At 48.0% G+C, this 139,985-nt stretch overlaps 7 protein-coding genes and 2 pseudogenes across 9 annotated transcripts in view; 3 read left to right on the top strand and 6 right to left on the bottom strand.

The window, feature by feature from the left end:
- Positions 1 to 318: 318 nt before the first annotated feature.
- MPHOSPH10 (M-phase phosphoprotein 10) lies at positions 319 to 19,968 on the bottom strand. The gene is made up of 11 exons (XM_003922635.3): positions 19,524 to 19,968; positions 16,853 to 17,534; positions 16,053 to 16,207; positions 15,324 to 15,495; positions 11,034 to 11,175; positions 9,803 to 9,870; positions 8,308 to 8,445; positions 5,417 to 5,527; positions 2,316 to 2,423; positions 974 to 1,204; positions 319 to 553 (listed from the first exon to the last, which is right to left on the bottom strand). Exons 1-11 carry the CDS (start codon positions 19,610 to 19,612, stop codon positions 404 to 406), a joined length of 2,046 nt encoding a protein of 681 aa, XP_003922684.1. The 5' UTR covers positions 19,613 to 19,968; the 3' UTR covers positions 319 to 403.
- Positions 19,969 to 20,035: 67 nt separating this feature from the next.
- Positions 20,036 to 30,095, top strand: MCEE (methylmalonyl-CoA epimerase). Of its 2 annotated transcripts, none has more exons than XM_003922636.4 (3): positions 20,036 to 20,141; positions 23,823 to 24,160; positions 29,765 to 30,095. In XM_003922636.4, exons 1-3 carry the CDS (start codon positions 20,102 to 20,104, stop codon positions 29,915 to 29,917), a joined length of 531 nt encoding a protein of 176 aa, XP_003922685.2. In that variant the 5' UTR covers positions 20,036 to 20,101; the 3' UTR covers positions 29,918 to 30,095. The 2 variants fall into 2 exon arrangements, with proteins under 2 accessions (XP_003922685.2, XP_074254711.1); XM_074398610.1 differs by having other exon boundaries at positions 23,823 to 23,998.
- A 15,177-nt stretch (positions 30,096 to 45,272) lies between these two features.
- On the bottom strand, positions 45,273 to 56,598 carry NAGK (N-acetylglucosamine kinase). 2 transcript variants are annotated; one of them, XM_010333493.3, is made up of 10 exons: positions 56,574 to 56,598; positions 53,815 to 53,899; positions 53,562 to 53,660; positions 52,586 to 52,727; positions 51,672 to 51,782; positions 50,833 to 50,945; positions 48,875 to 48,962; positions 47,816 to 47,913; positions 46,580 to 46,658; positions 45,273 to 45,597 (listed from the first exon to the last, which is right to left on the bottom strand). In XM_010333493.3, exons 3-10 carry the CDS (start codon positions 53,619 to 53,621, stop codon positions 45,407 to 45,409), a joined length of 882 nt encoding a protein of 293 aa, XP_010331795.1. In that variant the 5' UTR covers positions 53,622 to 53,660; positions 53,815 to 53,899; positions 56,574 to 56,598; the 3' UTR covers positions 45,273 to 45,406. The 2 variants fall into 2 exon arrangements, with proteins under 2 accessions (XP_010331795.1, XP_003922686.1); XM_003922637.4 differs by lacking the exon at positions 56,574 to 56,598 and adding an exon at positions 55,683 to 56,448.
- Positions 56,599 to 58,322: 1,724 nt separating this feature from the next.
- On the bottom strand, positions 58,323 to 58,729 carry LOC101042742 (large ribosomal subunit protein eL32-like; annotated as a pseudogene).
- A 19,062-nt stretch (positions 58,730 to 77,791) lies between these two features.
- Positions 77,792 to 85,110, top strand: TEX261 (testis expressed 261). Its single transcript, XM_003922639.3, has 6 exons — positions 77,792 to 77,971; positions 78,887 to 78,966; positions 80,689 to 80,842; positions 83,000 to 83,067; positions 84,194 to 84,296; positions 84,504 to 85,110. Exons 1-6 carry the CDS (start codon positions 77,902 to 77,904, stop codon positions 84,617 to 84,619), a joined length of 591 nt encoding a protein of 196 aa, XP_003922688.1. The 5' UTR covers positions 77,792 to 77,901; the 3' UTR covers positions 84,620 to 85,110.
- Positions 85,111 to 87,760: 2,650 nt separating this feature from the next.
- Positions 87,761 to 94,204, bottom strand: ANKRD53 (ankyrin repeat domain 53). Its single transcript, XM_003922638.4, is given in 7 exon segments — positions 87,761 to 88,629; positions 90,855 to 90,975; positions 91,650 to 91,814; positions 93,122 to 93,321; positions 93,629 to 93,802; positions 93,804 to 93,882; positions 94,035 to 94,204. Coding segments are annotated over 7 exon segments (1,599 nt in total). The 3' UTR covers positions 87,761 to 87,939.
- Positions 94,205 to 100,576: 6,372 nt separating this feature from the next.
- ATP6V1B1 (ATPase H+ transporting V1 subunit B1) lies at positions 100,577 to 126,303 on the bottom strand. The gene is made up of 14 exons (XM_003922640.3): positions 126,104 to 126,303; positions 118,271 to 118,326; positions 108,307 to 108,405; positions 108,026 to 108,119; positions 107,350 to 107,427; positions 106,386 to 106,525; positions 105,437 to 105,538; positions 104,765 to 104,862; positions 103,541 to 103,664; positions 103,130 to 103,280; positions 102,790 to 102,872; positions 101,918 to 102,022; positions 101,595 to 101,724; positions 100,577 to 101,502 (listed from the first exon to the last, which is right to left on the bottom strand). Exons 1-14 carry the CDS (start codon positions 126,219 to 126,221, stop codon positions 101,339 to 101,341), a joined length of 1,542 nt encoding a protein of 513 aa, XP_003922689.1. The 5' UTR covers positions 126,222 to 126,303; the 3' UTR covers positions 100,577 to 101,338.
- Positions 126,304 to 128,777: 2,474 nt separating this feature from the next.
- VAX2 (ventral anterior homeobox 2) overlaps positions 128,778 to 139,985 on the bottom strand; it is a 31,977-nt gene continuing 20,769 nt past the window's right edge. The window contains exon 3 of the mRNA XM_003922853.3: positions 128,778 to 129,537. Within this exon, the coding sequence (XP_003922902.2) occupies positions 129,100 to 129,537 (438 nt within the window). The 3' untranslated portion in view covers positions 128,778 to 129,099. The remainder of the gene's footprint in view (positions 129,538 to 139,985) is intronic.
- LOC120362307 (small nucleolar RNA U13) lies at positions 131,870 to 131,942 on the top strand (annotated as a pseudogene).

Below are 139,985 nucleotides of genomic sequence, written 5' to 3' on the forward strand. Positions count from 1 at the left end.
AGTGGGAGGGGCAAATCAAGACCCTAAAGAGTGAGGACCTCTGCTGTAGACAGCTGCTTGGGAGGGGGTTGGCTGGCTCTGTCCTATTCTCAGCCTGCAGGCCAGTACTTGCTCACCAGCCCATGTGGACAAGCTGGCCTGGCCTTCACACAGGCCTGGGCCATAGCAAGAGCACAGCAGGATCAGCTCAGGCAGTGCCTGAACAGGAAGGGCCTGGGAGCCAGGTCCTCCCAGTGAAAACTGGGAGGGCTTTGCAAATAGTTTGGAGTTTGTCTTTTCACACTATGGAACCTCAAATATCTGCCATCGATGCAAAGAAAGGTTCTCAAGAATTTTATTATAAAACAGAACAATGGCACAATATAAGCATACACATTGATATTTACATTATATTCAAAATATATTACAGCTTTAATTTATGAACAGAAATATCCTGTCTTTTCTTCTTTTTCTTTTCTGTTTTCTTTGCATCATTGATTTGCATTTTTACTTGATCTTGTAATTTAGAAAAGAATGCTTGAGAGGACTTTAAGGCTTTGTCTTTACCTTCATCCTGCAATTAAAAATAACACATGCTTATGCTGTAAAATGTATTTATAAGTGAAAAAAGCAAAAAACATAATAGTACATCATCATTAAAACAATGTATACAACTACAAATATGAAAAAGGACTAGAATTACAGAAAACAGAAACAGTTAGCACAGAGGTATTCTACACTGCTACAATGTTCTTATAATCTAAGGGAGAAGGGAATGAAAGAAAAGCTGCCGCCAGGACCCAGGTTACTGTGAGGACCCTACATGAAAAACTCCAGAACATTTAAGGTTGGGATTCCAGTGGTCAGTATCATGGGTCTCCGTCTCAGAAGTGGGCTGGCAGCTGGCTCAGACACTCCAGTCACCCAGAGGCCTTTGCTATCCACTTCCCCCAGCAAAGGCCCCCTTGAGCGGTTTTCTTTCCCCTGCCCTTACCTTTATGAAGGAAGCTCTGCCAGTTTTGGTCAGCTGTTTTAACTTCTCCGCGGCTACTGCTTTGCTGTATTTCCCTGCTTGATCTAGACTGCTCTTTTCAAGCAGTTTTCTCCGCTTCTCCTTCTCCTTTATTTTCATACGCTTTTGAGATTTCTTCTTCCTCCGTTCTCGTTTCTTGTCTGTAGCTGTTTTTTCAGCAGCTGTTTTTACATCTCCAGCTTTATTTTTCTCCTATTAAAAAATAACCACCAACATATTTGTTAATCAAGTTTAACAACTAGGAAACTGGAACGAAGAAACTGCACAGTAGCCAGCAAGTGGGCTGTGCGTCTGTGGCCAAATGCACGAAGATGCAGAGCAATCCCCACTTGCATTCCAATGAGTTGGTAACTCAGCTGTTTAAAACCTGAAATGTGTTCTTTGACAGCCCAGACTCTTACAGTGACGGTTCAGTTCCCGAACTAATTGACAAAGGCAACATGGAAAGTTGGGTTCTCAAGCTAACAGCACAAAAGAAGCAAGCCCTCCATAGCATTTAGATTCCAGTGGGCTTCAGGGACATGCCAGAGACAGCCTCAGCTCTGAGCTGCTAATAACAGCAACTGGACTGAGGACAGAGGGCCCAGAGATCAAGGAACAGAGGAAGGGAAGGGAAACATCTCTCCAGTGAGGATCAGTTTTCCCTCTTTTCTCCTCAGCTGCCAGCCTATCCTGCCAGGGCTGTCAGCTGCACTGAGGTGGCAGAGGCTCCGACAGAAGGGCTGAGTGTAGGTGTAGCACATTAAGTGAGGAGGGAAAAACAAGGCCTTGCCACTAAGCCAGCGAGAAAGATGAGCACCTGGCAGAAATAACATTATTACTGTGTAAGGCACAAGCATCAATGTTCACGTGGTAGGAATTGCTGCATTGATTTATCCAACCTCTTCTGATAACCAAATGCTCCATTCTAGATCCAGATTCCATTACAAATTAGCATCACATGGATAAAATAAGGGGAAAATGCTGATATTAAACTATTGCTAGTGTATACGCAATGCAAACAATTTGTTTGAAACTTACCATCATTGCCAGTATTCAGACTAGATTATAACAAGATATTGATATTAGCTATTTTATAACTGCTTTTATAGTAACCCTCAAACCTGTACCTCATAATAAAGCCAGAATATAGGAGTCTGGTATTTGAATATTGTAACATTACTAGTTTGCTTATACTTAGAAACTACTGAGATACATTGATTAAAAACTGCAAATGCAGGGCAAATGACATTAAATAAATAGAGTCTGGCTATAATAAACTAACTTGTCACAGAAATTTAAGGTTTCAACACTGGCTTCTTACCTTGATCTCCTCTGGGGCCAGGAGAGCTGCATCACTAACACTCACTGGGGCTACTTCCTCCATGGTTATGGCTGGCAGATTTGACACAACTTTAATCTCTGGTACCGGCTAGAAAAGAGATAATACATTCAATAGGAAGCCAGAAAGGACTCTTGTGAACTGTGAACCTATTAACTTAAAGTATAATATATAAAATACTTTATGGAGATTATCTTTATTTCACTTGCTTGAAAGTCAGCAAACCTAAGGAAGATAATTTAAAATGTTAAGACATGGTGACAGCCAAAGTCCTAAGCTGACTGCCATGACAGCAGTGCTGAGGGGTGGCACAAGCTGCTTCAGGATCCCAGAGACCTGGTTATTTTAGGGTTTTCTGTCTGAAAACCATTCCAACAGCAGGTATTTCTACATTTTTATATAACATTTCTGCCATCTTCAAACATCAGTTCTTCCATTTCTTCCTCAACTATTCCTATCTACCATGCATGTGGACATTCTCAAACAACTATAATGCTGTTTGGTAAGATTTACTGATTTCTATTAATATTATCTGACTTTGCTTACAGAAAAAAAAGCTAGCTCTACGAAGTGTACAGGAAAAGATGCAAAAGATGTTTATGAGAACAAGAGTCAAATATAGACTGCTGATAAATTTCCTCATCTTTCAACTACTGAAAACATCTCTATAAACCTAAATATGAAATAATAAACTATTTTGAAAAACTAAACAGTATCAAAATAAATCAAAACTATCAATTACAAAAAGGGGAAAGTAGTGTTAATTGAAGGACCATCTGCTTCAGTTTTTTTTTCTTTTTTTGAAAGAACTACCCAAGAAATGCAGTCATTAAAACAGATTTCATACTGATCCTGCAATTAAGATGGTGACTATATACTGCAGTTTGATTAGCATTTCTTTCTTCCTCATCACCGTACTGTCCATGGAGTTATTTGCTCAAGAAAACTTCACAAAGAATAAAAACAAGCCATAAACACAATAGGATCCTGGATTCTAAGTGAGAGAAAAATGAGTGTGAAAGAAATAATTTCTACCACTGGACCGACCACTGTTCAACTGTTATTAAGAACACTGTGTTCCATTCAGGTATTTTAAGAGAAATATGGAGAAAAAGAAGACAGTGCAAAAAGTTACAAAAGGCCAGGCACGGTGGCTCATGCCTGTAATCCCAGAACTTTGGGAGGCCAAGGTGGGCGGATCATTTCAGGTCAGAGTTTGAGACCAGCCTGGCCAACATGGTGAAACTCCATCTCTACTAAAAATGCAAAAAAATTAGCCGGATGTGGTGGCAGTGAGCCAAGATTGTGCCGCTGCACTCCAGCCTGGGCAATAGAGTGAGACTCATTTCCAAAAAAAAAAAAGCCACAAAAAATGATGGCTGTGATTGATAAATGGAGTCTACAGAGATTGCATGTGAAATACCAACTTGAACACGAAAAACGTAATTATCAAGGAGAACCTACACTAGCAATTCTAGATTACTTATGGGAAAAAAGAAAGGCTTTCCATTTGGGGCACACAGACACAAATACATTCACTTCTCCTTTACTTCTCAATATATTCCAAGGAATGTCTAAGGGGTTCCCTGCATTAGATCCCGGCTAGTGTGAGGAACAGAGTGGAACAGTAGATGCATTTTGTGCTGCCTAAGACAAGTAGAGTGCAATGAAATAGCCAATGACTGCGAATGTGTGACGTAGCTATGAGGAAAAGGAGCCGAGTGGTGAGACACGCAGCAAGGTGGGAAGGGGCAGTCTACCCTATGTAAGGAGCCAAGGAACATCTGCAAGGAGGGGAAGGCATCTAGCCTGGGCAATACCAAGGAGCCAGCCATGCCAAAAAGGAAGTGTAGCCTACTGGGCCAGGGAAAAACACAGCGAGAAGGTGCGAGGGACTTGGTCTTCTGAAAGAATCGGAAGATTAGCGGGGCTTGGGGTAGCAAGCTAGGGGAGACCAAAGGGGTGGGAAGAGCCAGATCATACAGGTAAGGCCCAGAAGGGGCCCATGTTCTTCACATCAGTAAGACTTGATGGACAAGAGGAGTTAAAAACTTCCATTCACCTCTTCACCTGTTTATTTTACACAGCCCATAGCAGGGACCTTGGGAATCTAAAGATGGCTTCTGCCATCAAGAACTTGCTTGCATGTAATTACAACTAGATTAAAAACATACATATACACAAAACTAAACAAAAAAACAGGTAGTAAAAGCTTCCTGTCTAAGAAGACAAAATATTTGCATAGGAAAAAAATCACTTAGCCATCAACTAATAGAAAAGATCTTGGAGATGAGCTCTTCTATATGGATGAAACATAAAGCGATTGCCCGTATACAAAGCTAGTTAGGAGCAGAACTCAACTCAGGTTCTGACTTCTAGACTAGTCCTTAATTCATTACATTCCATTTCAGACAACACAGGCACCAAAGGGCAACAGGTGAGCAAGTGCCACAGGATGGCACAAGCATGTTTTATGGGTTCACAGAAGCTAGTGAGTAGGAGATGAGGCTCCAAAGAGTAGACAGGTATTGAGCAAAGTCTGGGTTACAGTCAAACAGACAGTGGATGGGCATTTGAGAGCGCTGGGCCTAGTGAGAGAACATCATGCAGTGGAGAGAACATAGGCCCAGAGTTAGTTCTCAACCTCCTGCCTCCTAAACATTGGTTTTCTCACCTGCAAAATGGAAACTATAGTAGCTGCCTCAGTGCTGTGTGCATTAAGTATTAATGTATGTAAATAACCTAATATGACACATAGCAGATACTCCATGAATGCTGGGTATAAATATCCGTGTGTCTCCAAACCCATTATACAATGAAAATGCAACAGAAGACTCAGAGGGTGGGGAAGGGAGGAGTCCCTGTGGCTATGGCTGAGGGTCTGGCAGGGGCTCACTGAAGATCTGGGTAGAGCCAGAACTGTCATGGGACCAGAAGTGAGCCTTCCTCATGGAGACCCTGTCTGGAACTTACAGGAGGCTACTGCAGGTTTGTATCCTGAAACCATGAGCTAGTCTCACAAAGGATCAGCGCTATTAACGTCATCCTGCTCTAGCTACACACTGAACTGTTAACACACTTACCGGTTTAGGGATAAAGTGGAAGTTTGAGAGGGCATCCAATTTTAAGAAAAGGGAATCCATCATCTTCTGAATTTCTACATGCTCTGGATTTTCTTCTTCTGCTGCTTTTTGCTTAGGAAATAAGTTCAACAATGTCAAACTAAGTGGCTTGATACATATCATAGGACAAAACACTAAAGGGCAATGAGGGTATTCCCAGTTTCTTATTACCAAAGCTTTAGCTACAAAGAAATACTCCAAAAGCAAAATTAAAAGTAGCAGTACTGTGAGAGTTCCAGCACCAACCAAAGAAGAGATGTGATGTGCATTTTGGGAGCTACAGTAACCATTGCCTGTAATATTCATAAGCTAAAAATTTAATTCCCTTGGCATTTACTTCTGCCAAAAACTAAGCTATTCCTAAGATGACTACAACTTTTTTTTTTAAAGGAATACAGCAAGTGATTACAAGCGTTGTAAGGATGAAGAAACTGGAACCCTTGTGCACGGTTGATAGGAATGTAAAATGATACAGGCACAGTGGCAACATGCTTGGCAGGTCTTCAAAAAGCTACACAGAGAATTACCATCTGACCCAGCAATGCCATTCCTAGGTGTACAACCAAGAGAATTAAAAACAAGTACTCAAACAAATACATGTACACGGCACTATTAACAGTCAAAAGGTGATTAACAGCCTGAATGCCCATCAACGGATGAACAGATAAACTGTGGTACATACACACATTAGAATACTGTGCAACCATAAAAAAGAAATGAAGCACTGACAAATGCCATAGTACTGAAAACATGACACTAAGTGAAGGAAGTCGAAAATGAAAGGCTGCATTTTGTATGGTTCCATTTATATAAAATATCCAGAATAGGCAAATCCACAAAGATAGAATGCAGACTGGGGGTTGTTAGAGCTGGGGCAAGTGAGGAAAGGGGAGAAACTGCTTAATGCAGATGGGGCTTTATTGTGGGCTGATAAAAATATTTTAGAACTAGATAGATCTAGTAAGTTACACTGTCCTAAATGCTCCCAAACTAAGTGGTTAGTTTTATGTTACGTAAATCTCATATCAAATAAAAAGAAAAAAAAGAAGTAGCGTTAATATAGACTTCATCAAATTATCCAAACATCCATTTGGATGGTAGGGGCTTTTTTTTCCTTTTATTTAAATTTAATATGTTAAAGATTTATTCTGACAAATCACATTGAAAAATTGACTGCAATTTTAGTTCTACTGAAGAGAAAAAGTAAATTTAATGCTTCTCTCTCTGTCCCCCTTGGCCCCAAATGCTTATTATAAATGGCTAAGAAAGCTTTTTGTTTGTTTGTTATTAAGACATGAAAAAAAAAAAAACCTGCCAGAACTTGGAAACGACAGGCTCTTTGCCTCCTGACCCTGATGACAGAGACGCAGCCAGGTCTGTTTCCAATGTCCATCATCAGCACCCACCTTCCAGCCATGGTCAGGCATCATCACACTATTACTGCTTCTTACTATTTTAACTTACCTCACACTTTAAAAAATCCTAAACATGTCCTTTTACCTCATTCTAGGTAGCAATATCCATAAAATCAAATACATAGCAATGTATTTGCTATGCAGCATGTTCTGAGCCACATTACATACACAACTGTGAGTAAAGGCTCCTACATATGCTGTTTACCATCATTTCACTTCTAGAATTAGCCTAGCTAATAAATATACTAGAAATCCAAGTCTATCCTCAAAAACTTCTGAACTCGCTGTTGACTTCTGAGAGAGAAATAAAACTACATTTAGAGCTGGCATAAGCTACTACATTACATATCTAATTTTTAACTCTTGTGGTCACCAAATACTTTCTGTATTTACTGAATCTCCTCAAAGACTCAAATGAAACTGTACACGTCCTCTTTCAGCTACCACCTTGGACTGCAAGGTAGCCAGGAAGAATTTTATTTCAAATCTTTTCAGTTCTTCAACTTCACAGTGGCATGAGGGCAATTTGCTGTTGCTACCTGAGGGGCATTTATTAACAAAATCTGGTAGGAATCGCAAATGGCTTTTGCAGAAGAAAAACGCCACCTGATCCCTAAGTACATATTAAACATATTCCCAATAAATCAAATGTGAAGGAAAAATCCAATTATCATATAGGCATATAATATTCCTGAAAATATGACCTTATCATATTATCTAACCAGAAATTTCTGGGTTTTTTTGTTTGTTTGTTTTTGTTTTTTTGAGATGGAGTCTTGCTCTGTCACTCAGGCTGGTGTGCAGTGGTGCAATCTCAGCTCACTGAAACCACCACTTCCCTGGTTCAAGTAATTCCCCTGCCTCAGCCTCCTGAGTAGCTGGGATTACAGGTGCACACCACCACGCCTGGCTAATTTTTTGTATTTTTTAGTAGAGACAGGGTTTCACCATGTTGGCCAGACTTGTCTCGAACTCCTGACCTCAGGCAGTCCACCCGCCTCAGCCTCCCAAAGTGCTGGGATTACAGGTGTGAGCCACCACGCCCAGCCCAGGGATTTCTTTTAGTTAAGTGAAAGAAAAAAAACAGGCCTAAAAATCAGAAAGAATCCATAATCATGTAAAATATACCAGTAACTTCAAAATATCAATGAGAAATGGCTTTAAAGCTGTAGCACCACCATAATAATTGCTAGAAAGTTAATAATTAGTTGTAAAAGTATCAGGTGACCAAAGCCTGATTGCAAAGCAAACCCCCCAACCCCTCACATAAAGCGGGGATATTATAACTCTTCTATTCCTAACCTGCTCTGTCTTATACTTAAACGAGTTAGCTAAAGAGCTCAAGATTTCTGTTTCATGATTTCAACAGTCACAAAAAGCCTAGTTCTCTACTTCTGTTTCTTTAATAATAACGGTTTTGTTTACAGTCTTCCTCACCTGGTTGAGTTTGATGTACTCCTGTTCATAAATTTCAGCAAGGCTCAATTTACTCTTCTCATGGTCTAAGGTTAAACGCTTTTTATATTCATATGCATCCTCTTTAGGTTTTTCTTTACGTACTACATCATCCCAAGCCTGAAACATAAAGCGCAGGTAGAACAAAAGTTAACAAAACCTACAATTTATTTCTTGGTTCACTTAAGAATCTTCCTCTCAAATGTTTATTATTATAATAAATATTATCAATATATTAAATTATTGTTAATGTATTAATAATTATGACAAATATCATTGTTATAATAAATATTTATTATTCCAGAGTAAGCAAATTATAGCAAAAAGAAAATTTTCAGCTTCTGAAAAAACTATTCAAATCACAAAAAATAAGCGCTAGGAAAGCAAAGAAGGCATCCTTTTCTGTTTTTGGTTTAAAATGAGTCTTCCTACTTGGTTACCAACTTTAATTCCACATTTCCCCATCACAGTTTGTTTAAAAGTCAAGCCTGGAGTTAGTTTAACATGTTTCATTTCAAATTTTAAGATATTCTGCACATGATACTCACCCTTCAAATCTTTTCTATTTTAGACACAGAAGCATAGGCAAGCATTATACACATTATAAAGCCATCTCTTACTGTACATCTCATATATCAAAGTTTTATTCTAAGTTTAGAAAATCAGATCAATTCTTCAACAAAAACCACTAGGTTTTTAACATTTGAAAAAAATACACCATTGAGAAATGGTTTTAAAATTGTAGTACTACCACAATGCTAGGGTTTGAATGTCCTCTCCAAAACTCATGTTGAAACTTAATCCCTGACATGGCAATATTGAGATGTGGGGCCTTCTAGGACATGACCAGATCACCAGGGCTCTACCCTCATGAATGGCAGTCATATTCATGGATTGACGGGTTATCATCAGGCGGGGGGAATGGTGGCTTTTAAGAAGAGCAACAGACACCTGAGCCAGCATTTTAGCATGCTCAGCCCTTTCACCATGTGATGCCCTGCACCAACTCAGGACTCTGCAGAATGTCCACTGGTAAGAAGGCCCCTTGACCTTGGGCTTCTCGGGCTCCATAACTGTATTCCATTTCTTTATAAGTTACCCAGTTTCAGATATTCTGTTAAGGAAACAGAAAAAAGACTAAGACAAATATACTGAGTAATTTGCCATAGCAGATACTGTGCCTAAGCCAAGGGTCCTGGGTACAACCACCAGAGGTCAGCCACCAGCTTCATCAAGTACCACCCAAAAGGTCAGGAAGACTCACAAGAAAGGATAATGGCTTCTGGCTTCTCTCAGGCACAATATTCGTTTTTCCTAGGTACTACTAAAGAGCAGCACCTCACACAACAAAAGCTGCCTGGGTAGCCTAGACGTAAGGCTTGTGAACATTCGCTGAAAATAAAAAGCAACACTCCTACTCTCACATTATTTCTAAAAATTTCAGTGACATTTCAATTAAGTTAAATTTCTTACTGACCTGATCTCTTATCCTCTGTTTAATGATATCTTCCAGTTGAAGGGTGGTTTCCTCTGTAATCACAGGTGCTAAAGGAAATACAGTATTTATTCATTAGGCAGATATCCACTAAACTGCTGATGCTCACACTGCAGTCCTTGGACCCACAGCATCGGCAACACATGGGAACTTGTTAGAAATGCAAATTCCCATCCCATACCTCCTGAATCAGAAAGTGGGGAAGAAGCACAGCTATCTGTGCTTTAATAAGCCTGGTGATGCTCCCTGGTTTGAAAATCACACAACTAGAATACATAAGGTAGTAAGTGCTAATACTTTATCCAAGGTACCTAGGGACTCTTCCCCTCTTTTCCATTCTCTCTTCCATTGAATAAAATCAAAACTCATTTTGACTCAATGGGAACAAGAAAAAAAGCAATGAGATGACCACAGTTTCAGATCGGAGTTTAAAATTTAATCAGTGGCCCATGACAGGATGGAAGCCTTCTAAACAGATTACTACAAGAAAGTTGATTATAAACTATACATTAGGTATCATTAGTGTATGGATGTTAAATTTTGGGGGTGTATTAATGGTATTGTGATTATATAGGAGAATGCCCTAGTTCTTAGAAGATATCTGCAAAAGTACTTAAAAGTGAAGTGCCATGAGATTGGCAACTTACTTAAAAAAAGGGCACATGTAAAATCTGACATATGCCAGGGAGAGAAAGCAAATATGACAAAATGGTAACTCGTGAATAAAGCTGAATAGCATACAGATGTTCACTGTAGTATTTTTCAACTTTTCTGTGTTTACAAGTTGTTTTTTTCTTTTTTGACAGAGTCTGGCTCTGTTGCTCAAGCTGGAATACAGTGGTGTGATCTTGGCTCACTGGAACCTCTCCTTTCAGGGTTCAAGCAATTCTCCTGCCTCAACCTCCCATGTAGCTGGGATTACAGGCACCTGCCATCAAACCGGCTAATTTTTGTATTTTTAGTAGAGACAGGGTTTTGCCACATTGGCCAGGCTGGTCTCAAACTTCTGACCTCAGGTGATCCGTCTGCCTCGGCCTCCCAAAGTGCTCAGCCTTCCAAAGATTACAGGTGTAAGCCACTGTGCCCAGCCATGTGTTTACAAGTTTTTAAAATAAAAAGTTGAGGGAGAAGAAACATCACTCCAAATCTTTGTATGAAATAGAACCATAGAAAAAGCACAGAAGTGAACATTCTACAGAAGAGAGCACTGTACCCATCCGGACTGCATGGTCAAAGTGCAGGGTCTCCTCCAGGAGGCTGTTCTCTGGCCTCTTCTGAGCTGTCACTTCCCCCTGGAGCTGCCAAGGCTTTTTTTCTAACAACTCTTTTTCTAAAGATGCAATTTTTTCATTCATCTAAGAAACAGACAAAATAATTAGTATACATTTAGAAAAAAAAATTACACTTATATTTGTATAAAAGCAAAAACTACTTTTAAAAGTAGGAAAGCAAAAAAAAAAAAAAAAGTGGGAAAGCAAGAAATGTACTGTTCTACAATTCTGTTCTGTTCCTGCCATCTTTTGATTCTGTCAAATGACTTCCTATTCCTGCTGCCTATGGTGTGGTGAGCTGCAAATAATTTTTTTCCTTCATTGATTTAAAATGCCATGTTTATAATATACTAAACTCCCCCAGAAAAATCTGGGTTTATTTCTGGGCTCTATTCAAGTGATCTATCTATTCACAAGCCACTACCAATTTTTATTATTACAGCATCCTAAAGTTAAGTAATTTTTTGATTAAAATATTAGTATCTGATAGTCTGACCCTTCTGACTCCAAACTCAAATTCTTATTGTCTCTAACTTCTTTTTTTTGTTTTTTTAAGGCAGAGTCTCGCTCTGTCACCCAGGCTGGAGTGCAGTGGTGTAATCTTGGCTCCATCTCCTGAGCAATTCTCTTGCCTCAGCCTTCCAAGGAGCTGGGATTATAGGCATGTGCCACCACGCCTGGCTAATTTTGATACTTTTTAGTAGAGATGGGGTTTCATCATGTTTACCAAGCTGGTCTCGAACTCCTGACCTCAGGTAACCCACCCATCTTGGCTTCCCAGAGTGTTGGGATTATAGGCATGAGCCACCGCACCTGGTCATTATCTCTTAACTTCTAAAAGACAACAATTATGACTTCAGTGTATAAAATGCCAGCCTTTTCAGCTACCTTACAGAATTCTCTTATTTTCCTAATATCAATTCAGTTTCCCCATTGGGTTTCCTCTCCAAATACTAACAAGTTCATTTTTCACTCCTAGTGAAATATAAATACATCTACAGTATTTTTTTTTTTTTCTTGAAACAGTTTCGCTCTGTTGCCTAGGCTGAAGAGCAGTTGCATGATCTCAGCTCACTGCAATCTCTACCTCCCAGGCTCAAGCAATCCTTTCACCTCATATTCTCAAGTAGCTGGGACCACAGGCATGTGCGACCACACCTGGCTAATTTGTTTTTTTTTTTTTTTTTTTTTTTAAAGATGGGGTTTTACCATGTTGGTCAGGCTGGTCTTGAACCCCCAACCTCAGGTGATCCGCCTGCCCTGGCCTCCAAAGTGCTTGGATTACAGGCGTGAGCCACCATGCCCAGCCCATTTTTGTATTTTTTGGAGAGTATTTAGCATGTTGCCCAGGCTAGTCTCCTGATCTTAAGCAGTCATCCTGCCTGGGTCTCCCAAAGTGCTAAAATCACAGGCATGAGCCACTGCACCTGGCAGTTTTCCTAATCTCTTATCTTTTGTAGTTGCACTGGCTTATGCTTCTAAAAGAATGTTAAGACACTTTGTCTTACTCCTGATCTTTTATTTTTTTGCGATGGAGTCTTGCTCTGTCTCCCTGGCTGGAGTGCAGTGGTGTGATCTCGGCTCACTGCAACCTCAGCATCCTGGGTTCAAGCGATTCTCCTGCCTCAGCCTCCTGAGTAGCTGGGACTACAGGTATGTGCCACCATGCCCAGCTAATTTTTTTGTATTTTTAGTAGAGATGGGGTTTCACCACATTAGCCAGGATGGTCTCAATCTCCTGACTTCATGATCTGCCTGCCAAAGTGCTGAGATTAAAGGCATGAGCCACTGCGCCCAGCCCTATTCCTGATCTTAAAGGAATGTTTCTAGAATTTCACCCATCATGCACGATGTCAGCTTTTGGCTAGATGTATTTCTATTCCACTAGGGTGAAAAAAAAATTAGAAATCAATATTGAATTTCTGACATATATGGAGGTGACCATATGTTTTTTCTCCTTCATGTCATAATCAGGAATTATACTATATTTTCTAATACGGATTCAAGTGAATAAGGTTCATGCAGTCGTGTGGCATAATTTTTCCACCGTGCTATAGGATTTTTACATCACTATTCATGAATGAGACTGTGTGTGTATGTTTGTTTTAATGCTACCTTTGTCAGGTTTGGGTTTTCATGTTCTAACAGTTTCAAAAAAAAAAAAGCTTCAAAGTTTTACTTTATTCTTTATATGTGGAAACTGAAATAAATTGATTTATTGAAACTTAACTAGAAGGTGTGATTTAATTTCATAGTAAAACCAAATCTTTCTTTTTTGTAGGGGGAGGGTGGGAAGAGTGGGGTGGAAGGACTAACTTGATACAGTATATAATGGTGCTTTTTTTTCCTTTAGAATTTCTCTATCTTCTGGTGACAATCTGACAATCACAGATTTAATTCAGATTCTCAGATTTTAAAAACAACTCTTTTAACAGTCTTGGTATCTTTTATTATCTGCCTATTCTCTTTTTTTTGAGATAGTCTCTAGCTCTGTTGCCCAGGCTGGAGTGCTGTGGTACAATCATAGCTCACTACAGCCTTGAACTCCTAGACTCAAGAGATCCTCCCCCATCAGTCTCTCAAGTAGCAAAGACTATAGGCGCACACTACCATGTCTAGCTAACTTTTAAAATTTTTAGTGGAGATGGGCTTTCAGCCTGTTTCCCAGGTTGATCTCAAACTCCTGGGCTCAAACAATCCTTGCTCCTCAGCCTCCCGAAGTGCAGGTGTGAGCCTCTGTGCCTGGCCCTTTTCTCGCTTTGTGATAAAAATTTTAAGGTAAATAAATGATGGAGCCAAATTATTAAGCCAGACTATATCTACAAAAATTAAATGAAATTTCACTTGTCTGAAATCATGACATAAACAATTTTTACCAACTTTGGAAGACATGTTTGTGATGGCATTAATTAAAATTCTAGCTACTTGGCACTCAAAAAAATCTGCGGAGCTCCTCAAAGACAGAGGTGGTGTTGGCCAGGCGCGGTGGCTCACACCTATAATCCCACCACTTTGGGAGGCCAAGGTGGGTGGATAACCTGAGGTCAGGAGTTTGAGACCAGCCTGGCCAACATGGTGAAACCCTGTCTCTAATAAAAATACAAAAAAATTAGCTGGGCGTGGTGGCAGGCACCTGTAATCCCAACTATTCAGGAGGCTGAGGCAGAATTGCTTGAACCTGGGAAGTGGAGGTTACAGTGAGCTGAGATGGCACCACTGCACTCCAGCCTGGGTGATGAGAGCGAAACTCCATCTCAAATTAAAAAAGACATACACGGTGTCCTCCAGAGCAGTCAAAATAGTTACAAGGCTCAAAGGACAGCTTTATCAGGAGAGACATGCTATACATATAAAGACATTAAAGATAGAGAAAAAAACGACTATTTTTAAAATTTTTATTTTTAAGACACAGTCTCACTCTGTGCCCAGGCTGAAGTCCAGCTGCACAATCTTGGCTCACTGCAACCTCTGCCTCCTGGGTTTAATAGATTCTCCTGCCTTACCCTCCTGAGTAGCTGGGATCACAGGTGCCTGCCACCACACCCAGCTAATCTCTGTATTTTTTTTTTCTGGTAGAGACGGGGTTTCACCATATTGGCCAGGCTGATCTCGAACTCCTGACCTCAAGTGATCCACCTGCCTCAGCCTCCCCAAGCGTTGACATTACAGGCAGGAGCCACTGTGCCCAGCAGAAACAACTATTTTACTCACAGGCCCCAAACTGAAAGCTATAGGCTGGGAAATGCAGGCACTGACTTTTGCAGGTTAGATGCTTTCCTTATGGCATCTCTATACAGTGCACTTTGAGTAGCAGCAAGATTTTTGTTTGTTTGTCTGTTTGAAGACAAAGTTTTGCTCTGCCACCCAGGCTGGAGTGCAGTGATGCAATCATAGCTCACTACAGCATCAACCTCCTAGAGTCAAGTGATCTTCCCACCTCAGCCACCGGAGTAGCTGGACTGCAGGCACATACCACCATTCCCAGGTAATTTTTGTATATTTGGTAGAGACAAATGTTGTCCAGGTTGGTTCTGAACTCCTAAGGTCAAGTGATCCTCCTGCTTCAGACTACCAAAGTGTTAGGATTATGGGCATGAGCCACTGCACCTGGCCAAGATATTTGTTTTCAAAGAATGGTTAACAGAACAAGAAAAATAGGGAAGATATATCAGTAGTCTGTGAGTTCCACAACCATATTAAACATACTAAAAATTCCTTAAATTCCTAATTACCTTTTCCTGTCTTTTTTCAAAAGAGGATTTAACTTCATCAGAATGTTTCTTTCCATTTAAAACACCTGTATCTTCAGTTTTCTCATCATCTGGCAAAGCAAAGGTCACTCTTTTCAAGCTTTCTTTATGTTGTTTACTGTCTTCACTTTCTTCAAGGTCATCATCTTCATCCCTGCAATACCAAAACTCTCATAAAAAGAATTATACTACTTTCCATTAGAAAAACAGAAGGAAAAAAAAAAAGGATAAAAAGAAAAAAAGAAAAAAAGAAGGAAACAAATTTTCCCTTAATAAAGGTCTTCTTTTATATGCCTAATGGAACCAAATATTCAGAACTTCTGAAATCATTCAGTGAAGGAACAAAAGATATTATTTAGGTAAAATGCTATGTAAGAAACAACAAAATGCAGCCAGGACATAGAAAATAAATTATTCATCAATCTATATACAAATCTCTTATCTCACAAAAATAACAGGATTTTATTGGCACAAAATCAAATCAAAGTTCCTGGTAAGAAAGGTTTGATTGCTACTACCAGTGATATTTTTCTTCATTAAGTGATCTCTAATGTCCCTTTACATGTAGCAACTTTCCTCTGGCTATGTTGAGAATAACTGGTATTACTGAATCTAACTTCTTAAGACAAACACATCTGACAACTACGAGCGCACACATACATGATTGGGCAATTCCAGCTCACAATGTCAAGGATGGTTCAAAATACTCACGTTTCCGAAATACTTAGTTCTGCTGCTTCTTCAGCAATTTCATCATCTTCTTTCTTTGAATCTAACTCATCATCATTAACACTTGTTATGTCTTCATCACTTTCAACTGGATCAAAAAAGTCTTTGTATTTCAGATTTCTGGAACTTTTACCTGACTAAAATGAAAAGATTATTTTAAACTATTAATTAGGGATAGAAAAATACATTCAAACATGTGGTAGGCGCAGTGGCTCATGCCTGTGATCCCAGCACTTTGGGAAGCTCAGGCAGGTGAATCACAAGGTTAGGAGTTTGAGACTAGCCTGGTCAACATGGTGAAATCTGGTCTCTACTAAAAATAAACAATAAAAAAATAGCTGGGTGTAGTGGTGGGCGCCTGTAATCCCAGCTACTCAGGAGGCTGAGGCAGGAGAATCACTTGAACCCAAGAGGTAGAGGTTGCAGTGAGCTGAGATTACACCACTGTACTCCAGCCCAGGTGACAGAGTGAGACTCTGTCTCAAAAAACAAAAAACTACATCCATTTATATTTGTATGTAAACATTACTTTCTGTCTTAGTAACACTATAAACTAACAACTAATAATTTAAAAAGTTATTAGGTGAAACTGGCAATAACACTACCACAAAACTACAAGAACTGGAACATAAAGTGAATGAAAGTACAATTCATTTACAAGTGATAAGATAGAGCACAATATTTCTTATCTCTAAATCTTCTAACTACAACTAGATCTCCCTTAGAATAGAACAGAAGCTAATTTTATGAGGAAAGTGCTCTCTCCTTTCTCAAAACTTTACCTTAAGTTTTTTACTTCCAAGCAGTATGCTTTCATCTTCATCAGAATCAATATCTTCAAAAAAATCAATATCTTCCTCCTCATCATCATTATCATCTTTTCGTTCCTCCTCTTCTTTTTCTATGTTTTCTAAATAGGCCTCCATTTCAGAGAGTTTGAAGAATTTATCGTCTACTATGGACTTTTCTCTTGGTTTTCCACGCCCTTTGTTTTGCACCTTGCTCTCCTGTTCCAATTTGCCGATATCAAAGTCAAGGTCAGAATCTTCATCACTGAAAACTGGGCTTTTCCTCGGATCAAATTTGCTTGAGTTTTTAGGTCTCTCACCCACTTCAGGATCATCATCACCCATGTCTGACACTTCTTCCTCCTCTAAGTCTTCTAGGTCCTCCTGGTCATCAGCCTCTATCTCTGAACCATCCTCTTCACATTCCTGTTCTTCACTCTCTGGGAGAAGACTGATGTCTTCATCATTAATTGCTTCACTAACTGCATTCTGGAAGTATTGTAAAATTGGTTCATTTTGCAATTCCAGTTGTTGCCAAATCTGCTCATCATCAAAATTTTCTATCACAAGTTTTTGTAAAGGGCTTCCATGGATCCTACCATTCTCTAATATTTTATTAAAGTCATAAAGCACTTTTGTTAAAGAAGTAAACTTTGATGCCAACCCATCTTGAATCCTATTGGGAAGAATTAAGTGAGATTTAGAATTATAGGTAATAATTTCACAGCACTCTTAATAAAGATAAAAAACCCAACTCCTGTAAAATCAAATTAGAATGAAGTGTAAGTATAGATTCTGGCCACAACAACATATAAGCTGATGAGCTACACCGATCTAGAAAACCTGTCAACCAAGTACAGTCTATCAGCTGTATAGATTTTGGGCAGGAAAACCATTACAAATCTATTTGCTTGGAGAGATACAGTGAATTAATCTTATATTATCAATTCTGCTACATTATATACCACTCCATTCATTCATTCACTAATTCATTCAATTATCAACATTTGCTTTGGCTACGGTGGTCAAGGAAAACCTTTCTTAGATGCCAAATCTGAGATTAAACTTATAGATAAGGAAATAGTCTTATAATAAAAGACTGGGAAACATGTATTCCAGGAAGAAGAAACAGCAAGAACAAATCCTCTAAGATGCAAATCCTCTAGAGGTGAGCTTGAGAAACAAAAAGGTGAGCATGGCTAGAGTGTGAAGGAGGCAGAAGGTGAAGCTGGAGAGACTGATGGGAGCCAAATAATGCATGGCTCAGGAGTAAGAGTTTGCCATTTTAAAGTGTAAAGAGAAAATATTAGAAAAAATTTAAGCAGAGGAATGAAATGATGATTTACACAAAAGAAGAAGAAGGGGAGGGGGGAGGAGGAGGAAAGCAGAATGATTAGAAGGTTGATGCAGCATTCCACGCAAAGGATAATGGTGATTGAAGCTGGAGTTAGAGCAGTGAGTATGCTGAGTACAGTCTGGAAGGAGAACTGACAGTATTGCTACGATATTAGATATAGAATAGAGAAAAATGAAGACATCAAAGTAGCAGACTAGTTATGTCTGAACAACTGGAAAGCCAGAAGTGCCATTTACTGAGATAGGGAAGGCTTGCGTGGTGGAGCATGGGAAAAGGACTTCAGGGGATGGCAGAGTACAGGTGGGTAGAAACAACATTTCTATTAAATAGAAACAACAACTGTATTTTGGACACAGTGAATTTGAGATGCTTGACAGTACCAAAATTTTAAAAATCGTTAAAAGTTGTATAGTGCGGATATCCCAGTTGTGTGCTACTGAATTCAAACCAAGCTCAGTCTACAGTTACTATGAGCCGGGAACTCAAGGAGAGGTTGGGGGTTTGAAATATAAATGAGTAATAATATTATTATTATTACTTATTTGAAATTCTTCAAAAAAATACGTGTAAAACGCTTGTGCTGGGAAGAGACATTAAAGTTCTAATCATCAAGAAGCTTAAGGCCGGGCGCGGTGGCTCAAGCCTCTAATCCCAGCACTTTGGGAGGCTGAGGCAGGTGGATCACCAGGTCAAGAGATCGAGGCCATCCTGGTCAACATGGTGAAACCCCGTCTCTACTAAAAATACAAAAAGTTAGCTGGGCACGGTAGCATGTGCCTGTAATCCCAGCTACTCAGGAGGCTGAGGCAGGAGAATTGCCTGAACCCAGGAGGCGGAGGTTGCGATGAGCCGAGATCGCGCCATTGCACTCCAGCCTGGGTAACAAGAGTGAAACTCCGTCTCAAAAAAAAAAAAAAAAGAAGCTTAATCGTGGTGGCGGAAAGACAAGTGACCAGTTCATACACTGAATAAAGTATGCTCAACACTGAGTGCTCTAGGAGCACATACTTGGAACCAACAGCTTGCGTGCAGACGGATGGGGGCGTAAGAAGCCTCAAGGGAAGCTTCCAGGCGTTAATAAGTGAGGTTAGGGTGATTTCAGTAACACTCAACTGAGAGATCCATACTGTACAAATATTAACAATTTTTAAAATTTTGATAGCCTAGGAAAGTATAAACTCTGAAATTTGGGGAAAAGTTATTTAATTTCCCTTTACCTTCCCCCAGCTCCACAATTTGCCGGAGGCCGGCAACCCGCGTCCACGTGAGACCCTGGTCCCACTCAGAGCCCGGGATCCGCGCACTTACGTGAGGAAGCACTCGGGCCGACCAGTGGCTTTGCCGACTTCTGTCAGACAGAGCTCCAGGGTCCTTCGACGCCAGACCCGCGGTGCCATGGCTGTCAAGAACTCCCAACACAAAGCCGCATGCAAAGGAAGTGAGCCGCCCGGAAACCGCTCCGCAAAGATGCGCGTAGCGCAACTTCGATTTCAGAGCCGAAAGTTCCGCTGTGCACTGGAGGTTCCGGACTCGCCCTCAGCTGGAGCCAAAGGCGTCGCGAGCGCTTTCGCTTCTGCAGCGGGGCGGGAAACAAAAATCGCCATGGTCAGCCCAGACGCCTTCGAACTCTCTCCAAACATCGTTTTGTATTTTTCAGGGACCCACAAAGCGTGACCAGTTTCTGGCTTTAAGTTTCTGCTTTAGCTAAAGTAGGCATGTTGCAGCAGGAAAGCAGCAGGAAAGCAGCGACCTCCACCGCGCCCCTAACCTATCTGTCCCGGCCCCGCTAACCTATCTGCCCCGCCCCCTCTGCCTCCCGCCCCGCCCTCCGCAGCTCGTCACTCCGGGTCCCAGGCGGGTCGGGATGTAGCGGATTGATTTCCAAGATGGCGCGCGCGCTGAAGGCGGCGGCCGCGAATTCCGTAGGTGAATACTGGGCACCGGCGAAGGTCGCCGTGGGGCTGGGCACTTGGGAACGGAGGTCAAGGGGCAGAGGAGGCCTCGGCGTGGCCAAAACCCTTGATCTAATGCCCTCTGTCCCCCGGGGATGCGTTCTATGGCGGCTGCCGGCATCTAGGGGGTACCTTACAGAAACGCCTCCGCTTAGCGCGGGGGTTGCCTTATTGTGCATGACTGTCCCCTTGCCATCTGGGAGCTATTTGCCCTGGGCGCGGCACCTTCCAGCATGTCGGTGGGAGAGGCAAGGGAACTTGTCCGGCTGGTCAGGCAGGGCAGGGACAGAAGTAAATAGAAGCGGATCGGTAAGTTATTCTACTGCGCACCAATAAAGAGACTGGGGAGAAACCAGAGAGGAGAGCAAGTCCTGTAAAAACAGCTACTTGATGGAACTCCTAGCATGATCAGCTTTCTATTGGGAACGCTCGAAGGTCAGTGGTGTAAAGAATACGAAAGGAGGCCGGGCGCCTTGGCTCACGCCTGTAATCGCTGCACTTTGGGAGGCCGAGGCGGGCGGATCACGAAATCAGGAGTTCGAGACCAGCCTGGTCAACACGGTGAAACCCCGTCTCTACTGAAGATACAAAAAATTAGCCGGTCGTAGTGGCGCGCTCCTGTAGTTCCAGCTATTCGGGAGGCAGAGGCAGGGGAATCGCTTGAACCTGGGAGGCAGAGGTTGCAGTGAGCTGACGTTGCGCCATTGCACTTCAGCCTGGGCGACAGGGCGAGACACTGTCTCAAAAAAAAATCCCAAAAGGAGTGATTTTTTTCCATGTCCACTAATATATTTATTATTGCGTACTTAGAAAGATAAAAGCATGTGGATTTGTAAACTTCCTTGAGTTCTCTCCGCCTTCATTTTAAAAAAATATGTAGATAGAACCAGTTGTGACAGAAATAACTGTCATAATTGTCACGTTTTCTTACTCTCACTCCTCTTTTTATTCTTTTTTTTCCCCCCTCTTCCCTCTTTTATGAGAGGGCAAGCATTTACCTTAATCTGAGATTCCCTGTTAGGAAGAAGGTGCCAAGTGGTAATGCCCAGAGTTAATCCGGGAGATTCAATGTAAATCCTTTTAGTAGCAGAGCCCACATTCTTAACTGTAAGGCATACCCTCTCCTTGGGTGATACACAAAATCGGAATGTAAAAACATAAAGAAATGAATATTTGGAAAAAGACACTTTTATGTCTGTATTTTGAGAACTGCACACTTTAATGACTGATGGTTTGGTAAGAGTATGACTTCCAACAGGTCATATACGTACTGCAAGAACTGAATACAGATAAGGTGCATGTTTGTTTTGTAACTTACATACACTTCTTGGCATAAAGGAAAAATAAAGATAGTGTATTCCAAAGATTGACTTTGATTTGTTTTATTGAGATACTTGGAACTTAATGGCTCCACTTTTGTGTGTGTGGTTGAGTATACGTATAGCAAAATGTACCTTTTTTTTTTTTTTTCCCAGGCGGAGTCTCTGTCATCCAGGCTGGAGTGCTGTGGCGTGATCTTAGCTCACTGCAACTTCCCCTTCTCCGGTTCAAGCCATCCTTCTGCCTCAGCCTCCCAAGTAGCTGGGAATACAGGCGCCCGCCTACACCATGTCCCACTAATTTTTTATATTTTTATTAGAGGTGGGATTTCACCATGTTGGCCAGGCTGGTCTCCAACTCCTGGCCCCAGGTGATCCTCCCGCCTTGGCTTCCCAAAGTGCTGGGATTACAGGTGTGACCTACCCCGCCCAACCAGAATTTGCCATTTTAACATTGTTAATTGTATAGTTCAGTGGCTTTAACTACACTCATTTTGTTGTACAACAGTCACCACCGTCCCTCTCTGGAGCTTTTTCATCTTACCCAAACTGAAACTTTGTACCCGTTTACACAACACCTCCCGGTTCTCCTCTGACCCAGCTCTTGGCAACCACCATTTACCTTCTCTGTGAATTTTGGCTACTCAGATAAAGTGGAATTACTATTTTTCTTTTTTGTGTCTGGCTTATTTCACTTAGCATGATATCCTCAAGTTTCATCCATATCTTAGCATGTGTCAGAATTTACTTTTTAAGACTGAATAATATTCCATTGTGTGTATATGCTACAGAATGGTGGCTTACCCCTATAATCCCAGCACTTTGGGAGGCTGAAGTGAGTAGATCACCTGAGGTCTGGAGTTCAAGACAAGCCCAGCCAACATGGTGATACCCTGTCTCTACTAAAAATAGGAAAGTTAGGTTGAGCACAGGGGCTCACGCCTGTAATCCTATTACTTTGGGAGGCTGATGAGGGTGGATCACCTGAGGTCAGGAGTTTGAGACCAACCTGGCCAGCATGGCGAAATCCCATATCTACTAAAAATACAAAATTAGCCGGATATGTGCCGGGCCCTTGTAATCCCAGCTACTTGAAAGCTGAGGCAGGAGAATTGCTTGAATCCAGGAGGGTGGAGGTTGCAGTGAGCCCAGATCACATCACTTCACTCCAGCCTGGGTGAAACAGCAAGACTGTTAAACCAAAAAAAAAAAAAAAAAAAAAACCCCACAGAACTATGCTATATTAACCTGATGGTGATGAGAATTTTTTGGATATTTTATAGACTGGGGCATAGTAGAAGACCATCTTAGGCTGAATTTTGCTCTCTACTGATTTATGATGCATCAAGTTTATGATCTTAAATAGTAGCACCTCAATTTCCTTGTTTATCAAAAATTTCAGTTAAGGAGAATTTTTTGTTGTTAGCTAATGCTCTATAATACTAGAAACTGAAGTGTTTTTCATTAAGACCTAATGACTTGTTTAAAATATGTATTCTTTTGCTATTTCATACCTTTTTATTAAATGATATAGTTTTAAAAGATTATGTTTGAACCTCATACATGTATATAGTTTTCCTTCTGGGAGGAATCTGGTTCTTAAATTCCTGTGTTTTGGGGAATCACAAAGCAGTATAATGCATGAGGAAAAGACCTTGCAGCCTTCTTCAGTTACTGAGTGAAAGGAGGTTTCTTCACATTTGGAAGCAGTTCTGCCTCTAATCCTTAAAAATTATAAAACAGTTTTAAAAATCTGGTCTCAGAGCAAATCCTCATAATTTAAATATCGTCTTGATCTTCGCTTGTTTTCCCCCAACAATTAGACATTTTCCTTAGTTGATAATCATTCAGGTAAATACACATTAATAGAGAACTGTATATTTACACCTTTAATGAACTTACTACAAAATATAGGACAAAAAATTGAATACAGGTAGAGAAAATTGCTTGTTCTCATTATGAAATATGTGTTTGTCACATTCAAACTTACCTCTTGTGAAATGCAGAGAATAGCAAGTAATACTTAATATGCCACTATCCTTTAAGTGTTACCAGTAAATATGAATTATTATGAAAAAATATTATTCTGTGTTTTGACTCAACTGCAGCTCAGAATTAGCTTTTTTATTCTAGTCAGTTATTTGAATGGGCAGAACAGAGTGAGTAATTTTGGTGTAAGTTTTTCCATTTATCTCCTGGTTTCATTTCAATAATTAAAAAGAACAGATACATAAATAGTGAATTTTGGCATGCATTATTTGTTTAGTTTTTAAAATTCAATTTAGAAATGCATTAATTCTCAAAAGAAGAATCTCAATGGCTGTTCAATTTTCTAGGGCTTTTTTCCAGACTCCAAGCTCCAGTTCGAACAGTAAGAGCTTTTTCCATGTCACAGCCCTTGGATCAAGTGGCAGGTCCTGTGTGGAACCTGGGTCGACTCAATCATGTAGCTGTAGCAGTGCCAGATTTGGAAAAGGCTGCAGCATTTTATAAGAATGTTTTGGGGGCCCAGGTAAGTGAAGCGGTCCCTCTTCCTGAACATGGAGTATCTGTTATTTTTGTCAACCTGGGAAATACCAAGATGGAACTGCTTCATCCATTGGGAAGTGAGAGTCCAATTGCAGGTTTTCTGCAGAAAAACAAGGCTGGAGGAATGCATCATATCTGCATCGAGGTATCTTTATTTTAATGCTTGGTATTTTAAATCTCTCTTTTACAAAATGGCTTTTACTTTTTAAGACTACTTATTGGTCACTGTCATTAAAAACTTTTGTTAGGTTCTTTAAGGAGAATGATAATATTCATCCTCCTCAAAGAGGGATCCTTAAATAAGTTTCTTTTCCCTTTAGAAAACTCTAAAAAAATAATATTTTTTCGAAGTGTGGATTCAGTGACCACTATAAGTGTCACCAAAGTTAGCCACAATGTAGAGTCTGCTCTAGAATGGATTGATCATGTGATGTGACCGCCCATGTAACAGGAATACAGCTGTCTTCACTATCACAGGGCAATTAGGAGAAACAAAAAGACTTTATAAGGTAAAGCTTTCCATGTACATGCTAAGTATTCTTTATAAGTCTTTTCTTGCCTTAAAATTCTAATAACTTCTGGCTGGGTGCCGTGGCTCACGCCTGTAATCCCAGCACTTTGGGAGGCCGAGGCAGGCGGATCATGAGGTCAGGAGATAGAGACCATCGTGGCTAACATGGTGAAACCCTGTCTCTACTAGAAATACAAAAAAAAAAAAAAAATTAGCCATGTGTGGTGGTACGCACCTGTAGTCCCAGCCACTCAGAAGGCCGAGGCAGGAGGCAGGAGAATCACTTGAACCCAGAAGGCGGAGGTTGCAGTAAGCCGAGATCGTGCCACAGCACTCCAGCCTGTGTGACAGGGCAAGACTCCATCTAAAAAAAAAAAAATTCTAATAACTTCTCTATTACAAAGTCAATACATTTTCAATTACTGACTCTGATTTTTAAGATCTTCTGAATTACATCTGCCACCAATTTTTTTTTTCTTTTTTCTTTTTTTTTTTTTTTAAGAGACGGGGTTTCACAATGTTGGCCAGGATGGTCTTGATCTCCTGACCTCGTGGTCCGCCCACCTCGGCCTCCCAAAGTTCTGGGATTACAGGCATGAGCCACCACGCCCAGCCTCTGCCAACAATTTTTAAAGGAATGTAAAGAAATGTTAGACGAAAAAAGTCTTATTAAAGAACATTTCTATAGATGTTCCTGTTCCAATTACTGCCTTTTAGAATATTAGCAATGACAATTATGCATTAATTTAATTTGCTAGGACAATTCTTTTGATAGAAAGAATGAAGTAATTTTTACGCCAAATTTTTTTCTTTTTTTCTTTTTTTTTTGGAGACAAGAGTTTTACTCTTGTTGCCCAGGCTGGAGTGCAATGGTGTGATCTTAGCTCACTGCAAACTCCGCCTCTTGGGTTCAAGTGATTCTTCTGCCTCAGCCTCCCAAGTAGCTGGGATTATAGGTATGCACCACTATGCCTGGCTAATTTTGTGTTTTTAGTACAGACGGGGTTTCACCATGCTGGTCAGGCTAGTCTTGAATTTAAAAATCTGGAGACAACAGATGCTGGAGATGATGTGGAGAAACAGGAACACTTTTACACCGTTGGTTGGAGTGTAAATTAGTTCAGCCATTGTGGAAGACAGTGTGGCGATTCCTCAAGGACCTAGACATAGAAATTCCATTTGACCCAGCAATCCCATTACTGGGTATATATCCAAAGGATTATAAATCATTCTGTTATAAAGACACATGCACATGTATGTCCATTGCAGCACTATTTGCAATAGCAAAGACCTGGAACCAACCCAAATGCCCATCGATGATAGACTGGACAAGGAAAATGTGGCACATATATGCCATGGAATACTATGCAGCCGTAAAAAATGATGAGTTTGTGTCCTTTGTAGGGACATGGATGAGCCTGGAAACCATCATTCTCAGCACACTGACATAAGAACAGAAAATCAAACACCACATGTTCTCACTCATAGGCAGGTGTTGAACGATGAGAACACATGGACACAGGGAGGGGATCATCACACACTGGAGTCTATTCTGGGGGACTAGGGGAGGGGCAGCAGGGGGTAGGGAGTTGGGGAGGGATAACATGGGGAGAAATGCCAGATATAGGTGATGGGGATGGGGGCAGCAAACCACATTGCAATGTATGTACCTGTGCAACAGTCCTGCATATTCTATACATGTACCCCAGAACCTAAAGTGCAATAAAGTATATATTAAAAAAAAAAAATTGACCAGGCACGGTGGCTCAAGCCTGTAATCCCAGCACTTTGGGATGCCGAGGCGGGTGGATCACGACGTCAAGAGATCGAGACCATCCTGGTCAACATGGTGAAAACCCGTCTCTACTAAAAATACAAAAAATTAGCTGGGCATGGTGGCACATGCCTGTAATCCCAGCTACTCAAGAGGCTGAGGCAGGAGAATTGCCTGAACCCAGGAGGCGGAGGCTGCTGTGTGCTGAGATCGCGCCATTGCACTCCAGCCTGGGTAACAAGAGCGAAACTCTGTCTCAAAAAAAAAAAAAAAAAGAAAGAAAAATCATATCACAAACTCCTATACTCTCACCACCCACGTTCAACAGTTTTCAAGATCTTGCTACACGTCTTTTTCTTTTTTCCTTATGATATTGTTTTAAATTAACAACATGTCATTTTACCCTTATTTAGTTTAGATCTCTAAGAAATAGGAAAATAACCACAGTGACATGATCATCTTAATTTTCTGGCACTTCAGTCAAAATTAAAGGTAAATCTTTTGGCACCATCTATACACAGCTCATAAATTAAAATTCCCAGATTGATTTACAAATATCTTTTTATAGTTGATTTCTTCTAATCAGGATAAAAACAAGATCCACTCATTATAAATGGTGGTTAATCTCTTCAGGCTCTTTAAAAAAATTATTAACATCTTACAATAGTTCGATACATTTATCACAATTAGTGAACCCATACTGATTTATTGTTATTAGCTGAAGTCTGTACTTAATTCTGATTTTTTTAGTTTTACCCAGTGTCCTTTTTCTGTTCCAGGATCCCATCTGGGATTTTTCATCTTATTATTATTTTTTTAATTTACTTTTATTTTATTTGCAGTTCCAGGATACATGTGTAGGACATGCAGGTTTGTTACATAGGTAAATGTATGCCATGGTGGTTTGCTGCACCTGTCAACGCATCACCTAGATAGCTATTTCTGCTGATGTTGTCCCTCGCATGCATTAGCTATTTATGCCGAGGCTCTCCCTTGCCCCACTCCCCCACCCCTAGCACATTATATTTAGCCATCATGTCTGCTGAGGCTTCTCTTGCATGTGGCAGTTTCTTAGACTTTCCTTGGTTTTTGTTTTATTTCTCAACCTTTTTCTACGACCTCCTTCCCTTGTTTCTGATGACCTTGACACTTTTGAGGATTATTGGTCAGTTATTTTGTAAACTGTCCCTCAATTGAGATTTGTGTGATATTTTTCTTCTTATTGGACTCATGTTACTGATTCTGGGGAGGAAGCCCATAGAGGTAAAGTGCCATTCTCATCACATCATATCAAGGGTTCATACCCTTTTTTTTTTTTTTTTTATATTTAGAAAGCTCCAAGGTGTATTGTTTCACGTAGGTGTTATTACTACCAATACTTTCACCCCATTTGTTAAGCCCAAAACACTTCAAGCAACTTCAAGTTCATAAATTAATAAGGAGGCACAGACCCCAACCAGGATTAGACAGAATGTGTTCCAGGTTTAGAAGGGGACAGCATGGCTCAATGATGTCTCCCATGGAACACTTGGGCTCTACTGTAATGAAGATTTTCTTCCCGAAAATCTGAATGTGACATTTTAGATCCTCTGGTTGGTGGTGGTTAGTAGTCTCCCGATTCTAATGGTGTGCTAGAATCAAGTGGTTGCCTAGAAGATCAATCCAAGCTCCTAGGTGCCCCCACTCTTATAGGCCTCAATTATCCACCTGTGAGGCTCAGGAGGGCTGACCAACCTAAAGGTTGAGAAAACTTGCTTAAATGAGGAATAGTCATTTCAGCATAAACGGTACTTAATTCTAGTGTAGAAACGGTTTTCATTCTGGAGATGGTGAGTCCCAGAAGATCATGACCAAGAAGATGTCTTAAGTGGCTTCCTCTGAGAGTTTATGCCCAAGAGGAAGCCATCTGGCCACTTGCTTCTTCTTACATTTCTAATAGCTGTTCCATTTCCTTAAGGGCTGCTGTTAAATCATTTACTTGATTGTTATATATGGTTCGCTGTTCTAGGAATCGGACTCTTTCTTCTTTCATCTCCAACTTTACCTTTAAGGCCTGTAACTCCTCCATCTGCTTTTTGGCTGTTTCGTTAAAAAGCTTCAGCTCTTCTTTCAAAGACCATGAGCTGTGTTCAGAATCTAGACCTGCATGACTTTGATATACCTATGAGGTTTAAAAAAGAAATATCGGGAATACAAGTAGAATATGTACCATATGAGGAAATCATTATGGTAACATTCAGTATCCTCATCAGTTGTTTGACCGGTTTTAGAGTTCAGTATATAATCCTTGGCTCTTTGGAAATAAAATTGTATAAATATTCATATTTATTAGATCTGTGTGATAGATTCATGGGTGTTATACTACTCTGTGCTTCTGTATTTTTAAAAATTAGTGATTTTAATTAAACTCTAGTGATTTATGACTGCCTAGGAACATGGCCGTTCATATCGTACCTTTTCACCCGTTTACCAGGTTCCCAGTCTGAGTGGGTGACTTTCCAAGATACAGGCAGATAATTTATCCATCAAGTACAGAGAGATACATCTAGACCATCCTGGTCAATATGGTGAAACCCCGTCTCTACTAAAAATACAAAAAATTAGCTGTGCATGGTGGCATGTGCCTGTAATCCCAGCTACTCAGGAGGCTGAGGCAGGAGAATTGCCTGAACCCAGGAGGCGGAGGTTGCGGTGAGCCGAGATCGCGCCATTGCGCTCCAGCCTGGGTAACAAGAGCGAAACTCTGCCTCAAAAACAAAAAACAAAAAAAAAAAACCCGAAAAACAGAAAGACACATCTGCTTCTTTCCTAGAGTGTACATAAGTGTGAAGAAAATAGAAATGACTTAGAAGAGGTTACAAAAATACTAAAGTTTGAATTTTTTTTTGGATGGGAAATAACATTTTGATGGCAATTTAATATTGATTTTCATGTGTATCTTGATAACATCAAAGGTAATAACCAAACGTTGGTAGGGCAAGTTTTGGGCATTAGAGAAACACTCATATTTGCTAAGTATCTACTAATGTCATAAATTGTACTGAGAGCTTTTTATCTGTTAGCTCATTTTACTTTGCAGTCAGTTTACTCTGTAGACCTCATCTTCCTGTTATAGATGAGGAACCCAAGGTTCTCAGTAAAAAGCAGTGTCTTCAGTCTCACTAATAGTACTGCCAGGATAAACTATTATAAAGTATAACATACATGATTTAGATTATAAGAGGAAACATTTACTAATGGTGAAAATTCTAAGCATTGTGGTTGCTTACCTAGAAAAATTTAGTAACTTCTTTTACTTTTCTGGAAATTTTAAGCTTATTTTTTATGATGGTTTAAGAATGGCCCTGCCCACAGGCAGAGGAGATAGACTGTGTAAGTTCTCAAAGTTTTTTCTAAGTCTTATGATACTGTAATTTGGTGTTTTTATGATCTCAAATGTGTTCAGTTTATTTCTTTTTCTTAAGGTGGATAACATAAATGCAGCTGTGATGGATTTGAAAAAAAAGAAGATCCGTAGTCTAAGTGAAGAGGTCAAAATAGGAGCACATGGAAAACCAGTGATTTTTCTCCATCCTAAAGACTGTGGTGGAGTCCTTGTGGAACTGGAGCAAGCTTGAGTTATATTTGTAAGAAAAAAAATTAATCAACCTGAAAAAGCCTTATCAAATACTATTGAAATGTACTATGACAAATATATATTTGTTAATTTGAATTTGAAGAAAACCTTGATTACAAATTACTTAGGGAATATTATTAAAATCATATAGAAATAAATTATTCCTTTTTTACAGTGGGGTAATTGAATGTAATGTGTTAGCTGTGTACAAGGGTATGTGTGTGATATCAGATAGATACACAAAAGAGTTAGGGAGTTATGAAAGAATATGACCATTTTGTGGCTAAATATTTGGGGCAAAACTTTTTTTTTTTTTTTTTTTGAGATGAAGTCTTGCTTTTGTCACCCAAGCTAGAGTGCAGTGGTGCAATCTTGGCTCACTGCAACCTCCGCCTCCCAGGTTCAAGTGATTCTCCTGCATCGGCCTCCCAAGTAGCAGGGATTACAGGCGTGTGCCACCACGTTCAGCTAATGTTTGTATTTTTAATAAACATGGTTTCACCATGTTGGCCGGGTTGGTCTTGAACTCCTGACCTCAGGCTATCTGCCCACCTCAGCCTCCCAAAGTGCTGGGCTTACAGGCCTAAGGCACCATGCCTGGCACGGCAAAACTTTCTAAGAATGTTTTGGAATACGTTTTTAGAGCCAACTGTTTAGGAAATTTTGATCTCAGAATTTTTGCTCTTTAAAAACAACTCATGGTCACAGGTTTCTCAGGGTCAAGGTGTTTTGGGTGCTAGTGCTAAATGTATAGGAAGTTTTGTGGAAAACTTGGTGTATAGTGGGTGCATAGATGGCTGAATTATTTTTTTAATCAGTAGTAATTTGTAGAGTTAGGTATCACTTAGATGCTAGAATACCACAACAGGTCCTAGGGAAATATGCAAAAGGAATAGAAATTCACTGCCAAGATGCTTATGGTTCAGCTGGGGAGAGTACTACCTGAAATAAATGTAAGCACTTACAAAACAACATCTGAATTAGTTAAAAAGGAAAAGAAAGAATAGATCTCAGAGGCTGAGCTTACAGGCCTGTCAGGTTTTTGGTCAGACTCAAACACATTAGAAACAAGTTTCAGATGAATTTCAAGGATCACAGATGGATAAATTGAATGCATATAGTGGATGGGAAAGTGGCTAACAAGTTCATGGTTGAATGGATGTTGAGTAAATGAGTAGATATGTAGATACTGAGCTTGTTACGAAAGACAAGTTAATATCCAATTATACTTGTCAAAAGTTAAAGTAAAAATTACAACATTGATGTTCTTCATGTATGTAGAGGAAGTATTTTAGACTATTACATCACGGGGTTGGGGCAGTAAAAGGGACTTAAATGGTGGTTAAAGATCCACATTCCACTTCAGGTGGTAGCTGTTGATACTAGTAGACTGCAGTAAACTGCATGTGCATATTGCAGTCTTCAACCACTGAAAAACTCTATGAAGAGATACACTCACAAATGTAGATAAGTCAAAGTGGACTACTAAAGAATTCCCAAATAACCCACTTGAACACAGGTAAGAGGAGGAACAGGAAAAAAACAAACAAACAAAAAAAACCACAACAATCAAATGACTGACCTATAACCTCATATCTCAGTAATTACATTCAACGTAAGTGGTCTAAACACATCAAGATTGTGAGAGTGAATTTAAAAATCTGACCCAACCAAATGCTATCTACAGGAAACTCAAAATATTGGTAAATTAACTGATTTAATTTATCAGTAAATCTCAATATCAATAAATTAAGAGTAAAAGGATAGAAAAAGAGAAACTTTGCAAACACTAATTCAGAGAAAGCTGGAGTGGATGAATTACTATCGGACAAGGTAGACTTTAGGAAAAAAGAAAATTACCAGGGACAAAGAGATACATTACATAATGATGAAGGGGTCAGATCACAAAAAAGACAACAGGTGTGCATGCATCAAATAACACAACTACAAAGTATATGATCTAAGAATGGGTAGAACTAAAAGGAAAAAATAGGCAGATTTACAGTTACAGTGGGAGACTTTAACACCCCTTGTTTAGTAATGGATAAACCAACTAGACAAAAAGCAAGTGTGTAGGAGAAGGGAGAACTGAACAGTACCATCAACCAATACATAATACACATTTTTTGAGCATTTATGGGACGTTCACCAAGATAGACCTTATCCTGGGTTATGAAACAAACTCTTAACACATTTAATATAAGTGAAACCATATAAAATATGCTCTGTGACCATAAATGAATCAAACTAGAAGTAAATAACATAACAGAAAAATCTGCCCAAATTTGTAAATTGTTAAAGAGGAAGTCTCAAGCAGTAAAATACATCTTGAGCTGAATGAACTTGGAGATACATAATAATTTTTTATAAATTTTATCAATTTATTGCTTTAATCCATGAATCGATAATAAAATTTTGCTTTCATAAGAAAAATGAAATGTGATCACAAGAAATGCAAAATAGTATGTTTAATAGATGCTGGTGTTAGCCCTCATCCAATATTTCTTCTTTAACAGAATTCTGACTTGGTTAGGCTCCCATCCTTATCCTCTCCCACACGTAAAATTTTCAGGTAAAGCCCTAAGGTTAGACTGAAATTCCATCACCCTTGCCAGTGATGTGTTCATCGATACGGTTCATAACTACATATGGTTATGTAATTCATGTGTGGACTAAAAGCATGAAGAAAGGTTTTTTAGAGACTTCTGGAAATGTTCTTTCCCACATCTAGGTAAGAACTATGAGAAGTCAGCCTCTCTCCCGCCAGAGTTAACAAGGAAAACAGGTAATTTGGTTGCTGCCAGCAACTATCTAACAACCACAGGACAAACAAACAAAAACCCAGAAACCTTAGGATAATGGTGATCCTGGTTGTTAGAGACAGAAAAAAAAAAAACAAAACTGTTTTCAATGACATTTTTAAAAAAATTAATTTATTGGCTGGGATTGGTGGCTCACTCCTGTAATGTCAGCACTTTAGGAGGCCATGGCAAGTGGATTGCTTGAGCTCAGGAGTTCAATACTAGTTTGGGCAATATGGCTAAACCTTGTCTCTACAAAAAACAAGAAACATTAGCTGGGCATGGTGGTCTGCACTTGTAGTCTCAGCTACTCAGGAGGCTGAGGTGGGAGGATCACTTGAGCCTGGGAGGTCAAGGCTGCAGTGAGCTGTGATTGTGCCACTGCACTCCAGCCTAGGTGACAAAGTAAGACCCTTTCTCAAAAACAAAAAAATCATTTATTGAATAACAAGTTGAATTTATCAGTGAACTTTCTAGAATTAAGAAACTTTCCACTAATACAATTTTTTTTGTACATCAAAATGAATCATTTTAATGAATGAAAAACATTAAATCTACAGAAACCATTCTACAGAAAAAGAAAACGCGCATTTGACATCATTTAAGGTGGCTCTTACATCAACTCCTTACTTGGAAAACTGGTATATAAATGTCAAGAATTAAGCCTTTCTCCTGTCTTCCCAGCATCGATGATTTTGAAGAATTTTTTTATTTTATTACACGTAACATTGCTTTAGCTAAGTAAGTATATCTTCTCAGTTCCAAGTTTCCTATAAAGCCTGCTCTGCAGTCCCTCCTGCTTAGGACTCCCTGTAGTTGGGTGAAACAGGGCTCTTTCCCTTGCTCCAGATGAGAGACCAAAGCTGGTTTGGAAGTGGGTGGCACTGGGGCCTGGCTGTTGAGGACACAGTTGTCACTGTCTGACCTCTTTTATTCCTTTCTTGGGTAAAGATAAAAGTCTCAGGTGTATGGGTTCCTGGTGGCCTCTGCAGCTTTTCAGCAAGCAGAGACAGTGGTCACTACTTGTTGGTCCTCACAAATCCTAATACAAATTTTTAAAGATAACAATGATCCAGAATGTTTACATAATTTTTAAAAGCTTGATATGAATTATTTGAACATTAAAAACAAAATAATAGGCTGGGCTTGGTGGCTCACACCTGTAATCCCAGCACTTTGGGAGGCTGAGGCGGGTGGATCACCTGAGGTCAGGAGTTTGAGCCCAACCTGGCCAACGTGGTGAAACCCCAACTCTACTAAAAATACAAAAAATTAGCCCGGTGTAGTGGCAGGCACCAGTAATCCCAGCTATATGGGCTAATTTCCTTATTTCTTAAAGTCGGTTTGAGTTGAGGTTTTGGTTACTTGAAACTGAAAGCAACCCAATAACATAGTGAATATAGTATAATTCACTATAAAAATGAGACAAAAACCCTCACAACTACATGAAGAAGCTCTACAAAAGATGCAATACTCATGGCTAACTCAACAGTGTACCATTGAGAAGAAAACATTACTGAACTCTTGGAGTTTATTCAAATAGGTTTTAAAATATATAATTTAGCTGGGTGTGGTGGCATGTGCCTGTAATCCCAGCTACTGGGGAGGATGAGGCAGGAGAATCACTTGAACCTGGAAGGTGGCGGTTACAGTGAGCCAAGATTGTGCCACTGCACTCCAGCCTGGGCGACAGAGCCAGACTTCGTCTCAAAAAATATATAAATAGGCAGGGAGCAGTGGTTTACGCCTGTAGTCTCAGTACTCTGGGAGGCCAAGACGGACAGATCACGAGGTCAAGATGTAATATCCAAGCGAGTAAGAAGGAAACACCATGCTCTGAGTTCAAATTGAATCATTTATTCAGCCAGGTGACGGAGAGTCAGCTAACGCTCAAAATCTCCCGGCCCTGAGGAAGGGGCTGGATTTCCCTTTACAACTTGATCTAGGTAGTGGAGGGGGCAGCCTAGCTGAGTGGAAGTTTACAGAAGCAGGACATGCAAGTTAGTAGAAGGTGGCTGGTAACCAGGGGGCAGGAGGTTCCCAGGATTGCTGGTTGCTAAGGGTATTCCCATACAATCACTAAGTGGGGTAGCAGGGGGAACTTTCCATACAATCAATCACCAAGGAAGGTATTCACAATAGCAGGTAGACTTGCCAAGCAGAATGCAGTTAAAATAGTTACAGGTACTGTGAACTGTGTGAACCTCTCAACGGTTCAAAGCTTTCAGTGCAGCCTGACCCAGTAATGGACCTGAGAGGGCCTAGGCAGGGAGGGAGAGGCTAGAGAAAACTTGTCAGGTTTGCAACTAAGATGGAGTCAGTTAGGCTAACCCAGGTGAAACCCCGTCTCTACTAAAAATACAAAAATTAGGACCGGGCACGGTGGCTCATGCCTGTAATCCCAGCACTTTGGGAGGCTGAGGCAGGTGGATCACAAGGTCAAGAGATCAAGACCATCCTGGTCAACATGGTGAAACCCGGTCTCTACTAAAAATACAAAAAAAATTAGCTGGGCATGGTGGCGTGTGCCTGTAATCCCAGCTACTCAGGAGGCTGAGGCAGAAGAATTGCCTGAACCCAGGAGGCGGAAGTTGCGGTGAGCTGAGATTGCGCCATTGCACTCCAGCCTGGGTAACAAGAGCGAAACTCCATCTCCAAAAAAAAAAAAAAATACAAAAATACAAAAATTAGCTGGGTGCGCTGATGCATGCCTGTAGTGCCAGCTACTTGGGATGCTGAGGCAGGAGAATCACTTGAGCCCAGGAGGTGGAGGTTGCAGTGAGCTGAGATCGCAGCACTGCACTCCAACCTGGCAACAGAGTGAGACCCCATCTCAAAATAAATAAATAAATAAATATATATATATATATATATATATATATACACACACACATATGGTATATGCGTGTGCGTGTATAATCTTTTTTTGAGACAGTCTCGCACTGTCGCCTTGTTCACTTCATTTCCTTGCCCCTAATCAGTGCTCAGTAAATTTCTCTTAATTAATTTTGTTGGTTTAACCTCTTTACAAAGCAGTTCAATGAAATGCAAATGTGTGGTTTCTTTCTTTCTCTCTTTCTTTTTTTTTTAAATAAGATGGGATTTCACCCTGATGGCCAGGCTGCTCTTGAACTCCTGACATTAGGTGATCCACCCACCTCGGCCTCCCAAAGTGCTAGGATTACAGGCGTGAGCCACCATGCCCGGTCACTGTGTGGTTTCTTAGTCTTGAGGTTTACTTAAAGCAAGTAAAGGCAATGAAATCATTTCTTTGACCTGTTTGGGCATCATATTACTATAGCAGACGCACATTTTTATTGTTGTAAGTTAAGGTGATGACATTGATTTCATTGTCTTAAGGTTGCCGAATTCAGACCAAATAATCCCCGCTCTTTCCACAAAGCAAATACTTGTAAGCAATTCCACTTGACGCTTGATGACCATCTGAACGTTTCACACCTTATATAGAAGAATACATAAAGGCATCTGGTTTTTAAAGTTATTTGCTAAAGGAGCTTCAAAATACCTTGTTCCAGAATCGCCAAAACAATTTCCCTATCTTCCTTGCACTTCTGTGTTAAAACTTCAGAGAAAGCCAGCCAGATTAAAGATTCGTAACAACCAGAAATCAGGGATGAATTAATTGAGTCAGGAGCAGTGGCACGTGGGGAAGCACAAGCTACACGCAGTGTTCACAATGGATATAAACCGATACAGGTTGGTTTTGCTAAAACTGCATACTCGTGTATTCAAGTTTTCTGATGTTTGGCATTTTCATCGCTGAAATCCAAAGAAGCTATGGTGAAGCAGGAAAAGGGTTTTAAAGACATGCTAAAATGGCTCTTTGCAGGAATAACTGGACTTGAATTTCATGACCCAATTCAGTTTCTCTTAGGGTTCCTGCTACTATAACCATGTCTTTAACCTGAGGTCAATGAGCACTTGCTCCTCTCACTGTTGAGGACGGAAAGGGGTTGTCTGGAGTTGACCCTCTTTCCCTCGGCTCCCTTGGTGTTGGTAAAGGAAGGAGGCCCCTCAAGGTGTCAGGGGACCCAGGCAGCTCCATGCCACTGGGCAGATGAGCAGACAAGTAGAGGCTGTCCTGGGAACTGAGAGGAAGCTGTCCTGGAGGCCCTTCCTTGCCCTCGTTTGCCTGAGTGTTTTCTCTGCTCTGTGAAGTGTAGGTATTGCAACAAGTGAAAGCTTAACTGTCAGTTCCAGCGTCAGACTCTTCACTCTGGAAGGGAATCTTGTCCCTTACGTGTCCCATGCCCTGCCTACCTTCTTTCTTCTCTGGGTCCCCTGTCTTGGTAGGTGATTCTCACCTCATCCTAACGATGATTTTCTTGCAGCCACAAGCTCCATCCCCTAACTTGAGCTACACATTTTAACTCAGCTCTATAAGATTAGGCCTTAATATTAATCCCATTTTACAAATTGAGGAAACAGCTGGGGTAAAAGCCCACTTCTGCCTGATGTCCCCCAACCATGCTACCATTTCTACCTTGGGGAAAGAAACAATTAAATGTCTGAGGAGGTCTTTATACCTATTTAAAGGCCAGAATCTGGACCTACTTGTCTCTAGATAGTTCATCTAAAACTGCAGTTCCTTGCTGTTTATATTGATGATGGGCCCAGGGTGGATACCAGTACTCCTGCAGCAAACACGCTCCTAGAAGAGAACAAGACCACAGTGACACTTTGATTTTTTTTTTTTTTTTTTTTTGAGATGGAGTTTCACTCTTGTTGGCCAGGCTGGGATGCAATGGCACAATCTTAGCTCACCGCAACCTCCGCCTCCGGGGTTAAAGTGATTCTCCTGCCTCAGTCTCCCAAGTAGCTGGGATTACAGGCACCGGCATGCCTGGCTGATTTTTGTATTTTTAGTAGAGACCCAGTTTTACCATGTTGGCTGAATTACTGGTTTTTTTTTTTTTTTTTTTTTTTCTTTTTTCCTAAGTGAGGCAGGAAAATAGGGTCTGGAGGCAGGGAACATTAAGGCCAATTCACACTTCCTCTGTGACAGGAAATATCCTCTCCATAAGGCATAGACCAAGTAAATGACTTTACTTCATCCTCTCCATTTACATAGGGTATACCCAAAGTAACCAGTGGAATCCGCTAGAAGGTATTTAAACTCCCCAAAATTCTGTAACAGGACCCTTGAGCCCTGTGCTAGGGCCTCCTCCCACACTGTGGAGTATACTTTCATTTTTAATACGTCCCTTCCTTCCTTTCTTGCTTTATTTGTGCATTTTATCCAATTTGTTGTTCAAGATGCCAAGAAGCCGGACACCCTTTCCCATTAACAAAAGGACTCCCTGCCTCCCATCTTTCAAGCATTAAATAGCTTTTGAAGGCTCACAATTAACAGGATAGAATAACTACTTAGTGATGATTTGCAGAGTGAAATATTTTACTATTTTATAGTAAGCACATTTTAGTAACTGTAAACTAAGAAAATATTTTTAAGATTTTATCTCATTTTTGTCATATTAGCCTAAAATGTTTATTATTTTTATATAAAACTTAGCCATTAGGAAGGGAGGATTAGGGAGAAAGCTCAGCAAATGTCACAAATGAGACTCTTAGTAACAAAATCTGAGGGAGCTTTTTCTTTTAAAATAAAGACGGTGCATCTGTCCCTTTGCAGGTTTCTCTCCTAGTCCCTGGGACTGGGGAAGGTGAATCTCTTACCTGACTCCCTGTAGAGATTAGTGTATCCAGCTGTTCTATTCCCATGATGCCTCTAAAAACCAGACTGACTGGGAGCAGCAGGAGGGGTTTGGCCCGTGGGGGCAGGTGGCCAAGTGGTGTGCAGGAAACTCGCGTGTTTCCCTGGGTTGACTACCTGTTCCCCTGTCCCTGTCACCAATAGCAGCTTCATTATGGGAGAAGATTAAAACAAAGGAAAAAAGACAAAAAACCTGTTTCCAAATTATAACTAACCAAGTCTGTGGAGGAAATTCACAAAGCAGCAGAGCAGGGGCTGCAGAAGGTGCTCTGCCTTCCGGCAGAACTAATAATCCCCGTGAGCAATGCGGGGTGCAGTGAGTAGTGTGGGGAACTGTGGACAGAGGCAGAGTCACATGGGGGAATGTGGATGGAGGCAGAAGGAGATCAAGGCCCGACTACACACCAAATCAGAATCATCTGCTTCCCAAACTAATGACATCTGCATTATCCTAGAGGAGAGTGGCTAGGGACACCCAGTCCTTTCCAATATGTGGACATCTCCAAATCTTGATCAAATCTCTCAGGTTTCTACCAGTTCCAACAGGCCAGTATCACCTAAACTGAGAAGGACTATTAGCCTGAAATGGTGGGACCCTTATCGAAGAAGGCCTGCCTCCTCACAGTACAGGAGACTCCTGGGTTCCTGATGGCTCAGGAGCCTGGGCTGTCATTTGTCTACCTGGGGTTTGCAGCAGCACTAATGTAGGAAGATTCATGCTGTTTACTTTGGCAACCTCTTCACACAACTTTCCTCTCTAACACGTGTTCATTGCTAGAGCATTCACCTCACCTCTTTACTTCCCACCTTCTCCAAAATCAAGGCAATAGCAATAAACAATTTGGAAAATGCTGCTTAGTATTTTAAGCCATAGTTAGCATTATAACCTTAATTAAAGAGACCTCAGCACTTTGGGAGGCTAAGGTGGGAGGATCACTTGAGCACAAGAATTTAAGAATAGCCAGCAGGGTGCATAGCTCATGCCCATAATCCCAACACTTTGGGAGGCCAAGGCAGGCAGATCATGAGGTCATGAGACCAGCCTGACCAACATGATAAAACCCCATCTCTACTAAAAACACAAACAAACAAACAAACAAAAAAAATAGCATGGTGGCGCTTGCCTGTAAATCCAGCTACTCAGGAGGCTGAGGCAGGAGAATTGCTTGAACCTGGAAGTTGGAGGTTGCAGTGAGCCGAGATCACACCACTGCACTCCAGCCTGGGTGGCAGAGCAAGAAGACTCCATCTCAAAAAAGTTGAGAGATTCTCCCGTCCATTGAGGGAGAGGAAAAATTATCCAATGTAGCATGGATGGTTTCACTTTTCTGTCCACCCAGACACATGCTCATACTTGTTAAATGGATTTATCAGATGCTTAGAAAGTCCTGATGTGTAGTAGCACAAATGTTCCTTGTAAATAAGAAGTTGCAAAACTCTAAAAATTTCTGCAGCAGTTCTGGCTCTGGATGACAACATTGGTTCTGATTAGTTTTCTTAACATGCACAGCCGCTTCCCCTGTAAGTCCTACACTCGTAAGGTTCCATTTAGACCATAGGAAGTTGGAACCCAAGTTTAAAAGGCTCTCTGCTGTTAAAATGTGGTATATCCATCAATGGACTTCTACTCAGCAAATAAAAGGAACAAACTACCAAGACGTTATATATCATGGACAAACCTCAAAAACATTAGCTAATAAAAAAGCCAGACATGGCCGGGCTCAGTGACTCAATCCTGTAATCCTAGCACTTTGGGAGGCTGGGGTGTGTGGATCACCTGAGGTTAGGAGTTCAAGACCAGCCTGGCCAACATGGTGAAACCCTGTCTCTATTAAAATATAAAAATTAGCCAGGCATGATGCCAGGTGCCTGTAATCCCAGCTACTTGAGAGGCCGAGACAGGAGAATCGCTTGAACCTGGGAGACGGTGGTTGCAGGGAGCCCAGGTTGTGCCACTGCATTCCAACCTGGGCTGCTGAACAAGACTCCTCTTTAAAAAACAAACAAAAAAACAGACATAAGACCACATATTGCATGATTCCATTGATTTAAAGTGTCCAGAAAAGGCAAATTTATATATAGAGAAAGTAGATTGGTGGTTGCCTGAAGCTGGGGGTGAGAACAGGATTAACTGTAAAAGAGCATGCAGGATCTTATTGGGAGGGAGAAAAATGTTCCAAAACTGAGTAATGATTATGGCTACTGAGGAAAGTTACTAAAATCACTGAATTGTACACTTGAAATGGGTGAGTTTTATGATATACAACATATGCCTCATTGAATTTTTTTTTTTTTAGGCTAGATGTGGTGGCTCGCACCTGTAATCCCAGCACTTTGGGAGGCCAAGGTGGGCAGATCACTAGATCAGCAGTTCAAGACCAGCCTGGCAAACATGGTGAAACCCCATCTCTACTAAAAATACAAAAATTAGCCAGATGTGATGTTGTGTGCCTGAAATCCCAGCTACATGAGAGGCTGAGGCAGGAGAATTGCCTAAACCCAGGAGGTGGAGGCTGCAGTGAGCTAAGACCGCTCCACTGAACTCCAGCCTGGGCGACACAGGGAGATTTTGTCTGGGCCACTACACTGGGCCCCTCAGTGTTCTAAATACAGTATCCTGTCTCCATTTACAAAGCTGCACAGGTATTAAAGATCTTGCTGCCTTTGTTGGGCAGATTTGGATCGGGGGCCCAACAGCAAAGATGGAGAGGAAAAAGGGAGTGGAGCTTGTGGAACAGGAAGCCCCCAGGGTCTGTGCCGGGCTGCTCAGCTCTTGAGGACGTTGTGGATGGTGAAGTGCTGATGGTGTCCCGGGGCAGCCCAGCACCTCCACTGGGCCCAGAAGGTCTTGACTTTGGACGCTTACCCCTGTTTCACAAGTGTTTAAAAGCTGGTTTTGCTTTTGTTTTTTTTCCTAAATAATGATTACTTGGTAGTTATTAATCCTTCTTGGTGGGGGGCGGTGGGGGACAGGGCTTTAAAACTGAAGAAAGTAATTTTCATAAAATAGCAAAAATGGAAAACAGTTACTTTGTAAAAAATTTGCTATACAAACCAAATGGCAGCTGTTGAGAGTCTCAATAAAATGTTAAATGTATTTGCTAGCAGTGGTACCCTTCTGCCAGAGGTTAGGTCACTGTGCCATCATTCTGTGGGGTGGTAGGGGGTATGTGTGCTGTATATGGGTGAAACTTTTTGTCTCAGGATGGGTCATAATCTTAGTTGCTGTTTTCCTTTCAAATAGGATTACAAAGTAGTAAAACATGGACTTGGAAGTGTCAGACCTGAGTGAGTCCCACCTTCACTACTTTGTGCCATTGGCCTGAACTTTATTTACAAATAAGCTCTTTATTTGTAAAGGTGTAACACCTCTTCCCTGGAACTATAATGACAGAATTCTAAAATACTTCCTGGCACATAATAGGCACTTAATATACAGTAGCCAATAGTGGCAATGATACGTACAGCTTTGAACAAAGAGGCAGTGGGATTTTTGGGCTAGAAGGGAAACTAGGCATTTGTTTTCCTGTTTCTGGGCAAAACTGACTCCTACCTAGAAGCAAGTATTCCACAACTGCCTTTCAGCTATTGAACAAGTTTCACAGCCTGCTGCGTGTCAAACATTGTCTTAGGCACAGGGGTTACAGGGGTGACCAGGTAGCTACAGTCCCTGCTGTTGTGATTATGGTTTGGGGATGTCTAATTATTTCACCTTAAACCTCGCTTGAATCTCCCAGTGATTTCTTGAGGGGCTTTATGATATGATAAAGACTATATGGGACCAGCCCAGGGTCCGTGGGTTTTGCTCTGAGGCCTATCATTTCTTTGCCTCCTTCCTAAAAATGGAAGCAGGGGGGCTGGGGTATTCTGAGCTGACTTGCCTATTTATCGTGTTTAAAAATACTATAGTTACATGTGTTTTTGTGTTTATATGGTTTATTAGAATGCAACTTCTTGAAGAGGTGGATGGTATATTCTTTTTTTTTTGAGACAGAGTCTTGCTCTGTCACTCAGGCTGGAGTACAGTGGTGCGATCTTGGCTCACTGCAACCTCTGCCTCCCGGTTTCAAGCAGTTCTCCTATCTCAGGTTCCCAAGTAGCTGGGATTACAGACACCTGCCACCATGCCCAGCTAATTTTTGTATGTTTAGTACAGACAGGTTTCACCGTGTTGGTCAGGCTGATCTTTTTTTTTTTTTTTTTTTGAGACGGAGTTTCAGTCTTGTTACCCAGGCTGGAGTGCAATGGCGCGATCTCGGCTCACCGCAACCTCTGCCTCCTGGGTTCAGGCAATTCTCCTGCCTCAGCCTCCTGAGTAGCTGGGATTACAGGCACGTGCCACCATGCCCATCTAATTTTTTGTATTTTTAGTAGAGACGGGGTTTCACCATGTTGACCAGGATGGTCTCGATCTCTCGACCTTGTGATCCACCCGCCTCGGCCTCCCAAAGTGCTGGGATTACAGGCTTGAGCCACCGCGCCCGGCCGGTCAGGCTGATCTTAAACTCCTGACCTCAAGCGATCCACCCGCCTTGGCCTCCCAAAGTGCTGGGATTACAGGCGTGAACCACCATGACCAGCCTGGTATAATTATTTTTAATGCTTAGAGTACTCATGACACCTACAAGACATTCAGTAGTTTGCTGAATGAATGGGACAGATGAGGCTGTCAGTCCTATCCCTGAGATGACACAGGGAGACAAGGCAGTGCCAGTCTCATTCCAGTGCTTGTTCCAAGCTCTCTTGTCTCCTCACAGGGCTGTAACTGGCTCAGATGAGACAAATGTATACATCTCTAATGCCTTGGAAATGCAGAATTCCCTGAATTGCTCCCAATAGCCTGTTGAGGGACACTGCCTGTAATCCCAGCACTTTGGGAGGCTGAGGTGGGTGCATCACTTGAGGTAAGGAGTTCGAGACCAGCCTGGTCAACATGGCGAAAACTTTCTACTAAAAAAATACAAAAAAAAAAAAAAAAAAAAAAAATTAGGAGGGTGTGGTGGTGCATGCCTGTAATCGCAGCTACTTGGGAGGCAGAGGTAGGAGAGTCACTTGAACCTCCTGCCTTTGCCTCCCAAGCAGCTGGGAAGGTAGAGGTCAGAGTGAGCCGAGATCACACCACCATACTCCAGCCTGGGCAAGAGAGCAAGACTCCGGCTCAAAAATTAGAGTTAATTAAATTAACAATTTTCTGCACAACAAGCTGTGTAATAACTTAATTCTTAATAACTGGGGAGGAAGTGACCTCATCACATCTCCTAAACGTGACAGGAACTAGGAACACATCTGACTTATGCACATTCATTCTGAGACTAAAAAAGTCAAGATGTGTTCCTCCATTAAAACCTCCATTGTCCAACTGGAATTATAGTCTAGACAATTCTAAGAAAAAGTGATAGCCATCTTCTGAAGAACAAAAGTAGGTATCAGTAGTTACAAACCCTTTTCACCAAAATACTGTTTGATCTTCATCCTGAGAGTGTATTTTAAAAAATCCCCAAAGCTTGCCACTCATTCATAACCCAACAGTATTATCAGGACTGTGGGATACAGCAAAGATAGCTTTGCTGTATCCTTCTCTCTGCAAGCTTTTTACCAGGTGCTGGACCGCAGTGATTTGGTCATAGGTGGATGGGAAGATGGCTGGCTGTTCTTTCAGAAGGGTCCTGGCTGGAGATCTTATTGCTCAGAACTCCAGCTTGCAGCATTGGACTACAGCTGATGGAAGGAGAGCTGTTACCTCCTTTCTGTTCTACGTGAATGCTACACTGTGGAAGAACAGTGTCATCTGACTTGAGCGACAAGGTAGTATTCAAGACGCCTTAGAGGGCCTAATCAGAACTTAGCAGCTGTGGCGTGGAACTCCCTCAAGTGCAGACGCTGGACCTCTGCAGCAGAAATTACTCAAGCTGTTTAGTATAATAGAAATAAAAATTCCCCATCCCTCCTTAACCTGTTATCAGATACCTTAGGGCAGGGGAGGGGAGAAGACAGAAACCCGATTTTAAAACAAACTCTAGATTAACTGATGTCTGTAAGTTGGAGAACTGATGTGCAGGACATGATCCATGCCTCCTCGTAAAACAACTAGAGAGGCAGCTATTGTGGATTAAGACTGTTGTCTTGAGTCTTCACCAAGCAGCACAGGCAGTGGAACAGAAGCTTCAGGCTTGTCTTCATGGTGGAACTGTGGTATCCAGAAGACAGGAATCTTGTCCGCCCTTCACTGATGCCCCTCATTCCCAGGGCCACACAACAAACACAAAGTGTCTTGCTGTAAGCAGAGCCAGGCTAGTAGTAGCCAGGAATAGGTGAGTGGTGCCTAGTTGGTCATCTTGGATCACAGCAATCCTCGTAACCTTTCAAGAACTCATTCATATGGGAAAAACTGGCAAAATGTCTTGTTTACCTGCAGTTACTAAATCCAGTGAGGTAAGGATGCTCCCAGTCTAGACTGTACCCTGGCCCCTATGGAGTCCCATGAGGGGTGTGATATGCCTAAGTCCTCCCTGTGATGGTCTGCATGGCAGACACTTGGTTCTGGTGACTGTGGTCACACAGGGATCATTACCCATTTGACACAACAGGAGAAAACAGGTCACAGGTTAACTGGCAGCCACACAGTGCATATGTGTGGTGATGTTGGGGGAAGGGTAGCATGCAGATAAATGATCTGCCCAAGTGCATGCTGAGTGGATGCAGAGCACACCTGGGGGTGGGGCTTTAAACCTTGGACTAAATCCACCCTGAGCCCTCCGGGATATCTGCTGGCAGGTGCACTGAGGATGTACACAGCACATGTGTTGGACAACGCAGTCCAGTTGGGGAGTGGATAAAGTGCGTTTATTTTCTTCCATGTGTGTTTTTGTAAAAAGGAAAAAGGAAGCAAAAGACTCCTTCCTTCCAGACCCAGTGTCATACTGAGGTTGGAGTGGGTGGAGCTGGGACCAGGTCCCTAGGAAAAGGTGTAGGAATAGAAGGCAATGGCATTGACACTATAGTCCATGGGGAGGTGGTGCCCGACGTGCCTGGCCCCTAGGCTGGCCCCACCCAGAGCGGAGGAGTACTTCAGCTTCATCAGGGTGAAGCTGGAGAAGTAGTTCTGAGCCTGGATCTCTCTGCCCTGGGTCAGCGCTGAAAGAAAACCTGGAGGGAAGAACAGAAGGACAGAGGTAAGAGGAGACCAGCAACCTGTATGGGACCAGGAAGGAAGAGACACAAGGATGCCCAGACCCTGAGGTCCTCTTGTAGAGGTGCTGGAGGGGCCCACATGCCAAATCCCTGGCACACAGGGTGCACTGGGTACTTGCGTATTGGAGCCAGCAGCACAGGGGGCCTGGCCTCCTTCTCAGCTCCAGAGGAACCGATGCCAGGAACTCCATGGTAGCAATGGGAGTCCTTGAGCTACTTCAGAATGTCCAGGGGAAACCATCCAACTGCCTAGCACAAGGCTGCCAGGGCTAAGAAGGCAGGCCTCGTTTCTTCTGTGTAGGATTATGCTGACTAAGGATGTCACCACAGGTTATCCCACGCCTGTCAGTGCTCTGATTTTAAGTTAGATCTGTCTTTAATTAACTTTTTAAAAGTGGCTACTAGGCCAGGCGTGGTGGCTCACACCTGTAATCCCAGCACTTTGGGAGGCCAAGGCAGGCAGATCAGAAAGTCAGGAGTCCGGGACCAACCTGGCCAATATATGAAACTCTGTCTCTGCTAAAAATACAAAAATTAGCCGGGCATGGTGGTGTGCACCTGTAGTCCCAGCTACTCAGGAGGCTGAGGCAGCAGTGTTGCTTGAACCTGGGAGGCCGAAGTTGTGGTGAGCCGAGATTGTACCACTGCACTCCGGCCAGGGCAACAGAGTGAGACTTTGTCTCAAAAAAAAAAAAAAAAAAAAAAGTGGGTACTATTCAATAAATCATTTGGAATACAACATCTTTTCAAGAGTTTAAGGAAGGTGGATGGGACATTATTAAAGGGCCCAATGGCAGAGTGAGGTTGGTGCATCAGTGGCAAGTCTAGACCTCAGGGTCCAGGGAGGAAGTTCTCTCTGGGGCAAGCCGCTTTCCTGGGCCACCTCCTCTCCAGCCCCATCCCCTGCCCTGACCCTTCTCACCTCCCCCAGGCTCACCTTCCTTCAGCAGCTCCCAACTCTTCCACACAGAGCCCACGCACAGGATGGGGAGGCCAATGTCGCCCTGGAACAAGACCTAGGTGGAGAGCAGAAAACGAATACAGGGGCCAGTCTAGCCTCTCCAGTGCTGAAGGCAGGAATTTCCTATGACCAACCCACCCTATCCCAGTTACTCTCCCTCAAGCCAAGAAACAGAAGATAGACTCAGGAAAGGGAAAAAGGGAGGAAAATAGGAGAGACTCATAAAGGCCAAGGAGAGAAGAGGATGGAGAAAAGAGTTAAGCAACAATAGAGAGGACGGAAAGAGAAAAGTGGGGAAAATGAACAGAAATGTGACTGAACGAAAGGGGACAGGCCAGGCGTGGTGGCTTATGCCTATAATCCCAGCACTTTGGGAGGCCGAGGTGGGTGGATCACTTGAGGCCAGGAGTTCGAAACCTACCTGGCCAATGTGGCAAAACCCTGTCTCTACTAAAAATACAAAAATTAGCTGGGCATGGTGATGCATGGCTATAATCCCAGTTACTGGGGAGGCTGAGGCATGAGAATCGCTTCAACCTGGGAGGCAGAGTTTGCAGTGAGCAGAGATTAGACCACTGCACTCCAGCCTGACTGACAGAGTGAGGCTGTCTCAAAAAAAGAAAAAGCAGCTGGATGCTGTGGCTCAGACCTGTATTCCCAGCACTTTGGGAGGCTGAGGCAAGCGGATTACAAGGTCAGGAGTTCGAGAACAGCCTGACCAACATGGTGAAACCCCATCTCTATTAAAAGTATAAAAATTAGCTGGCTGTGGTGGCAGGCGCTTGCAGTAGTCCCATCACCTCAGGAAGCTGAGGCAGGAAAATCCCTTGAACCCAGGAGGCAGAGGTTGCAGTGAGCCGAGATTGCACCACTGCACTCCAGCCTAGGCAGCAGAGTGACAGTCTGTCTCAAAAAAAAAAAAAAAAAACAAGAAAAAAAAAAAAAAAGAAAAAGAAAGGGGACAGCACACGAACACATGCACATTAAACAAATTTACTATACATAAATATAGGTTACAGGCCAATTACAGAGGGGGGCTCTTGACCAAAGAACTTTTTCGTTATAGACATTCTGCAAAATGTTTCTCAGACCCTAAGTTCATTTAAAATAGTATCCAACTTACATAGGGTTTGATGGGATAGTCCCATCCCCAGTGGGAAAGGACCACCCCTGGCCCAGCAGCTCCCCACCTTCACTCCCACCTCAACTCACCGGGTCAATCTCAGGCAACACTGCTACGACATGTCTGCCCAGCATCTCCCCAGCCTTCCTGAAGATATAGCGGGAAAGGGGGTCGCCCTGCTGAGCACCTGGAGTAGGGAGGATGGAAGAAGGGAACTGGTGAGAATCGAGGGAGCTGCCAGTCCTGAGCTATTCTCTCTCTGTTGCAAGGGAGCCACCATGGAAGCACCCTGAGCTAGCAAGAGTCTACTGCAGGATGGATGCCCACCTCGTGGCAGGCGCAGAAGCAAGTCTCCACTGACACACACACCAGCTACCTCCCTCTGTGGAGAGGTGCCCTGCACGGAGGTGCTCACTCAGGTCCCCAACTCGGGAAGGGAGGGCAGCTGTCACTAAAGGAGTGTACTGGCACCTGTTTTGTAGCCAGCTCACAATGAACAGTTAAGTCTGTTCCTATGAGGCTGTCAGCCCTCAGTATCCAGGACCCTAGCTGAACAGCTGGCTGGTACTCCTGTCAGTGCCTTCCACCCACTTCCAACAGTCTGCTGTTGGTTAGCCTGTTCCTGGCTCTCTTCTAGAAGGGACTCAGTCCAGCAGGATCTAAGAGAGCCCTAGAATGCCCTGAGGCTGCAAGAACCCAAATTAAGGCACTATGGGCCTTACAGTAGAGAAAGAGCAACATACAGACAGATAAGCCCTCTGTTCGGCATCCCCTTACACCCAACAAAATATGCCTAACCTGTATAAAATCCCTTAGTTCTTTGAGTATAATTGGCCAGGGGAAAAAAGTTACAGATGTGTCCAAAGGACAACTGCTTCATAAATTTACCGGAAACAGGCATACAGCCTACACAAACCATGATAGCTATTACAGAGAAAAACACAGGTAATACGAAACTCAACACAACCCACGTGCCCTTCTGCCTCCACCCCAAGGCCCACCACCGCCAAGGTCAGTGATGGCGGAGAACTGAGGTCACTTGGTGAGAGGAAATTTGTTGTCTGGTCCTGTCTGAACCCCGCTCCATCCCCCAACTGAGGATGTCTTTGGAGAACAAATCCAGATAAAACCCACCCCACCTCCAGTACCTTCTGCAATTTTCCGGCAAAACCCAGCAAATCTGCATTTATCAAAGTCCCTATACAGGTGGGTGAGTACTCCTAGCCGATCTGGCACCTGAGAGATGGAGAAAGGGGACAAGAGAGTCATCAGAAGCAAAAGAAAATCCCCAATCTGTCCACCACAGTTGGCCTTCCTAATGTCTCTACTGTTGGAAATACTAGAATAATTTTTTTTAACTCCAAAATACAAAGATTTGAGATTTCTCATTTGAGAAAAGTTCTTTATTTTCTCCAACATGGGTTTCATTATTTTACAGGTTTGAAGGCAGCACAGAGAACAGTGTTTTCTATAGTTTCTTAAGCTGCTCTTTTTTTGTAATTTTTTTTTCCTTTTTAGAGACAAGGTCTTGCTGTTGCCTAGGCTGGCCTTAAGCAATCCTCCCACGTCAGCCTGCTGAGTAGCTGGGTTGGGGTTTTCTTGAAAAGAATTCTTTGGTCAAAGGAATCTAAGGAATATTGCATATTGAAACTCTCCCATGGAGAGTCACAATGCACATTAGCAAATTAAAGGCTCTGAGAAGTTCTGCAATCAAGAAATCAATCAGTTTCTCCCAAAACTTACTTGACCACAGAAGGTAGGTCCTTCCAATCCCAACAAACTTACATACCTTTAACACCTGTAAGGTCCTGAGGAACCAGTGGTTCTCCAGAATACATTTTTTTTTTTTTTAATGAGACAGAGTCTCGCTCTGTCACCCAGGCTGGAGTACAATGCTGTGATCTCAACTCACTGCAACCTCTGCCTCTTGGCTTCGAGTCATTCTCCTGCCTCAGCCTCCCAAGTAGCTGGGATTATAGGTGCCTGCCACCACACCTGGCTAATTTTTGTATTTTTAATAGAGATGGTGTTTCACCATGTTGGCCAGACTGGTCTTGAACTCCTGACCTCAAGCAATCCACCCTCCTTGGCCTCTCAAAAGTGTTGGGATTACAGGCGTGAGCCACCATGCCTGGCCCCCAGAATATATTTTAAGTAAATGTCTGGGGGGGTGGGTGGTAAAACTTGAGTACCTACAGCAATGTACTAAGCATGTTATATACTATCTCATTTGATCTTTGTAACAACCCTGTAAGAATGACAAGGATAGATGAGGGAGGAGTAACATATCAGTGGAGTTTGGAACAACTGGCTGAGTTGGGATAGCTTAATAGTTTCTAAATGTATTTCCTACAACACCTGCTCATCTAGCAATTTCTCTTCCTGGTCCCTCCCTATTCCTCACCTTGGCCTAGCTGGGGCTCCTCAGCTCTGAGAATCCAGGCCCTACTTCCCAGCATCTCTATTTCCCTTCCTTGGTCCTTGTCCTGGCCCCAGCCCCAGTCCACCTACATGGCTCGACAGAACGACTAACTGGGCCTCACAGGTAACTATCAAATAAACTGATTGGCCTTGTCCTCTTCCTTTCACCTTCTCTTCTGCCTTTTACCTCTGGTTCCACTAAAGGCAGGTGCTTCCTAATTTACTGCAAAAGAACACAGCACAGATAAGAATAGCCAATCCCCAACGCCCTGGGGAGGATGATGCATCTCCCCCAGAACTCTCCCTGTCCACCTCTTCAGGGGCTCTCTTGACCCAAACAGAGCAGAAGAGCTCACAGCCCAGGGCATCCATTATACTCTACCTGCTATCTCTGCCCCTGACCTGTACTTTTCATTCTGGCCTAGAATGCCATTGCTTTCACCTCCCAGCAGGTTCTAGCTGCCCAGGAATGAAGTCTGGCTAATCGCTTGTCCCTAAACCACCCCTTCCTCATGACTGACACCCTCCTAGAATGCACTGCCCACATCACTGTGAACCCTGTCCTCATCCACAACTCATCCTATTTCCTGCCAGCCCACCCAGGCACCCCCTGCATCCACTCTTACTTGGAGTGTTTCACTGCCCTACCCCAGGTGTGCGTGTTTACTGGGAGCAGGAGGAGTACCTGGAAATAGTTGAACATGGCCTGTTTGACATAGCCGATATCATGAGGAGCTGCCTCTAGGTTGTCGATGGAGTCAAACACTATTTTCACTGCTTGGTGTGCGATCCAGTAGGCTGCAGGAAGCAGAGAGGGCTAAGAAGATGGGAGCAGTCACCTTGAGCTCACGAAGAAGGAAACTCAGATCCAGACAGGTTAGTGATCTTGAGTTTTATACAAATTAGGTTTTCTGATTGCCAACGGGGGTTGGCGGGGGGGGGGGGGGGGGGAGCAGGCACATCTCTAATCAAACTGTATCTGACTGACCAAGATAAAGGAAAATTGGAGGGGAAGACAGAATAGGTGAGGCTGTGTCACACCAGCTCCTACCCAAAGATAAGACAAGGTCAGTCTGTTGTCACAAACAGCACTGGAGTCACTGCCATGAACTGGACCTCAAGGGTCCCTATGAAAATATAAACATGCTACCTATAGAGAGGTGACGGTGGCAAGGGCTTCTAAACCCCTTTCCCCCTAGCAGACTGGTATGGCAGCTCCTGGCATCTATGGCCTTACCCTCAGTTTCAACTTCTCCCTAAGGACTCCAAGCCAACACAGGCAGGCCCCTGTGCTGAGGGATGAATCTGAGTCCTGGGTGCAAGTCACTGCTGGAGAGCAGGGTCAGCAGCTAGTCCAGCATTTGCACCTCTATGATCTCAGTTATCCTGCATGTGGCATGGCCAGGTTCAGAAGCTGTCCCCAGGAAGCCCCAAAGGCTCAGAGTCAAGGGTAGGGAGAGAAAGACGGGGAATAAAGGAAGGGGCAAATCCAGGACCTGGATCTGTGCTGGTCAGTGAGCTCACCTGAACCCTCATCACCCATCATATGGCCCCAGCCACCGCAGCCACTCTCAGAGCCATCAGGGTTGATGAGCCTGCAGTTGGAGCCTGTTCCAGAGATGAGCACAATTCCACCTGGGGAAAGGAAATGGGAGGCTCAGTGTGGCCAAGGCCTGGCACAGAGCAACAGTTTGCAACTGTGGAGACAGGACAGAAACCAGCCCCAGGCAAGGGATCACCACCTAGTGCTGTAGAGGAGAAAACTGAGCCCAGCTAGTTTCCTGCCTGAGGGTCAGGGCCTGGGTCTCAGAAAAACTCCAATCCCATAATGTCCCTGTCTAGGGTAACAAAGAGAAACACAAGCCTGCACCTCTCAGAGGGAAGGTGGCTCCTTGCTCAGCTAGCCTTCCGGTGACTCTGCCTGCTTTACTGGGATGATGCCAGACCCCGTTCTCACAGTGATATTTACTCATACCTGAAACCATCTTATGAATCCAACTACCTCTATTTTATAGATAAGGACATTGCAACTCAGAGTTTTAGAACTTCACCAAGATGGTATAGCTGGCAAAGCAGGAACTGGGATTCGAACGCCAATCCCATGACACCAGCATTCTCACAGGGGGCCACCCCACTTCCTCCTCAGCACTGACAGCTTCCTCAGCCTGCCTTCCTCACCATACCACCCCCAGGGGCTTCCTCATCCACAGGGGAGTTCTGTTTGACTCTACTCGGATTCCCATCAAGAGACCTTTCTTGCTTTCCCTCCTGCTGACTGGTCCTTGCTCTGGCAGAGACTTAGACTACTGAAAGGAGTCGAGGGGAATGTAGGAGAGGCTGCCTTCTGGATATCTGCAGAATGAGTTTTGTCAGCTATATCTAGGGGACTTTCCCAAGCAAACCAGTTCTCAATCTCACCCCTCCCTCCACTTCCTCACCATCTGGTGTAGCTGTGGCGATGGAGCCGGCGGCATCAGTGGTGATTAAGTAGCTTTCACTCAGGTAGGGAAATCGGTCCCTCAGCTCCTCGATCAGGATTCTCACTGCGTCCTCCTGCTCCCCACCGCTCAGAGACAGGCCCTAGGCCATGCGGGAGGTGAGCCAGTGTCCAGAGCCCCAGCCCCAGCTCTTTTCTCAACCCCCTCCCCATCCTGATGCCTGATTCCTGTTTTCCACATCCAGCCACACCCTGCTCACCCAGCCCCAGTCCTCCTTTCACCCCACACAATGACCCTTCAGAAGGCTTTGGTTGCAAGAACAACCTGGACTGGGGATGGATGGAAGAGGGGATTCAACAATGTCAGCTTTGGAGCTTGGGAGAGTGTCAGTGCTCTTAACAGAAAGATCAGGCAGTGGGACAAGGTGAGAGGAGATGGAGAGGTAAGCTTGGTTTGGTGTACATGGAATTGCCTATGTCTGCTGAACATCTCACGTGTATGTTCAGGGAGCAGCTGGAGCTACCGCAACTTGGGAGAAAGATCTGAGCCGGGAGTAACAACAGCTACCATTTAATTAGTGCTTATGGGTCGGGTCCTATACTAACCACTCTGCGATGTATCATGTCATTTGACTTTCCCAACAATTCTGAGGTAGCTACTACCCACATTTTCCAAATGAGGAAACTGAGGTTTAGAGAAGATAAGTAATCTACAGTGTTACACAGATAACGTACAGCAAAGCTGGGATTCAAACCAAGGTCTCAGCAGCTCTCCAAAGCCCTGTGCTCTTCCAACACACCTGCAGTTTGTAGGTGGCAAGTGAAGCCATGACACAGGTGAGATTACGACAGTTTTGACCCTAGGGACTAAGTCTTGGAGGTCTTTCCCTCTACAGTCGTCAAACTCATCTTGTCCAAACCTACAACCTGTCTCAGGGTCACTGATGGTTGAATCCCAGGCTCCACCCCAGACTCACCAGGCTTCGAAGAGGTACCAGAGGATCCAGCCCTGCTTTCCGTTTGGCCCTGTTGACCATCTCATTGATCCTCTCCACACACTTGTCTGTCCCGATCAGCTGGCCCCAATCAAGGGAAGGAGGAGTTACAAAGGCTTGCAAAAGCTGTGTTGCCCCTACAGGCTGCTCTACGAGCCCCAGCCACCACCTCAACAGGAATTACAGAGAATAAAATCAGAACCAAGCCCTCTGGTCCCCTTGGTGTGGTTTTTACCCAGTGGTTTGTGCTCAGTCCATCTGCTTCTGCCAGGATCTTCCCATCCTCTGAGACTAAAAGGACCTTGGACCGTGTGCCTCCCCTACAGAACACAAGAGGGCACTCAGTCTTGCTTGGAAAAACTCACCAACAGAGCTAAGCTTGTGCTGTCCACACTGGCAGAGCCTAGAGTGATGGAGGAGACAGCTTCAACAAACTCAATCACCGCTCCCAAACCCACCTCTGTGGTTCAGTGTTTGTATGCTCTTTAACTGAAACATAATTCTCACTCCTCTTCCCTTAGGGATGTCCTCCTTATCCTGCAAGACTCTACTTACACTTCACCTAGTCCTTGAAACCTTTTCTGAGGTGTGGCCCACCCCCACAAATTAGTTAAGTCTCCATTAGTTAAACCTTGATAGTGCCCCCAAAGTTATTAAAGAATCCTCTGTATGAAGTGTGTTTAAAGACTTGTGTTCACCTGTCACTAGACTTCAAGCTCCACTGGGTCATGCTCCCAATCACTCATCCTCTCAAAACTAGCACAGGAGCTAGCACAGGCAATGCTCAGCCAACACTCCTAAGGAAAATGGTATATCGCTCTGCTTCCCGTCACAACAGCTAAAGTCTGAAATCTGACTTTCAAGCTCCAGCTGCCGAGGTCTTCAAGATACCTTTGGGAGAAATGCTGACCAGATGGCAGGGTGAGTTTATAAATACTTAAGCAACTAAACCTTCAAATGTTGATTACTGGGGGCCACAGTAGTTTACAGGGAGGTCTGTGGCGGTGAGATATATGTTTCTTTATAGATCATTACTTTTAGGAATAGCAGAAGAGGACACTGAAGATTGCTCATCAAACTCAAAGAGACATGAAATTTTAAGGGGGTAGTTAACACATGAGGTGGCAGATTAAACATCTAAAAGAATATCTTGACGAACTGGAAGAAACGGGTCATATCTTACAGATGACTATAACAAGAATGAATGAAGACTCTATACTGTTTTTAAGTGTTACAGATAAAGGGTGGGAAAGATCATTCCTAACAATTCATGTGAAAAGACTTTGTGGTCTGTGGGTCAGCAGTGGCGTGTGACTGCAGAGAAGTGAAACCAATCACAGATTCGAAAGTACAGTGCCCTGGCGGAGAGGACAGCCACCCCCATTATTCCCTGATTTGACACACAAGGATTCACAGAATGTTGCCACTGGCAGGGCACAGTGATCCTATTTATCCCTATCCTCACATTGAACATATGGTAACTGAAGCCCAGAGAGGGCAAATATCTTGTCCATAGTCATACCCAGTGGCAGAGATATTACAAAAAGTTCAGTAAACAAGCATCTGGGCAGAAAAATGCAAGGTAGTGTAAGCAGCATGGAAAGCCAACAGGGATGTAGCGGTTTCCAGACATCAGGACAACCTAGCACTCTGGCTCGCAGCTGCTCCAGCTCCCGGATAACCTCGGGCCAAGATCTTTGTCCCTCTTCTCCCCACTCCCACTCCCCACCCTGCCCGGCTCAACAATTTCACACCTGACACCTGTTCTGCAAAACTCCGTCCGAAGTCAGGAATAGGGAAAAGGAGCTGCTTCTCCAACTGAAGACAGCGGAGTGGGTCTTTCATGGGAGAAAGGGGCGTGGTTCCGCCATGAAACACAAAGGATCCCCCACCCGGGGTGTGGCCGTGGCACACGCAGAGTCCCCGCAAGGCATACGGCCGCGCGCGCCACGGCGCCCCTGCGCGTGCACACACCTCTTCTTTGCAAGGCCCCGCCGCCCAAAGTGCCCAGAAGCCGAGGCGCGAGGCCAGCAGCCTCCCAGCCTGGCCACAGCTTCCCGCCCCGCCCTCGGGCCCAGGCTCCCTCCGCCGGGCAGCACTCACCCCTCCACACCCCCATAGATCGCGGCCATGCTGCAGCTGTCGTCGCCGCTGGTCCCGCAGTTCGCTTCCCTCGCCACCTAACGCTTCGTTCCCTCCAGCTGGCTGGGCACCGCCCCGCGTCCCGTGACCACCTGCGCAGCCAGCTGACGCCCAGTGCGCGAGCATGCGCGGGGCGGGGCGCCGGGACGAGCCGTGAGTCGCTGCATCCCTCAGGCTGGCTCCGGGTGGGCGTCGCCTCCCGGCCGACCGACTGCGGTCCGCCGCGGCCCCTTCCCTTCTTCTTGGATTCTGCTGCCAGAGATGTACACTCATCTCAAGCGGTGGAACCAAAGACGGGTATCTGGGGCGGTCGGACCGTTAGGACACAGGACACGTCACTGCCTTGTCTCCCCTTAGCGCCCGGAATTTGCGGACAGCCCCACGTTGCGTCGCGCTGCGCGTGCGCACTGCTCTTGGGCCACGTAGGTTGTGACGCACTTTCGGCCAGTCCCCAGTGAATCTGTGGGCCCAGGGACCTACGCCCGTGGGCCCGTTACAGAAATTACTGTAATATTCAACCCGACATCTGCCAGGCGAAGGCGAATCCCACGATCACACACGAACACCCGCGGAGAATGGTTGCCCTGCGCTCGTGTGAATGCGCGGATCCGGGAGGAACTGGGACTGAAACGGGGACAAGCCCTGGAGGCGGTGCCGGCACCCCTGGGGAGGGAGCCTTCACCCACCCAGTTTTAGTTCTTGTGGAGGATATTTGCAGGGACCTAGCCTACTGGGAGAACTAGCAGATACGGCTTTGCAAGTTTTTTTATTGCCTTTCAGCCCCCACCCCGCTCCCCGTCCTTGCGTTGTGTTGGGTAAGGGAAGGGGATCCCCAGGGATGCAAATACTGGCCAGGTCAGGAAGATCTGTGGCTCCTGAGGGCCTCCTCTGTCTCCTCTGGGCAGTTCTGGGCCCACAAGGAACAGCTTCGCGGGCCAAAAGGGCGGTCAGCTGCCCTTGGCATCTCTTCGGGAATATCAGCTGGCCTGTCGTTGGTCCTACTGAGTCCTCCTTGACTGCCTGCCATCTTCTGGTAGAAAAACCCCTGATAGTCTGCTGTGTCTGGTTATGCCTTAGTGAGAAAATTTGGCTTTTAAAGCTTCCTCACTTCCTACGGTACCACGTTGTAATTCACAAGAATAAAAAGTAAATCACTACATGATAGACTCTATATCATGTATTCATTTGCAGAGTATGTGTACATCATATATTCTATATCAGATGGAGAATATAATAGAGGAGGGTAGGATTTTTTTTATACCTGCCTACGGCATTTTTATTCACAGCACATTAAAGCTGGAGGATTAACATACATTTTTAAAATAGAGTTAATAGATTCTGGTGGGATTAAACTGGGCAGGATTTTTGAAGACTAGATTGTAGGTGGATTTTGAAATAATTGTTTCTCTCCTGCACTGGTGCAATGAGCCAAGGGACCTATGTGTATGATAATACTAAGTTTGTATTGCTTGTTTAGACAAGCAAAAGGGAAAGTGACCAGGTTTAAGACAAGAATTGAGTTCACCATTTACTAGCTGGGTGATCTTAGATGACTTACAGGTAATTGCTGCAGCCTCTCCTCTCCAAAATGGAAATGATAAATATCCACTTGCTGGGGCTAACACAAAATTCAAATGCCAGAAAACTTTTGGCAGCCATAAAGTACTTCACAGATCTTAACTAATTTGTATTTACATAACCAGTTAGTGTGTGCTGCTACACAGTATCCGTGATTACTGAGCACTTGAAATGTGGTTAGTCCCAAATGAGATGTGTTGTCAATGTAAAAGACACACAGGATTTCAAAGACTTAGTACCAAAAAGAGGGTAACTTTTATATGAATCACATGTTAAAATGTTAACATTCTGGATACAGTAGGTCAAGATTATAGATTACTAAAATTAATTTTGCTGATTTATCTTTTTTAGTGTCACTACTAGAAAATATAAAATTTTGACCACGTTATATTTCTGTTGTAGAACCCTGTTTTGTCTCCATCTGGACCATAATATTTCAAAGTCACTGAGTGCCTATTTATGAAATAAATAATGGCCATATAATTGATTTAAAGAAAATGTCTTTTAATGAACACATTTATATTGTACATTATAATTCTTTAAAGCTATTTTATGTACCTTTATCTTGTTTGATATGTACCTTTATCTTGTTTGATCATCGTGAAAACCTTATGAGAATGACAGTTTTGTTGTTGTTACTGTTTTTTGAGACAGTCTCACTTTGGCCCAGGCTGCAGTGCAGTGGTACAATCTCCGCTCACTGCTAACTCTGTCTCCTGGGTTCAAGTGATTTTCCTGCCTCAGCCTCCCAAGTAGCTGGGATTACAGGCATGCGCCACCATGCCTGACTAATTTTTGTATTTTTAGTAGAGACAGGGTTTCACCATGTTGGCCAGGCTACTCTTGAACTCTCGACCTCAAGTGATCTGTCTGCCTTGGCCTCCCAAAGTGCTGGGATTACATGGGTGAGCCACTGTGGCAGGCCGAGAATGACAGATTTATTTTTGCTTTCGTTCTTTCTTTTCTTTTTTTTTTTGCAGTTTTTACAGTTTTGTTTAAACACAAAACGTGCAAATAAGCTGTCTACTCATTTTCTTCGCTGCACAGCCTGGCATTCGGGTTGGTGACTCTGATGGCCAGCTGGGCAGCTCTTTCCACGATGGCTTTGTGGTTCTTGGAGGAAACATTGTGAGTGATCTCAGCACAGTAAGATTTGTTGCACATCAGCAGCACTTCCAGCTGCTTCACATGTGGACCAGGAACTTCCAGAAGCCACTGGGCAGCATGTGCTTTGTTTTCTTGTTGCTCCCATAATCAATGTTAGTCATCAACATCTGGCCCTTGAACCTTCTATGAACCCTGTTGTCAGTACCTCTGGGTTTCCTCCAGTTACGAATAGTTTTGACATATTGGTCTGATTGGTGCCGGATGAACTTTTTGGTTCTCTTTTTGACAATCTTGGGTTTCACAAGGGTTCTAAGGGTGGCCATGATGCCGAGGAGGTGATGGCTTGAGAATGACAGATTTCTAATCACATATTACAGGTGAAGAAATGGAGGCTCTGAAATCAAAGTAATAAGCCTAGGGTCACACAAATAATAGATGTGGCTTATTACATGTGGGTAGTTAATATAAAGGGAAGGAAATTCAAGATGTTGCATGATAGCAAGGTAGACAAGTTTGCAGTGGGCTTGCAACATCCCAGTAGCTGCTCTCATGATGCTCACAAGGTTGATACAGTCTTTTTTTTTTTTTTAATTTTTTAAACTTTTTTTCTTAAAAAAAATTTTTTTTTTTAACTCAAAGCCAGACAGATCTAGATAAAGTTCTTTAAGAATCTGCAAGCCTCTGTCTTCTGTACTTTGTCCCCGTGATGCCAGAGAGGCCGTAGTTTGGGAGTCGAGGGGAAGAGTGGTAAGAGAGACAATGATAAAATATCTTTCCTCACAGATCCAGTTAAGATTTTGGAACAGATGACTTTTGGTCAGGGTCCCCAACAGATTTTATTGACTTAATCAGCCGCATCTGTTTTTACTCTCTACAGCAGGCGTCCCCCAACTTTTTACACAGGGGGCCAGTTCACTGTCCCTCAGACCGTTGGAGGTCCGCCACATACTGTGCTCCTCTCACTGACCACCAGTGAAAGAGGTGCTCCTTCCTGAAGTGTGGCGGGGGGCCGGATAAATGGCCTCAGTGGGCCGCATGCGGCCCGCGGGCCGTAGTTTGGGGACACCTGCTCTACAGTATGTCCAGGGCTCAGTGCTCCACAAATAGCTTTTTTTTTTTTTTTTTTTTTTTTTTTTTTTTTTTTTGGAGATGGAGCCTTGTTCTGTCTCCCAGGCTGGAGTGCAATGGCACTGTCTAGGCCCACTGCAACCTCTGCCTCTCGGGTTCAAGCGATTCTCCTACCTCAGCCTCCTGAGTAGCTGGGATTATAGGTGTCCACCACCACGCCTAGCTAATTTTTGTATTTTTAGTAGAGATGGGGGTTTCACCATGTTGGCCAGGCTGATCTTGAACTCCTGACCTTGTGATCTCCCCGCCTTGGCCCCCAAAGTGCCGGGATTACAGGTGTGAGCCACTGCACCCGGCCTTCACAAATAGCTTTGAGAGTGGTTTATAAACTATAAAGCATGGTGCCGCAAACATGAGGGGTAGTAAATGCCTGATTGTGAACTAAAGAAGGGAGCAAGCAAATTCCACAGCAGAGACTAATTTTACAGAACAGAACAGGAAGAGAAAGAAAAAATAAGGAGAAGTGAAATTGTGAACTGAGTTGGATATGTGGTCAGGGGGCCCTCAAAGAGATCTAGTCCTTGTTGGTCTTGCATTAGAAGTTGCTGGTACATGCGTGACCTCAGCCCTGTGCTTTAAAATAATCTGGCAGGTTTCTTATAGGGTGACAAATGGGAAGGGAGAGTTTGGAGAAGGGAAACACTTAGAAGGCTGGACATTGGCCCAGGTGAGGGATAAATAAATAAGTGACGGAGGTGGGGGTGGGGGCAGAGCAGGAGTCACAGGGAGGGAGCCAGGAGGGGGTCATCCTGACATCTGCCATTGATCTGGGATGAGGAAGGAGAGAGACTGGAGTTCACTTTCCCACAATGAAGGAGGCGGGGGTTAGGGGCTTCCTTCAAGGGTGGAGGTGGGACTCTGAGGCTGGTATCTGCAAAGCAAGGGAAAGATGGGACTTTCCTACCAACCCAGAAGGGACGAGGGATGCCTGGGGTCCCCAGATTGCAGAGGCAGCCATAGACAGCTGGCGTAAATGTTCTGTCCTTCAAGTCTCTTCAGCCATGTAAAGGAACTGAAAGAAAAGAGGGACCTTATCTGCCTTGATCTGAAGTTGTCCTGAGGGATATGGGGCCTCAGGCCAGGGCAGCAACCTGAGCAAATCCAGTTGGTTTATTCCCTCTTCTTTTTTGAGCATGTGGGTGTCTATGTGAGTTTATACGCATGTCTTGGCATGTGTCAATCTATGTGTAGGTGTCTATTTTTAAAATACATTTGAACTTGTCTTTGTTTCTAAGTGACTGAATGTGTCTATAGATGCATACAGTTGAGATGACGTCCTCAGGTATTTTTCTATACTAATATGTCTACAGATTGCAAGTTAACATGTCAGTTATTGAAGAAATCTAAGCAAGCCTGCTTATTAAGACACTTTAGGCAGATGCTAAGTGTGCACCTGTAACTTGTTCTGGAGCCAGCTCACACAGCTCACAAAGACCCAGTTTTATGTACAACTCTTCAGTTTCCATGAGGTGTAATTAAGTTGGTAGCTTGAAATCACCATGATGGGAGTATTTACACCCCAGAAATCAGTAACTGGGGGTGACTCAGGTGGTGGTGGTTGTCGTTTTCCAGAAAGCTGGTTGTTAACACCTACTACCGCTGGGTATATATGCATGTGAGAATGCCCGTGGTCTGTGTATATTAGTGTGTAAGCACACACTGCATATGAAAGTGTGTAACTGTGTAGTGGCTCCAATGTTGTATAGACTGCAAACTCAGGAGTACAAAAAAATAACCTTTTCCACAACATGATTTGTTTGACTCAATCTTCCGCTCTCCCTAAAAGCAGAAAGCTTCATCTAGTTAATCCCTTACAGGTGAACTAAGTCATTTCAAGTTTCAACTTAGGTCCAACACTTGTCCTCCTCCTCTGGGCTCGCCAGGGTGACATGTGATGGCCAGGGTTAGACAGCATTACAGCAGCAGTCAGGAGAGTCATCTAGTAGCCTCTGCTGAGATGGGCGGTTTTCCCACTGGGGCTTTTGGTCATTGGTGTCTAGTCTCCTGTCATCTGCTAAGATTCCCAAGACCCCATGAGCCCTCCAGTTGCCCCGTCTATACTGCCATTTTGGGAGCATATCTCCTTGTCAGGTGTCAGGGATGTTTATGTCTCTTTCATAGTGCCTGACTATACAACACTTTGGAAGATAAAGTGTATGTCCATTTTACAGTGGCAGAAATGCTCAGAGGTTAGAAGCCAGATTGCCACAACGCCCTGTGAATTATGGGCACTAGTACATGCTTTTGGTCATGATGGATTAGGACATTGGTGCTTGAATAATCAGAATTCCCCATTCCCTCATTGGACCCTGCACCAACTGTGACTTCTCCTATGCTACGGTATAGCAGGAAACCAAAAAATAAGTGTACATGGAGAGAGGGCTGTCAGGTTGAACCAATGTAAATTCTGTGTCATGTAAAACCAGTGGAGAAAGTTTCACAGACATCTCCTCCCCAGCCCGTCTGGTTCCTTTACCTAGATTTAGTTATCTGGCTTCTAGATGGAGCCCTGGTACTGAGCTGCCAACATTGTGTGTCCCGGAATAAAGAGGCAAAGAACTCACAGCAGTGGGGTGAATTTTTCCAGACCAGACCTCCTCTGGAAAAGGTCCTGTGAAGTTGCTGCAAGGAAAGGGTAGGAAGGGGATAGAGGCAGGGGGCATCTCTTCCAGGCTCCTGCCTTGCCCATTAGCAAATGTGGGGAACCCATAGTTCCCCCTTTTATAAAATCATATTTTTTTAAGGATAGGGTCTCATTCTGTCTCCCAGGCTGGAGAGCAGTGGTGTAATCATAGCTCACTGTAGCCTCCAGCTCCTGGGTTCAAGTGATACTCTTGGCTCAGCCTCCAAAAGAGCTAAAACTAGAAGCATGCACCACCAAGCCAGGCTAATTTTTAAAATTCCTTGTAGATGTGAGGTCTCACTTTGTTACCCAAGTTGGTCTTGAACTTCTGGCCTTAAGTGATCCTCCTCCCTCAGCCTCTCAAAGTGCTGGGATTACAGGGGAGAGCCACTGCACCTGGCTGTTTATTTTTTGGAAAAAAAAAAAAAAAAGTAATTGGCTTGGTGGAGTGGCTCACACCTGTAATCCCAGCCCTTTGGGAGGGTGAGGTGGGCAGATCACGAGGTCAGGAGATCGAGACCATCCTGGCTAACATGGTGAAACCCCATCTCTACTAAAAATACACACACACACACACACACACACACACACACACAATTAGCTGGGTGTGGTGGCACACACCTGTGGTCCCAGCTACATGGGAGGCTGAGGCAGGAGAATTGCTTGAACCCAGGAGGTGGAGGTTACAGTGAGCCAAGACTGTGTCACTGCACTCCAGCCTGGGTGGCAGAGTGAGACTCCGTTTCAAAATAAATAAATAATTTTTTTGAGATAATTTTAGATTCACATACAGTTGAAAGAAATACTGAAAAGAGATCTCAGTTTCCCCCAGTGGTAACATCTTACACAACTATAGTATAATATCACTACTCAAATACTAACATAGATATAGTCCATCAATCAGATTTCTCCAGTTTTTATTGTACCCATTTTTGTTTCTGTTTCTGTTCTTTGAGACTGAGTTTCACTCTTGTCACCCAGGTTAGAATGCAGTGGCACAATCTCAGCTCACTGCAACCTCTGCCTCCTGGGTTCAAGCGATTCTCCTGCCTCAGCCTCCTGAGTAGCTGGGATTACAGGCATGTGCCACCAAGCCTGGCTAATTTTTGTATTTTTGGCAGAGATGGAGTTTCACCATGTTGGCCAGGCTGGTCTTGAACTTCTGACCTTGGGTGAGCCACCTGCCTCGGCCTCGAAAGTGCTGGGATTACAGGTGTGAGTCATCACACCTGGCCTGTTGTACCCATTTTTATAAATATGTGTGTGTGTTTAGTTCTAGTTTTATCACACGTGTAGGTTCATGTATCCACACCGCAGTGGAGATACGGAGCTGGAATCCGTCTCCAGCAGTATTCCTCCAGTTCTCCTCCTTTTCTACTCTCAATCCCTTTCTGCCCTGAACCCTGGCAACCACCCATTTTCTCCTCATTTCCAAACTTTTGTCTTTCCAGGAATGTTATATAAATAGAATTGGGCCAGGCACAGTGGCTCATGCTTGTGATCTCAGCACTTTGGGAGGCTGAGGTAGGATGATCATTTGAGACCAGGAGTTCAAGATCAGCCTAGGCAACATAGCAAGGCCCCTATCTCCACATATAATTTTAAAAATTAAAATGAATTTAAAAATTATAAATGAAATCATAGAGTATGTAACTTTTTTTTTTTAAGACGGAGTTTCCCTCTTGTTACCCAGGCTAGAGTGCAATGGCGTGATCTCTGCTCACCTCCACCTCCTGGGTTCAGGCAATTCTTCTGCCTCAGCCTCCTGAGTAGCTGGGATTACAGGCACACGCCACCATGCCCAGCTACTTTTTTGTATTTTTAGTAGAGACAGGGTTTCACCATGTTGACCAGGATGGTCTCGATCTCTTGACGTCGTGATCCACCTGCCTCGGCCTCCCAAAGTGCTGGGATTACAGGTGTGAGCCACCGCGCCCAGCCTATGTAACCTTTTTTTTACCCATGTTGGAAACAGATGCTCAGTGCTGCAAAGAAAAATTAGTACTGGGACAAAGGATCGTTCAGCAACACAGTTTTTACTTCCTGGACTGCAGGAAGGGTGCTCTCGCTAGCCATTTTGCCCCGAGAGTGCAAAGAACAAAGGAAAACACACAAATTTATTCCTTACACATTTGGGGTCGTCCTTACTGCTGTGTCTGATCTCTGTTGGCTGGAGCCAGACCTCACGATTTAAACTAAAACCCGATTGGCTAATAACTTAAAACTTTTCTAAACAGGTAAATGCAAGGGAGAGCTGGGACATGCCCGTGAGCACGTCCAGCACAGATATCTTGGTTAAAGTACAAGGACACAGAATGTACTACGTGCCTGTAAGCATGGCATGTTTAACAGCTACATAGGACAGGGCTTAACTAAGTTATTAGCACGCTTACTGTTTAACAAGAAAGGAAACTTTAAAAAGGAATTTTCCTACTTCCCACAACCCAGCATAGTTCTCTGGAGATTTATCCGAGTTTTGCTGCATGTCTCAGCAGTTACTCCTTTTCATTGCTGATTAGAATTCCATGGAATGGATGTAGCATCTTTTTAGTGACATATTCACACATATAAAACTCTATATATGCTATATAAAGGTTATAAAATCGTGGCTTCTTTTATTTTTTATTTTGTTTTTGAGACAGTCTCACTCCATCGCCAGGCATCAGGCTGGAGTGCAGTGGTGCGATCTCGGCTCACTGCAACCTTCGCCTCCCGGGTTCAAGCAATTCTCCTACCTCAGCCTCCTGAGTAGCTGGGACTACAGGCGTGCACCACCACGTCCAGCTAATTTTTGTATTTTTTAGTAGAGACAGGGTTTCACCATGTTGGCCAGGATGGTCTCCATTTCTTGACCTCATGATCTGCCTGCCTAGGCCTCCTAAAGTGCTGGGATTACAGGTGTGAGCCACCCGGCCATAAGCTTCTTACCTGTGAACCCTTGAGCCTTATGGAAGAAGGTAACACAGAGCCTTACCTCTGGGGCTTTCTTTTCAGCTCCTAGAGCTGAGCCTGGCTGGAGCCCTGCCTTCCCCGTTTTCGTTTGGGGATCTGGGAAGCAGCCCAAGCCTGGGGCTGAGTGAGGGTCTCTGAGAGAGCTCCTGCTGAGACAGGGGTGGAGGACAGGATTGTGGGGAGAAGGAAGAAAGCAGAGGCTGGGAGACTTGCTCCAGGCAACCGTCTTGACTGGCCGAGCCCCTCCCTACCAGCTTCCCAGAAGATTCTGGTTCCAGCCCGAGTGCCTCCTCCCAGAATCCTGAGAGTTCTCAACCCCTCTCCAATTTAGCAGTTTTGTCCATCATGGTTACATGTGTACATGAGCCAGAGCTTGCTTCCATCCGACCTGATTCTCTCAGGATGCTGCTTTTTTTTTTTTTTTTTTGAGACGGAGTTTCACTCTTGTTGCCCAGGCTGGAGTGCAAATGGCTCCATCTCGGCTCACTGCAACCTCCACCTCCCGGGTTCAAGTGGTTCTCCTGCCTCAGCCTCCCGCGTAGCTGGGATTACAGGCATGCACCACCACTCCCAGCTAATTTTGATTTTTTAATAGAGATGGGGTTTCTCCATGTTGGCCAGGCTGGTCTCGAACTCCCGACTTCAGGTGATCCATCCACCTTGGCCTCCCAAAGTGCTGAGATTACAGGCCTGAGCCACCGTGCCTGGCCTCAGGACGCTTCTAAGAATGCCCCCTCCCCTGTTGCCCAGGCTAGAGTGCAGTGGTGTGATCATGGCTCACTATAGACTCAAACTCCTGGGCTCAAGTGATCCTACTGCCTCAGCCTCCCCAGTAGCTAGGACTCCAGGTGCATACCACCACATCTGGCTAATTTTTAAGTTTTTTATAGAGATGTAGTCTCTTTATGTTGCCCGGGCTGATCTTGAACTCTTGCCTCAAGCAGTCCTCCTGCTTCAGCCTCCCAAAGTCTCTGACACTCTCTGAAGCTAGAAAGTGAGAAAGTGGGGCTGGAAGAGTCAACCAGCTGGGAGCATTGGGAGACTAGAAAAGAAAGGGGTTAGAATGGACTGGAGCAGTCAGGAAGGCTTCCTGGAGGCAGGAGTCTTAAAAGACTGGTGAGAAACTAATGCATAGAGAAAAGGGGCAGGAAGGGCACTTGGAGTGAAGCAAGGGTAGGGTGGAGGAGCGGTTTGTACAGGAGACAGGGTCAGAGCCAGGACTGGGAGTGTCATGCTTGGGTGCTTGTGGGTGGTGGGCAGGGCCGGGCAGATTTCTTTCCCTTCATTTGCCCAGGAGAGCGGGTCAGTGATCTGCAGGCAAGAGACTGGACAGAAGACAGAGGACAGGCCAGTAGCTTATCAGTGATCCCAAGTCCCCTTGCATCATGCCCTCTGGGTCTCAGAGAGTTCCCGGGGCTGACTGCAGTCAGTACTGGCTGTTCCAGAACCTGCTAGAAGGGAACGAGCTCAATAGTCTGGTTTGCTCAGAACTGAGGAGGGCTCCTGCAACATGGGACTTTTCCGTTTTTAAAATGGGAGGAGTTGGTCACTGTGTGAGGAAATCTCTTCCAGAGAGGGGGCCCAGAGCAAGGCTGAGGGAGTGACCCCAGCGATTCATGCTGTTGGTAATACAACTTGAGTGTTTTTAGGAGGGGAAATGTTTGACTTTCAGTTTTATAAAATTGTCTTTCAATAACTTAGGGCAGGATTTATATGTCACAACAAATAACAAAATGAGGTATTACTCCATAGATTAGTTCAGCAACGCTTCCCAGTGTTTCCTCAAGAGATGTTAATGGGTACCTCCAGAACACGGAATTCTTGTGGTCCTGGGGAACACTGAGTCTTCCCAAATCCACCCATCCCACCCTTACCCTGGAGAGACACAATGTACTGCCCATCAGTCCAGTGAGGCTCAGAAAGCCCCAGAGGAGAGAAACTTGTTTCATCCTGTTTAATGGCTAAAGAAGCAAGGTTATTTGCACAGATGTAGTCTGATCTCTCAAGTGGTATTGAGTCCCCACTGCGCTTTCCCTGCTACACACACAAGTGTTCTCTTCCATCCAGTTTGGAAAACTCTGGACGTGAACATAGATCTACAGGGCGCCATGCATTCTGTGGCCCTGGAGTCCTTGTATCAACTCAGTAATCCCACAGGCAGATTTTAATGGTAAATCCAGCTAGAAGTCTAATTTCTATTCGTGTTTGATTTTTTTCTTTAACAATCCACTGACTTATAAAGCCTGGATCCTATTCAAAGGCCACAGAACTTCAACTCCCCACATGCCTCGAACTGGAGCCTTAGGCCTGGGCTTTGTTTCCCTTGGGTTGGAACCAGCAGCAGCTGGGAGTCCATACCCTAGACCAGCTCATCACTGCTGAAGGCCTCAGGTAGAGGCACCAAGCCGAGGCCCAGCAGCGTGGGAGAGCGGGGCTGGCAGCCCTCCACTCCTTCTTCCTCTTACCTTCTTTTCTGGGGCAGCCCTGAATATCCCCCAGATACTGTTTCAGGAAGGCCTGGGTGGCTCCAGCCTTTTCTAGGCTCTATGGAGAACAACCCAGGTGGCTCTCAGTTCTCCAGACCCAGGCTGGGGCCAGGCCAGGGCCAGGAGGTGTCACCCAGGGCTTCTCATGGGCCCTCCCCATCATCCTGCCTGTCTACCTGATGGACTATATCAAGGCAGGCCACTGGAGTTGTTGACACAGTGGGTTTTTTTGCAGTCATGAAGCCCCAGCAGGAGCACTGGGAGAAGAAAGGCAGGAGAGATGGACCTTCCCCAGGGTCTGAGGTCAGCTCTGCAGTCCCCTGCCTGGGGCAGATGGGGCACGGAGGTGGCCACAGAGCGCAAGCGCAGGCAAGAGAAGCATTAGAAAATGCAGGATTGGAGGGTGCCTTGGAGAGTGAGAGGTACTCTAGTCCCAAAGCAGGAGGAGGTGTGGGCTCGGGTAAAACTGAGCTGGTACAAGTCGGGCTCTGGAGGCGTGAAAAGTGGAGTAGAGTGAGCACCTTCCACAGGAAGCCAGGGCTTTCGCTTTCTCGTGGCCCAGGCACTGTCCCACTCTCCACCATCAAACCCCATTGGGAGGAAAACCAGCACCCTCGGAGGATCCCAGCCTTGGCTGAGGAAAAGCCACCTCACCTTCCCCAGAGTCCCGAGATCCCAGACCGGAGCATGACGGCGGGTGAGCTGGGACTGCCACTTCCATCCCAAAAGCTGTCCGCTGAAAAGGTCAAGGGACATGACAGCATCAAGCTCAGGGACCTGATGGTGGAGACACGCAAGGATCGATTGTGTACTCCAGTGAGGGGCCTTCCTCTCCCCACCATTCAGGACCCCGCCCCAGTTAGGGCTGTGCACTTGAGAGGAGCCCTGAGGGAGAGCAAGGATTGACCTGGGAGGGGCGTTCTGATGGCAGGGCACCCTGACAGGTCATGCACAGATGCTGGGCTTGGGCCCTTCCTTCCTCAGACCCTCTTTATTACACTACATCCGTGGGCAACCCAGCCCAGGGCCCATCTTGTTGCTGAGCTGTCTCTGCTCTCTGTGAAGACCAAGTGGGGCAGGAGCCACCATCAGAAAGGCTGGCTGGCCCGGTTGGTCCCGTGTGGCCAGGCATGTGCGGTTCAGTGGCCTGCTGAGGACTAAGCGAAGGGGACAGCAGTGCCTTTCCTGAGACAAGTGGGAAGAAGGTATCAGCCATGGCTGACCGAGCGGCGACCCACGGCCCAACACAGAGACAATTAGCAGCACCACATTAGTGATGGGCTTGCCACAGCTTCCGCAGGAGGTCCCATGTACAACTGGCGTGTCAGGCCGAGTTAGCACCAGGAGGGCTGAGCTGGAGGCTGCCTGAGTGGGAGAGTGTGGGTGATAACGCTTCCCTCGGGCTTCAGGGAGCTGAGCCAAGTGAGACAGGTGACTGGCTGTGCTCACGAGTGCGTGCGGGTGCATGCGTGTGTGTGTGTCTGCGTGTGCACGTTTGTCACACAGGACTTGTGTGTCAGTTGCATCTGCGTGCTTGCTCATGTTCATCGAGCATGTTTAGTGCATGCTTACTTTTGTGTGCACGGGGAATTCTGGGACTAGCCAGGCCAAAGTCCCTGCCCTCATGGAGTGTACATTCCAGTGGGAGAGACAGAAAATAAATCAACATTGATTGCATTTCTTGTAGTGATAAATGCTACGAGGGAGCATAAAGTGAGGAATGGAATGGGGGCTGCTGTTTAGTTAGTGTGATCAGGGACGGCCCCCCTGAGAAGGTGATCTTGGCCTGAATGATGAGGAGGCAGCCTGTTGAATATCTGAAAGAGGAGGGCTATAGACAGAGGGCAGAGAGTGGGGCCAGAGTGAGAGGAGCTGGAATTCTACTATGCTGTGTGCGACGTGGACAGGATGAGAAGGGAGATACCACGCTTGGGGTGGCATCTGAGAGTCCAGACAGGAGGCAGCCTTCAGTAAGAACCTGCTTGCCCAGCTCAGCCCTGAGGGGCAGCTGTGACCCCCTCCCTAGGCCCAGCTCTGCTGCCTGGCACACACGGGCCTCCCCTGCTTGTGTAGTCAGCACCTGGGACTGTCCCTGTGGGCACTCCTGGCTCTATAGGTCTAGCTCTGCCCACATGGTGTCCAGCTCTAAGGGATGCCCAGGCAGAGTGATCAGGGCTCACACAGCCAGGTTTGACCCTGGGACCGGAGCCTGAAGCTGGTCTTGAAGCTGCATTCTAGTGGCCAGAGGCACAGCTGCCCATGAATGCCCTGGTTTATAGGACCCGCTGGCAGATGATGGGATGGGTCTGCCCAGAGGCCTGAAGGGGGACACTGGAGACTCCAGACAAGGCTCTCCCAGCCCCTGCTCCCAGACTTTCCCTTGGGGGTCAGAGGCATGATGTGGGGATCAGAGGCGTGACGTGCTCAATCCCAGCAAGTGAAGCAACCAGGGCTGGGCCCTGGGAGAGCTGGGGGGCTTGCCTGCCCTCACTGCCCCGGCCACCTCCCCTCCGTGGAAGGGGTAGGCTCTAGCCCCCAGCAGAGGGGTGGAAAGCCGCCTTCCAACTTTGACCTCCATCTCCCAAATCCCACAGCCCTGAGACAGAGAGCCTCTTAGGTCCAGAGCAGGGGAAGCTCAGCTGGCCGCGCTTCAGGTGACCCCCCTCAAAAAAAAAAAAAAAAAAAAAAGCAAAACTGGGTAGCTGCAAAGAAAGGGGTGGTGAGATGGGTGTGACAAACTGTTGTCACTGCATCAAACCGGCCAAAGGCTGCCTTTGACTGAGGAGGATTGATTTGGGTGTCACAGGAGGATGTCCGGTGTGAAGCTGTATCTGTGGGCTTAGTACTTGTGTGTATTTGGTGTCTACGTGGGTCTGGTACCTTCCTGCTTGCTTGAATATCTTTGAATGAGTCCTCATGTGCCCATATGTCTACCTGTGCCCTCCCTGGGGCTCCTGCACTGCCAGCTGTGGGGTCCTCTCCTGTATGTGCCTTTCTGTGTGTGAGATGTCTCGAGGTTTGTCGCCTGTCAGCCTCTGACGTTTATAACACCCTGTTCCCTAGCCTGGCCCTGAGGCTCTCTGGGGAGAAGCTGCCTGCTCAACTCTCATCAAGGCTGTATGTGGGGATGGCAAGGAGACTTGAGAAGCTCTCAGGAGATGCAATTCTGCAGCTGTTGGCTGCCAGAGGTTTGCGCTCAGCTTTGTCTTCACTGTCATATCACACACAGGCACACACACACAGACACACACACACACACAGACACACACACACTGCATGCAGCCAGCCAAGCCAGCAGCCCTAAAATGAGTCACGCATCAATTTTGGTCTCTTACTGGTCTCTGGCTGTAGTTTCAGACTCATATCACTGCCCACCTCCAGCCCCCTCCCCCTGAAGGTGCATGGAGGGTGGTGGTGAGTGAAGACAGGCAGTTTGGGTGAGACAGGCAGCGTGGCTGCCACAGGAAGCTCATCTGGTGCCTGGGCTCAGAGATTTCAGCCTTGGGATGAAATTAAGAAGTAACCTAGTCTTCCCCAGCCCTCTGCCATTGATTGGTGCCATCAGCCACAGTTGTGTGTGTGTGTGTGTGTGTGTGTGAGAGAGAGAGAGAGAGAGAGAGAGAGCGCCTGCTCCCATCCAACCTGATTCTCCAAGGACCCTTCTAAGGATGGGCCCCTCACTGACACTGTCTGGAGTGAGGAATTGAGAAAGAGCGGCGGGGGCATCCATCAGTGCATGGACTTCTGAGCATCTCCCTTATGCCTGGCTTAATATTTGCCCAGACTGGTCAGTAAGGCAAGGTGGTAAAGGCCTGGAAAATCAGATAAGAAGCAAGATAGGTCACAGGGAGTCAGTAAGTGTGCCCGATGAGGACTGTGAATGCTGGGTGCAAACAGGAAGCTAGAGAAGAAAGGGTTAGAATGGACTGGGGCAGTCAGGAAGGCTTCCTGGAGGCAGGGATGTTACCTAGGTCTTGAAAAACTGATAACTGGATAGGCAGAGAGAAGGGAACGGAAGGGTGCTTGGAGTGATCACAGGTGGGGTGGAGGAGGGGTTTGCCCAAGAGGCAGGGACACAGGATGGATAGGGCTCTCCAGAGTTTTAGAGCTGTGACTCAGAATATGATGGCTGACATTGACCCTGCACAAGACCTGGGGGGAGCTGAGCCAGGAGGGGCGGATATACTGACTAGGAAATGCTGGCGAAGAGGGAGGAGGCCAGCAAAGGGACTGGCACTTGTCTCCTAGGAAGAATGACTGAAAAGGTGAGACATGATCTGGAAGACTTGGGGGTGGTGTGTGTGTGTGTGTGTGTGTGTGTGTGTGTGTGTGGCTGCATGTGTGTGCGTGTGAGAAACATTTGAAGAGTGAAAGTTCTGAGGCCGTGTATTTCAGTGGTGAAGCATGTGGATGGTATCGCCAGGAAGACTGGGGACTGGGGTCACCAACCTGTCCTAGTATGCTGGGGGCTTTCCTGGCTCTAGCACTGAAAGTTCAGTGTCGTGAGCAGGCATACCAGTATGGATGCTTGCCCTCCCTGGGACTTGCTAGCTGTGACCTAACTTCTCTGTGCCGCAGATTCCTCCTCTGTCAAATGGATCTAATGGATACCTATTTTGACTGGGCGTGGTGGCTCATGCCTGCTATTTCAGTGTGTTGTGCATGTGAGTGGTGCGTGGGACCGGGACAGCTCCAGAGGTTACCCTTGCTGAGTAGGGTAAGGAAGAAGAGGAGGAAGGGCAGGCTGGGCAGGGCTGGCCTGACCTGCAAGCCCCTCCGCTGCCGTCATCTCTGCAGCTGTGCGTGGGAGAAGGCGCGTGCTGGTGCTCAGGACACTAGCGGCCCCGTGCCCTCTGTGCTGCCCATCCCCCAGGGCCATGTTCCATCCTGGCTGCCCTGTGGAAGCCCTGTGGAAATGGGAGCTGGCCCTGTGGAAGCCGGGTGACTTGAAGAGCTGCTGTCACTGGAGCCCGTCCTGGAGAGTCTGATTCAACGTGTCTGAGGTAACTACAACACACAGCCCCAGCTGAGAGCCACCAGACTGGGAGTTGGGGGACAATGAGGGCACAATGAGGGGACCTCGGTGAGGCTGGTTGTGGGACAGGTAGGGCCGAGACTCTGGGTCAGCATCTGTTGAGCCCTCAGAACCTCATCCCCGGGAGCCGTCAGGACTCTTGAGTTGTAAGAAATAGACACTCTCAGGAGGCTGAGGCAGGAGAATTGCTTGAACCCAGGAGGCGGAGGTTGCGGTGAGCCGAGATCGCGCCATTGCACTCCAGCCTGGGTAACAAGAGCGAAACTCCGTCTCAAAAACAAAAAAAAAGAAAAAGAAAAGAAATAGACAGTAGTGCCTCAGAGGACCCAAGTGTGTGGGGAGCAGCCGGAACGGGAAGGATCTGCAAGGCCGAGGCCACACCCCACTGACCGTACCCTCCTCACAAGCGTCAGCTAAGGCCTTCTCGCCATAGCCTGGCTTCCTCTGGTGTCACCACATGACATAAATGGCCACCCCGTGGCTCACAAGCCGCCATCGGGATGGCTCAGCACCACACACCGCACGCAGGCCAATCCCGCTTCGCTGGTCGGCTCTCCGGTTGCGGGAAAGAACCCACGTAGCCAGCTCGGGTCACGGATCTCCCCCTGTAACGGATGGAGGGTGATCTGGCAGAAACATGGCTTCAGGGGCCAGCCCCGTAGGCAGCATAACTCCTACCCGCCTCACGCACCTCTTCACGCCAGGCCCTGTGCTGGGGACTGTGGACAGAGGTGACGACCCTCCAGGGCCTGCTCAGGAAATATTTGAGCTGGGTTTTGAGAAATGAGTGAGCGTTTTTCAGGTGGAGAGGTGGGCAGGTTGTAATGGGTGAGGTGGGATTCTGTGTCTGAGGCAAGGACCCCACAGAAAGAGAAGATGGCGCCCAGCTCTCTCCCCTCTGTCTGGGTGGAGTGGAGAATGTGAAGGCGTGGAGGGATCCCCGAGGGAGACCAGCCTAATGTGTTGTTTGGATTTGAGATTCACTGTGCATTTTCCTCCTCCCGCCACCACCCACAGCTCCAGAAATCAGACGTCCCTTCTCCAGTGGTTGGGCTGAGGGTGATATGGAGAGTTGTTCTGTTTGTTTGTTTGTTGTTTGTTGTGTTAAAGCAGGGCACGCTGCTGCTCTGAACAAAATAGAGGCTCTGCTGGGAAGGAAAAAAGGGAAAGAGGACGTTGGGCAGAAACCCTCAGCCTACGAGCTGGGTACCCTTGATTTCCAGCATCTGACTCTGAGTCTGTGCAAGAGCTCGGGGGAGCTGCACCAGGAGGGATGGAAGGACATGCTGCCCCAGAAACACTGGCGAGAGAGGGAGGAGGCTGGCAAAGGGACTGGCACTGGTCTCCTAGGAAGAATGACTGTGCAAAGGTGAGACGTGGTCTGGAAGAAGACTTGGGGGCAGCGTGCATGTGCGTGTGAGAGACATTTGGAGAGCGGGCATTCCGAGGCCGGGTGTTTCAGTGGTTAAGTATGTGGATGGTATTGCCAGGAAGATCGAGGACTGTGGTGACCAACCTGTCCCAGTATGCTGGAGGCTTTCCTGGCTTTGGCACCAAAAGTCGGTGTCGTGAGCAGGCATACCTGGACGCTTGCCCTCCCTGGGACTTGCTAGCTATTACCTAACTTCTCTGTGCCGCAGATTCCTCCTCTGTAAAATGGATCTAATGGATACCTATTTTGGCTGGGTGTGGTGGCTCATGCCTATAATTCCAGCAGTTTTGGGAGGCCGACATGAGCAGATTGCTTGAGCCCCAGGAGTTCAAGACCAGCCCGGGAAACATGGCAAAATCTCATCTCTACAAAAAATACAAAAATCAGCCAGGCGTGGTGGCACACTCCTGTAGTCCCAGCTTCTCAGGAGGCTGAGATAGGAGAATCACCTGAGCCTGGGGAGGTCGAGGCTGCAATGAGCCATGATCATGCTCCTGTACTCCAGCCTGGGCAGCACAGTGAGACTCTGCCTCAATAATTCATCATAATAATAATATCTACTCTATTGAACTATTGTGGGTGTTAAACAAGAGAGTTTGTATAAAGGACCTAACCCAGTGCCTGGCATAAAGACATACTCAACAAATACCATCTATTTATAATAAATTATATTAGATATGTAGGCTTTTTCTGGGCAGTCCGAAGCTGGGAAACTGGACCATTCTGTTTAGTGTAAGGAAAAATTTCCTTACAGATCATGGGAATTGCCATGGTGTTCAAATAAAGGCTGATGTAGGGCCTGGTTGTGAAGTGGAATGTAGAACTAGCTTCTTCCTGATCCAGAAATTTCTTTTTTCGTTGGTTTGTTTTTTTGAGACGTGGTCTTGTTCTGTCACCCCAGCTGGAGAAGTGGCCCAGGCTGGCAGAAGATTCATAGTTCTCTGATACATAGTCATCCTCTTCTCTCTCTCTCTCTCTCTTTCTCTTCTTTTCTCTTCTCTTCTTTCTTTTTCTTTCTTTCTTTTTCTGAGGAGGGGAGCTAGCTCGTCAGAGAGAGCTGCCCCTTTTCTTCTCATCAGGAATTCCCGTCGTGGGAGAACCCCCTGGAGCTGCTTGGATGGAGACAGGGAGACACTGCAGCTGAGAGTCCAGGGACCTGAGTTATGCTAATGACAGGAGTGGCCGTGAAGGGCTCTCTGCCGTCCTGGCTAATGGGGCTGCCTCAGGAGAGGAGCTGCTAGCCCAGGCCGGCAGGATTTCCATCAGCCAGCTGCTCGCCTCCCCGAGCCCCAGGCTGTGGGACTAGAACAGCCCTGCTCGGGAGCTCTGCTCGGTGTCCGTGTGCGAGAGTGTGTGTGCTTCCCTCCCCGCCCATCCTCCATGTAATTCCCCAGCCCCGCCCCCTGCCCTTTGTCCTCTAGCAGTTTAGCTGAAGACTATGCTGAGGCAATTAATAGGGCCCTTTGAGGACGTGTCACCAGAAAGCTCTTTAACCCAGTCACTTGAGTTCGGGGCCCCAGGCACATGACAGAGATGGAGGAGGGGTGCCTGGGTCATATGACAGCTGCTTGGGTGAGGCACAGGCGCCATGTAGAAGCCAGGTCGGGAGGCCTGGACTCCTTGGACATATAGGTTATGTGGACATAGCAGGGGTCACTGTTTTTCACTGTAGTTGGTCTCTTACTAGAATTTTCGTCTTGCTAGCCAGTGGCAGAACCAAGGTCTTAGAGGAGGGGTGCCAAGCAACACACCTGCTGACTACAGGGTCCATCACAGGAAAAATCCCCCCCGCATGTGGCACCTTACAAGAGAGGGGACACTGAGTGGTGGAAGGCATGTGTTAGCGTGCAGGGGGATGGGCAGAAACCTCTCTGCTCAGCTCTTCCTACCCCAACGCCTTGCTCCTGGGAGCCCTGGGGAGCTGGTGGGGAAGGAGTTCCGGTCGAGGAAAGGCCTCATAGGGGCAGGAGAGGATTAGGCAGGGGGAGGGCCTTGGGTCTCCAGGCCTGCCTCTGCCATGTCTGACTTTATAGTCTCTCATACAACAACCATCGTCTGTAGCCAGACCACGCCGGGGCAGCAGGAGCACCGGTGCTCAGGTGGACCCAGTCTACAACTGTGTGTATTGTGTGTGTGGTGGGTGGTGTCTGCTGCGTGTACGCTCGGGGCCTGCCCACCTGACCCTCATGACTGGGCAGTGGGGCCGCCACTGTCTCTCAAAACTCCTTTCCACTAGCAATGAACCTGGCTTTGGTTCTCGCCAGCTCCTCTGGTCGCCACTAGAGGGCAGCAGCCAACGCAACCTGGCAAGGGGAACTTTGGTGCCCGACTCCCGACCCTCCTGCTTCCTCCTTCCACGTGTTGCAAACTTCCCAGCCCCTAGGGATGTGCAGGTCCCCGCCGTGTGGGCGGACCACTGGGACAACAGATCCTGCTAAGGATGTCCTTGGCCTCAGGCATAGTGAATGTGTGAGTCTGTTAGAATGAGAACAGGAGTGGGTGAAGTCAGTGGTGGGAGCCAGAAGTGGGCAGGGGTGGTCAAAGCCAGAACCCTGAGGTGTATTCATTTGTTTCTGCAAGCATAAAGGCAGGAGGAGAGAAGGAAAAGCCCGCAGGACCAGGCAGCCTGCAGGGAGATGAGGCAGGACTCAGTCCACTGGCCAAATGGTACGTGATGACAAGGCAGGCAGACTCACCCTAAATGCAAAGGCAGGTGACTCCTTGATGTTGTAGCATGTGTCAGAATTTCACTTCATTTTAAGGCTAAATAATATTCCATTGCATGTTTATAGCACATTTTGTCTGTCTTTTCGTCAACCGATGGACTTTGGGGTCGTTTCCATCTTCTGATCATTGTGAATAATGATTATGAATATTGGTGTACAAATGTCGTTGCTTTCTCAGTTCTTTTGGGTATATACCGAGAAGTAGAATTGCTAAATCATATGGTAATTGGTTTTTTGGGGGAATATGTATTTATTTTTATGCATGAAAAATATGATTCGGAAATAAGCCTACTAGACTCCTATTCTTCATACGTTATTTTGCATTCCTGTCTCGGCCACTAGATGGGAGACTTGTTGACAAGGACAAAAGGGTTCCAGGTGCTCCTCAGGAACCCTCCCAGAGGTGTAGTAAATGCATCCAGCGCCCAGTGGGCGCCCTGCGTGCCCGGCACAAGGTGAGGTGCGGGCGACACAAAGGTGCGGAAAGTACCCCAAAAGAACAGCCTAGAGGGGAATCAGGCCTGAGGATGACCGATTAAAATCCCCCAACTCCTGACTGTGTCGCTTCCTGGATGTATGACCCAGGGCAAGGTAACTTCCTTTGGCCCCAGCTTCCCCATCCATAAAATGATTTACATCATCTGCTAAAATTTCCGGCAAGAATACACCTGGCCTTTATCACAGAGCGTGGCACGTTAGGAATTCAATAATTTTGTCCATGTCACCTGCGAAAGCAAGAGACAGTTTAGTGCACAGGGAGGGGCTGGAGGCTGCACTCCGACTCCGGATACGGGCGTCTGGTGCCCGCCCCTGGGGACCGTCCCGCCTCCCCCCGCGGCTGCCGCCGCCTGCATTCGTTCCCCTGAGTGGAGCGAGGGAGCCTGGTGGTCCGCGAGCGCGGGGCAGCGGCGGTTGGCCCTCCTCTCCTGCGGGCGGCGCTAGCGCGAGCCTGGCCCCGAGCAACACTCGAGCCTGGCTCCTCTCCGCGGCGGCGCACCGTCGTCCTGCCGTCCGCGGGGCGGAGACGCGGCGGCCGCGGCGGTGGCGGCTCTGTGTCGCCGGAGCCGAAGCGCGCAGGCCCGTCCCGGCGGCCGGGGAGCGGGCGGGGGCGCCATGTGGTTCATGTACGTGCTGAGCTGGCTGTCGCTCTTCATCCAGGTGGCCTTCATCACGCTGGCCGTCGGTGAGACTGCACGACCCCGGCCCGCGCGGGCCCCCGCCCCAGCATCGGTGCTCGTTGGGGGTCGCGTCGCGGGGGTTTCGGGGCCACTCGGGGTCAGCTGCCCTGCGCTCCCAGCCTTCGCTGTCCCAATCCCATCTCGCCTGGTCCTGCACCTTCTGCCGAGCCCGGCAGCCCGACCTGGCCGCGGCCCCTTCCAGGTGTCACAAAGTCCGCCCCGGCTGTGCACGGGACAGGCTGACTCGAGCGCCCCGCCCGCGCCTGCGGACCGCTAACCGCTGCCGCTCCCACTCTTCCCCGGCCCGCCGCGCGGAACTTTTCCCCGCCGCCTTTGCCCCTCTGGCCCTTCATACTTGCTTCTCTCCTCACCTTTGACACTTCCCGTCTGGCTAGTTCCCACTCCGCCTCAGTTGAGATACCCTCTCCTCCGGGAAGTCCACAGGGGTCGATGGTCCAGCAGTGCCCTGTCCTTTCCCTAAAGTAGCATTTCTCACGCTGAACTCGTCTGTCTCTCCTCCCTACTTGTTCTCCTTCCCCTTCCCAAGCTGAGTCAGGGAAGGATCCTTGTCTGTCTTGTTCAGCTGTATCCTCAGCTCAAGGACCTGGCTCTTGCCAAGTGCCCAGCAGGTGTTTATTGAATACGTGAAATTCCGCTTTCTGAGGCAGAGATTAGCACTGTACTGAGGCATCAAATGCAGACTTTCATTGGTTTTTGTGGGATTTCTCCTTAGTTGCCCTAACAAAGTGTTACTTCTCCAGAGTTGGAAGGGCAAACGCATGGGATGTTTAGTTTGTTCTTGACCTTCTGGAGTCCATGAAGGGTGGATGGGGACTGGGCTGCAGAGAGAGGGGTGACCAGGATGGTGGGAGTGACCCTGGCTGATGGTCTCCCCGCTTGCCCTTCTCCCCAACCCCCAGCGGCTGGACTCTATTACCTGGCAGAACTGATAGAAGAATACACAGTGGCCACCAGCAGAATCATAAAATACATGATCTGGGTAAGTGGCAACTTTCTCTGGGAGTCCTCCTCACTCTTTTGCCCTGCCTCAAAAGAGGAAGTGGGGAGAGTTTGGCATGGATGATGAGGCCTGTGTCTCTGCTGTTTCCTGAGTATACACTCTTACCTCCTTGCCTTGAGTGCTGTCTGTTATGTATGCGCTCCTGGGCCCAGATCTTCCCTAACCTCCTTCCCCAAGTGGCATTGTTTCGCTGCAGACCTTCTCCTCTAGCCCTTAAGGTGACAGTCAAGTGTACATTCTCTGGTGACAGGACCATGGCTTTGACTTTGCTTAGCTGTCTTCTACTGTCTTTAGCCCTTTGCCCTGTTCACAGCATTTAAAACTTAGAGGAGCCGTAAGACGGTTTTGAGTATTTGTTCACTGCTCTCTTTCTAATCGGATCAAGTGATTTGTCCTAAGAGGGGCACAGCTTCGCTGGCCTCGCCCTCCCTTGGTCTCATGGGAGGCTTCTCTTACTGAAGACACAGTCCTTGCCACTGATGTCAAAGCCATAGGGTGACTGCTTGTGGACAGACTTCCTTCAGCTGCAGGAAAGGCTGGGGGTAGGGGTGAGGGTAGGGGTGCCCTTGGACAGAAAGCGTCCACAGCCCCTTAAGTCGCCTGGTGTTGGCAGCCACTTGCACTCTGGGCATGGCCTGAGGTTGGGAGTTCACAGTGGAGACAAGACTGTAGCCCTCAGCTCTGATCCAGAGGCCCAGCTTGTGGGTGTTGGTACAGGAATTAGCCCTTCATTCAGCCAACTGTCATTTGTTAAGCACTGACAACTGTAGGTCCTTCTGAGTCGTGTTTTTCAAACTGTAGGCTCGATTCATTATTGGGCTATGTAATTAATTCAGTAGGTTATGATCAGCATTTAAAGGAACATAAATATAATTGAAATTTGAGCTTTGATCATATGTATGTATATATGTGTTGGGGGTCACAGTGTTAAATGTTTTTCTCTTTGAGACAGAGTTTTGCTCTTGTTGCCCAGGCTGGAGTGCAATGGCACCATCTTGGGTCATTGGAACTTCCACCTCCTGGGTTCAAGCGATTCTCCTGCCTCAGCCTCCCTAGTAGCTGGGATTACAGGCATGTGCCACCATGCCCTGCTGATTTTGTATTTTTAGTAGAGACAGGGTTTCTCCATGTTGGTCAGGCTGGTCTCGAACTCCCGACCTCAGGTGATTCCCCCCCCACCTTGGCCTTCCAAAGTGCTGGATTACAGGTGTGTAATCTACCATGCCTGGCAGATGTTTTTCTTACTGTGGGTTGCTGTCAAAAAGTTTGAGAAATGGGTTGGCTACAGTGGCTCACACCTGTAATCCCGGCACTTTGGGAGGCTATCAGACGTTTGAGACTAGCCTGGCCAACGTGGTGAAACCCTGTCTTTACTAAAGATACAAAAATTAGCTGGTCGTGGTGGTGTATGCCTGTAGTCCAACTACTCAGGAGGCTGAGGCAGGAGAATTGCTTGAACCCAGGAGATCTTGCCACTGCACTCTAGCCTGGATGACAGAGTGAGACTCCATCTCAAAAAAAAAAAAAGAAAAAAAAAAAAGTTGCCTTTGGGAGCAGAGTATCTAGTTGGGGAGGCCAGACCTGTGAAATGAGGAGATTGAAGCATGAACCTAGTGCTGCCCTTAGCATGCTGGGGGTTGGTGAGTCCAGGAAGGTTGCCTGGAAGAAGCGCCCTGCACTGTCTGCCTCTGGTTGTTTCAGTTCTCCACCGCTGTACTCATCGGCCTCTACATCTTTGAGCACTTCCCCACCAGCATGATTGGCGTGGGCCTCTTCACCAACCTCGTCTACTTTGGCCTCCTCCAGACCTTCCCCTTCATCATGTTGACCTCGCCTAACTTCATCCTGTCGTGTGGTGAGAGGGGACAGGGTTGGGGAGGCAGCGGACGTGGTTGGGTGTGCCCATCTCCATCCTGGGCACTAAAGGGGATACAGAGAAAGGAAGTCAGCCGCTGAAGTCCTCCAGAGGCCAGGCTGATTGGCGAGATGTAGTTGCCACTCGTGAGGACTCTAGAGCCCACCTTGGCTCTAGTGACTAGAATTTGTTGGAGCTGGGGGCTCGGACAGGGAGGGCTTTCCCAGAGAGGTAAGTTTGAAGAAGAGTTTGGGAAATAAGAGGTTGTGGATTGGCTGAGGCAGGGCCCCTAGCTGAGCAGTTCCAGCCTCAAAAAAAAATCACTTGGCCAGAAAAAGCCCAAAGCCTTTCTTTAGTAGGCAGGCAGGCAGCTCCCCATCCAGTCTTCTGACCCAGAGTCATGGTTAGGACTGGAGCCTCATAGGGCTGTGAGTGCCCTGCAGACTCTGGCCTGGTGTGAATGCCTCCTGGGGGCCGCAGCTTCTCATCCCATTCTCACTGGTTGCTGCTCCCTCGGGCGTGAGCCTGGGTGTGGCGGACCCAGTCTTCTTGGCTTTGCCTGGCCACCACTTTCTGACCCTGGGGAATCATTGCCCTTCTTTGGGCCTTAGCTTCTCCATCTCTTTAGAGAGGATGTTTCTTGAAACAACTGTTGGGAGACTCAGTGGGCATATAGGAGCTCTGTATAGATATTTACAGATATTTGGAAAAGGCTTCGCAAAGTATTTTGGTTGCCAAGATTGCCATTGCTCCTGTTCATCATTACTGCCCACCCTAGCTTTTGGTCAGGATATCACATGGAGTTAGGGGTTTTCTAGAGTGACTTTTCTATTTCTGTGAGAGAGCCCAGAGAGTGAGTATTATCCACACAGAGGGCATATTATTAAAGCCAAACTGGTCTCTTCCTTGGGTGCTTGGTGTGATTTCACCAAAGAATTTGTTCAGCAGAGATTTGTTTAGGAAGCCCTTCCAAGGAGACCAGGCCCCTCTGTCCCAGGGAAAAACTCCTGCCCTCAACCCCTCAGCAGCAGGCTCCCCTGACTCTTGTCATTCCCTTGACCTGCTCTTTGATACCTAAAAGAGTTTGTCCAAAAGATCTTGTAGGTACCAGCCACTATCCTACCTCCCATTATCTTTTAGCTCTAGAGTGTGGCTAGGCATAGCAGAACTATAGTCTTTGCCTTAGAATGGGAGAGGCAGGGGAGAAGAAAGAAGACATGGTCATTGCTGTCAGGTGTGTATGAGGGGACAGTCAGTTTCAGGAGCCATGTTCTTTCTAGTGCCTGCCCTTCACCTCACCATGGGAACAGGCAGGGATGACTGTCTCTTGAGCAGCCTGTGTCCAGGATATGCATATGTGCCCTCTGTTGTAAACTCAGTTGCATACTAAGGAGGGGCAGCTGTGTATGTCCAGAACATATCAGTTCACACCAGTATGCCTTACCTCAGGGCAGGATGGGGACCCCCCTCCCCCAGAACACTGAGGAACCCAAAGATTGCACCTTAAAGCATCTAGCAAGTCTTTTTTTTTTTTTATACTGTAAGTTCTGGGGTACATGTGCAGAACCTGCAGGTTTGTTACATAGGTATACACTATGTAACAAACATCATGTGCCATGATGGTTTGCTGCATCCATCACCCCGTCATCTACATTAGGTGTTTCTCCTAATGGCATCTAGCAAGTCTTGCCCTTTCATTCTGGAGGAGTGAGAGCCTTTGATTTGAGCAGGACTTCTCCCTGCTGCCCAGTTTGGAGTAGAGCCTCTTAAGGGCATCTAATCTGCACACCCATGACTTCTCTCTACCTGCCACTGTGGGAGAGCTTTCTTTAGCACTCATATCCTCTAAAAACGAGGTTAATTGTCAATGATGCTTTGGATTATGTAACATAGAAGTCTCATTTTTATAACATGCAAAGCGCTTTCTTACCTTCTAATTTTACTCAGAATGCCCTGTGCAGTGGGCAAGTTGAGGCTCATTCTCCCGTTTTAACAGAAGAATGGGAAATAGTTCTAGGCAATAGCCTACCCTGAGTTGAGTGTAAAGTCAGGCCAGAGACTCCTTGGAGGCTCCCAACTTCTGACGACCTTTTGAAGTGAAAAGTACAGCTTTCTCTTATTCCCCTTAAACTGACTGACTCTTCATTCCCTCAACAGGATTAGTGGTGGTGAATCATTACCTAGCATTTCAGTTTTTTGCAGAAGAATATTATCCCTTCTCAGAGGTAAGAAGTGTCAAGTACATTCAGCTGTTAACAGGGACAGGGGAGTAAAAGGGAACTTGCATGGTTTACTCTGCGAACTTAGCTATGATTTGAAACTGAATCTGTTCAAGGATTACATGTTTGAAAAAAACCAAAACATAGATGGTTAGAGAGAGCAGTATGGATGGGGACAGAAGGCATAGATGGTTAGAGAAGACAGTGTGAGAGGCCGGGCGTGGTGGCTCACGCCTGTAATCCCAGCACTTTGGGAGGCTGAGGTGGGTGGATCACAAGGTCAGGAGTTCAAGACCAGCCTGACCATCATGGGAAAACCCCATCTCTACTAAAGATACAAAAAGCAGCTGGGTATGGTAGTGGGCAGCAGTAATCCCAGCTACTCAGAGGCTGAGGCAGGAGAATCACTTGAACCCGGGAGGTGGAGGTTGCAGTGAGCTGAGATCACACCACTGCACTGCAGCCTGGATGACAGAGTGAGACTCCATCTCAAAAAAAAAAAAGAAAAGAGAAGGCAGTGTGGATGGGAACAGGAGGTATAGACGGTTAGAGAGAGCAATGTGGGTGGGGACAGAAGGGGTACCTTTGGCTGAGGCAGGGAGGACACTGCTCTTCCTAAGTGAGTCCTTTGGGTTCCCCTGGGGGGGGGTCATCCTGAGGTCAGGAAGGAGCACTAGGGTGGCCTTCTGTGACACAGTCCTCACAGGGCAAGGGTGGGCTGCAGTTCTGAGCCCCAGCTTTTCCCAGTGGCTGCCAAGGTTTTCTTCCCTCACAATTTCTCCACACCCTGCTGCTCCAGTTTGAACCTCTGGGAAGAGCAAGGTCACTTCTTTGGGGAGTGTGGGTCAGTCAGTCATGGCTTAGCACTTCATTTGCCTCCTTCAGTCCAGGGGAGTTGTTTCCTGGTGACCAAGATGTAGGGATTGCGGCCACATTCAAACATCGTCAGCTCTCACCTTTCCCCAGAAAAGTATTTTCATGTCTGAGGGTGGCTCTCCCCACGTCCCAGCTCTGGGCCCCTGATGGAGATCAGGTGTGGCCCTCTGTGCGCTCTTGACCAACACGCAGTGACCACACCCAGCCCACTCTTGGCACCTCCAGGTACCCTCTTCTTAGTCTCTCTTGTTGCCAGGTCCTGGCCTATTTCACTTTCTGCCTGTGGATAATTCCATTTGCGTTTTTTGTGTCACTTTCGGCTGGGGAGAATGTCCTGCCCTCTACCATGCAGCCAGGAGGTGAGAAGGGGTTTTTAAGGGGCCGAGGTGGGAGCAAGCCAGCAAGGCTTGGGTTGGCAGGGGTCCACTGAGGGAACCAGAGTCTAGCCCTGTGTTGGAGACACCTGGGCTCAGAGTTGGGATAGCTGTGTTCACACACACACACACACACACACACACACTCACTCTCACACACTCACTTTCATCTTCTTGCCTGTGTCTCCACAGATGACGTCGTCTCCAATTATTTCACCAAAGGCAAGCGGGGCAAACGCTTAGGGATCCTGGTTGTCTTCTCCTTCATCAAAGAGGCCATTCTACCCAGTCGTCAGAAGATATACTGACCCCCATGTGGGCAGGATGTGGGGGCAAGATCAGGAGGGTCAGGCCCCTGGGCCTCTATGCCAGGTGGGGGCCGGAAGCCGGAAAGGCTCCCAACACCAGCCCCGGCATTCCTCCCCTCAACTCTGAAGCCCCATCCCTTTCCTCCTTGGTGGGGGCTCAGCTTGGCTCAGATCTGATGCTGCAGGAGGCTGCAACCTCAGAGGGCACCAGGGAGGGTGGCAGAGCCTGCTTAGCCAGGAGGCCGAGGTCCCGCAGCCCTCCCTTGTCCCTTCCAAGGTGGGTCAGGAGGTTCTGGTCCAGCTGGGGCAGGCAGGGCCGGGTCTGTGAAGCTGAAGAGCAGATGGTAACAAGTTCTCTGGGCAGGTGGCCATGGGGAGGGGCCATGGCTTGGCATGTCCAACAGAAATAGTTTTTGCTGTTGAACTGTGATTTCTGTCCAAATGCGGATTTCCATTTGAATAAAGCTTCTAGGTGGCACTGTTTGCCTTAATACCCTGACAGTTCATCTTCCTTTCTTCCTGCTAACCTTCCGCCCTGGATTGGACTCACTTTTCTGCTCCAGGGACTCCTTTTCTGGGTTTGGGTCTTGCCCTTCCTAAGGGACTGTTCTTGTAGCTCTTAGTGGAAAGGGGGCAGGGTTGAGGAGCTGAGCCTGGTCAGGGAGTGGGAAGTGGGCCTAGAGGCAACCTCTCTGATGCACTCTCTTCCATCTCTTTCCCCAAGGCTCTGTGACTGTCAAACTGGGAGTAGGAGAGGGGACAATTCAGGACTGGGCTAGATTTTCAGAAGAACATCTACAATATCCTATTTATAAATCTTCCTCTGGGAGAAGGAGTGGTTTCTGGCTGAATGCTATCTTAGGCTCAAGGAGAAACAAAATAAAAATCAGCTTCCAGGCAGCCTGATTTTAAAGTAATGGGACTAATGGGAGAAGCTGTTTGTCCCTGTAAGAGCATCCGAGGTCTGGCCCTCTTCTGTGCACTCTTGGCTCCTGGGGAGATATCTCTGCCTTCTAAGAAGGCAGGCCAGGTCTTCGGCACAGACCAGCATTTGTTGACCTTGCACTCCAACTACAGTGCCTTGCAAGTGCTCAACCATAAATATTGGAATGAAGTCCCCAGGAGAGCCATTTCTGGCCATGTTCTATACCTCAAAGTGAGGCTAGCAGGTGCAGAGATGCACTGTACACATGTGATATCTTTAAGCCACTGGAAAAACCCCTGTGCTTGAAAATATTTCCTCTATATCATGCCTGAAGTCATAGCCCTTCATTTCCTTGACTTTAGCATTTATCTTCTCTTAATACCAGCTTTCCCTTTCACCAAGAGGAAGAGCACATTTTGGTCTTCTCTCACAGTAACTGTGACGGCTAGGCCCTTTTTTCCTATGCAGACCAGGATACACAAGGCAGAGGACACTGGAGGCCAGCCTCATCCTCCCTTTGGGCTGACAGCTGGCCCTTCTCTCCTCCCTCTGCTGCTTGGTTCCTCACCTTGATGATGTGGCTTTGCCCCCTCCACTCTACTGCCATTGCTCTCCCAGGGGTTGCTAAATCCAGCGGACCCCTTTCATATCTTACTGGATCTGGGCAGCATCTGACATGGCTGATTACCCCTTGCTTCTTGGATTGCACTTCCCTGGTACCTCTGTAGCTAGTTGTCCTCTTACCTCTCTGGCTGTTTCTTTCAGACTCCTGTGCAAGCTTCTCCACTTGCCTGTGCACAGTAGGGTCTTTCAGAGTTCCATCGTGGGCTCCCTAGGGAAGCCCATCCATCTGGATGATTTCAGGGACTGCAGAGGCATTGAGTTGACCTCTAGCCCCGACATCCTTCCTGATCACCTGAACCACAGTTTTGCTGCCTTCTGGGTGCATAGATGATTCAAGTCCATGGCCCAGATGGTACCTGCTGTCCTCTGCAAACCTGCCCCTTCTGGGTACTTGCCTTGGCCCTGAGATCACTCAGGAGCCAGACAGGAAACCTGTCTTCTATTCCTGTTTTCTCTTTCTGCCCACCATGTCCAGTTTCTCAAAGTGGTCAAGTCTACCTTAACATCTGTTGATTTGAGCCACTCTTACTGTCATCAGCTTTCACCTGGATTACTGTGACAGCCTCCTGCTGCTTCTCTATCCCCTGGCCAGACCTGTCTCCCTAAAATGCATTGCATAGCTGATCAAGTCACTCTCTGGCCTGAAACCCTCCATGGCTTCCCACTGCCCTCAGGATAAAGTCCGGACCCCTCAGCATGGATTGTGAGACTCATGGTGTCCTGGTCCCTGCTCACCTCTCTGGTCTCATCACTTGCCTTCTTGCATTCTGGGTCCCAGCCTCCTGTATCCAGAGATACCGTGGCTCTCTCTTGCCACTGATTCTGCCTTTCTTTTGGTCACAGAGAAAGGATACTTCTCTCTGTCAAGTCTCAACTTGTCAAGTCTCAAACTTCCTCCAAGGAGGTTTAGCTATGCCCTCTCCTCCCCAACTCCCAGCCTGGCATACCACACAGATCACTCTGCACTCACATGCCTGCTTCATGCTCATCTCCCCACTAGACTGTAAGCTCCTTGAGGGCAAGGACTGTCCTGGAATTTTTGTATTAACAGTGCCTGGCTTGATGCCTGGCACCTAGAAATCACTCAATAAATGTTTGTTTAATGAATGAATTGTAGTGATGTGTACAAGGGGATACAGGGGAGCCAGTTAATTTTCTGGAGGACGTACAAGTGCTTTCATAGACTCAGATGGAAACCACACATCCTTCCCCTCCCTGGATGTGCTGCCCATGCCTCCTGGAATTGCAGAAACCGCAGTGACTGCTGGGAATAAGGATGGCAGCCCATAGTAGCAGCGAAGCCCATGCCAGGGAGACATACTAGCTGCTCTCCACCCCATTCTGGGTCTCAGCTTAGAGCCTGCAACAGGAAGGGCTTAATCTGAACAAGGAACAGAATTTCCCAGTAGGTCCTTCCATCCTGGAAGCCTGGGCCCTTCTGGGTGGGAGGGCAGTGGGGGTGCCGAAGTATCACTTTTACAATGCCAGGGTGAAGGATAGCGACTGACCCCCCACCCACTCTGAACCTAACATGGACTTTCTGGGCGGTGGGGAGGGGGCGGTGGTGGGTTGGGGGAGCAAGAGACTTATGTCCAGAGAGAAGGGAGGCCTGGGGTCTGGGCTTTTGATTGGAAAGGGAGACTCCTGTTCTTCAGCTTGGAAGTGGGAAGCCCATAGGCATCTCTCCCCGTTTCCTCCCCTCCCACAACGCGAATCGCCACACCTCAGCCTTCACTGGGCTGCCTCAGGTGGAGCGGTAGCCATAATAACTTTATGGGTGGGTTTGCAGGCAGGGAGAGACAGGGAGCCCTTGATGAGATCGCACAGCTGCCAGGAAGGCTTCATCAAATGTGTCACGCAGGTTCATGGTCAGAGTGTCGGTCCAGAAGGTGTCATCACCCAGGTGCCTCTTCCGGGGCACTTCCCTCATGCTGATGGGGTAAAATCCCTGGGGCACCTTCATTCTGTAAGGCCGCACACGTGGATATAGCGTGCGGAGTATCACTTCAAAAGGCAGCCGTGGCACTGGTGCCACCCAGTGGCCATCCACTGTGTGCAGCCGCGCACCTCCGTGCCCATCAGGTGTCACCTCCAGGAAGCTGCTGAAGTCGTGCTCCGGGCTGGGGTCTGGATGCACGCCCAGGCGGATGCCCTGTGGATGGCTGATCTGGGTGATGGGGGATCTGGCAGGGTTGTTGCTAACATTCCACATCATCGGCCGCTTGACCGTGAGCTTCCTGTAGATGGGCTTGGGCATCTCTGTGGGCTGTGGCATGGATTGCAGGCGCGCCTCCACAGAGGGGTGGAAGCTCCTGGAACACTGCGATCTCCGTTGCTCTGGGGTCTTGGAGAGGGCGGTGGCCTGGGCTTGCTTGGTGTTAGAGACCAGAGAGTGGCCTGGGTGCAGCTTGCCGTGGAGCCACTTTCTGATAGCAGCTTCTTTGAGAATTTTGTGCTCTTTCTACAACAACAGAGGGCACAAGACAGTCATGGAGGCCTGCTGCCCTCCGCTTCTGTACAAGGAGGTCCTGTATCCATAGCCTTTGGAAACTGTGATCTGACGGATGAGGGAAACCCTGAGTCTGATGAGAGGAACACCTACCTTACGGGAGCCTGTGTTGCAAAGAGGGAGACAGCTTTTCTCATAAGGGAGCCCCTGGGCTGAGGGGGGAGACAAAGCACCCCTCCCACGGAGGGAGATCTCCAATCTGATGGGGGAGATACAGCCTCTGCCCTAGGTGAGCCTCCAACTGACATGGGAGAGACAGTCCCTGACCTAGGGAAATCCTCAAGTCTTACAAAAAGACAAGTCCCCTCTTCTCCCTCCAAAGGAATCTTCAGTCTGATAGTGGAGACATGTCCTGCCATAAGAGAGTCTCTGGTGTGATGGGGGGAAAGACAAATGGGAAGTGCAAACAGCATCTTTGACTCTGGAAGGAGACAGGAGAAAGGACCGGATGGCCTGATGTGGACACACTTCATGGAAGTGATGGGCCTTGAGAAGTCAGGTAGGGAGGATACAGTTGGCTGGCTCTCCAGGTCTGGTGGTAGCAACTCAATCTAGCTCTGTTCTTGCCTCCACTGGAGCCTTCCATATGTTGTCACAGAACCTCCCCCACTCCCATTGTCTCACTGTCTCACTCCCAGACTGTTGCTAAGCAATCAGGGGCTTTGGAGATTGACCCAGCTCCAGACACAGGCTCTGCTTAGGCTAAGCCAATCACTGTAATTCCATCAGACCTTGCCCCAGACCTAAGTCAGTCAGCATATGGCTTTCCTTGAGTTCTAGCCAAGGAACCACAATGGGCACTTGAGCGAATCGACACCGTAAGAGATGAGGGGAGATGTAAGAAGCTTCTGAAAAAGGTTAGAGCTACAGGAAACAGATGGGCCTTGTCTCTTCGGGACAGTGTGTGACTCTGAGGACTGGTGACCCTGACATCAGAGGAGGATAGGCTGAGGAATGGAGAGAAATGCCACTGAAACAGACCGGGCGTGCCGGAGTCACCAGCTCCAAAGCCCTCCCCACTTCAGGATTCACTTAAGATTCCCAGTATCTTCTGAGTTTTCTGGGTTTTGCACCCTATGTAATTACACCTGCTTAAAATCCCTTCTTGCCCAGCCACGGTCCTTCACTGATCTGGGCCCCTGCCAAATCTTGTCAGCCTCTAACTTACATCTGATCCTCAGCTGCTCTGAGTTTTCAGTTCTCTGCATACATCATGTTCCCAGGTGCCTCTATGCCTTTCCACGTGGCTGCTGTTTATGCAGGTCAGCCGTTCCCTCCTTCATGTAGCCAGTTGCTGCACATGTTTAAAGACTCCTCTTAAGCATCATCCCTTCTGACACCCTCCTGGACCCTCTCCTCCTTGATGGGGATGTAACCTGCCTCCTCTGCTAGACTTTAAGCTCCTTGAGCATGGGGGTCACATATTCATCTTTGGACCTCAGGGTCTAGCAGGTGCCTGGCGCAGAGTGAATGCCCAGTGCCTGCTGGAAGGAAGGGTGGATCTTTTTAACCAGAGTGTGAGACCCAATTACAGGCAGGGCCTTGGTCTCATTAGAGGTTCTCATCCTGAAAGAGGAAGTGCATTAGGAGGGGCCCAGAAATATTTGCAAATTTAAGCTTGCTTAAATTGGCTTTCTTTTCTTTTCTTTTCTTTCTTTTCTTTTTTTTTTTTTTTGAGATGGAGTTTCCCTCTTTGTTACCCAGGCTGGAGTGCAATGGTGCGATCTCGGCTCACTGCAACCTCCGCCTCCTGGGTTCAGGCAATTCTCCTGCCTCGGCCTCCTGAGTAGCTGGGACTACAGGTGTGCGCCACCATGCCCAGCTAATTTTTGTATTTTTAGTAGAGACGGGGTTTCACCATATTGACCAGGATGGTCTCGATCTCTTGACCTCGTGATCCACCCATCTCCGCCTCCCAAAGTGCTGGGATTACAGGCTTGAGCCACCGCGCCCAGCCTTAAATTGGCTTTCTAACAGAAGGTAAGACTTTTGACCAAAAGACTGGCTTATTTAAAAGAGTGGAATTTCAGTCAGAGTACGGGGGGTTAGTACAGGGGAAAGGGTGGTTCTTTACGGGTGTGTTTCTAGCTTCTCCTCTACAATATGTGGGTCACTGTCCCCTCCGCTCACATGCCTGGATAGCAGCTGGTGCCTGGCCCCCTTGCTTTCCCCCTTACTTGATACTCAATCAGGTAGTTGTGCTCCATGAGAGCCAGCTGGCTCTTGAATGTCTTCATTTTCCCCATCTCACGGGCAAAATCCTTCTTGTCCTTTTTCCACATGGCATCCTTCAAGAACCTGGTACCAAGGTCGGGGTGGGAGTGTCATCCCACAGTGACAGAGCTTCCACCTGGGCTGGGAAGACTGGCTGCTGCTGAGGGCTTGGAGGGGGGTGAGGGGAGCTGCCAGAGGGAGATGAGCAAGATGAGCCATCCCTGTTGCCCAGGCTTTCTGGCTCCCTACTTCCTTTAGGTCAGGCATCCCCAAACTTTTTACACAGGGGGCCAGTTCACTGTCCCTCAGAACATTGGAGGGCCGCCACATACTGTGCTCCTCTCACTGACCACCAGTGAAAGAGGTGCCCCTTCCTGAAGTGCGGCGGGGGGGCCGGATAAATGGCCTCAGGGGTCGCATGCAGCCCGTGGGCCGTAGTTTGGGGAAGCCTGCGTTAGGTGAAAGAGGAAAGTCCTTGATGACCTGGTCACCACCCTCCTGCTAAGGAGCCAGGGATCCCAGGGGAGGGAAGGAGGGTAGTGATCAACCTAGAGGACAGGGGACCTGGGCAGACTTACCCCCCAGCCCAGGTGATGAGGTGATTGCCTCATTCTGAATATCCTGGGCTGTAGACGCATCCGCCAGCTGTCTGGCTTCCTAACCCTCCCCTTAAAGGCTCAGCCATGGTGAGGGCCCTAGGGAGAAGGCAGGGGGAGGAGAAGGGAGTGGGAGGCTGCAAGTGGTTCTCACGCTCTTACCGGGCACAGGCACGGTGGTTCCATATTTTGCAGAAGTCAATGGGTTTGTAGCCCATAGCATCTTGGGCATGGACATTGGCACCACTCTGCACTAGGACCTTCACACAGTCTAGCAGGCCCTCTCGGGCTGCCAGGTGCAGGGGCGTGGAGCCGTTGCAGGTCTGACTGTGGAAGGCCCCGCCAGTGGGGATGAGGACAGAAAGGAAAGATAAAGGGCATCTGCCCATCGGGTAGATGGACACACCAGTTTCCAGGCCCTGCTCTACCATTAGGGTTATTGGGTGACCCTAGCTATGTCTCTTCCCCTTTCGGTACGTCAATTTCCTTTACTGTAGAGGGAGGGATTGGACTACATGAATACTACAAATCTGACTTTAGGAGGTATGTAACAGTTAAGAACTTCTGGAAGGAGAGCTGGCTTGTTTCAGAGACCACTAACCTCATCCACTCTTAAACGAACCAGCCCTCTGCCATTTCCCTATGCCTCACCACGGCCCACAAGAGCTGCATGACCTGAGCCTAACCTCCTCAATCTTCTCCTTTGACCTTGCCCACTCTTTCCCAACACATGGTCTTTGCATATGATGTTCCCTCTACCTGGAACACTTTTCCCCGGCTCTTTGCATGGCTGCCTCACTCTCAGTCTTCAGGTTGCAATTTAAATGTCACCTCCTTAGAGGTGATTGCTTCATCCAAAATAGATCCTCCCCCTACCTGCTTTACTCCCCACTCCATCACCATGTTTATTTTTTTCCTAACCACTTCCCATGCTCTGTCAGGATTTTGTTCACTTATTTGTTTGCTAATTTGCTGTCTGCTCCCGCACTAGTGTGTCAGCTTCATGAGGAGAGGACCATTTGTGACTCTAGCAGAGTGCTTTGCACACAGTGCATGCTTGATACTTTGAATGCATGCGGTCTCCTGCATGCCATGCGCTTTTCAGTGATCACAGCAGTCCCATGTGACAGGCACTACCATTCTCTCAAATTTCAGCTGAAGACATTGAGACAGAGGTTCCCAAACTTAGCTACAAGTTAGAAGCACCTGGGGATCTTTTCTGACTTCCAAAGCCCAGCTCACACCACAGACCCAAAATCACAGCCTTTGGATTGGAACACAGGTGTTCATATTTTTAAGCTCCCTAGGTGACACCTAAGTTTAGTGTACACCTAAGTTTGGGAGCGAGGGCAGTTTGGGAACCAGGACAGTGGGGCTTAGAGATTGAGTGACTTGCCTAAGGTCCTGCTGTCTGCTAGCAAGTTGCAAAGCTGGGATGGGGACTAGGTCTGTCCTCTCCCAAAGCCCAGTCTCTCTAACTACGATACCATGTGGGTTCCAGATTGCTTTATGTGGGACCCAATCCTTATCACCTCCCACAGCCCCTCTGCCAGTCCTGCATGGGTTTGCCTGCCTGCACGCAGAGCTCCTGTACCCATGTCCGCAGCCTCCCTCCTGAAGCAGACTGGACTCACACATTGAGGGCTGCCCCTTTCTCCAGCAGGTAGTAGATGCAGGGGAGGGCCACACTAGTGTTGTCCCTGTGGATGACGAGGTGCAGGGGGGTCTGGCTATTATTGGTCAGCAGGTCCACGGGAAACTTGTACTCTTCTACCAGGACCTGCAGGCATGCAAGCTTGCCCCGTTGGGCTGCGAAGTGGATGGCAGTGAAGCCCTGTGAGGACCAAATCAGGCAGGAGGAGGCTGAGTGGGGTTGAGGTCCCAGGGTCCACAACTTAATTTATATAAATTTACTCTCTTCCCTGTGTCCCTAGGAATGCTCACACCCCTTTGCTAATTAATCAGTGTGTGTTCATCAGACCACCCAACCTCCCTGTCCCCAAAATGGTCCTTCCACAGCCAGAAGATGAGTTAAATTAGGAGAATGTACCCAGAAAAGGACATCTCTTCTCCAGGTGACCACTCCGAGCTGGGTAGCGAGAGAGGGACCTCGGTCCTTGCCCCCACACTCAAGGCCTTACCTTGTTGTTGGTGGGGATTTCCCCGAGGCTCTGGTTCAGACAGAACCGCAGCCATTCCACGTTGCCCACAGCGGCCGCGATCAGCTGATAGTAGCTCCGGATCGCCGTCTGGTGGATCGCTGTCTGGTCGGACTTCTCGCTGGGACTGGGGTTAGCAGCGCAGGGCGGGTGAGCGAGGCAGGGCGGGAGTGGGGGGCGTGGCGAGGGCAGTAGCCTGTGCTCGAAGGCTGTCGGCGAGGCCCGGCAGGGGCGGGCTGGTGGGCGGGGCAGTGGGGAATCGACCATGGGCCACAGCCCGGGCACCTCTTGGGAGGCGATCTCTGGCTCCCGCCCGGCTCTCCGGGCTTCTCGGGCCGCAGCCTTGGCCTCCGCCCGCTTGGTCCGGACACCTTCTCCCCCGACCCACCTAGGCTGCTTGGACTCTTCGTCAGTCCAGGTGGCCTTCAAGGAGACTTTGTTCTCCCGCTGCATGGAGCCAAGTGGAGCTGGCTGCGGCCGAGCCCCTCTCCCTTCTCCCCTTTCTGAGTGCCAGCTTCCCGAGCCCGCCCGCCGAGCAGTGCTGCCCGCGGAGGACATCGAGGGGCTGGAACTAGAACCTAGGCTGGGCGGGCTGTCCGCCCACCCACCGGCGCCTCGCCCCCGGGGGCCTCTCCTTCCCAGGCCGCCAGGGCCCGGTCGCCTCGCTCGCTGGAGGGGCAGAGACCCGGCGCCTCCGGGGACCCTGCCAGCCTGCCGCTCCCCACCCGCCGCTCCGCTCCCAGCCGGAGCCAACCCCCTCACCCAACATCCCAGCCCTGCTGCCGGGAAACAGCATCAAACACGCAAACAACAAAGACGCTTAGCTTTTGTTTCCGATTATCAAACTAATAAGTAGAAAACAGAAATGTTCAACGTGGAAATAAAAAATGAACATCCCACCACCCACAGGAATCACGGTCTGTTGCAACATATATGCATATCATGACTGTTTTTTGTTTTTGTTTTTTGCATCTCTTTTCATTTAATAGCATTAGATTATGAGCTAGCGCCCATTATCGTTCTACATACTGAACGTACATTATGATACAACCACAGCCCAGCGTCATAATGGCTGTGCCATTGTTTCACCTGTGCTGCCAAGAACAAAATGGCTCAACTCTGGTTGTTTTCTTAGAGTGGATTTCTGGGAGTGGAATCACTAGGTGAAAGGGAATTAATATTTTTTTACCTGTCAATATGGGATTGGAAACTGCCTTCCAGGAAGATTGTATGTTCCCTTCCACTTCCACCTGCAGCGAAGCGGGTGCGCTGCACATCAGCCATGTGGCTTTGGACAAGTGACTTGCCTTAGTTTCTGCACCAGCAAGATGGGGATAATAGAGCCTACTTTATAAGGAATGAAGGAATTCAAACAACGAGCTAGCAGAGAGGCCCTACCTGCGAATCTGCTGCTACTCAAATAGGAGCTATTCAAACTATTGCTGGCATCAGATATTAGGATTTTAAGTAAACGTTAAACTAATTTGGCAGCGGAAACGATGTTCCAGTGCAGCTCTTTAATCACCAACGAGCTTCAACATGTAGTTATCAGTGTTTTTGCCTTCTAGGAATTCTCTTTTTATGCACATTGTTCTTTGGGGCCTTCATGTGTTTCCTACTGTAAAACTTACTAGCATAGTAAGCCTTTATGTATATTTGTTGTCAATATTTTCCCCAGTTCGCCTTTTGACTTTTTGGAATAGATGGTAGCCACGCAATAACCGTGGCTTGTGCCAGTGTTGTCTTCCTGAGCCGTCCACATTCTTACCCTTCCCAACAGGAATGACCCCAAGCTTGTCGGAAGGCTCCTGTGGCTCCAGGGTCAATTCTGGGCATATCTGGCTACATCTCTCCACCCCTACCATGCTCTCTCCTCTGTACTCCAACATTCCAGGTATTCCCTAAGAAAAGGACAGAAAGTCCCCTAAAACCACAGGGATCTGCAGAGAGGGACAAGAATACAGATTATCCACCCATAAGCATCTTTCTCCCTTTCCAGGGAGCCCTCTTCTGAGAGCCCATTTGCCCCCCAACCCCAGTGGTCAGGACTCAGCACACCTGCCAAACATCTTCAAAACTAGCAAATCATGCTGGCTGGCTGCTCCAGGTAGGGCCTTAGCAACTGGCTTCAAGCTGAGATAAAGTGAAATGCGTTGCAGGGACAAAGTTTGAGGATTTCCTGGGCTATTGTTGTTTCTGGAGTGTTATGATTCTAATAATGACAACAGGACCTTGTGTGTGTGGTGGGGTTGGAGACAGCATCTCAGTACCTCTCCAAGTGCATCGTCACTATCTTGACCTGGAGTATCTTACATCTCTATACCAGTGTTTGGCAACTCCGGCTGTACAAATGCCAATGCAGGGGACTTACCCCTACAGATTTAGATTCATTCATCTGGTTTGGGGCCTGGGTGTTGGTACTTGTAAAGTTCTCCAGGTGATTCTCGTATGTAGCCAGGGTTGAGAACCACTTTGAGGCCTTTCTGCCTCAGTCCTCTTTCTAGGGAGGCAAGAGGCTTCAGGTGATTTTGAGGGAGAAGGGTCAATAGAGTAAGGCAGGAAGATATGGAAAACTAGCCAAGTCCCTGGGAGGAGAGAGTGTGTCCCCCTAAAGACCCCTTGGCCACAGCCATGCAGCTGGGCAAACAGATGATGTCCAGTGGAACGACAGGAGCTGGACCATGAGAAGGGCAGATAGAAGAAAATGCCCAGAGAAAGGTTTTATTTCTTCTTTGGAAGGTGATGGTAAGGGTATGCCTCCAGAGTAACTGGTTCTACAGCTCCAGGCAAGGGAGATGGAAGGCTGAGGGGAGCAGGCCCATTAGGAAGAAGTGGGGCCAGGACCTAGAGAGGCGCTGTCTGTACACTCCAGGGCCAGTACCCAAGGCCAGATACTCCCCATCCGTTTTCTTTCTTTTCTTTTTCTTTTCTTTCTTTCTTTCTTTCTTTTTTTTTTTTTTTTTTTTTGAGATGAAGTCTCACTCTGTCACCAGGCTGGAGTGCAATGGCATGATCTCGGCTCACTGCAACCTCCACCTCCCGGATTCAAGAGATTCTCCTGCCTCAGCCTCCCCAGTAGCTGGGACTACAGGTGTGTGCCACCATGCTCGGCTAATTTTTGTATTTATTTATTTATTTTTTTGAGACAGAGTCTCACTCCGTCACTAGGCACCAGGCTGGAGTGCAGTGGCATGACCTCGGCTCACTGCAACCTCTGCCTCCTGGGTTCAAGCAATTCTCCTGCCTCAGCCTCCTGAGTAACTGGGACTACAGGCGCACGCCACCATGCCCAGCTAATTTTTTTGTATTTTTAGTAGAGACGGGGTTTCACCATGTTGGCCAGGATGGTCACGATCTCTTGACCTCGTGATCCACCGACCTAGGCAGCACTTTGGGAGGCCAAGGAGGGCGGATCACTTCAGATCAGGCGTTTGACACCAACCTGGCCAATGTGGCAAAACCCTGTCTCTATTAAAAGCACAAAAATTAGCCGAGTGTAGTAGTGCCTGCCTGTAGTCCCAGCTGCTCGGGTAGCTGAGACAAGAGAATCACTTGAACCTGGAAGGTGGAGTTGCAGTGAACTGAGGTCGTGCCACTGTACTCCAGCCTGGGTGACAGAGTGAGAAATCTGTCTCAACAACAGCAACAACAACAACAACACCTCAAAAAACTATAAAACTCTTAGAAGAAAACATAAGCATAAATCATTGTGACCTTAGATTAGGCAATAGGTTCTTAGATATGACACCAAAAGAAAAAATAAGCAAGAAATCATCAAAATTAAACACTTTTTTGCTTTAAAGGACATCATCAAGAAAGTGAACAGACAACACACACAGAATGAGAGAAAATATTTGCAAATCATTGGTGAAGAACTAGAATTGGTATGTCAAATATGTGAACAAATCTTACAACTCAATAATAGAAGTACTACCCAATTTAAAATGGGCAAAGGATGTGAATAGATAATTTCTCCAAAGAAGATATACAAATGATCGATAAGCATGGGAAAAGATGGCCGACATCATTCATTGGGAGGAAAATGAAAATCAAAACCACTATGAGATACCAGTTTGTACCCACTATTATGACTGTAATGAAAAGGACAGGTAATAAGGGTTGCTGAGGATGTGGAGAAGCTGGAACCCTCATATACTGCTGGGGGAAATGGAAAATGGTGCATCCACTTTGGAAAGCAGCTGGCAGTTCTTCAAAACATTAAACTGAGTTACCATCCAACCCAGCAATTCCACTGCTAGTTATCTATCTAAGAGACATGAAAACGTATCCTCATAAAAACTTTCACAGGAATGCTCATAAGTAGCAGTATGCATAATAGCAAAAAAAGTGGAAACACATGTCCAGAAACAAAAGGTGGTAAATCCATTCTGTGAAATATTGCAATAAAAAGAAATGAAGCACTGATGCATGCATGGATGAACCTTGAAAATATTTTGCTAAGAAGCCAGTCACAAAAGACCACATATTGGTCAGGTGCAGTGGCTCACACCTGTAATCTCAGCACTTTGGGAGGCTGGGGTGAGAGAGTCATGAGGTCAGGAGTTCAAGACCAGCCTGACCAACCTGGTGAAACCCCATCTCTGCTAAAAATAAAAAAAATTAGCTGGGTGGGGGGCACATGCCTGTAATTTCAGCTACTTGGGAGGCTGAGGCAGAAGAATTGCTTGAACCCGGGAGGCAGATGTTGCAGTGAGCCGAGATAGTCCCATTGCACTCCAGCCTGGACGATAGAGCAAGACTCTGTCTCAAAAAACGAACAAACAAACAAACAAAAACACCCCCCCCCCATATTGTATTATTCCATTTATATTGGAATATCCGGAACAGACAAATCCATAGACACAAAGTAGGCTAGTAGTTGCTTAGGACTGAGGAGTGAATGGATTGTGGGAGGTGTTGAGAGGTGAAAGCTAGGGGTGCAGGGTTTCTTTTTTGGGGTAATGACAATTTTTTTTTTTTTTTTTTTGAGTTGGAGTTTTCGCTCTTGTTACCCAGGCTGGAGTGCAATGGCGCGATCTCGGCTCACCACAACCTCTGCCTCCTGGGGTCAGGCAATTCTCCCGCCTCAGCCTCCTGAGTAGCTGGGATTACAGGCACGTGCCACCATACCCAGCTAATTTTTTGTATTTTTAGTAGAGACGGGGTTTCACCATGTTGACCAGGATGGTCTCGAATTCTCGACCTCGTGATCCACCCGCCTCGGCCTCCCAAAGTGCTGGGATTACAGGCTTGAGCCACCACGCCCGGTGACAATGTTATTAATATGATTGTGGCCATGGATGCACAACTCCATGAATATACCAAAAGCTTAACTCATACAATTATAAATAGGTAAATTGTATGGTATGGGAATTATACCTCAATAAAGCTGTTATTAAATACAAACAACTCTTTGCCCTATGGACATCCAAAGCTTTCCCCAAGATGGCTGCAAATTATCTTGGGAATGGGAATCGGGAGGGCCTCCTTTGATGCTAGCTCTTGATTCAATAATTCTGACCTCATCTACAACACGTTTACCTAAAAACAAAACTCAGGTCTTTGCTGAAGTTCTATCCTCCCAAATCACCCTTCTTCCCCTTCCTAGGAAGCATTCGTGATTTCACTGTAGATGGGGCAGGGGAGACGGAGGAGGGATTTATATTACAGAAAAGTTAGCAGCTTTCAAAGGAACATCAGGCAGCCTAATTTATAGAATGCTCTTCATCCATTTCTTAACTGGGGATCTTTGTTCAGCCTTCTGCACTCATGCCCCCCATGTCCTTCAGGGTATCTCCCTAGCAACTCTCCTCCCTTCCTGTCTGGAGCAAACCAAATTCTCCCTAGCATCTCTCAGGCAGAGATGATTAGAGTCACACACATCTTTTGTGGCCTTTGTTGTCCCCTCCAAGGCTCCTGAGCTCACATTCCACATGAAATTTATCAAGATATTTGTTTGTTTGTTATTGAGAGAGTGGGCAACCCTGTCTCACTCTGCTGCCCAGGCTGGAGTGCAGTAGTGCTATCATGGCTCATGGCAGCCGTGACCTCTCAGGCCCAAGTAATCCTCTCACCTCAGGCGGGACTACAGGTGGTGCCACCAGGCCCAGGTAATTTTTAAAAATAGTATTTGTAGATACAGGGGTGGGGTGTCACTATGTTGCCCAGGCTGAACTCCTGGGCCCAAGTAATCCTCCTGTCTCAACCTCCCAAAGTGCTGGGATTACAGGCTTGAACTATCACAACCAGTCTATCAAGCGGTTTCTCAATTATTTTCCTAAGAAAAATTCCATTGTCAGCTACATTAATTAATGTAGCTTCTAATTAATTAATTTGAGACGAATTCTCACTCTGTTGCCCAGGCTGGAGTGCACTGGCACGATCTCGGCTCACTGTAACTAACCTCTGCCCCCTGGGTTCAAGTGATTTTCCTGCCTCAGCCTCCCTAATAGCTGGGATTACAGGCATGCACCACCACAGCCGGCTTATTTTTTTTTTTTGTATTTTTTTTTTGTATTTTTAGTAGAGACAGGGTTTCACCATGTTGGCCAGGCTAGTTTCGAACTCCTGACCTCAAGTGATCCCTGCCTTGGCCTCCCAAAGTGCTGGGATTACAGGCTTGAGCCATTGTACCCAGCTTAAATTTAATTTTTAATATTTTTTTAAAGAAACGGAGTCTCTCTATGTTGCCCAGGCTGGAGTGCAGTGGCTATTGATCAACACTGGAGTTATGACCTACTTGGTTTCAGTCCTGGACTTGTTCACCCCTCCTTAGGGAACCTGCTGGTTCCTGGCTCCGGGAGGTCACCATATTGATGCTCAACTCAGTGTGGACACCATGTCAGCATGGCGCACGACAGTCCAGAAGTTCAAGCGATCCTCCCGCCTCGGCCTCCAGAGTAGCTGGGACAACAGGCTCAGCTTCCGCGCTGGTTTTTTTTTTTTTTTTTTTTTTTTTTTTTTTTTTTTTTTTTTTTTGAGACGGAGTTTCGCTCTTGTTACCCAGGCTGGAGTGCAATGGCGCGATCTCGGCTCACCGCAACCTCCGCCTCCAGGGTTCAGGCAATTCTCCTGCCTCAGCCTCCTGAGTAGCTGGGATTACAGGCACGCACCACCATGCCCAGCTATTTTTTTTTGTATTTTTAGTAGAGACGGGGTTTCACCATGTTGACCAGGATGGTCTCGATCTCTTGACCTTGTGATCCACCCGCCTCGGCCTCCCAAAGTGCTGGGATTACAGGCTTGAGCCACCGCGCCCGGCCTTTTTTTTTTTTTTTTTTTTTTGTACGGAGAATAGTTTAATGAACTCCATGTACTCATCACCCCAGCTCCCAGCTTCAACAATTATCTTTTCCTTTCCTTTATGTTTCTTTTGCCACTCTTGTTTTCAACGAAGATAAATTCGTCTCACTTACTTTTTATTTTTATTTAGTGGCCTATAACATGAAAATACAGAGGCTCCCGTCAGAGCGAGAGTTAACAAGCTTCGGATCTTCCGCAGCGCCAGGAGTCGAGAGGGAGGATGGAGCGCGGGGAAAGAAACCGAGAGAGGGAAAGGGATGAAGCGCGCGGCCCCCGCACCTCGGAGCCGGCGGAGGGCGGAGGGCGGCGCAGAGGCGGCCGGTCTAGGTGGCGAGGGCGGGGAGACCCGGGCGCCGAGGGTAGGGTCCCGGCCGATGTCGGCGAGCCGGACTAGAGCGCAGTGTCGGGCGCGGGGTCCTGCGGCGCCCCCTCGCGGGAGTAGAACTCGTCGATCACCGCCTGCGGGATGCGCTTCAGCATCTCCTTGGGGAAGATACGCAGCAGCTTCCAGCCCAGGTCCAGCGACTCAAACACCGAGCGGTTCTCATAGGGGCCTAGGGACAGAGTGGGAGGGAGGGTTAGGAATGTGTGTGGGGCAGGAGGAGGGTGACGAGGTTGCTGGCTCCAGGACAGCGATGCGCCTTACCCTGGTTGATGAAGTTCTTCTCAAACTTTTGCAGGAATTCCAGGTAGAGCAGGTCCTCGGAGGTGAGCGCCTCCTCCCCAACCACCGCCTTCATGGCCTGCACGTCCTTCCCGATGGCATAGCAGGCGTACTGGGGAAGGGACAAGGCGTCGCTGGCTGCTGCGGGCTTACCACGGGAGTCCAGTAGCCCTCAACCTGGCTACGCTGGGACCCCGTTTGGGGAGGAATTTAGCCAGGAGAAAAGCTTGTCCTTCAGATGGGGCTCAGACCTTCAGCTTCTGAAACTAGAGGACCCACCAGCCCCCTGGCCCTCTCCTCTTTACCAGCTGGTTGGAGACATCTCCATGGTCCTTTCTTGTCATGCCCTCCCCAATGGCCGACTTCATCAGCCGAGACAGCGAAGGGAGCACGTTGATGGGAGGGTAGATCTGAGGGAGCAGAAAAAGGGAGCGGTGGAGAGCTTTCCTCTCCCTGTCCCAGCACTGCGCTCAGGAGAAGCTCCTCATTGATCCTACATTCCAGGGGTCAACAGCCACACCCAGCCTCTCCCATCTCCCACAGATTCTAGGGCTTGGGCATGCGGGGATATCTTACATGTGGCCCTAGACAGAACAGTGGAGGGGGTAGATGACATGGCATTAGTTAATAAAAGGCTCAGTATTTCAAAATCTTTGATAATGTGGGCAAAAGCCAGTATGAAGCTTAATGGTTAATGGCTGCAAAGAAAAAAAACCCTGCGAAACAAAGAGAAAAAAGTCATGGGGGTCGCCTTTAAGCTACACATAGGATGGATGTGTGTCAGTTGTTTTCTGCCCACCAAAGCAAATAACTGGAAAAGGAAGGGAAATAGTTATAGCTAGTATTTACTAGCTGCTAGATGCTTTCTATATGCCAGCTTATTTTTATCCTCCCTAATGCGTCTGGGTGATACATTTTATTATTCCCATTTTATGGATGAGGAAACCTAGGATCCAAGAGATGAAATTATCTTCTCAAGATCCCAGAGCCAGGTAAGCCAAATTCCGCTCAGGCCTGTCTTCTTTCTGTGAACCATGCAGTCTTCTCTGTGGCTGTCTCCTTTTGGGGTTCGTTTTGGCTGGCCCCTCCTAATTCTTGCCTGGGGGCAGTGGAACATCTGCTCCTCAGTGTTTCTCTGGTCAGAGCAGGAAATGGATGGGGACAGGGTAGTTAGTACCTGTCTGTTATGAAGCTGTCTATCCACGTAGATCTGTCCCTCTGTAATGAAGCCCGTCAAGTCTGGGATGGGGTGGGTGATATCTACAAGAAAACACACTGGTGTCAGTGTGCGTGGGGCCCAGGTCTCCAAACACTCAGGGCACCTGAGTTCTGTGTCCCTCACAGGAGTGATAGGGGTGTGTGGGAGGCATGGATGGTGAAGGAAAGGGCCGTGGCTATCTTGATGGAGGAAAGGCACTGCTGCACATCTGTGCCAAGCAACCTGGGCCCTTTAAGTGTCTGGTTGGAAAAGGGAGGGCAGGCGAGCTCTGGAGCATAGTGGGCTGTGAGGAGGCTACCGTCATTGGGCATGGTGAGGATGGGGATCTGCGTGATGGATCCACCCCGACCCTCCACGCGGCCCGCCCGCTCGTAGATGGTGGCCAGGTCTGTGTACATATATCCAGGAAAGCCTCGGCGCCCAGGAACCTCCTCTCTAGCAGCAGAGACCTGCAATAACCATGGGCATTGGGGTAAGAAGTGGGGCGAGAGGCTGAAGCTAGGAAGGGTGGGTGGGAGGTTCAGTGACCCTGTGAGAAATGGAGTAGGGAGCAGGGGAGGAATGGCCAGGCTGAGACTAAGCCCTGGAACTCATGGGACTGGGGCAGGCCTGGATGGACCAGCTTCCCTGTATTTGCAGGGTGACCCCTTGGGTGTCAGGCTTAGGGAGGGTTAGGGAGGGATAAGATACCCCTTGCCATCCAGCTCACCTCCCGCAAGGCCTCTGCATAGGAACTCATGTCTGTCAGTATGACCAGCACATGCTTCTCACACTGGTAGGCGAGGAATTCAGCAGTGGTGAGTGCCAGGCGCGGGGTGATGATCCGCTCAATCCTGGAGGTGAAGCCAGGTGTTTAGGGAGCCTGGAGGCCTGAGCTAATGCTCCGCAGAGCCTGGGGGCTGCGTGCAAGGTGAACTGGGAAGCTGGTGTTGTGCATGGGGGCATAGGAATGGAGAAGATGAGCCCCTGCCCCCATCCTCTAGGCCAGGGCAATTGTTCCTGGGAGGTGGCAGACTCCAACACACGCCTTGCCTACTGTCCAAGGTAGGAAAGGGGACAGAGGCTGAGGCCAGGAGGCAAGTTGCGTGGGAAAAGCCAGGCAGGGCTAGGAGTGTCTGATGAAGATGAGAGTGACCTTTTGTCCCCTGTGGGCTGAAGGTGAAGGACTCAGGCATATCACCCTGTAGATGAGTTGGGGGCACCTGCTTTAGCTTTGTCTTACCCTAGGGGACCCACACTTGGGTCAGCTGGAGCACTCTCCCTCTGTGTCCTCTGGACGGTTTTGTCCCTCTCACTGCTCCTCTCACTATCCCTTTCACTGCTGCAAGCACACTTAATGTGTCTGTCCCTCTGCTTGCCAGCCCTACGAACCCTTCCCACATGGAGGGCTCCTGAACACCCTACCTCAGCTTCAGACCCTCTCAGTTCCCAGCTCTGGACTTGTGACTCTTCCCTTTGGGGATGTCACCAAAGGCTCCAGAATTCTATTATTTACTATCTGGAGTACCCTCCAGAAATACAGTTTATTAGAATTGTATTCATCCACCTGACCCCCAGATTTAAACTCTCATTTTTTATACTTTAAAAATAGCAGTGTTTCTAAACAAATGTTTAGGGAAATGATCTCCTTGGGATGACTTTGTGGATATGACAGGGAGATGAAAAGCCCTGAGCTGGGATGGGGGCTCGATATGGGTTGGAAGAGCAGAAGGCACAGACAGCAGGCAGAGTCATGGTCTGGCGCCCTCTGTCTGTGGGTTTTCCCTAGCCCCTCCCAGGCCTCAGTTTCCCCATCTACACAATGAGGGTTGTTCTCTCAGCTCTGGCCCATGGCTGTAGCTCTGGGATGCCCAGGAGCCCTGGTACTCTAGGTCTTGGAAGGGAACAGCGTCTTCCCACCTGAGGGCAGTTTGGGCATCAGGGGAGAGCTCACGTGGGGTCATTGGCCAAGTTCAGGAAGAGGCAGACATTCCCCATGGTTCCATTCTGCTCAAAGTCAGACTTGAAGAATCTGGCTGTCTCCATGTTCACCTGGACACACAGCAGGGTGGGCTGGAGGTGGGGGCCTGTGGCCTGAGGGCAGGGCCTGGACCCTCCCATCTGTCCTCAGGAAAGTCTGTGGACTGAACAGCTACCAGTTGCAGTGGGTGAAGGCATCATGGCCATGGGATGATCCTGGGGCTTGAAAGGGAAGGCGCTGGGTTTGCTGCCCCCGTCCTGGTAGGGCCTCGTCAGATGCCCCCGGAGAGGCTGAGACTTCTTCAAGTCCAGCTCTGCTTAGTGCCATCCCTGTCCCCTCCTGTTGCCAGCTGCTGCTCCGCCCGCCTCCCTGGCCTCCCAGGCCTCCCCTTCCTGAAGCTATCTTTTTTCCCCAAATCCCCTGGCTTCCCCTCCTTCAGGCCACCCAGGACTCATCTTACCACTGTGATTGCCTTTGGGACATCCTAAGGGACACATTTTCCTGGTCACTGCCCCCATCCTCACCCCTCTTGACTGGCCTGGACTCTGATGGCTTCCGCATCAGATCAGGCTACGGCAGTGGCTGAGGGAGACAGGCTGCTTGCTCACAGCCTCCAGAACTTGCCAGTCTGCTAAGTCCCCTCACCCCCATGGCTGCAAAGACGATGGCAAAGTTGTCGTCATGGTAATCCAGCACAGCCTTGGATTTCTTCACCAGCCCCGCCTGGCGGCAGATCTGAGCGGCAATCTAGGGCAGAGTGGATTGGGCAGGAGGACGTCAGAGCCGGAGCCAGAGCCGACACCCACCCCACTGAGCACCACTGACCCATGGGCTTTAGTGGGAGGGATCCAAGCCCAGAGAGGTGAAGGGGCTGCTCCCGGTGCTACAGTCTTTCTTGGGGTGGGGTTGGGGGCTATTGTGTGGCTGCTAGTGGGCTGGGGGTGCCTGACATGAGAGGCAGGACAGAGTAACAGTTCCAAAGAGCACCTGCCTCCGCATGGGTCTGGGCGGCCTGGCATAGGGCAGCCCCACACCTCTCCACAGCCTCTGGGGAGCTATCTGGGCAGAGTTGCCCTGGGCCTGCAGGGTGTGGGCAACTCCCAGACACCATGCCCAGAGCCAGGAAGGAGGGGTTGCAGCAGGGTGGGGCACTTATGCTCTCTGATCACTCAGACCATTTTGAGTGGTCAGGATGCTAGGTGGCTGCAGGAGCATCTAGAGACCTTGTCACACCAGCTGCTCTGAGAGGAGGCGGCTGTTCTCTGTTGGTGGTTGGAGAGAAGCAGGAGCGTGTGAGTAAAGATGAGTGCAAGGACAGCGGTCGGGGCTGGGAGCGCCCCAAGCAGGACTTTCTATTCTGGGAGCTCCCTGTGGCTCCCCAACTTGGGGCAGCTTGAAGACTGGACATGGTGGAAATGTCGTGAAGCCCCGAGTCCCTGAACTGCCTGGGGACAGCTGCCAGTCTGGATGCTGGTGACCCCAGTCCAACCAGCCCCCTGCCTGCTTGGCATAGGAGCCGTCCTCACTGGCCCAGCAGGGCCAGCCTCTTCTCTGTCCCTCCCCGAGCCGTGCCTGCTGGCCCTGCAGGCCTCACCTCATTGTGGGGCAGCCCGGCTGCTGAGAAGATGGGGATCTTCTGGCCGCGGGCAATGCTGTTCATAACATCAATGGGAGAAATGCCCGTTTGAATCATCTCCTCGGGGTAGATACGGGAGTGCGGATTGATGGGCTGGCCTGGGAGAGGGTGATCACAGATCCATGCTCAGGGGTTCAAACCCTTCCCTATCGTCCTCCACCCTGCCCCAGACTCCAGAGCAGCACCGTTCGACGAACTCTGCGATGATAGAAACGTGCTCTGGCTGTGCTACCTGATGTAGCCCTAGACACAAGTGGCTATTGAGCACATGAAATGTGGCTCTGAAATGGATTTCCTTCTATTTCGATTAGTTTAAATTTAAATAGCCACAGGCCCAGTGCTACCTTGGACAGTGTTGCCCTTGTGCTTTGGAAGTGGCAGGCAGGCAGAAATTCAGGCTGAGGCTCCAGGGCCTGAGGGAGCAGAGCCCTCCAGGTACTGGTGTGGGGATTGGAGGGCCTGCGTGTGTCTCCGCCTCCCGTCTGAGCAGATGAGTCTTCTGTGCTTTGCCACAGACTTTCTGTGTGGCCCAAGGCAAGCCACGGGCCCCCATGGGCCTCCGGTGTGTCCTCAGTAAACTTGTCGGATAGGGTTTGAGGACTCGGGAAGATGCTCACTTGAATGGACGAGAGCCGGCAGAGCACCACAGCTCACTCTCAGGATTGTGGACAGAAGCCACAGGCAGGAGCATTATGGCCTTGGGGCAGGTGCAGAACACTGCTCAATGATGATGGCATTTTACAGGGGATGGACATGGAGTGTTGGCAGCAGAGTTGAGGCTCCGCGGAAGATCTGAGGATAGAGAGGCCTTTGCTGCCGTCCCATCACATCTGATCTGCCTGTGAGTCTGGGCAGAACTTCCAAGGGTGGGGAAGGTGTTAGGGCTGGGTCCTGAAGCCATCCAGAGCCTCCAGTCACTCACCATTGATATCCAGAAAGTCCTCCGCCATGACCACTGGTCCCTTGTCAATGGGCTTGCCGGAGCCATTGAAAACCCGACCTGAGAGTGGGTGAGAAGTGTCGGAGGGTGCTCAGGCTGCCCTGTGTCCGTCACTGCTGCCTACCCTCCACGAGCCCATCAGCTTCCAGCCACTCTGCAAAGGAGTGCCCCGTGTCCCCCTCCCCCACGGCTCACAGGTAACCCAGAGAGCCAGCTACAGTGACTGTTCCCGTGGGAGTCTTCCTTCCTCTCCTGGAAACCTTTATAGGCAAGGCCTTGGCCCAGGACAATGACTAATTGGGGATTCCAGGACTGGAGACAGGAGAGGGTCAGGCCCGGTACGGCAGGTCTTGGGAAAGAATTAGGAGATATTCAAGGCTTAGCAGTCCCTTTCAGTCTGGCTCCAAATAGCTGGCTACCTACTATGTCTCTCGTTTATTGAACCTGCCTTCCGCATTTATTAAATACCTGTATGTCAGACCCTGAACTGGGGTCAGGGATCAGAGAGAAGAAGACAAACCCGAGACCTCAAAGAGCACACCAGGGAGACAGGCATGTGAACGGGAAATGACAATGTAGTGGGCTGAGGGCTTGGTCAGAGAAACTGGGCCGGGAGGGCAAAGGAGTAACCCCATCCCTGCCCTTCCCCATCCCTCACCCAGCATGTCCTCCGACACCGGAGTTCGTAGGATGTCCCCTGTAAATTCGCAAGTGGTCTTCCTGGCATCTATCCCTGATGTTCCTTCAAACACCTGTGGGAAGAAGAGGGTGTTTCTCCACTTAGGGGCTTGCTGGAGGGAATGGGGCTACCCATTTTGGGCATGTTTTGTGCTCTCAGGGAAATGGACCATTCCTGGCCTTCAGAGTTTGTAAGAGTGTGGAAACTTTATGAGTTCATTCACTGATTTTACTAGGCAATATCCCATTGATCCCACTCACCTGAACAACTGCCTTGGTACCAGCCACCTCAAGCACCTGCCCGCTCCTCTGAGTCCCATCTGGGAGGGTGAAGTGGACGATCTCTGCATACTGGGCGAACTGGCAAGAGGGAGAGCAGCTACGTGGCAGTGAGACCAGAGGCAAAGTCCCTTCTCCTCCCGCGGTCCTCCCTGGCCCAGCATCAAGCTGCTCTCTCCCCTCTTGCACTCAGACACTTGTGGAAATGAACGTGAACATTTGAATTCTGTTTGGGAGGCAGTTGCACCCACTTTAGAATTGCAAGACCAAAGGTTAGAATTGAAACTCTGAAGTTTAGTAGCTGCCTGACCTTGTGGAAGTTACTTTATGATTTCAGTAACTCATTAAATAGGTATGTCATTAAATAATGAGCTTTAGTTTCTTCATCTTTAAAATGGGGATAATAATAATAATGCCTACTTCCTGTAGCTGCTGCAGGGAGAAAGTGAGATAATATATGCAAGTGTGTTAGCATGGTGCCTGGCACTTTGCAAAAGCTCAATAAAGATGTAGTCATGATTGGGCTGCCTCAGCTCCTGGACAGCATAACTGTTTCTGCCCCTCTGGACTAGGGGTAAACACACTGGCAAAGTGCTTCCCTCTGCTGACACCAGGAGAGACTCTCTGCTTCCAGATATTCTTCAGTACCAGTGGTGTGGGACTGGAATGGACTCAAGTAGTCCTTCCAGAGATCAGGAATTTTAAAAATCAGGGTAATAGCCAGCATATGTACAGAACTCTTTGGCTGGGTGTGGTGGCTCATGCCTGTAATCCCAGTACTTCGGGAGGCTGAGGTGGGGAGATCGCTTGAGGTCAGGAGTTCGAGAGCAGCCTGGCCAAAATGGTGAAACTCCGTCTCTACTAAAAACACAAAATTAGTCAGGTGTGGTAGCAGGTGCCTGTAATCCCAGCTACTTGGGAAGCTGAGGCAGGAGAATCACTTGAATCCGGGAGGTGGAGGTTGCAGCAGGCTGAGATTGAGCCACTGCACTGGGTGACAGAGTGAGACCCTGTCTCAACAAAAAACAAGCAAACAAACAAGCACTACAGGAAACATGATACTCAATGACATGATGCATAAAACATTCCCTTTAAAATTCGGAGCAAAACAAGAATGCCTGCTATTCTCATTCTATTCAGCCTTGTACTGGAGGAATCAGCTAAACTAATAAAACAAAATGAATAACAATGAGAAGGAAACAACTACCAAATAGAAAGCCCCCCAATTCCCAAATCCAGTAAAGATAGTGCCAAAAGGAAAACTATAGATCAATTTCTCTTATTCATATAGATACAGAAATAAATTACTAGTCTAATAAAGCAGTGTATTAAATAAACATGTATGACCAAGTAGGCTTTAATCCAAGAGGGCAAGACTAGAGCAATCAACATTAGGGAATTTGTCAATATTTGATGACAAAATTCATAACAATAGAGAGTTCATCAACATAGATTAAAAGAAAAACCTTATAAGACTATGTAAATGGAAGCCAAAAGGCTTTTGATAAAATTCAGCATCTGTTTCCTTTTCTTTTTGAGAGAGAGTCTTGCTCTGTCCCCCAAGTTGGAGTGCAATCGTGAGATCTTGGCTCACTGCAACCTCTGCCTCCCGGGTTCAAGAAATTCTCCTGTCTCAGCCTCCCAAGTAGCTGGGATTACAGGCATGCACTACCATGCCCAGATAATTTTTTTGTATTTTTAGTAGAGGCGGGGTTTCATCATGTCGGCCAGGCTGGTCTCGAACTCCTGACCTCAGGTGATCTGCCCACTTTGGCCTCCCAAAGTGCTGGGATTACAGGCATGAGCTACTGTGCCTGGTTAAGCATCTGTTTCTAATACAATTCTATATAAAACAACTACTTGAACACTAAACTATTAACCAAAACCAACAGCAACATCTTTGTAAATGGTAAAATGCTAAAGTTATTTTCGTTTCCAATAACATAAAAATCAGTAACAGACAGAGATACCTATATTACAATTGTTACCTAATATTGTTTTGGAAGTTTTTGTTTATACAGGAAGATCAAAAAAAGAAAAAAGAAAATTAAACATACATAGAGAATGTTCTATTTTTTTAAAGGTGGTGGTGGGAGTGACTGTATCCTTCACAAACGACAAAGAAAGGCTGTGGGAAAATGTTCCTGATGATAGGAAGCTTGCAGACATGACGATTAAATGCGATACCTGACCCCAGGCTGGATCCTATACTGGAGTGAAAAAAAATGGCTGTATTCCAATTTATCAGCTTACCTGAGGCTGAGGACAGAGCTTACCTGATAAATTGGAATATGGATGGTAGATTCAAGCATTGTATCAGCAAATTTCAGAAGTTGATAGCCCCACTGTGGTTATATAAAATAATATCTTAATTTTAGGAAATACACACTGAAGTACTTGAACATGACGTACCCTCAAAAGATTTAGGAAGGCTGGGTACAGTGGCTCACATCTGTAATCCCTACACTTTGGGAGGCAGAGGTGGGTGGATCACCTGATGTCAGAAGTTCAAGACCAGCCTGATCAAAATGGTGAAACCCCACCTCTACTAAAAATACAAAAATTAGCTGGGTGTGGTAGAGGGCACCTGTAATCCCAGCTACTCAGGAGGCTGAGACAGGAGAATTGCTTGAACCTGGGAGGTGGAGGTGGCAGTGCATCAAGATTGCACCACTGCACTCCAGCCTAGGCAACAAGAGTGAAACTCTGTCTCAAAAAAAAAAAAAAAAAAAAAAAAAAAATTCAGAAAAAAATTCTACACCCACAGTAACACTTGCAAATTTTCATAAAATTGAAATTGTTTTGAAATAAAAAGTAAAGTAAAATTATGCTGATGGAAAAAGAGACACAGTTCCCTTTATTTGCAGATTATATTATACATCTAGAAAAACTCAAGAGGCTCTGGTTTAGAAAAATGTTTTAGGATGAATAACATAATTCAGCTGTTTATAAGATAAATATATAAAAATCATTCTCCCCTGATTTTTTTTTTCTATTTTAGTAGTAACCAGTTAGAAGAGGCAATGGAGAAAATCATCCCACCCAAAATAGGGCCAAAACTCATAAAATAGCTAGAAATAAATATAACAAGAAAGGTACAAGAAAAAACCAAAATCAGGATTGGCATGGTGGCTCACGCCTGTAATCCAAGCACTTTGGAGGTCAAGGCGGGCGGATCACCTGAAGTCGGGAGTTCAAGACCAGCCTGACCAACATGGTGAAATCCTGTCTTAAAAAAAAAAAAAAAATAATAATAATGAAAAAAACAAAATCTTATGGGATAACATAAAACAAGTCCTAAACAAATGAAGAACATTTTTGTCTTCCAAGACAGAATGACTTAGTAGTCTAAAAACATGAATCCTTTTAAAAAGTATATAAATTTAATCCATCCCGAATGAATTATTGTTTATTTTAAAATTTAATAAATTGATTAAAGTGCACATAAATGAGAATAGCCAAAATAGCTATGAAAAAGATCAGAGAGAGAGAGGACTTGCCTTATCAGATATTAAAACCTGCTATAAAGCTACTGAAGTCAAACAATAAATTGATATGAGGTAGACAGATCAGTAAAAAAGACAAAAGAGCCCAGAAAAAGATCCCAGATTTTACAGGACTATTATAGAACAAATGTTGTACGTTAATTAATTTTCAGGGGGAAAGAATATATAGAAGATAAGGAGGCATCCTGTTAAAAGATAACCACATCATAAAGCCAAATACATTCCATGCATGTAAAAAATTTTAAAAAGCCAAAACAATTTTTAAAAAATGCTGGAAGAGCTTTTCTTCTTTCCTGTCTTTCTGAATAATCCCATTAAAAGACGGATGAGCAATTGTCTTTAAGCAAGACAAGAAATTCAGAAGCTTTAAATCAAAGGTATGTGATCCTATGACTATTTTAAACTTCGGTACAGCAGAGATATTATAAATGAAACAAAAAGGCAAAAGATAGTCTGTGAGCAATAAACAAGGACCCCCTGTATGCCTAACCTGCTTCATATGAAGATTTTCACTTCATACGAAGCGAAATCGAAATGGTAAACATATGGACAGATACTCAACTTTCCTAGAGAAACATAAACAAAATTAGCAAGACTACTAGTTTCATCTTCTAGATAGGCAAAATTACAGAGACAGAACATATTCAGGGCCAGCAAGGATGTGGGGAAGTGGGTCATCTCACACCTGGTTGGTGGAAATGTGAATTACCACAACCTTTCTGGGCGGAAAGGTTGTCCCAATATCAAACTGTCCCAATATCAAACTGTCAATATCTATTTTGAAATAAAAAAGTATTTGAACGAGCAATTCCACTTCTGGGAATCTATCCCATAACCACAAAAGCGTCCGTTTAAAAGGGATACAATATTGTTGTACTATTTGTTATGGCAAAACCTGGGAACACACGAATGTCTATCAAAAATGTATGACTGAGCAGGTTACAGTACATCCATACTATCGCCCGCTACGCCAGTATCCAAAAGAATGCGTCACTCGCACGGAGAGCATCTTGGCTCTCAAGGGACTGACCCCAGGGTCAACCTCTAACATACTTGCCTGTGTTTGAGTGTATCCAGCAAGATCTTTTGGGGCTGAGAATAAAGTGATTAGGGGCAGATAGTTAACTTTATGTGTCTTTTCTTTCACTAAGTTACAAGGAGCATGTATTATTTTTGCAATTAAAATATAATACATTTTTTTAGGACATGTTACAGCACAGTGCTGGGGATGATCATTATCATTACTATCCTTATATCACCTTCTGGCCACAAACTAGTGACCTTAAGGGCTTGAGGGGGAAGGGCGGAGGGTCCAATTCTCCAGCAAGGCGTGACCAAGGCAGGGCCCACTCCACCAGGGAACCCCTGCTGGTCGAACTTGAGACTAGAAGGTTTGCAGCTCTGACAGTCACACAGAAGGAAGCTCTAGCTTGGGTCCCTCCTTGTCCTGTGAAGAGGATGCCAGGAAGGTGCCCCTGTGGTTCCCCAAACCACCCTTCAGCCTGGCGGAGCGGGGGCCTCCGCGTGAAGGAGGCAGGCCCGGGAGGGAGGCTGTGAGGCGGGAGGAGCTGCCAATGCCCAGGCGTCTCGGGTTCTCAACCGCAAGATGGAGCCCAGGGGCACGGACAACCAGCACCCGGAAACGCGAGGAACACACGTCCCAGCTCGTTTTCCTCTCCCATCTGCTGATCTGTGTCTCCATTCAAAACAGACCCTGCCTGTCTGTCAGCTCCCTGGAGGTGACCGAAGGCTGTTTTAACCTCAGGGGAAAAGTTGCTGTGCAGAGTAGAGCACAGGCCAGAGGGTGCTCCAAAGAACTCAGGCGGTGGAGTGATTAAAAGTGATCATTTTCATGTGGGCTGATGTGGGTGAGGGCAGCAGGGTGGCGGGAGGGGAGAGTGGAGAGGATAGAGGTGCGTTGTGTGTCCCTGAAGGATACCTTAAGGGCTTGAGGGGAGAGGCGGAGAGCCCGATTTCTCAGCAAGGTGTGAGCAGGATAGGGGTGTGAGCTATTAGAAAATGAACTTCAAATAGCAAAGATTATGGTCAGATCTGGGGAACAGCCATCAGGTCCTCACGCCCAGGCATGGAGGGTGTAGTGCTGGAACCTTTAGGAAAAGCTGCAGGCTCTAAGTGTGTGCTGGCTGTTTGTTGTTCCTGTGGGTGGTGGGGTCTCATGACCAGTTAGGCCAGTGAGTGCCAGGGAGAATTCCGGTGGGATAGCGAGTCCAGGAGCTTGTATCCTAAGGGGCGCTATTTCCCAACCGCATACTGAGCAGGCCTGAGCCTATCAGCTCTCACTGTCGGTTACTAGGAGGGCTACAGGGAGAGGGGACGATTCCGTGCAATGTAACCCCGTGCTGGAGTGTCAACCCAGCTCGCAACAGGCACGTGGCCAGGCGCAGGGGAGCTGCTGCGGGCCCACGGAGGACTGGAAGTTCTTAGCAAGCCTCTCGGGATTTGTGCACAAGAGTGCTGCCTCTAAGGTCCCTCCTGCCGACAATGGCCAGGGCAGTGTGGGAACGCCTCTTTGGAAACTGTCTTCAGAGCTGATGCAGACTCTTTTGAAAGTAACCACAGGCATTGGGGAGCGAGTCTGGTGGTTAAGGTGAGTGCTTACTCCAATTCTTATACAGGGACAAATTTGAGTCATAGGCTACAGAAGTCCGAAGATTTTCCAGAACAGAGGTTCTCCGTGTGGTCTCCATACCAGCAGCATCACCTAGGAACTTGATAGAAATGTGCATTCTTGAGCCTCCTACCCCAACCATGCTGAATCAGAGCTCTGGGGTGGGGCCCAGCAATCTTCCTGTTAACGCAGAAGATTCCACCCCTCCTCCGCCTCCCTGATATTCTGATGCTTGTTCAAATTCTACAAATCAGAGTTGGCGTTTTATAGATCACAAACCCTGGAAAATCAGACAAAACTGTAGAAACTCTTACCAGAAAAATGCACAGGCACATTCATACATACCTTCAAAGGGCTGCACACAATTTCAAGGGCCTAATTCCCTGAGCTAAGAATCTCTGACCGACCCAAAATTCTTCCCTCAAACGTTCTTACGTTTGAGGACCGAAGCAGAAGAGTAATTGCCTGAGTGACTCAATGTGGGCAGAAGGTGGCGCTGTAGAAACAGAATTGTAGCATTTGCCAAACTCTGGAAGAGGGAAAGAGCTATGCGGAGAGGGATGCAGCGGAGAGGGATGCGAAGAGGTGCCTCCACCACCCAGTTATTTTTCTCTGCCAAAGCTACAGATGCATCCGATAGTCGAAGAACCACAGGTCTGGGGACCTAGTTCTGGTTTCCTAGGTCTGCCTCATTTTACAGTAGAGAAAGTGAACACCTGTATAGGCTCGGACTCCATGACACACTGGGTCCCATGGAGAATGGCAGGTCTGGTGGAGAGTGTGGTGGGGGCGGAGAAGGGGCAGGAGGTGGCATCGGGGGCGGGGAGGGGGCAGGAGGTGGCACCAACTGTTTAATCAGGCTTAATAGCATTTCTGCATTCCAGGCAGAAATATTGCTGGCTGTTCTCAAGGGAGAATAATACTACATTTGTCTGATGTGACCCTCACAATAACCATACTATTATTTGATAGATGAGGAAACTGAGATTTACAATTTTAGATCGCTGGTTCTCTAACTTGAGCATCAGTTCACCTGGAAGAATTGTGAGGACAGACTTCTGGGCCCTATCCCCAGAGCTTCTGATTCTGTCAGTCTTAGGTAGAGCTGGGAATTTGTATTTCTAACAAGTTCCTGGGTGGTGCGGATGCTGTTGATCTAGGGTTGCCAGGTAGCTACGAGAAAAGAGTGGGATGGAGCTGGGATGAAAATGAAAACCCCAGTGTGCCACACTTAACTACTCAGCCACACTTCCTTCTGGGGCATCCCTTATACTAGGGGGCCAAGCAGTAGCGTCCATATGAACTCAGAATCTGTTTGCTAGCAACAAATGGGTCTCATTTTTTTTTTTTTTTTTTTTTGAGATGGAGTCTTGCTCTGTCGCCCAAGCTAGAGTGCAGTGGTGTGATCTCGGCTCACTGCAACCTCCGCCTCCCGGTTATAGCGATTCTTCTGCCTTAGCCTACTGAGTAGCTGGGACTACAGATGCCTGCCACCACACCTGGCTAATTTTTGTATTTTTAGTAGGAACAAGGTTTCACCTTGTTGGCCAGGCTGGTCTCAAATTCCTGACAGATTCCTCAGGTAATCTGTCCACCTCGGCCTTCCAAAGTGCTAAGGATTACAGGCACGTGCCACTGTGCCCGGCCAGGTCTGATTTCTTTAACATAGTTGGCTTAGGTTTTGACAGGTCCACAGCTAGTCATGCTAACACTTACTTATTCATACATTTATCTCATCAATGTACTCACCTTTCCTTTGGGCAAACATGCTGAGCACCTACTGCAGCCTACGTGTTCAGTAAAAATGCTGTGTTGGGCTTCTGGAGCTAAAGACGAACCAAACACAGTTCATGGCCAATAACAGGGCATGGCGTGAGTGGGGAGGGGCAGGGAGGAGATACGTGGCCAGATCTTGACCAAGTGCCTCAATAGATGCCACTAATAAGATGACAAAAGGTAGGGAAGAGGGAGAGGCATCCAGGCGAAGGTGACCTCGCAACCCTGGGGATGAGTCAGAGGGAGGGCAAAGGGGGAAGGGGAGTCTAGGAGGTAGAGGGAAAAGTCTGTGCACGAAATAACACCTAGCCAGGAGCAATAAGTTCTAGTGTTCTAAACCACTATAGGATGACTGTAGTTAACAAATATACATATATATATATATATATATACACACACATACATATAGCTTCAAATAGCTAGAAAGAGGATACTGAATATTCCCAACACAAAGAAAGGATGCTGGAGATGATGAATATGCTAATTACCCCAACTTATCACTATGCCTTGTGTGTATCAAAACATCACTGTGTACCCCAGGAATATGTACAATTATTGTGTGTCCATTGTAAGATGCACAGACACAAGCCTTCAGTCTTTGTCATTCCTTTTCACATACTCTATCCTCTCATTCAACTAATTGTGAGAAGTGTTCTTTGCCTGGAACCTGTCTCAGAGTCTACAGAGAGAACTCAGGGGTTCTGTGATTTGGATGGAAAAATTACATTTCTACATTCATTAACCTTTACAGAAATTTAGTGTTTCCTCTAGTTCTGAAGGTAAGGAACAAACCACAGTAGATTAGCAGTTCCACAGTACCTGGGACTTTGTCACCATCAGAAATCACAGATGTTTTCATATCACATTACGATTGTTGCAGCTATCTCAAAATAGTATTTGTGCTCATCACTACTTTAAAATTATGGCAGTGAAACTGGAGGTGAGGGCTCATTATTTAGTTAATAAACATACTTTACTGATCGCATTTAAAAAAACGATATGCAAATGCCCAGAGATCTCAAATGGCAGCCCCCTGCAGACACTGCATGGGTTTCCAAACAGGGAAGGGAGAGTAATGAGGGTGAGCAGAAAGGCTTGCAGCCACCCTCATAGGAAAGGCCTGAAAGCTGAGGGCACTGGGGAGCCCTAGGTGAATTTGATGCAAGGGTCAGATCTGAAGGGTTGGCGGATGGAGAGAGGATAGGAGGGCCATGGCTGTAACAAGGTAGCAGTGGAGTGGCAGGGAGCTACAGACGTGGGCACTAGCGAGTGTCAGGTCTGGGACAAGAGGGGTCAAAGGGGCACCCAGACTTCCAGTTTGCTCAGCTAGGGGTTGGGGTGGGAGACTGAGGGATTGGGGCTGGTTGGTGGAGGGAGGATAAGAGAGTTATCTTGTTACCTTTGCAGGACTCTTCATAGCTCAAGAATTCCCAACCTCAGGACTCAAAATACTATCAGTGTCTGCCAGTTTCCCAGGGGATACAAAATAGCCCACAGCCCACTTACCTTCTGTGGGACCCACTTCACTTCCCACCCATGTTGCTGAGACTGAGATATTCCAAAGGCCTTTGGAAGCCATCAAGATCCCTAGAAGTTTTGGTTGGCATTGACTTGCCACCTCCTCCTCTTCCCCTTTAAAAGAAGAGCCTGAGGGAGTCACAGGTGGGGAGAGTCTAGCCCTTGAGTTGGTTAGGTACAACCGTGCCTTCCTCTGTGGAGGTTAGGTATGCTCATGCTACTGATGGGGAAACGGAGGCAGGACAGCTCGTTTGGGGTAGACGCAGGTTTCCCAAGGGTGAGGGCTGGGCCTCCATGGGGTTTTTATGTTTTCACTGAAAAGGCAGGGAAGAGGAAGCTTGGATGGCTGGGGATACAGCCAGGGAAGGAGAGTGGGAGTGGGTGCCTGGACAGAGAGAACAGAGCAGGCCTTGGGGGCCATCAGGGGAAAGGGTAATTGAGAAGAAATCCTGTGGGGCAGGGGAGGGGAGCCCTGGGATTTGGCCTTAGTGCCAGGGAGGCAGCGGGAGAGTCTTACCTTGACCTGATCCAGCACCACCAGGGGCCCGTTCACACTGCACACGGTCCTGTAGGCTGGGGGAGGGGCGGGGGTGAGTAGGGGGTCTCACCCCAAACACCCTGCTCACACACACAGAGGCATCCTCTGCCTTCCCTTCCTCTCCACACCCCACCTCCTTCCCAGCCTGGGCCGTCAGGGTCATTAGCTGTGACAGGGCCAGCCACCATTGCTGTAAGGGTCATGCCCCTGCCCGCAGGGCCCCCGCTGCTCGGACACCTGCAGGAGGTTGGGGGAGGGCCCGGCAGAGGGCAGAGGCCTCCTGAGAGTCTGCCCCCACCACACAGAGGCCTCTCATCCCCAAGGCTGCTTCCCCTCTGGCTTCCACCCCCACCTCACTCACTCCCTCCTCTTTCACTCTGAGCATTTTCCAAAAGCTTCTGGCCCCCAGCTGTGGCCGAAAAGTGCCCTCCTCTGCCCTCACCAGGATGGCATTTTCCTCCATTCACCCCACACTTATTGAGCACTCTGTGTGCGCGCGCGTCTCTCTCTCTCTCTCTCTCTCTCTCTCTCTCTCTCTGTGTGTGTGTGTGTGTGTGTGTGTGTGTGTGTGTGTGTAGGGGGTGCAGGTGTCAGTGAGAAAAACCAAACAGGGCCTCTGCTCTCATCACAAGGTTCCTGGACTCCCAGGTTCACTGGGTGCTCAGCGTGCAAGGGGAGGAAGTGAAAAGACAGGGGAAGGAGGAGGAAAATGCCTGCAGATGTAGTGGCTGCAGAGACCCACACATGGGAAATGAGCTCAGCTTGCAGGGGGAATTGGGTTAGATGTCAAGAAATGCTTCCTAACTCCCATAGAAGAAGCTGGGGACTGGCAGACAGGAAGCCTGGGTTTGGTTCTGCTAGGGGCTAGCTGAGAGACCTGGGACAGTCCCTTGCCCATAGTCCTGAGAAACCAGTGCCCTTCTCTGGGGTTCTTGGGAGGCACCAATGAGATGAGACTCCTGAGATGAAGGCACCTGGCAAGGTGGGCAGGGGGTCTGTGAGGCCGCTGGGTCAGCCACAGGCTGGCGGGACACAGAGTGGCCCAACCCCTCTTTCACAGGTGAGGAAAATGGGGCCCAGAACTGTGAGTTGCCTTGCCCAGGGCCACACAGCACTGTCTGTGGCCGAGCTGGGGCTGGGACCCCACCTTGTGCTTCTTGAGGGACCACACTGGCTCTCGGCTCACTTGCCCTCTTGCTTTGGGCAAGCCTGGTCCTGAGCCACCCCATGTCAAAGAAAAACCAAAAGTCAGGCCAGGCGCGGTGACTCACGCCTGTAATCCCAGCACTTTGGGAGGCCGAGGCGGGTGGATCACGAGGTCAAGAGATTGAGACCATCCTGGTCAACATGGTGAAACTCTGTCTCTACTAGAAATACAAAAAATTAGCTGGGCATGGTGGCGCGTGCCCGTAATCCCAGCTACTCAGGAGGCTGAGGCAGGAGAATTGCCTGAACCCAGGAGGCGGAGGTTGCGGTGAGCCGAGATCGCTCCATTGCACTCCAGCCTGGGTAACAAGAGCGAAACTCCATCTCAAAAAAAAAAAAAAAAGAAAAAGAAAAACCAAAAGTCCCTCCCCTTTCCAGTCTGGATATCTGCAATCAAATTTCTTATTTTTGTCTGATCTAAGCTCTTTTCACCAAGACTTGGACTAGGAAGTCCACTGGGCATGGTGATTCTTGCACAGATCTTTATAAGGATCCTCCAAGTGTAAGGACCATTTGGAAAACTTCAGGCCTCAAGGACTGCCAAAGCCAAGTTCAGCTTGCGCTTTGCCACAGCAGGGGAACTCCCTCAGCCCTGCCTTCAAACTTACCTATAGACCTACCCGGCCTGCACCTGAGCCACCGTCTTCTTCCTTTCTATTCCCACAAAGGAGGTGTCCCTGCTTCCTTCATAGCTGGTCCCTCCCCTGCACCGGGAACCAGGCCCAGAGATGACTCCATGGACTGAAGGACCAGAGCCTCCCTTTCTCTCTCTCTCCTCTCTCTCTCTCTCACCTTCCCATCAAGCTCTGATGTTTCCAGTCCTAAAGAACCCTTGCTTAGACCCAGTCCTTCTCTAGCTCCTCCCCTCACAAGCATGGCCCCCCACTCACTGCTGGCTTTCCTTCCCTACCTTCCACCCTCTCCTTGGCCCTCTCTACTCTGGCTTCAGTGGCCTCCGATGGCTACACCCAGAGCCTGGGCGCACTGCCCTCTGGAAGCTCCCCTCTGGGGCCGCCCGTCAGCCTCCCCTGAAGACTAACACTTTTCACTCTCAGACTTTCGGGTGCTGGAAGACCTCAAGGCTCCGCCTAGCTCTCCACTTCTCCCTCTCCTTTCCTCCAAGATCTGCTTTCCTCCTTTCCTCCTGGCTTCCTTTCTTCAAGCATATCTACTGCATGGATGCCTTCTATGTACTAAGCTAGGCAAGTGAAAACGACAAATGAAAATGTGAAGCGCCTACATGTTAAAAGAAGGATGCAGAGCAACTGATATAACGACAAACTGCAGTGGGTGCTCCTAAGGGAAAGATCAGGATGGGTGAATGAGAGTGGGAGGGAAGACCAGGCTGTGTGCACCTGGAGGAAGCATCTTACGGGAAGGCCGTTTGAGCTGAGCCTTCAGGGTCAAGGGGTGCCAGCCCCCAGAAATCTGGGGAAAGGACACCTCTGGCAGAGGTGAGAAAGAACTCATCCAGAGCCTTTGGGGAACAGAAAGGAGGGCAGTGGGCTGGCATGCACCAGGCTCCCTTCGGTGCAGGAACACCTGTCACCTCCAGGAGGGCAGGACATCGTCTGTGGTGCTCATCACTGTGTCACACTTCTTGGAACAGTGCTGGGGATGTGGTGCATACTCAGGAAATACTTCGATGGGTGCAATGGTTCAAGCCTGTAATCCCAGCACTTTGGGAGGCTGAGGTGGGTGGAGCTCAGGAGTTCGAGATCAGCCTGGGCAATATGTCTCTACAAAAAAATTAAAAAATTAGCTGGGCATGGGGCATGGTGAAACATGCCCGTGGTCCTAGCTACTCAGGAAGCTGAGGTGGTCCCAGCTACTCAGGAGGCCTGAGCCCATGGAGGTTGAGGCTACAATGAGCTCTGATCGCAGTATTATTGCACTCCGGCCTGGGTGACAGAGTAAGACCCTGTCTCAAAAAAAAAAAGCAAGAAAAAGAAAAAGAAATCTTTGTGGAATGGATTAGGAAAGGCATTAACTGACCCCATCTGCTCCTTCCCATACTTCCCACATTAGAACTGTTCTGTGCCCCTTCCCGACCTTCCCAAGCCTCCAAACCAAATGAGAGTCCCATTGACCAGCCTGAAGGGTTACACCCCCAGCACCAGCCATACTTCCTGAGAGGACAGAGAGAAGAAGAGAGGAGAAAGAGGATAGGCCAGGCTAAGGCGCTGGTGGGCACAGGAAGATCCCCATCAACGAGAAAGGGCAGGAGACAGAGGCTGGGGCACTACCCTTCCCACCAATAAAAAACCTCTCGACAGCCACAGTACTCCCGCACCCACAGGGTGTTTGGATGAGATTGTCTGGATTGCTGGTGGATTGTGCAAGCAGGAGGATGTGGGGCAGGCAGGGGAGACCCTCATTTTTATAAGCCCCAGGGAGAGGTGGCCTGTTGCATGCTACACCTGCCAAAGGGCTGAGCGGGGGAAGAAAGCAGGGAGGAAAAGATGCAGGGTGGGTGGGCTGGGTAGGGAGGTGGGGGTGTGGGAGGGGATGGGGCCCAAGGACCAGAAAAGTCCAGGGAATCATTTCCAATTCCACCGCCTCCGGAGACAAGTCTTTCAACTTCCTCCCTTGCTTCACAGCTGCTCCCCACTTCACAGCCCCTGTCATGTAGAATCCCCATTAACCCTGACATCCAGCAACTCCACCTGGGAGGGGGGGCAGCAGCAGAGTGGTGATGGGGGACAGAGGATTAGGGGATCCACACAGCCCTTCTGCAGGAGGAGGGGCTGGGCTGGAAGGGGCCTAGAGACAGCTGCAAAGTGCATGCCGCAGGCCCTCTGGGAGTCAGATGCATTCCCCGGCCAGGCCACTTGGGTGACCTGGGTGAGATGTTGAAGCTCAGCATCTTAGCACATCAGCCTCTGCTGTGAGTTGCCTTCCCTGGCTTCTCACAGCCTCCAGGCCTGACTCTGGGTGAACACATCGCTTCAGGGGCTGGACCCTTCATTGCAGATAATCCACGTCGGCAGCTATTTGTGTTCAGCACTGGACTATGCACATCCTACAAGGCCTTGCCCTTGACTGACTACTGCAGCCCACTGGCCCTTTCCCCTCTGCTGTCCCACAGTACTGTAGACTGGGACTCTGCAGGGATTATGTCTCTCCCCTCAGACGTCTTAGAGCTCTGCCTCTCCCGTTAGGACAGACTGATCTTTTCTTATAGGCTATTTGGTTTGGACACTAGTCAAAGTGGGGACTGAGCAACATGGGCGTCCTTGACTGCAAGCCAGGCCTTTTGTTTGTACACAGACACCCCCACCTCCATGTGTCCCTTGCATGGAGTGGCAAACTGAGGCCCAGAAAGTGGGCTGGTTTCTCCTAGGACACACCACAGTTCAGGACGGTATCCTGCGTCGCTCAGCGATTATGGCCACTCTGCCACCCTGCGAGTGTCGCCTAGACCCTGGAGACGGAAGCGGAAGCGGGTGCAGTGCCACAGGCAGAGGGCTGGATGGGAAGACCCAAGGGGCGCTCCTTCCTTCAGCTTTCCAGAGACTTTGCAGACACTCCCTCCAGCTGCCCGGCCCACCCCCTCTCCATTGTCCTAGCTGACACTTTGGGTTGCGCTCCGGACTTCTGGCTGGTGGAGCGCCTCCCTGCCCCCACCTCCCTACCGCCTTTTCTGTCAAAGGCTCAGCGGGGCTCCCGCGCGGTCCACTAATTAGCGCTGGCCCAGCCACACCTGCAGCGTCCTGGGAGAGGGCTGAGACAGGCGCCCATGCGTGAGGCCAGGGTGGGGGCAAGCCCGGGGCAGCAGGTCCCGCACCTCCTCCCTGATCCCGCTGGAGGGATTAGGGGAGGGAGGGCAGGGGCTGGAAGCTGAGGGCTCTTCAGCCCAAGACCCTGCTGGTTGGGACTCTCTCCATTGTAACTCCTTGCCCTTCCAGTTGAGGAAACTGAGGCGGGGCGGCAAAGCCAGTGGTTTGGGGGATCTTCGGGGATCTGACCCGGCCTCATCCCTCCAACCAGGCTGCCAGCTTGTCCTTTTTGATCTTTGCTCCTGCTGGGCACCTCCACCCCCCAAGCCCAACGTCTGACCAAACAGATGAAGCTCCAGGGAGCCAAGGGCCTTGGGGAACAACTCTGGCTCCATGGGAGGCACACGGGACCATTCTTTCCCAAGGTGGATGTTGCCAGGGTCAGCTCCCCATGCTGCTTCCACCCTTTCTGGTGCCTCTTCTTTTCTGGCCAATCCTCTTATCAGCCACTGCAGTGAAATCACTCTTAAAGTCTCAGGCCTCTTAACCCACCTCCTCAGGTAAGGGAATGCCTAAGTCACCTGGACTCACCCATGGCCCAGCCAGCCCTGGGGCCTCCTTGCCCTTGGGCTCCCCAGCTTTTCTCCTGGGCTCTGTCTCTACCCAGAGTTCTCCTGTCTGCAAGTGCTTGCAGACCCAGAGTAGGAGGCCAGGCTGGGGAGGAGACAGGCAGAGAGGGGCAGAGCAGCCCTGCTGCCAGTGTACTGAGGGTGCAGCCCTGGATCTCCAAACCCTTCCAGTCCTGTGCCTGTCCACAGCCCCCAGGGAGAAACCCCCCAGCACCTGAGGAGGAAGCAGGGGCAGGGAATTGGGAGACACTGTGGGTAAAGGGGTACACCGAAGAATCCGAGCCTGCCCCGGGGATGCTAGAGCATCTGGGTTGGGCTGAGGCTGGGCTGATGCATCCTGTGAGGACACTGATGGGCAGCAGAAGTAAAGGTGCTGGCAGGGAGCAGAGCCTGGACGGGCTCCCCTGCCCTGACCTTTGCTCTGGGTCTGCTGTTGAGTTGTTGGGATGAACTCATTCTCCTGGGTGGAGGCCATATGGAGCCAGCATCATGGGAGGCATGAGGGGGCACTGCCACCCTGGGTTCCAGTCTGGGTCAGAACATCCAGGGCACGTTGACTATAAATAAGGGGCTGGCTGGGAAGGAGCTGGCTGGAGGTGGCTCCAGGCTTGGGTCATCCTGCCCAGAGGAGTGTGGGGTTAGGTGGTATCTCCAGGGTCCCTGGGTGTCAGGAGGTGGGGGCACTTTCTAGGAAGAAGGAAAGCAGAACATGAAGGTGGGGATCCCACACCACACTCAAGACCTGGCAGCTCCCTGGTGGCCACAGGGAAGAGGGACGGCCTGCAGGGAGCAGGGCTCATCGCAACAGACCGGCAAGAGTCAGACATCCCAGCTCAGGGCTCCAGACCTGGGCTCTGGACCCAAGGGGCCATATTTCTGACTGCATATTTCTGGGCCTTGGTGGCCCTAGCCTTGGCCTAGGGAGAATGTGGACCTCCTATCCTCCCACCACCTCCATGGGGCAGGGCCTACAGGGCTTCCTTGAGAAATCTGACCCACCGCATTCTCATCATTTCTCCTCAGCTGGAATGTGCTCCACCCTCAGCACCTGCCTCAGGCCTCAGGAGGTGCTCCGCACCCCAGGGCTCTCCTCCCATGTGCCCCTGGGCCCCTTTGCTCTGATCTCACCCCTCAACTGCCCTCTGAGTCCACCCCACCTCCTCTTCTGGCCTAAATAGCAACAGAGGGACAGAGGGAGGTGGGTGGCTGTGTTAGGTTCACTTCCCCTCACGCCACACTCCCTGTTAGGAGTTGCTGGCTCTGCTTAGCTGTGGCTGGCCAGGCTGGTTTACTCCAGTGAGCAAGGCAGCCTGAGAATTCACTAGGCCGGGAAGAGTGACCTTGGACAAGGAGATGCAGGGGTTCCCTTTGGTCCTCTGGACCTTGCCCCAAACATCTGGGCCACCCTTGCAAGACAGGCACAGGAAGCACACGTAGGCCCTCCCTTCTGAAATTGACCAGGGTACATCCCTGCTCCTGTGGACACTTACATGCCCCACACCTGGACACTCACCATTATCCCCACTGCACACCCACTTGTCATACTCAGATCTGTGACGCTGCCGGCACACATACACACGTGCTTGCTCCATAAGCACACATGCACACATGCACATCACACCTAAGCACGTGTGTGTGCAGCACACACACACACACACACACCTTTACCTTGAGTGCATAAGCATGCACAGTCACACATTTCCTCACCCCACGTGAAGGTGGAAGCACCCCCAGACACCTGCTCCTTCCTGCTTATGCACAGACGCCCTTCCCAGAACACACACACGCATGCACCCATTGACGTGACACACACAGGGGCACCTATTACGTTGAGAGCGCTGACACTCTACACTGACACACAAGCCACTCCAAGTACACTTAATCACACCCCCCGTCATGCTGAGTGCTAGGGTGCACACTCCTCGTACATGCACGTTCACACAAGAGCAAGTGAACAGCACACAGCACGCTCAGGGGTAACTGGGAGCTGCCTCTGGACTTGGGTGTTATGGTAGGATCGGGCTGATGAACAGCTACTCCCCAGCCCTCTCCTCTGGGGTAGCCTGGGCTGGGGACCTGTATCCCTTCACCTGCAGAGGTGGCCCCACTGCATCACTCTGCTGGACAGAGAGCTCTCTGGGTCTCCCCACGTCTCTGGCCCCCCTCTTTTTCTGAGGCAAGAAGCAGGACCCAGGAACCGGCAGCCCACTTCAGCTCCCCACCCTGACCTCACCCACTGTGGTGGAAGGGCTACTCACTGACGCGGGGGTGGGTGATGTAGTTTCGGGTGACCGCCTGCATGTGCTCTCGGGCTGCGGCTAGTTTGAAGCCACTGCCGGGGAGCCCCCCAGGCCTGCTGTCTATCTCCATGGCCATGGTGCAGTGCCCGCCTGGGAGCCCAGTGCCTGAGCCTGCTGCTGGTGGCAGCTCTGAGACTTGAGGCCCAGCTGGAGCTGGATAGAGCCGCCCAGCCTTCCCCTGCAGCCACTCCTTCCCTCTCCCCCTCCCCTCCCTCCCCTCCTCCCCTAGGTTGACTGTAAACAAGGAAGCCTGGGGCTCTGGGGAGGGCTGGCTTTTTCCTGCTTCGGTGCTAGGCGGTTCCTTCTGCCAACCCCAAACTGTGTGAATTCAATTCCTCCCCCTTGATCTTCAGGTGCTGTCTACATTCCCATACCCACCCCTCACCACGGCTCTTCCCGGTCTCTCCACACCCAACTTCTGGCAGCCTGCCCTCTCTTCACTGTTCTCACAACCTGATCTCACCTTTCACTCCTTGCCCTGGTTATATCTGGATACGTCTTACCCCCCACAATTCTATCGTCATCTTTTTGAACATCTGTAGAGAATTATTTCCTGGTCAGCTTCGGTGCCACCTCCTACAGGAAGCCTTCTCTGGATTCTCCAGCACACTAGATTCACTATACGTCTAGTCTCTTTCCTGTGTCATGCCCTTTAGGAGAGCCCTCTCTTGTCCCTGCCACTGGGCTGTGAGCCCCAAAACCTGAGCCTCTGTCTCCACCCACAGACCTGGGTCTCTGGAAGTCTGTCTCATACTGTTAAGAGTTCTTGAGAACGAGGGCTGGTCTTTCTGCATCTGATCGTAGAACCACTTCTCACCTCACATTCACCTCTGGGTTCTATACAGCAGGACCGCCCTGACCTTTCCAGTCCAGGGCAGAAAGTAAAATGGAGGTCGCTATATTGTATAACTAAATACTTGGAGTTATCAATCAAGCTTTTTGCACAGCCTGGCCTGGGTTCCACCCAGGACGTCACCTCTGCTTCCCAGGAACTCTCTTCATGTCACGAAACCAAAAGGAGTGCTTTCTCCTGGCGAGTGGAGTGTGGTGCGGGTCCGCTGGGCAAGGCAGGGTGGACCCTGGGTGGTAGCTGGACCTGCCCAGCCCAAGGTCTTCCCCAGTCACCCCCATGCCTCATCCTAGACTCCAGATTATCTGCATTTCTAAGCTCCTCCCAAAACCATACCACTGAGCAGAGGGAAGGGCGGAAGCGCGTTTGTTTAGGGCTTACTGTCCCCAAGCACCTGATCCAGGTGACTCAGGGCAGCCAATTTGAAGCCAAAGCAGCAGCTACTATGTTTCTCGAGCAGACTGGAGGAGACTATGCTTGTTATTTCTGTTCACAGAGTCAAAATCTCACCCCGTATCCTCCCGCCTGAAGACCCATTTCAGGTCTTTGGTTCCTGTCTCATAATGCTCATTCTTTGAAGGAACTCTCCTGTGGAGGGTGGGGGTAGGTGTGGGCATCATGAGGAAGATCTTTGTGGTGATGGAACAGGTCTGTATTGGGATTGCAGTGGTGAGTTCAAGAATCTATAAAATGACATGGCACTATGCACACACATGGTACCAATGTCAATTTCCTGGTTTTCATATGGTGCTATAGTTAGGTAAGATGAGACCTATCTATCTCATACTATAAATCTACAATCAGTGCAAAATAAAAAGTTGAATAAGGCCAGGTGCGGTGGCTCACTCCTGTAATCCCAGCACTTTGGGAGTCCAAAGTGGGCGGATCACGAGGTCCAGAGATTGAGACCATCCTGGCCAACATAGTGAAACCCCGTCCTTACTAAAATACAAAAATTAGCTGGGCATGGTGGCGCGTGCCCGTAGCCCTCAGGAGGCTGAGGCAGGAGAACTGCTTGAAGCTGGGAGGCGGAGGTTGTAGCGACCTGAGATCGCGCATTGCACTCCAGCCTGGCGCCTGGCGAAAGAGCAAGACTCTCTGTCTCAAAAAAAGAAAAGAAGCAAAACAAAACAAAAAGTTGAATAAAAGAGTCTTGAGCAAGATTTTTTAATTTAACTTTTAAAAATTTTATATTGTTTGAGCAATATATATGTGTGTGTGTGTGTGTGTGTGTGTGTGTGTGTGTGTGTGTATTTTGAGACAGAATCTCCCTCCGTCGCCCAGGCTGGAGTGCAGAGGCACGATCTTGGCTCACAGCAGCCTCCACCTCCTGGGTTCAAGTGATTCTCCTGCCTCAGTCTCCTGAGTAGCTGAGATTACAGATGTCTGCCACCACACATGGCTAATTTTTGCATTTTTAGTAGAGATGGGGTTTCACCATGTTGGCCAGGTTGTGTGTATGTATATGTATAAAAGAGTTTCATGTTGCAGTTTGTGATAAGTAGGCCCTCTCTAAACATTTGGACTCTTGCTTGGGTTTTCCTTTGATGCCCTCTCTCCCACCCTCTCGACCTGGTCTCACCTTTCATCATTCACCTGCTTCAACATGACAATGTTTCCCTCTCTCAAGTACTTTGATGCTTGAAAGAGAAGCTTGTAAAGGGCAATATTTAACCAAAAAATTCGTGTTGGTGCCATGGGCCTCTACTGAGTGGGAGTGAGGTGCCTGCTGACCCACGCATGTGAGTCCCCTGCCCCTGCCCCCTCCCATCTGAGGCCCGTCTGACTCTAAGCCCATTCTCCCTTCCAGCGATAGAGGGATAGAAGGGGTTGAGGGGCAAGTAGTTGTGCTGTGGGGACTGTTTCCCTTCTTGTCATTGTTTTCCTTTTATTTCAGTGAGAAACACGCACACGCACACTGCACTCACACACACAAGCTGTGGGACCAAGGCCATTTGGTCTCGAGTCTCTGAGTTGGGGGGCAGGTGGGGAGGAGTGTGTGGCTGTCGCCCCTCCTCTCCGGGGCCTGCTCAGTGCAGTCCGTTGGGGCACAGGAGGCTGGGGAGGTGCCGTGCTCGGGACTCAGTGTCACAGGGTGGGAGTCTTAAGTGTTAGCTTTCTTGCCGCTGCCGGCACTGCCCACTTTCCGTTCTAGCCAGCTGTATGGCTCGAAGGCCGAGGAGCCCAGTTCGTAGCCAGCAGGCAGGTCCAGGAGCGGGGCCGAGGAAAAGCAGACAGCTGGCAGAGGGGGTGGCAGCGGGGGGGACACCGAGGCCGAGGGCAGCGGGTTGAGGCGAGGGGAGGAGTTCCTGGGGTCACCCAAGGAGGTGCCCCTGTGGCTGGCAGGTAGGCCTGGCAGGCCAGGGGTCAGCGCCAGGAGGCTGGGGGCCCTGGGCACAGAGAGCAGCCGGCCCTGCTCCAGCAGCCGCAGAATGTTGGAGGTGGCAAAGGCCTCGGAGGCTGACGAGGACACCCGCTTCTCCAGGTCTCTGCTCTGGTCTTTCTTCTGCTTGGTGCGGCGGTTCTGGAACCAGACCTTCACCTTGGGGTAGGGGAGGGGTTTCAAGGAGGGAGATGGGACAGGCAAAGCAAAGTGGGGGCAGGTGGGAGGAGGAAAGGAGAGGAAGGGCATGGGTTGGGCAAGTGGTGGGTCGGGGTCGGGGTAGGGGTGAGGGTGGAGCGAGAGGGAAAGAAGAGCAGATCGTTGTTAAGGTCTCCCCACAACCAGCCTGCTCTAGGCCAACTGATTAGGGACCCTTGTCCCCCAAATTATGGACGCCCCTCTACTGCTAAACTGACTCTGGCTTAGGATGGAGGAACAGATTGACAGAGGATAGAGTTTGGGGGTATAACTGATGTTCTCCTCTTGGCCCACATGCCCTTGGCTCAAAGTCAAGTTCACAGCCTCAGCTGTCATTTACGTGCTGATAATTCCCACTCGACCTCAGGCCCAGGGCTCTGAACTGATATGCAGGCCACGTATCTACCGTCTGCTATGCATCTCCCCATGGATATCTCAATCAACACCCCAGACCCCACGTGCAGCTCTGTCCTCCAAACAGAGGTTTTCCACCCACTCTTTTCCATCATAGCCACTCTGCTCACCCACGCAGGAGCCCCTCTCCCCGCTCCCTAGAGCAAACCATCCTCTCTCCCCTTGTTCTGTCTGACAGGGACTATGACTGTCTCTACAGCAGCGCCTCTCCATCCTGGCTGCCCATGAGAACCACCTGCGGAGCTTTAAGCCCCTAACTCACTCCTGACCTTGGACCAATAAACTCAGAATGAGAGAACCTGGGACCCAGACTCCAGCAGTTTTTAAAACTCACCAGGTGATTCCAAGGTGGAGAAACCAGTGCTCTAAAGGTCTCTCTGCCCCAGGTCTAAACTGGAACATCTACAAGCCTGGGGCAAGAGAAAAAATGGAAGCCTCTGGCTCACGGCCCACTCTGGCTCTTACCCACATGTGGCCACCTCAGCTGTTCATGCTCTGTAAATACGGGCAGAGTGGTGGCTGGCTGCTTCTTGGGCCTGGAGTGCCGAATAATGTCTGTGGTGTGCCCTTGGGAGGACTGACCCTGGAGAGGCCCAGGCAGGTGCTGGATGTGGGCGCAGGGCCATTTGGCTGGGAATTCTGAAACTGGATACTTCGGTGGCAGGGAGGGGTGGTCTCAAAGGTGGGCACAGGCTTCTGGTAGGTGAGACCCCTTGGCGCTGCAGAGTTCTCTTCCCATAGGGAGGGGCATAGCCAGAGGAGGGACCAGATGCCCTTCTGAGGACGGTGAGGTCTCTGCCTCCATGCTGGCTGCCAGGCTGCCTTTGGAGGGAGCTCCTTCTAACCCAATCTGACCATTGCTCTGTTTGACCTTTTTACCAGCACACTCCCACCCCATCCCCTATAAAGGCCAAGTTTTTCAACATGACACCAAGTGTGACTGGGCGTGGCAGGTTGGTGGGGGGACTTCTGATGGCCACACACTCAAAGCTGAGGACAAAGATGTACCACAGTCTGAAGAGAGTCACCAGCATCAGGGAAGAGGCCTTTTTCGGGGCCTCTGAGAGGAGGCAGAACCGGCCCTGCCTCTACCACCCAGCACCCGGTGCTCCAACCCCCTTCCTGGTCTATGTGAGGAAAGGGAACTAGGAGGAAGCTCAGGCTCAGTCCCCTGGGGGCTGCAAAGCCTCATGGGAAGAAGGGAGTGCTGCCCCACAGAGGCAAGTTCAGGGAGGGCCCAAAAGAATCACTTGCAGGCACTAGAAGGAGAGACTGGCATTCATGCCCCAGTCCAGAAACTCATCAGGCCAGAGCACCTACAGGCCCATGTCATGGGGGCCACCATGGGAGCACTCAAAGTTATTTCTCTGGGAACACAGGGGCCCACCCTGCTCCTCGCCTGGAGCTGGGGCAGGTGCGCCAGGAGGGAGGGAGGGTGAGATGGGAGGGCCCAGTAAGAATAGGTCAGGAAGACCTTGCTGGTTCCTTCCAGTTTTTGGAAGATTTAAGAGTCCAGCAACCACTGTGCTTTTGAGAAGGTGCCAAGAGATGGGTGGAGGAGGAGGCTGGAGCCACAGGGCTGCCCAGGTTAAGCAGACTGGCAGAGCCAAGGCAGACCAGGTCACCTGGGCAATGGCAGACATCACCATGCCAGACATCACCACCTCCTGGGAGTGACCGGTCCTCCAGCAAAGGCTTTCAGAAAGTGAAGCCTGGATGCCTCCCCTCCTCACAGCAGAAGAGGTCCAGTCTTTTCAAAAGATCTCTGCCTCCTTGAAGCCACCCCCTGCCCTCTGATCCTGGAGGAGGTGGCTGATAGGGGAAGAGGGAGCAGGCGACTGAGATAGATCATGCTCTCCTCCAGAGGCTGCCTTGGGAGGTCCTTTTGTAGTTCTTCAGCAGGATGGTTGGGTGTTCATGCTCCTATGTGGGATCTGCTTCCCTCAAACCTCAAGCCTTGCTGGCAAGCAGTGAGCCAAGCCTTTTCCAAGTGGGGAAGCCAGCATGGGCCTTGGGGAGATGTTATTTAAACCAGATGTGAGTTTGGCGTTTTGAAGGATATTGGATTGAGTTTATTTCTTTACTTTCATTGTTTTTAGAGACAGAGTGTCGGTTTGCTGCCCAGGCTGGAGTGCACTGGTGTGATGAGAGCTCACTGTAGCCTCAAAGTCCTGGCCTCAAGCAATCCTCTTGCCTCAGCCTCCTGAGTTCTGGGACTACAGGTGCACATCACTGCACCTGGTGAATGGAGATTCAATAACCAAAAGTGACCGGAGAGTTATGGGATCTACTTGAGGTTGATTGCTTCATTTACCTGTTTCTTCACCCATCAGATATACACTGAGTGCCTACTGTGTTCTGGGTGCTGTTCTAGGCCCAGGGAATCAGCAGTGAACAAAGCTGAGTGAATCCCTGCCATGTGGAGTGGGCAGTGGAGTTGGGGAGGCAGACAATAAACAGCAAACACAAACAAGCTTGTGTGTCAGTTGGCAGCAAGGGCTTTGAGCCGTGTTTCCCAGATGATTTCAGGTGAGGATCACTTTATAAAGTGTCCAGTTTTGTCGAGGACCAGTACTATTAAAAAATACAATTAAAATGAATTACTGGAAAGATTGCTGTATACTTTTTTTTTGAGATGGACTCTCATTCTGTAGCCCAGGCTGGAGTGCAGTGACGCAATCTTGGCTCACTGTAACCTCCACCTCCTGGGTTCAAGTGACTCTCCTGCCTCAGCCTCCTGAGTAGTGGGATTACAGGCATATGCCAACATACCCAGTTAATTTTTGTATTTTTAGTAGAGATGGGGTTTCATCATGTTGGCCAGGCTGGTCTGGAACTCCTGACTTTGTGATCTGCCCACCTTGGCCTCCTGAAGTGCTGGGATCAGAGGCGTGAATCACCGTGCCGGTCTTTTCTAAATACCTATTCTCTATTTCTGTACTTAGCATGTTATAGACAGGTAACAGTTTAGGGGCTGGCAGCAGCCCAAAAACCACACTCTGGGGGGCACTGCTTTAGAGAAAGGTGGCAGGATACGGGGGAGGAAGGAGGGTGTGACTATTTTGCTAATGGCATGGCAGATACAGCCTCCCTGAAGTGGGGGCACTTGAAGAAAATATCAGTAAGGGAGGTCAAGGGAGATTCAGCCCAAGTCTAGCTAAACCCAATGACTGGAAGGAAGAAAACCCTTTCCCACTTGTCACCTCTAGAATCAGACTCCTGAGGGAAGCAGTCTCACCAGATTCTCAAGGACCATAGCGCTGCACACTGCTGCATTCCTCCTCCCTGCTGGGAAGCTTCCTGACCTCTTAGCCAAGCCAGCACCTGCCTGTCCTAGGACCTGAGGCCAGGCACCACCTCCAGGAACCTCTGAGCCTCAGTTTCTCATCTTTAGAATGGGGACAACAATACTTGGCCATTGCAGTGATGAAAGAAGAAAACCCATGTAGGGGGCTGGTAGTTATTTATCGCTGCTTTCTCTGTTTCTAGCTCTGTTTCTGAAATAGAGGGAGAGGAGACACAGACATCATGATTCTGGTCCTCAGGAAGCTGAGGGTCTAGGGCAGGCGTCTCCAAACTACGGCCCACTGGCCACATGCGGCCCCCTGAGGCCATTTATCTGGCCCCCCCACCGCACTTCAGGAAGGGGCACCTCTTTCATTGGTGGTCAGTGAGAGGAGCACAGTATGTGGCGGCCCTCCAACAGTCTGAGGGACAGTGAACTGGCCCCCTGTGTAAAAAGTTTGGGGACGCCTGGTCTAGGGGTTAGTAGCACTGACTCACTCCTGAAAAACAGAGGGCAATTCGTGCTTGGAGTGGCAGTCACGGGGTGTGATGGATGAGGAATGACCAAGCATTTATAAAGTGCTCCCCACACATCCCATCTTCCTGCGGCTCTGGGTGTAGCAAGGAGAGGTGGGTGTGGGCTGGTGCTGGGCTTCAGCATCTCCTGGGAAGGTGAGCCTGGGCCCTAGGAGAGGAGAAGTCAGAGGCAGATGGAGCAGGGGCTGGGACCCGGAGTGCTTGTTTCTTGGCCACATGCAGGCGAGGTCAGGAATTCTCAACCTTGGCTGCACATTGGAACTTTCTGTGATGACGCCCAGGCCTCATCCTATACCCATATTAAATCAGAGTCTCTATGGAATGGGCTGAGGCCTGGGTATTATTTTAAAGCTCTGTGGGTGATTTCAGTGTGTTTCCTGGCATTGCAAACTTCTAGGGTGGGAGTCAGAAGGCTCAACTCTTTACTTCCCACCATTAATCCTATCAGGCCCATCAAGCCCTTGTGGGTAGGTTCATAAGACCCTGCAAATGCTGTCTCTCTGTCTCTCTGAAGGACAGACAGACTCAGAGCTCTCTGAATGTGTCCCTTCTCCTCCAGGAAGCCTTCATTTCCACCTCAGGGTCATCCTTTTCTCAAGGTTAAATCCAAAGTGATTGGTTCTTTTCCTCTTCTGGGAAACCATTCCTAGCTGACTTCACAGGGTGGCGGGGCCAGCGACCTCCTGAAGTGTGCCTCTCCCCTCACCTGCCCAGTGTGACTTCTGGGCTCTCTCCCTCCCTGTCTTCTCGGGGCCCAGTGTGGCCTCCTGGAGGCTGCCATCTTGACTCCCTGGGACTCAGTGAGTGCTTGGTGGCTGCACTGTCCCCCTCCCTGATCTCTTGCTGGGCCACACTGTGACCCATGGCTGTGCACCAGGGGATGGGCATGGTTTCCACTTGGCTGCTAGGACTACAGAGGCATTTTTCAGGAGATTATCCATCAGCTTCTTTGGGCTCATGGTCAGGATTAAATTCCAAGATTTGTTGTTGATCTGGAAATGGCATTCATCTTTTAAAGACTGTTTCTCATGACCATGGTGAGCAGTATCTGTGTATCTAGGATGGCCTGGTTTTTGTAACCCGCACTAGGAAGGGACCACCTATTCTGTTGTTCTGGAAGAAGTCGTCTGGGGCAGAGGCATCGAGCATGAGTGAGGCAATTGCTGAAGGGCTGGAGGAGCTCTTATCCAAGCTAGGTGGGCGCCCTGGGTGGGTATGGGGACTTGGCGGTTTGTTCTCCATCTGGCTCCTGGGCTCCTGGCCCAAAAACATCCTCCAGGCCAGCCACAGGAGAGGAGTCCTGAGCCAGCCTCTCAGCTTCCCTTCCTCTGCAGCCACATCCTCTTACGTCCTGCTCGGACCCTGGTACTCTGGGCATTCATTCAGGCAACATAGAAATAGCAAGCATCTGGTGCAAGCCGGCATTGCCAGGTGCTGAATAAACAAAAATAAAACTCCATTTTTACCCTCTTGGCTCTCAGACACTAGCAGGGTGGGTCATGGGCAGGCAGCTAGTGTTACGACACTGTAAGTGTTTTGGAAGAAGTAGCAAACAATACAGCAGATAAGACAGTATACAGTAGCAAACAATATAGCGGACAGTCAGAGGTCAGACAGCCCCTGTTCAATTCTGGTTACCTTAACTAGCTAGATGACTTAGGGCAAGTTACTTAACTTCTTGGTGCCTCAGTTTCCCCATCAGTAAAATGGGGATCATAACTCTTCCTCATAGTTTTGTTGTGATGACTCAGTGGGATAATAATCATGGACTTAATAAAGTGCCTGGCAGGCAATGAAGTCTTTTGAGCCATGTGGTGATCACATCATCTGGTAGGATAAGCCAGTGATTCTCAGACATCACTGTGCATTAGATCACCTGGAGTGAGAAATGTATCGGTTGTGGGGTCTTCCCTAGAAACCTGATTGGGAATCCCTGGGCTGAGGGTGGCACAGGCATCTGCATTTTATCCTAGAGAAGCTGTATGCACAGCTGGTTTCCAGACTATATTTTGAGAAATGCTGCTTTAATCAAACACCAAACTTTCTTTTTAAAACAAAGCATGGTGACAAGGTGTATCAGAAGGTTTCTAAAACCAGGAGAACTGGACTAGGTGGGGCTGTCTCTGTTCTCCAGCATGAGAAGAGCTTTGAGTGCATGCTCCCCTTCAGGGGATAAAGGTGGGCAGAGGGTTCTTTTGATATTCTCAAGAGAGAGGTTCCTCTGAGGTTGCCCCTGCTCTCCAGGGCAGCCATGCACAGCCTCCATTGCACAGCCATGGAGTCTGGGCAAGGCCGGGACAGAGATCAGCTGTACTCTGTCTTGCTCACTGTTCCTATACCCGATGGACCCTTCGTCCTGCAGAGCACTGTGGGTGGTGGCGAGCCAAGGAAAGGGCCTCACCATTCTGCCTGCCCAACCCTGTAAGTGGGTTTCTGATTTAAATCTGCAGACAACTCAACTGAATTGGGCATGCTAGATTAGAGACTAGCCATGGAAATGGGCCTTGAGCAAGCTCTGTGTTTTCTCCGCCTGAATTGGGACCATGCCTGGGTCCTCTGAGTATCCAGGGAAGAAGGTAGAGATGCTGTTTGGCAGAAGGGAGAGAAGAGAAAGAAGAGAAGAGAGAAGAAAAGAGAGGAGAGGAGAGGGGAGGGGAGGGGAGGGGAAAGGAGAGGAGAGGGAAGCAGACAGACATTTTGGACAGCAGTTGGAGCACATATTCAGTGGAGCACTGGCGGGAATTTCTGTGAGTGCCTGATGCTGAATCCCTTGGGCCCGAAAGAACCTTTGGCTTCCAGTCTCTGCCAAATCCTGGCTACACCATGGTTCCTGTTACTGAATTTCCGCAGGCTATGGCCCCTGTTTTTCTCCCTGGGGAGACCATCCATTATATGAGGGCACCTGAAGGAATTTCTTATATTTCCCTCCAAAAGAGCTCTGATAGATACCCTCAGAAAACTCAAATCAGAGAAAAACCAGCCTGCCCTGAAAAATCTGACATGCCTTCCTGACATCTCCGCTGGGATCTCAAACTTAACTGATCCAAAACAAAATTCTTGAATATGTTCCCACCGTCTTGCTCCTCTCCCACTTTCTCGACTCATTGGATGATGTCACCATTCTCCCAGTTGTTCAACCCAAACCACTTCCTTTTCCTCACCCTGTGCGTGTAATCCACAAGAAGTCCTCAGAGGTGCCAGCTCTAAATCAGAGCACCTCTCACATCAGCACGCTTCTCTTCTCCATCACCTCTCTGTGCAAGACCAATGTCAGTAGTCCCTACCCATCCACTCCTGTCCCCTGTGGTCCCTTCCCTGGTGGCAGCCAGAGCAACTTCTGTAAAATGCCAATCATCTCCTGTCACTTTCTCTTCAATGAATTACCATGGTCTCTAAGCACTGCATGATCCTACCCTACCTACTTACCCAATTACCATGTAGCTCCAGCCTCTGGCCTTCTGACACTTCTAGAACATTCTATGCCAGTTCCTGCCCCTCAGGTCTTCATCATTACCTTCTGCCTTGACGTCTCCTTCTGGCTCCTCATCTGGCTGTCTCTTCCTTGTCACTCAGGCCTAAGCTCAATGTCATCTCCTCAAAGAGGCCTTCCCTGAACACCCTGATAAAACACTCCTGCTTAGTCTTTCTCCTATGACCCCATTTGAGCTCTCTCTTAACACTCATCACTCTTGGAAATGCGCTTTGGCTTTGTCTCCATGGATCTCAGCTGCATGAGGGCGGGTGCCTGGTCTGTTTTGTTCTAAGCTATAGCCCCAGTGTCTAGAAGAGTACCTGCTATACAGTAGGTATTTAATAATATTTTTGAACAAATGTATGGGTGAACATACTGAGAATTCCACAGAATTCCTTAGCTATAGGACCTCGGGCAAGTTAGTTAACCTCTCTGAGGCTCAGTTTGCTTAAATGGGGATAATAGTACCCATAAAACTATCTTCTTCTAAAGGTTAAATGAGCTCATGAATGTGCCTGCTGCAAATCTTACGCAAGTTATTTAACTTTTCTGGGCCTCAGTTTCCTTCTTTTTAAAGTGGAAATAATATATACTTAGTGTCTGGGCACGGTGGCTTACACACCTATAATCCTAGCACTTTGGAAGGTTAGGAAGGAGGATTGAGACCAGAAGTTCCAGACCAGCCTGGGAAACATAGCAAGACCCCATCTCTACAATAAATAAGTAAGTAAGTAAATAAATAAGACTTACTGTCGTATGCTAATGAAGTGATTCAGGGTGGATCTCTAGGTAGTGTCAGGACTGGGGCTGGTTCTAGAAAGACCATACTTGTGATTAGAGGGTAGTAACTTTCAGCTGCCCCCATTACTTTCCTTCTAGGGAGGGGAGGGGAAATGGATATTGGATTATAGTCTTTTTTTTGTTTGTTTTTGAGATAGGGTCTTGCTCTGTCACCCAGGCTGGAGTGCAATGGCACTAACATGGCTCACTGTAGCCTTGACCTCCTGGGCTCAAACAGTCCTCCTGCCTCAGCCTCCCAAGTGTCTGGGAGCATAGATGTGTGCCACCAGACCCTGCAGTTTACAGTGTAAACTGTAAAAAAAAAAAAGGTAAAAAAACCCACTTTTTTTTTAGAGATGAGGCCTCCCTGTTCTTCCCAGGCTGGTCTTGGACTCCTGGGCTCAAGTGATCCTCCCTCCTTGGCCTCCCAAAGTGCTGGGATTACAGGCGTGAGCCACTGCACCTGGCCGGCCTGGATTTAGTCTTGAATAAAGAGACCAGGAGAACTTCTGGTTGGCGAACACATGGAAGTGCTGGGAGCGGAGGCGCTGGAGAGGCCACGGGAGCTGCACACACCTCTCCTTTACCTTGCTCTGTGCAGCTGTTCCTGACTTGTGTCATTTATAATAAACTAGCAAGTATAGGGGAGTTGTTTCCTAAGTTCTATGAATTTCCATCATTCTAGTGAATTGTCAAACCTGAGGAGGGCGATATGGGAGCCCCCATCTTTAGGCCAATTCATTCAAAACACAGGTGGGCTCCTGGAACCTGCATGTGCTGTGGCACTGTCTTGTGGACCGAGCCCTTAACTTGTAAGGTCTGTGCTAGCTCTGGGAATTAGTGTCAGTATTGAACTGCTGGATGCACTCAGTGATGGTGGAGGACCGCGGCCCTGGCTGCTGGTGGTTGGATGATGGTGGAGGACCGCGGCCCTGGCTGCTGGTGGTTGGAACACACCACACACTTGGGATTGGAAGAAAAATCTCACACGTATCCCACAAGGTTGTGGTGAGGACTGAACTAGTTAGACTATGTCACACCTTCAGAACAGGACCTGATGCATGGGAAGCGCTCAGTAAGCACTAGCTGCCCGTTACTTATACTATCTGTCAACTCCAGGACTGGGGACAGAGAAAGGAGGATGGTGAGTGAGAACAGAGCGTAGGACTCGCTGAGGGCCTACTGTGTGTCCAGCTGTGTTCTGGGCTCCCTATGGAGTGCGACAAGGGGCCATGGCCTCTGAACACATTCTTGTCCTTGGGAAGCAAATACTGGTGGGGATCCAACACAACACACATGTGCCCATGCACACACACAGACACACACACACACCCCTCACACACTCACACACTCTCTCTCTCCCTCCAGGTCAAGCCATGTGGAAAGGTCTCTTGGGAAGAAGGCAAGGGGCCTGCAGAAGTCTTCCTGGAAGAGGAGGGGCTTGGGCTTGACCTCCAAGGGCAGCTCAGTGTAGGGAATACGGGGCCTCTGTGACTTCCCCCAGGAGCTCTGGCCTGGCCCTGCCACTGCAGCCTCCTCTCTGAGCACAGGCCTGGCTTCCCAGCCCCCTGTTGAGCCCAGCTGGAGGGAGGCCCAGCCGGGTTGTTTGGGAGCTCTGCAGTGGCAGCTGGGGGAAAACAAGTGCAGGTGGAGATGACCCGGCCCTGCAGGAAGGCAGCTGCTGTCCCTCCCCAGCAGGCCCCCTCCTCCCTGCCAGCCCCTCCTGCCTGCCTGCACCTCCTCCCTGCCTGCCCCTCCTCCACCTCTCTCCCCTTCTTGCCTCTCCCTCTGCCCACTCTTGGTGTGCCCCAGGAGGAACCTGCTCACCCCTCAAAGGGACGAGGACTTCCAGGCACATCTGACCACCCCCTCCCCAGGGGTGGGCTGCACAGCACTCTGGTGGTGGGATTTGAGGAGCTGG

This window comes from Saimiri boliviensis, chromosome 1, assembly GCF_048565385.1.
Source record: "Saimiri boliviensis isolate mSaiBol1 chromosome 1, mSaiBol1.pri, whole genome shotgun sequence".
In the NCBI taxonomy this organism is placed as follows: Eukaryota; Metazoa; Chordata; class Mammalia; order Primates; family Cebidae; genus Saimiri; species Saimiri boliviensis.

What these genes read in the sequence shown, in the direction of transcription:
- TEX261 (XM_003922639.3), top strand. Translation starts at nt 77,902, where the DNA reads ATGTGGTTCATGTACGTGCTGAGCTGGCTGTCGCTCTTCATCCAGGTG. An exon ending in CTTCATCACGCTGGCCGTCG is followed by an intron (nt 77,972 to 78,886) that starts GTGAGACTGCAC and finishes CCCAACCCCCAG; the next exon opens with CGGCTGGACTCTATTACCTG. An exon ending in TCATAAAATACATGATCTGG is followed by an intron (nt 78,967 to 80,688) that starts GTAAGTGGCAAC and finishes TGGTTGTTTCAG; the next exon opens with TTCTCCACCGCTGTACTCAT.
- ATP6V1B1 (XM_003922640.3), bottom strand. Translation starts at nt 126,221, where the DNA reads ATGGCCATGGAGATAGACAGCAGGCCTGGGGGGCTCCCCGGCAGTGGC. An exon ending in GGTGTCGGAGGACATGCTGG is followed by an intron (nt 107,428 to 108,025) that starts GTGAGGGATGGG and finishes ACCCACTCTCAG; the next exon opens with GTCGGGTTTTCAATGGCTCC. An exon ending in TCGTCTTTGCAGCCATGGGG is followed by an intron (nt 104,863 to 105,436) that starts GTGAGGGGACTT and finishes CTGTGTGTCCAG; the next exon opens with GTGAACATGGAGACAGCCAG.
- MCEE (XM_003922636.4), top strand. Translation starts at nt 20,102, where the DNA reads ATGGCGCGCGCGCTGAAGGCGGCGGCCGCGAATTCCGTAG. An exon ending in GGCGGCCGCGAATTCCGTAG is followed by an intron (nt 20,142 to 23,822) that starts GTGAATACTGGG and finishes TCAATTTTCTAG; the next exon opens with GGCTTTTTTCCAGACTCCAA. An exon ending in TGCATCATATCTGCATCGAG is followed by an intron (nt 24,161 to 29,764) that starts GTATCTTTATTT and finishes CTTTTTCTTAAG; the next exon opens with GTGGATAACATAAATGCAGC.
- NAGK (XM_003922637.4), bottom strand. Translation starts at nt 55,711, where the DNA reads ATGGCCGCGATCTATGGGGGTGTGGAGGG. An exon ending in ATCTATGGGGGTGTGGAGGG is followed by an intron (nt 53,900 to 55,682) that starts GTGAGTGCTGCC and finishes TGTGTTCTGTAG; the next exon opens with GGGAGGCACACGGTCCAAGG. An exon ending in TTGCCGGAAAATTGCAGAAG is followed by an intron (nt 47,914 to 48,874) that starts GTACTGGAGGTG and finishes TCCCTACTCCAG; the next exon opens with GTGCTCAGCAGGGCGACCCC.
- MPHOSPH10 (XM_003922635.3), bottom strand. Translation starts at nt 19,612, where the DNA reads ATGGCACCGCGGGTCTGGCGTCGAAGGACCCTGGAGCTCTGTCTGACA. An exon ending in CGGCCCGAGTGCTTCCTCAC is followed by an intron (nt 17,535 to 19,523) that starts GTAAGTGCGCGG and finishes TCTTCCCAATAG; the next exon opens with GATTCAAGATGGGTTGGCAT. An exon ending in TGACCATGCAGTCCGGATGG is followed by an intron (nt 9,871 to 11,033) that starts GTACAGTGCTCT and finishes TATTTCCTTTAG; the next exon opens with CACCTGTGATTACAGAGGAA.